Source organism: Podarcis cretensis (assembly GCF_951804945.1).
Source record: "Podarcis cretensis genome assembly, chromosome: 5".
Classification (NCBI taxonomy): domain Eukaryota; kingdom Metazoa; phylum Chordata; class Lepidosauria; order Squamata; family Lacertidae; genus Podarcis; species Podarcis cretensis.
The window spans coordinates 72,056,903-72,201,081 of NC_137174.1; the positions used below are offsets into that span (position 1 = coordinate 72,056,903).

Below are 144,179 nucleotides of genomic sequence, written 5' to 3' on the forward strand. Positions count from 1 at the left end.
GACTTCCCAGAAGCATCTAGTGGACCATTAATGAAAGCAAAATGGTGGACTAGTCTGGCAACAACCCACTGGTTCCCTCCTTGGGATCAGATTCCTCACCTGCCAACTCAGCCCTTTACAGCTTGGACAAATCCTGGGGTCCTGATGTGGTCCACCTCAACCCACTGGATCCTTGCCCAGGGTCATCCTAGGGCACTTCCTCAAACTCCTCACCACCTTTTGCCCTGATCAGATCAGCCCTTCCAAGAAGCTGTCTCAGGACTCATGGCAAATTGTTTCTCTCCCTGGAAAATATACAGCTTTCCAAGGCACCGGACATTTAAGTGTATTTGGCTATTCAGCTTTTGGGAAGAACGTCACGCTCTGACTGAATTTCAAGAAATTGGACTACAGTTCCACTTGAATTAATGTCTTTCACATGCTGCCGATGTGAACCATCAACAGATCTGTAAACTACACATTTGTGGAGGAAGTATCTCAACAATTAAGCACTGACAGAAGCTTTCAATTAAATAACGAGCAGGAAAACCAACTGTGGGGGGAGGAATCCTCCCATCCACTGGCTGAGAGAGCATGAGAAATTTCAGCCCACTGGGAAGTTTTCTCAGGAGGCTGGAAGCCTCCGGGGATGAGGGCCAAGGATGAAAGTGTTTCCTCAACCATAACACTGCAGCAATTGCTACTTTGGTGCCATAGTCAAGTTTGTATCGCTCACATGACCTGCCAAAATCTCCTGTAGCCCCTGCGTATTGCAAGATCAGATGTTCTGTCTTTGAACTCCCAACCCATGCATGCTCTGGGTTGTATGGGATTGCATTTCTCTAACACAACCAAAATCTATTTTCCCACATAGGTAATCAAGGCGGAACCTGTATTGTTGCTTTGGGTTAAGAGGGTGTGTTGCTTTCTCTGAAAAGCAAGATGAGAAGAGTTTTGAATTCAACAACAGGAGAAAGAATGAGTTGGCTTGTTTCGCAGGTGAGGCTCAGATTGTAGCCGCAAAGTCAAATTGGCATGCAATGAAAAGTCCATACGCAGACATCCCTTTATACATGCCATACACATGTTTTAAATTTTTGGTGCACTGAAGAAGGAGAGCCACGCTTAAGGGAACAGAATAACCACCCTGCTTTTAAACACATGTCTGCTCTGCTCACATAGAAAGTGAGAGATAATTTTCACAACAAAAGGTGCACACAGTTTATGGGAGACTCAATCCCACCCCTTTTTCTTCACCTTCCTTTGTCATGTTCTGTTATTTTAGATACTTTTCTCCCAAGCTCAGCTGTGGAGGCTGGAATAGTGTATCCTGGAAAAGGGCATGGCTGGCTGGCAGGCATCCTGAGCAGCAGGACTCTACGCTACCACATTTTGTTGCCTATCCTAGTAATTCCAACTGACCTGCTGCTAACCTAGTGTTGCATTCAACTGTTACTCAGAGCAGCACTGTCAAAACTGACGGACTAAAGTTAGTCACAGAGGTTAATTTCAATGCATCTGCTCCGATTAAAAGATAGTTGAATACAGCCCCCGTTTCTATTTGACATTCTCACAGACCTCTGACATTTAAAGGTACAGCGGAACCTTGGTTTTTGAACGTAATCCATTCCGGAAGACCGTTCGACTTCCAAAACATTCAAAAACCGAAAACTGAAAGCGGAAGCCTCAATACAATAGGGAAACTCAAAATGGAAGCCACGAGGCATGTTTGGCTTCCGAAAATCGTTGAAAACCAAAACAGCTACTTCTGGGATTCTGGCATTCAAAAGCTGAAACAGGCATCAATGGAAATGTTCGACAACTGAGGTTCCACTGTACCTCAGGTTAAGAACTTAATTCATTCTGGAGGTCTGCTCTTAACCTGACACTGTTCTTAACCTGAGGTACCACTTTAGCTAATGGGGCCTCCTGCTGCCGCCGTGCCACCGTCACACAATTTCTGTTCTCATCCTGAAGCAAAGTTCTTAACCCAAGGTGATATTTCTGGGTTAGCGGAGTCTGTAACCTGAAGCGTCTGTAACCTGAGGTACCACTGTATAAAGCCATCACATGTTTGGAGGGAGTGTATACAGTATTATATACACTAGGATAGAGATCCATCAGTGGTTCTTTTCCTAGGACCAGGGAAAAATTAGACAGGCAGGTTGCCCACTAGAGACACCCTATTGTGAAAACATACCTCTGTGAATCCAAGAGAAGGAGCCTGTTGGAGAGGCAAGCATTTGAAGGTCGTGGAGCGAAGAGAGAGCTGATATCAAACAACAAGACTAGTTGTTTCATTAGCCAGTTGTCAGTCTGAGGCCACAAGAAATCATGTTGCCTATAGAGAGGCACAGGTGGCTGGTATAAAAGTCTGACACTCTCAGATGGCTTGACATGTGCTCTTCTCTGTGCTACCAGCTGCCACCAAAGATTTTTCAAGAGCAGTCCCCACGGCACTTAGCACAGCTGTCTGCTCTAAGGGCGAGGAAGGTGCCAGTCCCTGCCAGGAGGTGATTTCTCTTGGAATCACAGTCCTCACATTTGAAATCCGCTGCCACTGCAAAATGCAGAATGGGGCCACAGGGCACCCATGCGCCAGAGTCTGCTCTGCTTCTGAGATATAAGGTAGATGCAGAAGTCGAGTCTCCTCCTCTAGGAAGGGCCAGGTAGGGATGCGGGAGAAATTTGATTCATTTTTCATTTAAAGGGGGGAACTTATGCCATTTGCACTTTCTGAAACCAAGGTGCTGAGCAAAACACAGCTGTCCTCCTTCGAAATCTGCAACATATCTGAATTTTGCAATGTAGCTCTCCAGCCAGGTATTGTAAATAAAAATGCATATGGCGGAATAAAGCATCCATAAAAATGAATATGTTAGTGAAAATAATGTACAAAAAATATTCACCCCAAACAGCTCACAAGTTTTCATGGGCACAAACTGATCACAAACTGATGTGGAAATGTGAAGATTTGAAAAATGAGAAACCGAGAGAAAAGGAAATGGGCATATTCATCCACTGCGAGGGCCAAACTTTTGGTCATGCTTCCTGCATGATCCCATTTAAAGCAACAATGGGACTGGCCATGCTGAGCTGCATTGGGACCACAGTGTCTATAGGGCAGAAAGAGATGCTTGGAGGCCCACATCCAGCCCTTGGGCCTTGGGTTCCCTATGCCCAGGTAATGAGAAAAGGGGGGTAGAATTCAGCAAGTGGACAATGGCAGCAGGAAGAGTCCACAGCAATGTTCACTTCTCTGCTGTTGGATGTATTCAGATCCAAATGCAAACCAAAAAACCTGGTGTACTTTAACAGCATTTGTTGCTTTCGTGGTTGTTTTTTTATGTCAGAAATACATAGACTCCAGAAGAAGAATAAATAAAGTTATGAGCCTTCAGGCAAAGCCTTTGATTATTCCTATTTTGCGGGTGCGGTAGCAGAGTTTTGCTTTGTACTTGACATGCCCTATGTTGTTCTGAAAATAAACGCCTATTTTCATTCTGAAAGAAGGCCCCTGAGAGATATTGCACCTCTCTCTTTCCAGGGCACCTTTGAAATTGGGTGCTGAAGCCAAGCTCTTCATCAGATTTAAGAAAACAGGAGCCCCATCGCAAGGCTCACAGAGGCAACATGTGTGTCATTTCACAGGCATACAGAAGCTGCTGATCAGACTGGGAATACAGTGGTACCTTGGGTTACAGATGCTTCAGGTTGCAGACGCTTCAGGTTACAGACTCTGCTAACCCAGAAATAGTACCTTGGGTTAAGAACTTTGCTTCAGGATGAGAACAGAAATTGTGCGGTGGTGGTGCAGCGGCAGCGGGAGGCCTCATTAGCTAAAGTGTTGTCTCAGGTTAAGAACAGTTTCAGGTTAAGAACAGACCTCCGGAACGAATTAAGTTCTTAACCCGAGGTACCACTGTATTTTAATTTCAATGTATATAAGAGACTTTTAAAAAACCAAACATTTTCTTAAGAGCAATTTTGTCACTACTCTGAGGTATGCTTAATGTATTATGAACACCCAACTTATCTCAGAGCCAGATCACCTTTGCTTTTTGAAATGTGTTAGACCAGGCTTCCTCAACCTCGGCCCTCCAGATGTTATGAGACTACAATTCCCATCATCCCTGACCACTGGTCCTGTTAGCTAAGGATCATGGGAGTTGTAGGTCGAAAACACCTGGAGGGCCGAGGTTGAAGAAGCCTGTGTTAGACAAAATGCTTGAATTTAGGTTCAGGCTTCACTTCAGATCCCTACTCAACCCTCACATTTATTGGATGGCTTTGGACCACTGTCTCTCTTACATTCTCTCACACAGGGTTGTTGTGAGGATAAACAAGAGGAAGAGGGATTCATGAATGTCATCTTGAGCTTCTAGGAGATAGGGAATGATAACAAACCAATCAATGCTAAAATGCATTGATCTAGATGACGCATGGTCTTTTAAGCACACGTAATCCATTTACAAGTGATAGTGCTGTTTTTGTCTTTTTGCCCTTTAAGCTTAGACATTTTTATGCCCCCCCCCAAGTAAAATGTGAATCAGACTTTTGTCAGCTGCTTTCTTGGGTAGCTCTGACTCTAGGGCAGGGATGAGGAACCTGTGGCAGCTCCCAGTGTTGTTGGTGCTGTGCTAAAACCTCTTCGCAAGTTTCTTGAAAGTTTTCTTCTCCTGCAAAAGAGACTTTTCATTCTCCGGCCCCTTTCTCAGGGCCACTGAGAATCCCTTTAGAATTTGGGGTGTGTGTGTGTGCAGGCCTGAGCTTATCTTATTGTTGTGAGGCAGCCAGCTGTGGGTAGTTGTGTGTATTTTTTTGTTTCCAGTACACATTTCTCTGCCACCTTCCCGGTCACCTGCACTTTCTGCTCTGAAAAAGCCCCATGGGAAATGTTATCACATTTCATCTCCCCCCTGAGCTTTATTTGAAGCAGGGAAGCCAGGGAGATGGGCTACTGAGCACCTGAAGTTGTTACAGTCACTGATTTTTCCTTTCGACTGAAAGGCCAGGCCACTAGAGAGATGATTCACAGACTTTAGTGAAAGAACCCCCACAAACACCCCTTGCCCACCTTGAAAGTAAAATAAGCACAACAAATGCCCCACAATCCCGTCCATGATTCCCCCCCCCTGAAATTTTGTTCTCCTCTTTTGAAATTAATGCACAGAAGTTGGCGGAGAAGGCTAAAACAATGCAGGATACATTTTCATTCTGTTAGATTACGAGTGCATTCAGGTGTGAGAAATATTGAGTTAATTTTCCTGAATATAATGCTAGTGCTTCTGCCCCATTTATCTAGTGGTCCTTTCACATTGCAGAACCTGTTGTGTTACAGAACTGTAGCTTTTTGACCAATAAACTGGTATTCACACCAGTGGGCATGGTGTGACACAACAACCAACATCATTGGACAATGTTGCTACTCCCCCAAGCTTTCCACCCATGTGTGCTTCTGTTCCCCCATGAAAACAGCAGAAAAGTACTGTGTGCCAATATGTTGTTGTTGTTGTTTAGTCGTTTAGTCGTGTCTGACTCTTCGTGACCCCATGGACCAGAGCACTCCAGGCACTTCGTCTTCCACTGCCTCCTGCAGTTTCCTCAAACTCATGCTGGTAGCTTCCAGAACACTATCCAACCATCTCGTCCTCTGTCGTCCCCTTCTCCTTGTGCCCTCCATCTTTTCCAACATCAGGGTCTTTTCCAGGGAGTCTTCTCTTCTCATGAGGTGGCCAAAGTATTGGAGCCTCAGCTTCAGGACCTGTCCTTCCAGTGAGCACTCAGGGCTGATTTCCTTAAGAATGGAGAGGTTTGAGCTTCTTGCAGTCCATGGGACTCTCAAGAGTCTCCTCCAACGCCATAATTCAAAAGTATCAATTCTTCGGCGATCAGCCTTCTTTATGGTCCAGCTCTCACTTCCATACATCACTACTGGGAAAACCATAGCTTTTACTATACTGCCCTTTGTTGGCAAGGTGATGTCTCTCCTTTTTAAGATGCTGTCTGGGTTTGTCATTGCTTTTCTCCCAAGAAGCAGGCGTCTTTTAACTTTGTGGCTGCTGTCACCATCTGCAGTGATCATGGAGCCCAACAAAGTAAAATCTCTCACTGCCTCCATTTCTTCCCCTTCTATTTGCCAATATATATATTTTTTTTAATATTTTTTTTTATTAATTTCCGAATTTTTAACAAACACAAAAACAACATAAAAACAAACACAGAAAATCATATTTTCTTTACCTTATATCCATAAACCTCTTTTCCCGGACTTCCCCATACCTTCCCCTTTTTGCATCCTTTATTTTAAACAATTATTCAGCAACCCTTCTTAGCCAATTAAATATAAATTCATTCTCCTTTTCAGTTTCACCCTAAATTAAACACCATTTGCCGCTGCAATTCTACGTCTTCCTCTCCCTCAGCATTTTAGCACTCCTCTATTTTATAGTAACTCTTAAGACATATCTTAAACTTCTTCCAATCTTCTTCCACAGTCTCTTTCTCTTGGTCGCGGATTCTGCCGGTCATTTCTGCCAGTCCCATAAAGTCAATCACTTTCGCCTGCCATTCCTCCAGCGTGGGTAGCTCTATTTGCCAATATACCACCCTAAATTTCATCACTTTACTTCCACATTTTTTGGGGGGAGAAATAACAGGGAATCAATTAATATAGAAATGAGTGCTATATTCCACTAGATTTCCAGGAGTGGCTTTTATGCTCTGTGAGAATTCAAATATAATGTGGAGATTGACAGCTAGGAAATGTCAGGGAAATGGGGTGAACTGTTGTGTCAATGCAGCCCACAACTAGGCTGACCAGTGGCCATGATGGCTGGGGCTGATGAGTTCCCAACTCCTGCTGTAGAACGATGTGTACAATGGAGAGAGTATTCATAATGATACTGAATGAACAAAGATTTAAACAAGGGCTTTGTGCTCTACCTTTTGGATGCTGCAGACCTGCAGGCTGCAGCAACTGTGGCAGAAATGGAGCCTATGTGAGAAATCTGAGCTGGAAAACCTTGATCTGTGGGCCAAGTCAAATTCTTGGTTGGGAGTCTCACTTGCCAAGTCGTAACAGAGTGGGCGAAGGATAGATTTCCAACCTCAATTCAAAGAATTTCCTTGCTTTAATGATTATTAAGAACGCGGTACAAAGATTGCCCAACCGCAAGATGCTAAGTGCATGAATCAGTTGTGCAATATGTACAGATTTAGAATGTGGAGCCGCCTCACTAATTAAAAAGAAAGGAAGAGGCAATATGCTTTTCATACATTTTTTCATGGACAGAACACTGATATCTGTCTCACGTTCAACATGATACTCTCCTGCTAGCCGCCTCTCCGTACGTGTTCACTCTCCATCTTTTCAGATATCATTATCGCACACATTGCCATTCATCCAAAAACCCTTCATTTTATCTATGAATTCTTCCTTCTCCGTCTCTGAAATTCAGCTTAGTTGCCAAGTCTTGTGTCCCCCCCTCCTATACACATTGCAAATATGCATATCTTGCTCCTAGCTTAAGCCATTTCTCATTTTAATTGCTATGCACTTTTCTTCTCTCAGAACTTGTTATGAGACTTTTATTCTTATGCACCAACTGTTCCCATTTTCCAGGGGTTGCTGCTAGTAAACCTCCCCACGCTCTGCCACCACTGTTTGCCTTCCGGGGAGACTTTGCGAATATTTCTTTTCATGTTTCGTGAGACACAGGCATGACAATGGCTTCCCTTGAGCTTTCAGCCCTTCCTCAAGCCTATCTAGAAGTTAAATCTCTGAGCAGGAGGAGATGTGTGTTAAAAAGCTGTATCTTGAGCTTAAGGAACGTTCTTATAAGTGGACACACATGAACACTAAGAGTCAAACTATATGTTATGTAAAGCATATGCTTATAAAATGTCCTTATGACTGGTCACTCTCTTTCCATAACGAAAGCAGACCCCAGTGTCATGACTCCCAGGGAGACCTCTTGGCAGGACTGATCAGAGGAGGAGGAGGAATGGGAGGACAGTGCTGAGCTCAATGTTGGGGAGGTGCTGAGAAGTCCACCAACAGGCAAATCCACCCCGCTAGTGCCAGATGTTTCAGGAAGGAGAGCCTTCCTACTAACGTGGTCTCCCCAGCAACCAAGGTGCCTCATCCCCATCTCCAAGGACATGCCATCAGATGTGCCAGTGTGAACAGATCCAGCCTAATCACAAGACTGTCCACTTGCTTGCCCAGCCCTGCATCCCGGGACCTGAAACCCACAAATGACTGCGCCCACCCTACTCTCCAAAAGCAGGGCAAAGGGAAAATGTCAAGTGTTGAAACAACATCTTGATGTCATGAACTGGCAGGATGATGATGAGGAGGAAGAGGATCCCAGCAAGGGGTGTAGTCAGGACTGGGACACACAAGGGCAAACAGGGGGTGAGGAAGGAAGTAGTCACCGGGTTGCAGAGAATGGCGAGGGGAGGTGGTCAATGTCCCCAAACCAGAGCAGCAGGACCCATCACCAGAGCCAGAGGGGTCCCTGTCTCCATGGCAGGCTCTGAGGCCTAGGGAGCAGTGGGAGGGGTGCTCCAGGAGCCTGAGACAGGCAAGGGCCCACAGCCCAGCTTCCTAGCTGGCCAGGTGGGACTCACTAGCTTTGGTAGAAGTTCAACTGTAGTAGGCTTGGAGCAGGTGAGGGTCACATGGCTCATCAAGCCCAGATGCTGCAATCAGCATGCAAAGTACAAGAGGACAGCAGAGCTGAGGTGCTGGGTCTGAAAGAATCCTGGGGACTGTAGTTCAGAGGTACATTTCCTAATGCCTTTAACAAACTACAGTTCCCAGGACTCTTTGGGGGAATGCATTTTAAATGTACTTTAAAATTATGGTGAATACAGAGCTGGGGTGCACTGGGAGTTAACATTTTTTTCCTCTGTGCCTTTCTTCACCAAAAAAAAAACACACAAAACAAACCCATCTCTCCAAATTTGCTGCCAATTGTTCCCATTTGTGGGGATTTTTGGCATTGAAATGTTGTGGGAAGAAAGGGCTAACTCTCTCCTTCCCATCCCTTATAGTTAAAATGTATTTGCATAACCCCTGCATCTTTCTTTCTTTCTTTCTTTCTTTCTTTCTTTCTTTCTTTCTTTCTTTCTTTCTTTCTTTCTTTCTTTCTTTCCTGCTTTCCTTCTTTCCTGCTTTCCTTCTTTCCTCCCTTCCTTCTTTCTTTTTGTTGCTAAGAAAAGAGAGTGGCTCTAAGTACACTTTAAATAACATGATTTGTAGTAATGTGGAGTTTGGCCCTTACGTGCCACTTGGCATGTGCTGACAAGAGTTGTTTAAAACTCCCACTGCCAAATTGGTGTGAATATGACTTATTCCTGACCAGCAGTCACTGGTGACAAATTGGAATAGCAAGTGAAACTGTGTAAACACCTAAAGAAGGGCTTCCTGTAATGCGGAAGGCTCTGTTGAAATCAATGTTTTTCTGAAGTATCATTCGCACGGATGACTCTAAGTGAACCAACAATGATTCACTTCTGAGACCTTCAGATCCAGAGCTGCTTAGAGGAGCCCCACACACCAAATAATGGCACCTTCTCCACCTCTCAAGCAGCTTGTATGGGGAGTGATCAAATTAGCTGGGGAGGACAGAGGAATTGCCCCAGAGATGTCATTGCAAAGTCCTTTGGTATGATCTTTTACTTCCAGTTTGGGCAGCTGTCTGCCATGTGGACCAACTTGTCTTGGCCACAATGTTGAGGGGACAAGATGACTGTCCCACAGACAAGTGCTGCTTTTTTGAGGTGCTGCTTTTCGTGTAGCTGGCAGATACTGCTCCCTCAGGGATGTAGGAATTGCTTCTCATTTGCCATGAGAATGAACTTCTACCTTCTGGGAAGCAGAAGTCCATGTCCTGAGTGTTTGGTTGGATCCAGCAAGGCTCTTCTTCTTATGTTCTTCCTTATTTATTCTTCTTGCTGCAGTGAAATTATTTAGAAGGATCGCCTGATAGCAGGAGACCTACAAAATGACTTTGCTTAAGATACACGGATAATGTTTAGAGCTAAAAGTGGCTGGTGCATTTGCCGGCTGGAAAAGAATACATTCTGGAACAGGGATAGACTGGGGGGAAATGGTTACTATTGCAGCAAAAAGCCTTCCTGGTTTGTCATGCTTTTATAATAACAATATGCTTGGGTGTTTACATGACCAAAATTACATCAGAAGTATTCAGCATCCTCCTCATCCTCGAATAATGTGTAAGAGAGAGCCTAGTTGACCCAAAAGAGGGCAGGGGAAAGAGAGATATCCCAGCATTAGTCTCATCTAGACAACCAAAGTTGTGGGTTTTTTTCACTGGAATTTTCTCACTCCTTATCTGACTCAGAGAGAGATCCTGGCAGTGAGCTAAGCTGTTCCCACCCTGAAATATGATCTCATTGAGCTGTTAATTGTTCACAGCTACCATATGTTGCTTTGTGGTGCAAAAGTTGACTTTGACTAACTTGGTTTACCATTTAGTCCTATGTCTGGAGTCTCTTCAGACAGGCTGTGCTCACCAGGTTCACTGACAGGAAAAGTGAAAAAGAGAGAGCTGTTACTGGCACCACCGCGGATGACAGGAGCGAACTAGCCCCAGATCTGGTTTGCGTTGATATGGGGCCTTAGTGTTGAATTTTAATTGTAGGTAATTTACAAGCTCCTTGGCAAGGCTCCCAACACAGCTCTGCAGCAAAGTTTCATCTAGTCTGCACTACAGCTTCATTAATGTGTGACCCCAAAATTCAGGATCCCCCCCCCCAAACTGATCACAAAAATGAAGTTCTGCACTACAAGGGCAAGCACACGTAGTTAATTCACTGTGGCAGACTACAACACAGTTTTCCTCCCAAGAATTATTATTAATCCTTAATAATAATTGATATATATTCCCCCCAAAACCAGCTTCAATCCAATTAGAAAACTTGAGCTGCATTCACTCTATACTTCAGAATGGTGTGAACTTTTGAGACTGTCATCGCACATGCACAAATGAGCACACATGCACAGGTAACAGGTTCGTGAGCAAGAGTTCTGTGTGTGTGCTGCAGGGGCAGGGAAACAAAAATGGCCATGTGCATTGGGGTGAAGACTCCAGCCTCTAGCTCTGGTGCAAACTGTGTGCAAATGTGGCTTGAAATACAGCTGGCATGTGTGAGGGGGCGGGTGCCAGGAGCAGGCCAGCAATAACTGGTGCCTCCCAACACTCCTCTGCATTCAGCCAGTCCATGCCAGCGTGTTTGTGACGTCAATGCATTTTAAGTCGCTAACGTAAACATATTCTCAGTGCTGTCTTTGTAGAACTCGGCAAGGGCGAAACTAGAATGGGTCTGCTCTGCCTGTCGTTGGCTCTGGCTTCACCTACTGTTGGTCTCCTTGCCTTTTCCCTATCACAGACCCATAGCCTTTACCTGATGTCCCAGCATCCCCTGTTTTGCCTATAACAATGTTGAAACTCCAACATTGGTAAGTGAAATATACTTGGAGTCGAGAGTGGATTTCATGCTCTTTATTCAGCTCATAGGGGTGAGGAGGAACGGAAGTTCCCTCAGAATGTCTGCCCCATATACATTATTACACAATGGGCCCCACGTGATTGGCAGTTCTGGGATTCTCCCATGGGCCAATCAGGTTGTGGATTCACCTCCACATGGAGCTGGACCGGGTGGCCCCTGTGGACCAATCAGACTGCTGCATTCTGAATCCCATTGTTCTAGGGCCAATCAGACCTCTGCATTTTGGATCCTATTCAACTCAGTACATAACAGTAAGGCAAAGGCCACAGAGATTTGTCCAGTCCAAATCCATTCAATGAATTGAATGGCCCCTGAGGACAGATCTCTCCCACCCTCTGAGGAGGAGATCCCAAACATCCGATGAGGCCTGGGAAGCCCTCCCAGGGACCTGCAATTGCAGCCCGAAGCTGCTTTCTTCCACGTACAGAAGAGGATGCAAAACAAAAATCCCGCCCCCGAAAGAGCAGAGTTCTTGGAAATGGAGAAAAGGGTGAGAGTGCCAAAGGGATGAGAGGTGGGAGGAGAGGGAATGAAGGCTGGAACAGGAAACAAGTTGTTTCCATTTCTGTGACACGTTGTAAAGATGATAAAATGTTCTCAGCGCTCCTATTGGGCTGTAAGCCACCCTGCCTACTCCTTCTTTGTGATGAAGTTCAAGTAGACAATGGTGTCAGCTGCCTGGGCACAGGATTGGCCCGTAGCTCAGGCAAGACAGTCTCTGCACAGCTTCAGATTGTGAAACTGCGTGATGCAAGACTCTGATTCAGAGCTGCGTGTAACCGCAGCCAGCAAACTTTGCCCTTTCCTGCCTGGATTGGCTTCACAAGGCAGAAGAGTAAAGGGAAGATGCAGATGGGTGAAGAAACAAGACCCCGAAACAGTGGAAAGGGAGGCAGTTTGTAATTCTGACTGGAGATGAGCAGCCACACTCCAGGAGATTTACAGAAGGGAGAGTGACAGCCGGGGAAAGCTTGTTGTTGTTTTGCTCCTGTGCAAGGAGCTATTCAGACATTAGAGATGTGCATTGACTTCAGACAAATCCCAAATCCAGAGCCAAAGTATCACATTTCCGAAGGATTTTGGACAAATCTCAACTGAAGCAGGTACCTTCTGAATCAACCTAAGCCAAACTGGGCTGTTTCACAGAGATTTGGTACCAATACAGATGGACAAAGGCACTTAGTGAGTATGTAAAAACAGATACTTTTTACCCCAAGCTCTCCATAGAAAGGAAATGAGGGGAAGCAGGGCTTAGTTCTGTGACTGACAGGTCTAGCTGCCAACCAAGGAATAGCTTTGCCAAGGCTCTCCTGTTTTCTTCCCGTCAGTTCTTTTGGGAGGGACGTGGAAGGAACTTGTCAGATTATCTCAGTGATTGGGCTGAGATTCACTAGTTGCGGTTGTAACTCGACAGTTCCTGAGATCAAGTTATTAAAGAGCTAGACAGGATTCCTAAGGCTGTCCTTGGTCCAGAGATACATCCACATCAAACAACTTCTCAGTGAAAACATTAATTCTCTCAGCACTTCTGAACACTTTGTCCCACAGTATGATTTTTAAAAATTAGTATTCTGGATTATTTCTCTGGAATATTACCATTTCAGAAATATAATTTTTATTCTGTTAAGTGTGTGCCTCTCTGGAATGGGATGAGGGCTGGTGTCATGAGTCTGTCCTGAACTCAACCAAAAAATGACTTGGGGCCTACTGCATTGCGTGTGTGTGTGTGATGCAAACTGATGTGACAGCCTGCCAACAGCGCTCACAGAAAAGGCATCAGAGGACAGAGTTGTCAGGACTCTACACTAGGAACACACACATTTTACTGGAACACCAGGAGTCTGATTTGTTATACAACTGGTGTCTCCAATAGTTTTGTCCACTGGGAGGTGCAAGTTAAGGGCATACCACCCTCTGCTGGTCAGAACCATACCCTCATAGCAGCAGGTTAAATTGGATGGCAGGAGAAATTCTTTTTACTTTACTCGGAGACCTTGGAGGCGGATGTCCCCTCCCTCCTCTCAGTATACATATTTCCTTCTAATAAAAAGCTGACAATCTGCTTTTATACTGATATCTGAACAGTTTATAAAGTTTGAGGAGTGTTCTCCATTCATGCAGAAACCTCTCTATGCTGAATCTATATTGATGCCAGGATGTGCTTCACTCCCAAATTGTCCTATTCACATCCGATATAAGAGGCAGTACACCTCTTATATTCAGTACACCAGCTGTACTGAAATATTTTAAGAAACTGCCTCACATAGTGTCTAAGTTCTGGAATGCCTTACATTTGCAAATAACATTCAGCAACCCCTGCTTATAAGTCTTACAGGATCATCCATTTTGCTAACACCTAATGGGAGCATGAGGGATGCGGGTGGCGCTGTGGGTTAAACCACAGAGCCTAGGACTTGCTGATCAGAAGGTTGGTGGTTTGAATCTCCGTGACAGGGTGAGCTCCTGTTGTTCGGTCCCTGCTCCTGCCAACCTAGCAGTTCGAAAGCACCTCAAAGTGCAAGTAGATAAATAGGTACTGCTCTGGCGGGAAGGTAAACAGCATTTCCATGCACTGCTCTGGTTCGCCAGAAGCGGCTTAGTCATGCTGGCCACATGACCCGGAAGCTGTACGCCTGCTCCCTCGGCCAATAAAGCGAGATGAGCGCCGCAACCCCAGAGTCGGCCACGACTGGACCTAATGGCCAGGGGTCCCTTTACCTTTAATGGGAGCATAGGAAACACGAAGGTGAAGATCAACGACAAGTTTCAAGAGGGATACATCTGGTCTCCCAGACCACACCCTAATCACAGCTACTGGCAGAAAAGGCACCTCAGGGATTTGCTTACTCACAAGTAGAGCCCATCCTCCAAAGCCTCTCAGTGACTCTGGTCCTGTAGTTGTTGTTGCTCTTGGGCCCTCTTGGTGCTGGTATTTTCGACGACTGAGGAGAGGTCCCACCTCCTCCTATGACAATTCCAAGTGTTCTTTAGCAGGTCACACACCAGACAGAGCCCTTTTAAGGGAATCCTCAGCACCAGTTCTGGGAGACCCAGCATGTGGAAACATGGAAGGCAGGGGTGGCCCACCCATGAGGCAAGGTGAGGCAACTGCCTTAGGTGGCAAGATTCACTAGGGCAGCAGATCCCAATGTCAACTTTTCTTTGACCCATGTTCCTGATGTACATCTTCCCTCGCCCCTTCTTCCCAGACAGGAAGGGAGACGCCATTTTGGCATCTGCTTCAGGGGCGGTGCCGAAATGTTTTGGGCCAGCCCTGAGAGGAGGCGCCATGACATGCAGCCTCACAGGCAGGTTTCATGCATGCAGAGGGCTCCAGCATCCATCATGTAAACAGCTGGTGCTGCTACATGAATGCTGGGCAGTGGCAGCAAGCAATTGAACCGGACAAAATAGCATTAAGAGCTAAACAAAAGATCCTGCAAGAAGTAAATGGAAAAAAGCCTTTAGGAAAAGTTGCCGCTTCTGACCGTAAGGTGGCGATGCTGCGTGGGGATCATACCACACACAGCTGAGTTGAAGCAAGCATTTCAAGAGGAGCACCCGGCACTTCTCCTGTTCTGCACAACTTATTCTAATGCAGTGTTTTCACCATGGCATTTTATGAACATTTACACAGTCTTAATGCTTGGATTTATTTGTCCCTGGAGCCCCCAGCATGGTACGTACATATGCCCAAGACACAGCTCTTCAGTTGTTATGTGCAGGTTATTTCCCTCTCAATGCTCATCAATAGATCAGTCTTATTACTGGAGAGGGTGTCAATCTGCATCCCATCTGGCTGGTAGGTTTAAACCTCTCTCCCCACCCCCACCCCATCATGCTTATTTTATTACCTTATTAATTCCCCCCCCCTTTTGCCACCAATGCCAAAATTGCTGGAGTCTTGGGAGAACAGAAAAGAATTGTCTTGAAAACCAGCTCAGACTGCCAGGCCTGGGGCTAGCCACACCTGTGGTATAGCTTCAATTTTTTTTTTTTTTTTTTTTTTTTTTTGCAGGGGTCTATGCCACCATCTGCCAACGTACTGCTTGGGACTGATAGAAGTTGTAGCCCAAAACATCTGAAGGGCACCAGGTTGGTGAAAGCTGTCCTATGCATAGCTGTCAACCGTTCCTTATTTGGCAGGAAACTCCCTTATCCCAGCGCTGTGTCCTGCTGCTGTCCCCCACTGATGATGTCCCTTAAATTTCCCGGGTTTCATGCTCACCCGGCTTGGGGAAGCAGCGGCTCGGGGTCCTCCGCCTCGAGAGAGCGAGAGAGAACGCGCACACAAGCTGCTGCATCTCTGTCTCTCCCTTTTTCCCCTCAGGGGTGTGTGGTGAGGAGATGGGTGGCGGCGGGCAGGCAGGCAGCCCCTCTCTTGCCAGACTTCCGCCGCGCTGCCAGGGGAAGCCGGAGGCAGCAGCGGCTGAGGAGGCGGCCTGAGGGAGGAGGAAGAGGAGGGGATGGGGAGGGACGCAGAAGAGCAGCGCTTCAGCGGCTGCGGCGGCACCGCAACCGCCTCATGCTGGGCTCGTGGGCAGCGTGGGCGAGAGTCTCTCTTCCTCCCTCCCTCTCTCTCGGGCGGGGAAGGGCCGATGGAACTCCTCAAGCCAGGACGACGGCAGCCACAATGTGCTGCTTAGCATACCCTCCAACCAGTGCAGCATCTTAATGTAGTGATTTCCCCCTCTGCATCCCTTTCATAACTCTATTTTTATAAATCATTTGTCCATCCATAGTTCAAATTTTTACTACAAGTTTTCTGTCAATCCTACCAATGTATGTAACTCTTTACAATAGCTTTTCAAATAAATTATAAACTTTCCCCATTCTTTATTAAAGAAGTCCTCTTCCTGGTTTCTAATTCCGCCTGTAAGCTTTGCCATCTTGATGTCGTTCATCAGTTTTGTCTGCCACTCTTCTTTTGTCGGAGTTGTAGACCCTTAGGATCATCTATTTTTTTAAAAAAAATAATATTTATTAAAGTTTTAAATGTTACAAAAGGAAAAAGAGATAATTCCAAATTAAACAAAAACTTAACAACAAATCACAATAAAGAAAGAGAATAGAATTTTTTTTTATAAAAAACAGAAAAACAGAGAAATAGAAACAATTAAAAAACACAACGATCCTTCCCATAACTTATCTTTCATTTACTTGTTTCCTTGACCTACTCGCACCTCCCTTTTTTGTATTCTAGTTCGGTTAGCTATTTCAGCAAATCCTTTCCAGCTTTCCCAATTTTTATCCTATAATTTATCTTAATATAATGTAACTTTACCTTTCCTCCTTTCATCCATTAACAATCTATTTTTACTTAATCCTTTATAATATTTCCGCTAAAGCCACATAACTTCATTCCAGCCTCCTTCTAACATTCCTTAATTTTACAATGTTTCTGTAAATAAACTTTAAATTTCTTCCAATCTTCTTCCACCGACTCTTCTCCCTGGTCTCGGATTCTGCCAGTCATTTCCGCCAGTTCCATGAAGTCCATCACCTTCATCTGCCATTCTTCCCAGGTGGGTAGATCTTGTGTCTTCCAGTACTTTGCAATAAGTATTCTTGCTGCTGTTGTAGCATACATAAAGAAAGTTCTATCCTTCTTTGGCACCAATTGGCCGACCATGCCCAGGAGAAAGGCCTCTGGTTTCTTCAGAAAAGTATATTTAAATACCTTTTTCATTTTATTGTAGATCATTTCCTAGAAAGTCTTAATCCTTGGGCATGTCCACCAAAGGTGAAAGAATGTGCCTTCAGTCTCTTTACATTTCCAACATTTCTTATCGGGCAAATGGTAATTTTTTGCAAGCTTGACTGGTGTCATGTACCACCTGTAAATCATTTTCATTATATTCTCTCTTAAGGCATTACATGCCGTAAATTTCATACCTGTGGTCCATAACTGTTCCCAGTCAGCCATCATAATATTATGTCCAACATCTTGTGCCCATTTAATCATAGCTGATTTCACCGTTTCATCCCGAGTGTTCCATTTCAACAGCAAGTTATACATTCTTGACAAGTTCTTACTTTTGGGATCTAACAGCTCTATTTCCAAGACCCTTAGGCTCATCTAGTCCAACCCCCTGCAAAACACAGTCAGTCACAGCCAAAGCAGCATGGCTCCATCAGTGCCGGATTTCTGTATAAGCTAAGCCAAAATCTCTTATTTTGGCTGCTGATCCCTTATTTTCGAGGCTGCTGGTCCCTTATTTTCAAATCTGTAAGTTGACAGCTATGGTCCTATGCAATTATTTCATTTCATTCAGGAAGGTTACATATAACCTTTCATAATATATATCTCCCTGGGCAAAAAGCATCTCATAGGTTAGAAAAGTATTCTTTTGTTCAAAGAATCAAATCTATCCCACCTCTCTCTCTCTCTCTCTCTCTGTGTGTGTGTGTGTGTGTGTGAGAGAGAGAGAGAGAGAGAGAGAGAGAGAGAGTTGCTGCAGAGATTCAGTTTGTCCATAGTCATATTCTCAGGCCTTTGGTCAGGGCACACTGGGCAGAAATCCTAATGCTTTTCCTGTTTTGTCTTCAAGATGCCACAGAAAGCTGTTCCAGCTCCTTGGTAACTAGTTAGCTGAAGCTCAGAAAAGCAAAGCAAAAAGTACTCTGCTGCCATTTTCAAGCTAGACAAAAGATGCTATTGTAGCCTGAGGCCTAACCGTTGCATCCAGCAGTGCCTGCAAACTTTGACACTTCCTTGCACCCCCCCTCCAAATGTCATTTCTGCCTCCCTGATCCTCCTGACCCAATCCAATAGCATGTTGGCAATCTGCAATGCAAGGCACCTGGTCATTTAAATCACTGCAGCACTTGGGCATGCCTGATGGCTGACAATTGTCATGATTCATTCTTTGCAGCGCTCTTTGGCTGGGAGGGTGTGTGTGCGCGCAACAAAAACACCTTCATGTTGAAAATCACAATAGCAAATGAAGATGTTTGCTGAATTGTTTTCTTAATAGGCAGAGGAGAATGATGTTCTGCATACTAATTGGCTGCAGTGGAAAGCAAAGCAGACAGCATCAACTCATTTCTGACATTATCTTAAACACTCATATTGTGCTTCCCCCCCCTGCAGGTGATGAATCTGTAAATGACAAACCCTACATGGAAAAGTACACGCATTAATGGAGTACCCAAAGAGGTCTTTACAACACTTTACACTTTAATTACTAACATAACTATTTAGCTGGATGTCAGAATTCTGCGAACAACATTTAATGCCAATTTGCAGAGCGTCTTGCTGGGAGCACAAGTAGAGAGACTGCTGGTCAATGTGCAGGCTTCTCATCGGCTCTTGTGAGAACAGGATACTGGACTAGATAGACCTTTGGCTGATCCAGCAGGCATCTTCTTAGTTCAAGGTTTTAAAAAATCCCATGCCTATCAACTACCCTTCTCTCAGGGAAGGGGCACAGCTCAGTTTTGCAAAAGGTCCTTAGTTCAACCCGACATCTCCAGGTCGGGCTGGTAAAGAATCCTGTCTCAAACCCTGGGGAAATACTGCTGGTCCAAAGGATAAGAAATCTGTGCTTTTCCAGATGTTGTTGGATACCAACCTCAGGCAGCAGAGCCACTAGTCAGAGGTGATGGGAGTGGTAATCTGGCAACACATGGAGGTCCATTGGGTATTTGCCCATAGTGTGACTAACACTGAGCTATATGGACCAGTGGCCTGACCTTGGTATGCAACAGGTGTTCCTTATGACAATATTAGCACAATATTGCCTGCTATTTGGGGACCTTATGTCCAAATGGGGACCTTATGACTAAATGTGAATTGAAGCAGGAAATCACAAGTGCATTGTTCATAGAGCACACATTGAGAAATGGGAGCGCATTATTGCTTAATGCCCTGCACTACCTTATAAAGGAAGAGAGAATTGAACTGAGCACATCTGATATCCCATCACTTGGTGACTCTGAGCTGAATTGAGCAGAATGGCCACAATTTTTAAAAAATTATGGGCTCAACTCATAAGAGGTGATATGAAATCTGCGTTGATGGTGCATGATCTATATTGCATCTTTCATATGTCCAGTGCATTACTTACTTGGTGTTACCATTAGGTAAAGGTAAAGGTACCCCTGCCCGTACGGGCCAGTCTTGACAGACTCTGGGGTTGTGCGCCCATCTCACTCAAGAGGCCGGGGGCCAGCGCTGTCCGGAGACACTTCCGGGTCACATGGCCAGCGTGACAAAGCTGCATCTGGCGAGCCAGCACAGCACACGGAAACGCCGTTTACCTTCCCACCAGTAAGTGGTCCCTATTTATCTACTTGCACCCGGGGGTGCTTTCGAACTGCTAGGTTGGCAGGCGCTGGGACCGAGCAGCGGGAGCGCACCCCGCCGCGGGGATTCGAACTGCCGACCTTTCGATCGGCAAGCCCTAGGCGCTGAGGCTTTTACCCACAGCGCCACCCGCGTTCCCGGTGTTACCATTACATTGCCACTATTCAGAGATGAGCCTGCATGCATGGATCATTCTGTTCTCCTCAAGTATTGCACCTGAAGCTACTTTGCAGATTTCCCCTTTGCTGACGTGTGGACAAACTCAGGAATAGCTGGGAAGGAGTGTGGCCTTCAGGGCCACTTCATAAACGTATTTGACTGTGTGCAAGCTTCCTTGAAACTGGCAACCCTTGGGTTGACAGATTCCATGGGCACCTTCAAAGTAAAACAAACGGCCCTTCTCACATTTAAAACTCTCGTCACTGCCTTCATAATCTCTTCAGCTCTCCCCCTTCCTAAGGTAACTTTCACCTCAGAAATCTGCAGTTTCCCTCATGCATACAGAGTAAGGCCTTGAAGATTGCCAAGTGGGGGCACTCGGTTTAACATACGTCTTGTTAAGAGACTCCGGTTTGAACAATGTTCTAATTGGAGGTTGTGGGGAAGAGCATAGAAGTGAAAAGAGCAGAAGATGACGTGTTTGAAAATATAGGTCCTATTTTGTAAGTATAAATGATGCTTTTATTTCTAGAATAGGCCCTTTCCTCACCCATAAGAATGCTGCAAGCTGAACCATACATTTCATAGGAGGAGACAGCAATACATGACAACAATGCATTATTATTTTTTAATGTGGCACAGCTGGGGAACGCTATGAAAACAATGCCAAGAATTATTGCATAATTAGACAGAGAAAAACACATTTGCTCAGGTCGCTGCTGTAAGCAAGCTGCCTGGCACTAAGGCCGAATCGTGGCTCAGTCCAGGCTCAGTATCGCCTACCCAGCTGGCAGCAGCTTGTTAATGTTTCAGACAGACCTCCTTCCCCAGTCATGCTGTGGAGGTCTCCAAAGCCACCAGCTGTTTATAAACAGCCAACGCTGGTACCTACCCAAAGGGTTGGGTGTGCAAATCCCTACCCCAGCCAGGCAGATCCAACTTAACCTACCCATACATGTCATGATTTTCTACACACTCACATACTGGCATACCTTAATGTTCCTGAGGCAAGGCTTAACTTCCACAGAGCATATCCCATTCAACTCCTCCTCTGGCACACATGCTGGAAATGTGATAGGGTCAAAGCACATTCAAGGAGACTGGTATCAATTTCCCTGTGTTCCAGATCTGGCTATAAAGTATAATTAGTGAAGCCAGAAAAAGTAGAAGCAAACCTTTGGCTCAGCCAGGATTCATTCAGTAGCTGGAGTAATATCATAGAGTGACATTGTGCTTCCTAGCGTTCACGGGGGAACCAAAAAGATGACACGGGATATATACTCCAAAAGATAAGCAGCAGAGCACTTTTGAACAGCTTGTGTAAGTACAGGGCAATGGGGAGGGGAGAGAGGAAACAGGGGCAGCCCCATCAAGAGGAACAGCCCAAACTCAGACCAGTGAGTCTATTCTATCTCTAGTCACCATGCGATGCAAGAATCAGCTATAGGACACTACCAAGTATAATAAAAACATAGAGATTTCCTAGAAAGAAGCCCCATACATTCAGATTTTAACAGGGACTAAGCACACACAAGGGAAAGGGGATTTCACAACCTAGGCCACTTAAATCTGTTACCCAGCAATCCTAGCTCTAAAGCCAAAGCGCTCAGTTCACATTGTGGGACATGAAGTTTATATACTTCGCAACCTACCAAACATGTAAAATTCATACATTAGCAAACTGCAGCATCATGAGGACTGAAAGGCTCCTAGCGCAAAGTCATAATCACAAAGTGTGCTGCTCCCTCACAGAGAGGAGCCAAATGCAAACTATGGGAATAGAGCCGTTCAGCTCCCCAGAGACTCTTAAATGAGATGATGTTGTATGAATTCAGATATCTGGTCACATGAGTGCGAAGTTCTTCTGCATAGCTAAGCGCATCTCTCTAGAATGTGGAAATATTGTGCCACCAACTGGTGGCAGCACAGGGATGCTGAAAGCTCATAGAAGCAGAACAAGTTCATCTCTCCCAGGTTGCTAATGAATTTTAGTGAGCTTGTGGAGCACTGAAATGAATGGCTTGTTTCAGTCTATTGCACAGTAATCCTCCAGTGTGTGAAACTTCTCTCACAGTCCTCTTCTTCTTTTTAAACTCCTAGCATTAGTCACTAGTCCATAACCTTATTTGCTCTCTTGCAAACTACGTTTAGCCTTTCTTTTTTAACACTAACATAAAAGGTAGTATAGGCAGCTGGGGTATCTACACAAGGACAGAGTCGTTGTGCAGCATACAGATAGTTCTTTAGTGTTATTTCAGAAATAAGGCACTTAAAATAAAATCTAGAACAAGATTTATACTTAAAAAGTCATATAAAGAATTCTTCTTCATCATCCTTTCCATTTCCACGGCTTGTTTTGGATGCTCCCAAGGGAAAACTTGATGGTACCTGTCCTGATCCTTTATTCCTCTTGGCAATATGTGATGACAACGGATTGTTTCTGCCCTCAGAGTGCAAGCTGATCGTGGAACCTGATCCTGTTAACAAACAGCAGGATGCCTGAGACTGTAGAAGCGCTTTCTGTATGTCTTGTGAAAATCTATTTAGTGGCGAATCACTGCATTCGGAAAGGATCACTTTGTTGCCTGTGTCAACATTAGTTTCCTCCTCCCTTTGACGAGGCCAGAGTTCATGACTGGAATGTCTCAGTTTAGTGGCCAAGTTCGTTTGAGAACAGCCTAAGCCCTGGAGAGAAGAACCTGCTGGTCTATATGACTGGGATGAAGAGCAAAAGTTGCTTGGCGAGTGACTGCAAACACTTCCCGGAGCATATGCAACTTCTCGTGAGGATTTGCTTTTATTCTTCATGGCTCGAACTGTCCGGTTTTTGGGCTGTACTGCAATTTTTCTTATGGCCAATGGAGATGGACTGGAGGGGTAGTGAAGGGGCCCTTCCTCGTGTTCATGGCTGTGCCAGCTGGAAGAGGAGTCTTGATTCCCAGTGTGCTTTGAGTTGCCTTGAACCTATAAAATAAAACAAAAAAAAAATGAGGTTAAGCATCATCCATCATGTGATCAAAACTCCACCTGCCCCTGTGGAACCATCATCCACAAATCAATAGTTAAAGAGGCTTCTACCAAGAACTTTAAAATCATATCCCTTTCATGAAGGGCAAAAACTCATGGAAGAAGATGGCGTAAAGTGACGTATTATGTATGTTTGTATTTTTCTTACGAAACTGGCATAGATAGTTTTTAGAATCAATACAATGCTGCTGTTACAAAATGTGATGTTATGAAATAGCATTATAATTGGTTTTTGCAATGAACTTTAAGGTCTATTAATCCAAACAAATACATGTGAGAAGGTACAAACACGAACTATCATTAGGACACCACTTGAAAACAGTATTCAGTGAGGGCCATGCTTTCTAATGCTTTAAATCCTTTCAGTGAAAGCATTTCTCGCCCTTATGGCAATCTTTATTATCTTTATTTTGACTTAACTCCCCTAAAAAAAAAACCTCCAAACCAATATTATTCTCTTAATGGATAGAGGAGAAAATGGAAGGCGACACACAGATTTGAACAATTCCACGCCAGAGCTGAGTGATGGACCCTATTGGCACACCTACATGGCGGAGTAATCCTCAATAAGCTTGGTACCTTTAGAATCACAGAAAATTCTCTTGAGCCTCTCACCTAGTTAATTCACCAACTTGGTCATTTCTGGATTTCAAATGGCAGCTATTTGTGTAAAGCTGAAGTATTTCATACTTCAGAATCTGATTCCCAAGGTTGCCCTGCCTAATGGGTCCCAAAGATCCTCAGACTTTGTGCTGAGGCCCTTGCTCAGAATCTGCTTACCCTCATTTCATCACCAGATTGCTTTCTATGTGAATATACACTTTTCCTATGTTCCCTCTTCCTTCCTTTGTCTTCTCTTGGCTCACCAATAGAATGAACAGCCCCAGACTCTTCCTTCTTCCTTCCTCTAGTTCCTCAGCCCTTGTTGAGGTTGAAGACAACCTCTTTCCTTTATTTCCTTCTTCTGCAGTCTATACCGTAACTCTTTCCTCCTTAGTAAAGTCTTTCCTTTGCACCGGTGTCTGCTTTCCCACTCCTAAGTATCCTCCCCATTGTGACCTGCCTCTAAAGTCTCCAGATGCATCATGGTACCCAGCAGTTGTCCAGAGGTTGTGTGGCGTCCTAAGAGTGCTTCCCTCATGCACCTTCACTTCCAGTTGAGATGTCTCCTTGTCATGTAAGACTGGTTGAGGCATTTCATGGAAGCAGCATTTGCCAGATATGCCCCACTCACAGTGAGATGCTTTTGTTGAGCTACAGAACACAACAAACCAAACCACGAGGTGGCAGCCCATGAGCAATACTTGTGGCTCTGATGCATTACCTTAACACTGGATGTAGATGTAAACCAAAGCATTTTGTGTTATGAAAGCAGTTGGAACAGGGTGGTCCTCCAGATGATGTTGGATTCCCAACTTCCATCAGCCCCCCCTATCAAGTATGGCCAATGGTCAGGGATTATGGGAGTTGTAGTCCAACATACAGGTGGTGTGTGGGTTAAACCACAGAGCCTAGGATTTGCCAACCAGGTCAGCGGTCTGAATCCCTGTGACTGGGTGAGCTCCTGTTGCTCAGTCCCAGCTCCTGCTAACCTAGCAGTTCGAAAGCACCTCAAAGTGCAAGTAGATAAATAGGTACCGCTCCGGCGGGAAGGTAAACGGCGTTTCCGTGCCCTGCTCTGGTTCGCCAGAAGTGGCTTAGTCATGCTGGCCACATGACCCGGAAGCTGTACACCAGTTCCCTCGGCCAATAAAGCGAGAGGAGCACCGCAACCCCAGAGTCGGTCACAACTGGACCTAATGGCCAGGGGTCCCTTTACCTTTACTACATACAGTCCAACATACAGACGGCCACAGGCTCCCAGCACCTGACTTTAAAAGTCTTTTTATGAATATAGATTGGTAAGAGATGAAACACACGACACCAGTAAGATATACCATGTACAAAGACCAAGAAAAACAAGAAAAAAGAGAGAGTGTGTGTGTTCCTGCTACTGCCCCCAAACTACAAAACTCCCTAAAACATTGGAGTTGGTCCATGCAGTTAAGTTCACAAGCATTTTTCACATATAGTTATAACAGTGATATGTGGTGTTTTCTTAAAGTGTGTTTCGTAATACACCCCCTCCCTGGAAGACTTATTTTTGCAAAATAGTAACTGACTTGCCTACAAGCATGCTTAAGTCCAGACACTTCCCAGAAGCATTTTAGCATGTTATTTGTCTTTTAATGGCTAAAGGCAAAGCAAAAATGAGGAATTTTAATTCCTATTAGACTTCCGTGATACGCTTCCCAGTTTCGTTGGAGTAAAAACCATCGTTTTAACGTTGTGACTCAGGATGAAGGGAGGAGAAAAATCCCAACATAAATATTCAGCTTTAACTGGGGTACAGGAACATGGGCATCCCCGTTTTTAAAAGAAATAAATGCAAAAGGGGGAAAAGGGTTATGAATAAATTCAGAGAGCATTACAATCATAATTCAAGAAACCATCAACACCAAGCAGTCTAACACAGTGTCTGCTGCTGTGTTAATGCAATATCCAATGCAGTAAAGAGAGGTTCATTGGCGGTACATAGGGATCTGCCTTATTCTGAGTCAAGACCTTTGGTCCATTTAGCTCAGTATGGTCTATATCAATTGGCAGTGGGTCTCTAGGGTTTCAGACAGAATTATTTTCCAGTCCTACATGGAGATGCTGGGAACTGAACCAGGGACCTTCTGCATGCAAAGCGAATCCTCTGCCCCCTGAGCTACGGCCATTCCCCCTTGCAGTTTGTGCCCACCATTTATAAACCAAGCAATACCTGAAACAGGATCTTGTTCCCTTCGTAGTCTTCAGTTTGCCACCTGGTGCTGCTAATAGGAATGCAGGGATTAGGCAGAAGCGGCACCAGCTGTCCGATTTCATGCACCTTGAACTGCAACACCGAAGACTCCTTCGAGTCAACGCATATTCCCAGAGGCAGCTGCTTCAAGCAGAGCTGGACCGCAATGCTCTCCGTCACGTACAGTACGAAGGCACAGAAGCTGCTTTTCTGCACCGTCGCTTCCTTCTGCAGGATCGTCTCGTAGAGCCTCACTGCATCGGCGTAGTTATCAAAGCTACAGTAGAGCGTGACGCGCAGGATTTCCGTGCCGTAATGAACTTGCCTCAGTCCCCACACGGGCATGTGCTCGTCCAGCCCGTAGAAGTCCTGGTCGTCAAGGGCATGGGAGGACAGCTTCCTGCTGGCAATCTCCAGGTGGACCCGCTGCCACGGCGGGTGCTGGAAGAAGTCATGGACTTGGAAAATCCGCTCTTCCCCCAAGTCCTCATGCAGGAAAAGTAGGACAGATGTCCCAGGGAACCTGGAGCTCCTCTGGCGGTACGTCTCATAATACTTAATGGGAGAAGTGCGTTCCGACACAAGGAAGAGGCGCACGTCCAGGCAGATCCATTCTTGAAGCTGATTGAGGGCTTGCTGCAAGGGCAATGCGTGTCCACATTTGGCAAGCAAGTGCACAGTCATCACCAATGAGTCTGTCCTTCTTCCATCCATTGTATAGTGACCTTGAAAATACAAGGAATAACACAAGCGCTGCCTCAGTGCCTACAGATTAAGGGATACCACACACAGCAGCAAACACAAAAGTACAACAATTAAACTCTGCACTTCCCAACCTATTCCCACTTAAGCTCCTCTATATGCTCTGCAAACCTCAGAATGGCACTAACACAAGAGATTAATCTTCTTTTTATTACCTGCACATTGGATGTTAGAAATGTGATGATAAGACAAGGGTGGGGGAAATCTCGCATCGCGGAGCTCTGTACTTAGGACGACTACCTCACGTTTGCAAATCCCCCAAATCCAGACCAGATTTTCTGTCACGGCAAGATATTACACAACCCGTGTAAACCACCATCTCTGTGCAAATGCAAGGTGATGCTAATGTTTTCAAAGGCTCAGTGCTGTTTTCTTCTTCAAATCTCTGTGCCGTGTGTGTGTTTGTCTCTCTGTGTGTGTTTTACAAAGCAAGCATTCTTCCTGAGACAACACCCTTCTGTCCTGTGCTGATAAACCTTTAAAAAAAAAAAGGCAAAAAAGACATAGGACAACTGAAGAGAATCCAATGTGGATGCTGCAGATAACAGATGTCTATCTCCCAAGAAGCAATTTCAAGAGAGACAAGACTTCAGGGAAACTGTTTCTAAATGCTGCCTTTATGCATGGCTATTGCACATGCTGCCATCTGGCTCTGCACCAATTATTCCAGAGGCCTCATTTCCTCACAGCAATCTCAAAGCAAAGTGTGAGTGTATATGCGTGTGTCAGAGGGAGTTTCCTAGAAATGTAAGCTGTTTGTTTGTTGCCTAGCTACCGATTTCATGGATTTGAGATCAATCCTGAAAGTGTAAAACACCTTTGCTTCAATCCTTTAGAGCAGCCTCCCCCCCCCCCAACCTGGTGCCCTCCAACAGTTTTGGACTACAACTCCCATCAGCCTTAGCTGGGTATGAGTTGTAGTCCAAAATATCTGGAAGGCTGCAGGTTGGACGTGGCTGCTTTAAAGCATTTAAGCAAGTTTTATTGTTTTATCCCACCTCTCCTCCAAGGACCCCAGGGTGTGTTACAAATTCTTACACACACACACACACACACTTTATTTTCACAACTACCCTGTGAGGTAGGGAGAGAAAGAATGTAACAGGTTCAAGGTCACCCAGCGAGCTTCATAGCTGAGTGGAGATTTGAACCTTCCATTTCTGCCAGCTACAGCCCTAGCCATGCAGGAGTAGCTTCCATGTGGCTATGTTAACATTTAAATGATTCAGTGGGACGGTTAGGGCCAGTTGAGTGACGTCTAACCACAGAATGAGCAGCCTTGCGGAGCTCCAATCCCAGGGGAAAGATTCATGTGATTAGGCTGGAAATCTGTGGCTGCTTTCTGAAATGATTCTGGTCCCCATCTGTAAAATAGGTACAGCAGTGTCATGCAAATTCTATGCAAATTAGAAGTGTCACGTGCAAACTAGAACAGCTATATTGCAAACTATGTTTTGTTTAAAGAAGGTAAGAATAAAAGTGCTGGAATCATTGTTTCCCATTCTGGGGATGTCCTAGATGCACTTAAAGCAAACGTAAAATGCTAGCAAATCCCATTCCCAAGTCAATGCAAAAGGCAAACAAAAGATGGCCCCGCTTGCAGTGTTGCTTAGATACAACATGCTTAAAACTATCTTTCTGGGGAGCTCCTAAAGCAAAATGGCAGGAGAGGGGTAGAGATCACACAATACAACAATTATCCCATTATCAGTAATTACCACCTGCTTCCTGTTTTCCTGTACAACCTTCCTGTGGGGGAATATGCTAATATTCTATCTTACTGAAAACCCTAATTTTCCTAAATGTGAATGCAGCAAAGCAACTTGCCCTGTTTCCCTAGCTATTACTCAGATGGGTTTCACCAACAATACCCCATCCTTTGGCGTACGCAGCTGTATTCTTCTCTCTCCACCGAAACCCCCTCGCCCTCCTTTTTTTTTGTTTTGCTTTCTTCTGTGTGTGAAGATTTTGTGACACCCACACTGAGCTGGGAAAAAAGGGGAAGTGCATAATTTAAAAGCTGTTTTTGAGGTAAGATGGGCCAAAGCCCAAGGTTTAAATCGCATGGTTTTGCACACAAGAGATTCAAGTCCAGGCATCTCTTGTTAAAAAGATGGCAGCATTGGGACTGGGAAGTATCTGTGCCTGTAAGGATAGGAAATGTAAGGCTAATGAGCTTGAGTCACGACATAGTTCACTATTCTCTATCTTGATGCATTTTTTAAAAAAATTACCATATTGCTCTTTAAGCTTAAAGTATCTGCAAGTCCAAAGTAATTTTTCTGGACAAAGCCCAGATGATCAATATCCCAATCAACGCAGTCACTGACAACTTCCATTGGGAGGAGAGGAGCTGGAGAGAAGAAACAGTACCTATTATAACTTTCACCAATTCCGTATCACTATGTTTGCTTCACTCATCTAATTTCCCAGTTACTTGCTTTAAGGAATGTGAACATACCTGATCCTCACCTTCCAGAATACTGTGTGATTGGAATGAAGTTTTCATTTAGATTTCGTATTTCTTCAAATGTAATTTCATCTAATGTTAGTCCTACTCAGAGGACACCCATTCAAAATAATTGACATGACTAACTTGGGTCTATCAATCTCAATAGGTCTACCATGAGAATAATTAAGTTCCATACAGTCCAATGTTCTCTGTGCAGGGGAGGGGGCGGGGGGTTGCTAATAGTTCTATGCAGTGGTTTAAAATTACTAGCGACCTAAGCAAATTTTAATGATTGTTCTGTGTTGCTTTTAAAGGTCTTTGTATTGCTATATGCTGCCCTGAAGTTCTGCAAGAGAGCCGTATATAAACACTTGGATAAACAAACACTTTAGGATAACCAATATAAAACACATATTTAAATATGAAATTTGCAGATGGCAAAAAGCTGCAGAATGCAAAAATGGGACAGAACTGACTTATGAATTAGCACACACAATTGATATGCATCCGAAATAAACTGATCCGTTCATCCCCGGTTGCTTTACAACGTGACGCTATGCATATTTACAGGTAAAGGTAAAGGGACCCCTGACCATTAGGTCCAGTCGTGGCCGACTCTGGGGTTGCGGCACTCATCTCGCTTTATTGGCCGAGAGAGCCGGCGTACAGCTTCCGGGTCATGTGGCCAGCATGACTATGCCGCTTCTGGCAAACCAGAGCAGTGCACGGAAACCTCACTGGGTAAACTGGTGTCTCCCTGATGGGTCATGGAATCATGGAACTGTACTGTTGGAAGGGACCACAAGGATCATCTAGTCCAACCTCTTGCAATGCAGGAATCTTTTGCCCAATGTGAGGTTCAAACCCACAACACTGAGATTAAGAGCCTCACGCTCTACCGGCTGAGCTATTCCAGGGACGCCGTTTACCTTCCCGACGGAGTGGCACCTATTTATCTACTTGCATTTTGACATGCTTTCGAACTGCTAGGTTGGCAGGAGGAGGGACCAGGGCAACGGGAGCTTACCCCGTCATGGGGATTCGAACCGCCGACCTTCTGATTGGCAAGTCCGAGGCTCTGTGGTTTAACCCATGCATATTTACTCAGATGTAATTCCCACCATGTTCAACAGAGCTCACTATGTTCAGCAGGGCTTACTCCCAGATGAGTATGCACATGACTGCAGCCTCACAGAGCAATCCTAAAGCTCAATCCACCACCTTGGAACAGGTTAGGAAGCAGCAGTTGCGTCCATTTTCTGAGATCCACCAATATGTATTCTAACTACACCTACCAAAATTGAAAGTGGGTGGAAACTGCCATCAATGAGATCCCCACTGGCAACAGACTAGGGATATTTCTGTGGCAGGGAGGGACGGAGCTGAGCTGACTAAAGACCCACTGTGACCCAAGTTCAGCAAGTTCATCTACCAGTGATGGGCTTGAACTGGCTCTTTCTGCAAAATGGGGAAGAAACCACCCACCCCTACCTTGCAGCCTGACTGGCTTTCACAGTAGGGCTTTGAATGCAGCTGTGGCGTCACCTCTCCTGGACGGGAGCCAGGATCGCTCCCTTGAACAATTAAGATGGATTGCAATATTGAGCACACCAAACAGGTAATGCAATACTTTTTAGGAGGTGCAATTCAACAGACCCCAAATAACTATAAACTGATATTTATTTATTATTTTTGTATTTTTACAAAGCCCCTTTGAGCAAACACCCTTTGGCTTGTTATTAGTTTCATCCTTTCTATTTGAAAATAAAAAGTTTAAACTCTTAATAAAAGTTTGCGGCTTTCTCCACTTTAGAGTAGAAAGATAAAGGCTATCTTTATGGGAGCAGCAGGCATGCATACGCACATCCCTCTGGCCTTCTGGTCGTAAACAGCTCATGCTTTGTCCTCACATGAAACACACCCATGACAGCTTTTCTAATTGGTAATTTATACTGCAGCTGGCATGACATTGTTCCTTCCACCTCTCTAGGCGGCTGTTTGAGCTGTTCATGGAGCCTCAAAAAGCTGGTCCCTTTTCAAATTCTAACCCTGGCAAAAAAGAAAGAAAATAAGAATGAAAGAGAGAGAACCAAGTAAATTTCACTGGGATGGTAAACACAATAGCTGGGAGTAGCGTTCCCAAAGGATGAAACTTCCCAAAGTATGAAGCTTGACTGTGCCTGCCTATGTGCACAATTCCAAGCCCAATGCTATCTCAAGCCAAGGCCACTTGGAATTCCTGGGGTGTCTCCCTAACGTCAATAGAAAAATATATTCCCAATGTATGGACATAATAAAAAGTATATTTGAAATGGGCAGAGCACTCCAAACTGCCTTACATTGGGTTATGGGAGCTTGGAATGAGTGGAGGCATCTCTCCTCTTGGCACCAGGTTGATTTGCTGATGCGTAGGTACTAATATATGTCCATCGGGAAGGAAGCAATGCTAATCCACGCCAGTCTGAGTCATTTGGAGTTCTTAGCATTTTCAATAAGAATTGCACTTGGGGATGATGTGTGGTACCAGATCCCATAAAGCAGAAAACCTTATCGGTATTCAGACTGCTGCTAGAATTACATTTGGACCAATATAAGGCTTTTATACTTTGCAGACTGCAAGGAGAATGGAAAGAACCCAACCAACTAAAGTTTCTGGACTAGTTTTCAGGACTTTGGCATCTAATCTCTAGCATCCCTTCCTTAATCAAAGCATATATACTGAAAGGAAAGGATTACTTACTTGTGGCAAATGCTGTCAATCTACTGCATTGGAACCTGAAAAAACAGAAGTTATTGGTACATTGGTACATATGGGGTACATTGGATACCGGTAAATGCTAGGACCGCTTTAAGCAAGTCATATGGGCCAGGTACATGATGCCCACCCCAAAATGCCCCCCACACTACAATTAGGCTGGGCAGGGAGCATACTCCAGTCACTGTTCCCAGGGAGGTAGGGAAATCTTCCTGCAGAGTGCTGCTGGGGAGAGAAGAGTTAGCCTAGCTGTTGGAGGTGCCTTGAGCTACTCTAGATTAGAGTTTCCCAAACAGCTGTTTGTGGACTACAATTCCTGTCATCCCTTACCACCGGTCCTGCTAGCTAGGGATGATGGGAGTTGTAGTCCAAAAACAGCTGGAGACCCAAGTTTGGGAAACTGCTCTAGATGAAGCTCATCCCAGGACTACTATGCGTATTGATCTGGATCAATGACTAAATTACTTATTTTATAAAATTTATACACCACTTGATTGTGTAAAACAACAACAAAAACCCCAGTTTACCAAAAGTTGAAACAGCGAAATCAAGAAAAAATTGCAAAGTACTTTGAAACATACAAAAGTTAACATACTAAAACAGATTAAAATTACTTCAACTTTCAAAGTCCCTTCCCAAAATTCTATTATTCTAACACTTAAATCTTTATCCACCGCCAAACAGACAAAGCCAATATGCAAAGAGCCTACTGTCACTGTGTAGCCTGCCCCATCCATGCAAGCCCCCTGGCCTGTACCCTCTTAACATACTTTCTTGCGTGCAGAAAAACATGCAAGAGAGTCAGTAGTTATCTCATAAGGATGACTGTCTTCCCTGACTCTTGCCACCTGCCAAAATTCTATGCTTCAAAATCTCTGTGAAGAACAACAACAACAACAACAACAACAACAACAACAACAAAGACAAAGCTGTGAGAGCTTTGGGTAGTACCCCAGTTTTGTTCTGTTATGGTAGAGGGGTTCACACTTTTCATATTCCTGAGCAGAAGCTGGTTCTTTGTATCAGGGATGGACACAAGCGAGATGGCAGCCCACAGCAAACACCAAATGCCTGTGGGGTTCTTGCAAAAAATGATGGTCTGTGTTAAACATGGTCCAAGTCAGCATGGTAGTTATGTTATTAAGCAAGAGTAGATATTCCAATTTAGTTAGATCAGTTGCATCTCAACTGTTCAAATATCCAAAATAAGAAGCTTTGAAGGCAGATTTGCCTTTGCTTAAAAAGAGAAGCAAATTCAATGTTGATAATAGTTTGCACAGAAAACTGAGGACTTCTGATTTGTGACTCAGCTTCTAAAGATCACAGCAATGTTGCTACCTTACTCTCTTCCTCCAGATCCCAACTCAAAACGCACTTCTTTGAGGCCGCTGGTTTAACCCCTTACTGCGCAACCCTACCCATGTCTACTCAGAAGTCCATTTAATGGAATTCACTGGGGCTTACTCCCAAGTAAATGGGAGAAGTGATTGTACCATTAGTCCCCACCCCTAGTTGGGGATGAAGACTAATGGAGCAATCCTAAACACCTCTACTCAGAAGTGCCACTAATAATCACTTCAAGGTTAAGTGTGTATAAGATTCTGCTTTACACGAGTAACAAAATTTTCTTGCCTCTCTCCAACTTCTTGATCTAAATTAAGAGATTATAAGAGGCTTGGCAGGAGGTACTTATATTTTGCTTATGTTGCTTTTTAAAGTGCCACACACCCAGGTTGTGTTACATTAATAATGATTTTATTTGTTCCCACAGATAGGTCACTTTTTACCATCACAATGCCAAAACAATTGATTAATAGCCATATAATCTCCCTTCTTTTTCCATCCTCCTTGCCCTCCATCACCTCATTTTCTTGGAGGCTGCAGAACTGTTACCATAGCAGTTCTTAGGGAGCTGCAGGCAGGGAAGCCAGAGACCAAAGTTAAGCACAAGTCAAAAGGTCACATTTCTCAAATAACCTAGCCAAGAGGATGAATAAGGACAAGCTACCCTGGTAACCTCTTGATATATTACTTCTTTGCAAAATGGGCTTTCTTTCTTACATTTTTATTTTTGCTTTTATGTACATCATTTTGTGAATATTCTTTTTAAAAAACACACAACAGATTTAGCCAAATACAAATGTGTGTGTGTATAAAAACTGATACTGCAAAGATTTCATCATATTGCCCTTTATCTGCTCCTCATTCACCAACAGAACAACAAGGCAAACCCACTTTGCACTAAACAGCAAGTAAGCAGTGAAGGACTAGTGCAGGGGTCAGCAACCTTTTTTCAGCCGTGGGCCGGTCCACCATCCTTCAGACCTTGTGGGGGGCCGGACTATATTTTGGGGAAAAAAATGAATGAATTCCTATGCCCCACAAATAACCCAGAGATGCATTTTAAATAAAAGGACACATTCTACGCATGTAAAAACATGCTGATTCCCGAACTGTCTGCGGGCCGGATTGAGAAGGTGATCTGGCCCCCAGGCCTTATCTTGCATACCCCTGAACTAGTGTAATAGGTTCTTTGTAATAAGTACACATCCAGATTTTGGGAGAGTGAATGGTGTGTACATAAGTGGAAGACAAACGGGTTTTTGGTGTGTGTGTGTGTGTGTGTGTGTGTGTGTGTGTGATGGGAAGAGAGAATAAACTGTAGCAGTCATTTGAAAAACCTTTTTGGGGACAGTACCAATAATCCCTGGTGTATTGTGTTGCAAGCTTAACAACACAATCCTACACATCTACTTAAACTAGCCCCAATGAACTCAATGGAACTTACTCAGAGGCTTCTATTCCAAAGTAAGCCTAATGCTACAATTCTATACACTCTTGTGGTAGCAAGTCTCCCTGAACTCGTACGGAACAAACATACAGAGGATTGCACTGCACTTCTCCTTAAAGAGGTGAAAGGAAAAGTGGAAGTTGTTATTTGCAGCTAAAACGTGATCAGCAAAGGACTCTTACAGACAAACACTATGGGAATAATGCTATCTATAGATGCTAGTCATGACAGCATTATTATTATTATTATTATTATTATTACTACTTTCCCACTCTTCACCATAAGGTCTCTGAGCGGGTCACAACAATGTAAAAATACAGTATCATCCCTGTGTCAAAGACACCTTACTAGCCTCAGCTAGCAGTTGATGGTTGATCCCATGCTGTGTTAAGTCCAGCAAAGTTTCAGGAGTCTCTTGAAGACCTTTCTATGCAGACAAGCTTTTGTCTAATTAAACATCTGCAGTCACTTTAATTATTCTTTGTATTGCTTTTAATGGTGTTCTGTACTCACCACCCTATTTTATGATATGAAAGCACAGAAATACTTCTATAAATACATGAACATTATTTACAATCCGAATAATATATGTTAAGAGCCCAGGCAGCCTGCCTCTGAATAACAGTCGTTGGAGGAAAGCAGCAGAGGGAGAAGACTACAGACCTCATGCTCTTGTTTTCGGGCTCCCCAAAGGCATCGAGGTGGCTGCTTTGAGGGCGGAAAGGATGCCAGACTAGATAAGACCTTTGGTTGGAGGCAGCTTCTTCCACCCTACCCGTTTCTCAGCCCCATGAGATTACTTACAGCAGCTGCCTTTGGCTGGTGGGAAGCGACTCACTGCCAGGTCACACAGCCTGATCGAAGGTGGATGACAACAGCAGCAGCACTGCCAATGGGATAAAGGTGGGTTCTGGGTCTGAAAAAGCTGGATTTTATTAATGGATTGATTGCCTGACTGGTTTTATATCTCGCTTAGCCCAGCCGACCTTTTCGCAGTGCAGGACACAAGGCAGCCTAAATTTAAACGCGACTGACTAAAAAATACACAATAAATAAAAATATTGGGGGGGGGACCAATTAAACAAGGAATCCTATAAAAACGACCCTGAAAAAAACTTTAAAAAACACTCACGCCACTTTTACAAGGTAAAATATTTAAAGCTGCATTTCTCTCCTGCTCCCAGCTTCCATCCGGTGGAGAAACAGCAACCATAGCGCTCTTCAGTTCCCTGAAAGACTAGGAAGGGCTGGAGGAGCCTGTATTGTAAGTTTTTGGCAAGCCTGGGCAACAAAGTTGGCAACGTGACCTTTGGGGTGGGGGGGTTTAAAGGAGTAGCCCCCCCCCCCAAGCGGGAGGAAAACCCAACGGGCGACGCCTATCGTTCCCGTTTCCTTGGGGAAAGCACCCACCAGCCATCCTCGCTGGAGAAAAGGCAGGAAAGGGACTCGAGATACAGGAAGGAGCAACGGCGGAGTCCGAAGAGACGCGCCGCAGCCTGGATACCAAACAACAAACGCTCGGGCCAGCGGCTCCCGCGCTTCCCCCGGCAGCCCCGCGCCTACCTGACAGAGCCAGCGCCCGGCTCCATGGTGCCTGCGCCGGGAAGGCGCCCCGGAGCCTCCTGCGCCTCCTCAGCCAAGCGCGCCTGCAGCCCATCCTGCAACAAGTGAGCCGGGACGCCGGCTTCGCCTCTGCCCAAGCCACGGCCCGCCCTCTCCGCGCGCCACTCGGAGGCGGGACCGCCGCGCTCCCCGCGCGCGCCCGCGCCGGGTTTTAGCAGCTGCCCGCAGGAGGGGAGGGGGGGACGCGGCCGCCTCAGGAGCGAAGCTGCCCCCCAGCCAGTCCCAAATCCCCTTTTACTAAAACAGGGAGGGGAAAGGGCCACACGTAGGTCGCTGGGGGTTGTGGGACACCTGCGTGGCGCACCAGGCGGCGCTAGGCCGAATCCTTGCCACAGGCTGGGGAACTTGAGTCGGGTCCTTTTGGGCCAAAGCTCCTGAGGGCCACACGCCGGCGGTGGGCGGAGCAACCAAGGCAATGTTGACCCCCTCCTCTCTAACCCTGCAACTCGTCTGTTCTGCAGGCACTGCTATTCTGCAAGGATACCCAGACACGGATAAAGTGGCACACATTTCATAGCAGGGGCAAGGCAGCAATTAGAGCCAAAGGGCCTCCCAAGGGCCACATGCCAGTAAAAGGTAAAGGCAAAGGACCCCAGGATGGTTAAGTCCAGTCAAAGGTGACTATGGGGTGCAGTGTTCATCTCACTTCAGGCCGAAGGAGCTGGTGTTTGTCTGCTGACAGCTTTCTGGGTCACGTGGCCAGCATGACTAAACTGCTTCTGGCGCAATGGGACACTGACGAATGCCGGAGTGCATGGAAATGCTGTCTACCTTCCCACCGCAGTGGTACTTATTTATCTACTTGCACTGGTGTGCTTTCGAACTGCTAGGTTGGCAGAAGCTGGGACAGAGCAACAGGAGCTCACCTCGTCGGGTGGATTCGAACCGCTGACCTTCCAATCGGCAAGCCCAAGAGGCTCAGTGATTTAGACCATAGCGCCACCTGCTCCCCTACACATGCCAGTAGTGGCGGGGGCCAAAGGCAAAAAAAAAGTGGATGACTTTTATAGAGAAGGCTCTGTTCCAGCAACACAAGAATCACCTGCTCCCTGTCGCTCCACTGTTATACATCTAAGAAAGAAAGAGACATTGTCACATCTCGGCTGGTCAAAATCACTCAAGAAAGGTGTAGGGCATAGCTTTTTTGAGATTTTGGATCTGAGGAGGAGGTATATTCTTGGGAGGCTGCATTTGGTTGTGGGGCCTGAAGTTCCCCACTCCATATTGTAGGTTAGTCTGGCCCCAAAGTTTCTCAGACTATTTGCAGAATTCATGCTTTTCCTTCCCACATCAAATTGTTCACCAATGCCTTACTTATTCATCCATTTATGTATCATCCAACAAGGTGCCACCCAAGCTCTTGACAATTAATTACTTGTAGCTCAGTAGGTGAATTGTCTCCACCAAAGCTGTTATTACAAAAGTGTCCTATCCACCCTGTGCTGGTTTTTTCAAATATGCCAGCCATCACTTGATACCATAATTACTTCATGATGCCCATGCATGTGCAAACTTGCTCAGACGATGCATTCACTACAGTATTCTGACATTCTCAAACACGTTGATGCTGTTAGAAGCAAAAGTTTCATAATATGACCTAACATAGCCTCCACTGGAGAAAAGTGTTTTAGTTTACATTAAGTAGTAAAACTGGGCTGAGGGACAGTAAAATATCTTCCAACAGCAGTTAAGAAAGCATTTACAGGACAGCACTAAGTGCAGGCTGTAAATAAATCTGCAAAATGCAGGACAAGTTGTGCAATTTTGTCTGGCTGCTTGTTATTGATTGGATATAGCTCAAGTTGCAAGTATTGTGAATGATCTATTGATCTCTTTAAATGATGGAAGCTATCATCTTTGAGATATGGTCAAAGATATGTGGGCCTTTCATCAGGTGCAGAATTCTTGAGCATTATGCATGTCTACATTCCATCCACAGACATGGCAATAATTAAAATGAAGATGTGCACATTTCAAAGAATACAATGTGCTCCACCTGAAAAAATGTGTAGAAATTCTACAAACGCTAACTTTGGCAGCATGGAGGTGGATGGTGGGTGGGATAAGTTCTGTTGCTCTGGCTCCAGTTGGCACACCTGTTTCATTGATTCTGGCTCAAAGTAAACCTTTCCCCCTTTAGAACTATATTATGGAAATGTCTGCAGATTTAACCAATAAACTGGCTAACCCACTAAAGCAAATAATCAACTAAATTTCAGTCAACCCTAGTTTCAAACAAAGTCTTCGGGATCATGTTAACTTCCATCTCGTCTGTAACTTTCATCCAATGCATGTTAATATTCTATGTAGCTCTGCGTATCAGCTCCATGACAAAGGGTAAAGGCAGAATTTAATATGCATTGAAGGTAACCCTGCATTTCCTCCTGCAATGCTCTACAAAAGATTTTGTGACATAATTGCAAAGCTGCCTTGGCAGATTGCTCTACAGTATAATTTTAGGTGTCTCAGTAGATTACTTCTCCAATAAACCAGCCTCCATCACCAAATGATAGTGGGTTCTTGTCACAATACTATGATGGGAGAGGGCTGTTCTGTCATTTAGAGGCTTCAAATGTTATTGTCAAGTAGCTTCATAGAAATTGGAATTCTGTGGAAAGTTATGGTATCATTGCCTTCTAAAACACCCCGCTTTTAAGCAGAACATGTCAATCACTGCTTTAATAATATAAAAGTGCAGCAAGCATTTTAAGGGAAAAGCTGTATGGAGCTCAGAAACAAAACAGAGTAAGGTTTACAGTAAGCATGACAAAAATACTAAGTACAGAAAACAGGAGCTGCATTAATTTACTCTAAAGTTGCACATTAACACAATCAGAACTTTATGTAGGCATCTTTACAGTATTTGCAGTTTTCATATTTACTGTGCTGGATTCAAACAAATGTGATTTTAATGATTTTCCTCCCATGCTGAAAAGGGATCCTTTTTCAAGGAAGGTTCTTTCATACAGTTAAGAGTTTGCTTTTAGGAAGTGTAATTTGATCTTAACAGGACTGAAAAACTTGGTCTCAACACATTATAGATTTGAGGGTCTGTTTTCTGTAGTTCTATCCAGAATGGCTGTCTGTGCCTCCTGAGAGATAGTGGATACCCTTTGCTGGCTCTGTACCAGCAAACAGCACTATAGCATTGTCTAATGCAGTGTTTCCCAACCTTTGGTCTCCAGCTGTTTTCAGACTACAATTCCCATCACCCCGATTACTGGTCTTGCTAGCTAGGGATGATGGGAGTTGTAGTCCAAAAACAGCTAGAGACCCAAGATTGGGAAACACTGGTCTAATGATAGAAAATAAACATGTTCACAGAGGCTGAGTCAAAACATGTCCCAACTTGTCTGCTTAATAATAATAATAATAATAATAATAATAATATTTTTTATTTATACCCCGCCCTCCCCAGCCAAGGCCGAGCTCAGAGCAGCTTACAAGCAATAATAAAAATAAGTTAAATGATTACAACTTAAAAACAAAATTAAAAAATACATTAAAATATTGAAACATTAAAATATTAAAATGTAGCCTCATCGCAGAAGAAGAAGGAAAAGAAAAAAGAAAGAGAGGAAGGGAATCAAATTGGCTCCAAGCCAAAGGCCAGGAGGAACAACTCTGTCTTACAGGCCCTGCGGAAAGAAATCAGATCCTGCAGGGCCCTGGTCTCGTGAGGCAGAGCGTTCCACCATACCGGAGCCAGAGTTGAAAAGGCCCTGGCTCTGGTTGAAGCCAATCTAACTTCCTTAGGGCCCGGGACCACAAGGGTGTTGCTATTTATGGACCTTGAGGCTCTCCGTGGGGCATACCGGGAGAGGCGGTCCCATAGGTACGAGGGTCCTAGGCTGTGAAGGGCTTTAAAGGTCAAAAGCAGCACCTTAAATCTGATCCTGTACTCCACCGGGAGCCAGTGCAGCTTGAAAAGCACTGGGTGAATATGCTCCCATGGCAGAGACCCCGTGAGGAGTCTCGCTGCAGCATTCTGCACCCGCTGGAGTTTCTGGGACAGCTTCAAGGGCAGCCCCGCGTAGAGCGAACTACAGTAGTCAAGCCTGGAGATGACCGTCGCATGGATCACTGTGGCCAGGTTGGGGCGGGAAAGGTAAGGGACCAACTGCTTGATGCGGCGAAGGTGGAAAGATGTCGCCTTGGCTGTTGCTGTAACTTGTGCCTCCATGGAAAGGGAGGCGTCAAGGATTACACCCAAACTCTTAATGGAAGGCAGTGACACTAATTGGGCCCCTGCAAGAGAAGGGAGTTGGTCCCTCATCCCCATGCCATCCCGACCCAGCCATAGGACCTCTGTCTTCGAAGGATTTAGTTTCAATCGGCTCCCACAAAACCATCCAGCCACAGCTTCCAAGCATCTGGTCAGTGTGTTTGGGGCCGAGTCGGTGTGGCCATCCATCAGCAGATAGAGCTGAGTGTCATCAGCATATTGGTGACAGCCCAGCCCAAAGCTCCGGATAATCTGGGCAAGGGGGCGCATAAAGATGTTAAAAAGCATTGGGGAAAGGATTGCACCCTGCGGCACTCCACACACCAAGGAGTGACGCAACGACATTTCCCTCCCTAGTGCCACCCTCTGTCCCCGACCAGAGATAAAAGAGCACAGCCAGTTAAGGGCTATGCCTTGTATAGGCGGTGGTCCAGAAGATCATGATCAACCATGTCAAAGGCTGCTGACAAATCTAAAAGGATTACCAGTCCTGACCTGCCTCGATCCAGCTGTCTACGGAGATCATCTGTTAGGGCAACCAGAGCCGTCTCGGTCCCAAAACCAGGACGGAAACCGGACTGAAATGGATCTAAAGCCAATGTTTCCTCCAGAAACCTACCAAGCTGTTCAGCAACCGCTCTCTCAATTACCTTACCCAGATATGGAAGATTTGAAAATGGGTGGTAATTGGATAGGTCTAAGGGATCTAATGAAGTTTTCTTTAAGAGTGGACATACCACTGCTTCCTTCAGTTCCCCTGGGAATGTCCCCGTGTCAAGGGACAAATTGATAATTTCAACCAGGGGGGTCTGCACAACAACTGGACACTCCCTAATCAGCCAAGACGAGCACGGATCAAGGAGGCAGGTGGTGGGCCTACTAACTTGGAGGAATCTATCCACATCAGCAGGGAGTATTCGATCGAAATGGTCCAACACTGGACCTGAAGTCAGTCGAGAGGGGCCTCCAGTTCATTCACTGTATCTAAATTGGCAGGGAGGTCACGGCGGAGCAACAGGACTTTCTCCGCAAAAAAGCTCGCGAATGCCTCACAGCTGTGGGTCGAATTTGTGCTTAAATTCAGTTGTCCTCCTAAGGACGTTATTGATCTAGTTATTCTAAAAAGTTGTGCTGGGCGAGAGCTAGCGGATGCAATGGAAGCTGCAAAGTAAGATTTCTTAGCAGCTTTCATAGCCATCTCATAGGCTTTCATAAGCGTCCTATAAGATGTTCTTGAGGCTCCGTCACAAGTCCGTCGCCATACTCGCTCTAGCCGTCTGAGATCCCGCTTCATTTTCCGGAACTCCTCAGTAAACCAAGGGGCCCGGTTTCGACGGGGTCGCAGAGGGTGCTTAGGCGCAATCTCATCAATGGCTGCCAAGAGCCGGTTATTCCAGTCCTCAACAAAGTCATCTAATGAGTCACCAGGAGGAGCAGGGTCCTGCAAAGCTTGTCGGAATCTATCAGGATCCATCAGTTTTCGCGGACGAGCCCAAATAGGTTCACCAACCAAGCAGGGGAGGAGCAGGAGGTCAATCTTGGCTTTCAGAGCGTAGTGATCAGACCATAGCACTTCCACAGGGGGGAGCATGATCACATCTATGCCAGCCCCAAAGATCAGATCCAGCGTGTGGCCTGCTTGATAAGTGGGGCCCAAAACAAACTGGGAGAGCACTAGTGTTGCCATGGAAGTCACTAGGTCCAGAGCCTGTGAGGAGGGAGCGGCATCGGCATGGACGTTGAAGTCTCCCAAAACCAGTAGGCTTGGGAACTCCAAGGCCCAGTCTGCCACCACCTCCAGCAGGTCTGACAGGGTGGCTGCCGGTGTGCTGGGTGGTCGGTACACCAGCCAGACAGCCAAGCTCTCCTTGGTGCCCCACACGAGACCAACACATTCAATGCCGGAGATTGCCTGTGATGGCAGGGCTCTGAAAGAGCAATCCTCCCGGATTAACAACACTACTCCTCCCCCCCCCCCCGACCCACAGACCGCGATTGATTGGAGGACAGAGAAACCTGGTGGTGTTATCTCATGTAGGGAGACTACTTCGCCTTCCCATACCCAGGTCTCCGTCACACAAACCAGGACAATCCCCTGCGAGACAAAAAAGTCACGCATGGTGGTGGTTTTGTTACCTATGGACCTGGCATTGCACAGCACTAATGATGGAGGTGGGTAATCCTTGCTCTCCCTACCCTCATCCCTTGGGATGGGGCGTAGATTGGAAGGGGTTCGAGGATCACTGCATAGAGATTTCTAGCCCCACTGCCATTCCTCCCTAGCCCTTCAATAGTGGAAATCCCATACTAGCCTCCCCAATTGAGGGGTAACATCCCCTCAATAACAAATCATCCTTGGGCCAGGACTCCTGGGTCAAAATGGTATGGGGAAGAGGTGGAGGTTTGATAGGGTAAGTATCCCTAGAAGATAAAACCCAACCAACCACACCCCAAGCAGGGAGGACAGTCTCATGGTTTTTCGTTAACTGTCAATCCCCCTCTCCCTCCTGGGTTGATTGGAGGATTGTTGGTTCTATCTGTGGCTGTGGGAGTATTAATGAGGTATGTGGTATAAAATGTGGATCACTGGCTAACAAAGAGCCAGCTTCGAATACGGAAGATCTGTCCATCCTGTCTCGCCAGGAGTACAGTAGAGAAGGTTGATCATTCTGATAAGTTTTTGGAACATTAGGCAAAGGTCCAGATGTAGATTTGGTGCTGGATATCTCTAGATTGTCAGCAACATAGAGTTCTTTAGGTGTTGTTGCCATAGAAATGTCGGAGGCACCAAATTCCTCATCTAATTCGGTGTCGTTTGAAAAGGGAACAGGGAGTTGCACTGATGTCTTTCTATGGGATAAAGAGCTGTTGGCCGTCTTTAAATATTGTGCTCTAGGCTCTATTGTCCTTATATTTTGGGTAGAAATCTCAGTCTTTATACTCATTAGCCTCTTCTTCAGGTCTTGTAATTCTAGGCTTACAGGGTTCTTTTCTTCCTTCGGGCAATTAGTGTTTCTAGTTTTGAGCTTGGTTTCCCTTCTCCGCATTAGCTTTGACTCTATGCAAGGGACCAATTGCCTCCTTGTTTCGTCCTTAAATACCCTCACTGGGCGGAGAGAATGGAACCACCATAGAGTATCCTTTATCTCCATGAGTCGAGACGGGAGGGCTGATGACCTAAAGGTCATAAATAGGTGCGTGGTGTTTCTCTAGGTAGGCAGGAAGTGGAAATTTTCTAGATCTACATTTCGGTAATGGTAATTCAGGAGCTGAGACAAGGACATAGTAATTTGTCTGCGGTTCATCCACCTATGAACGTATCGGTGAATCTCAAGCATTATCTGGTTCAGTTGTAAGACTTGACAGGACCTCACTTCATCCATAGTTTGAGTTGGTGAGTTGTTAACAAAGTCATTTCTTATCATCCTTTTAAGCCCTTGGGCATTTAAAGGGGAGGAACTAGTATCCAATTGTTTCTCAATGTTAACTATTTTGGTGAGGATTTCATTCAGTCTTTGAAGAACCAGAACCATAGTTTCTGCAGACAACATGCAAATCTCTTGGTAGGGGAGCGTATCCGGAATCGGTTGAAAGCAGGCTCCTCTAATATCTTGTTCTAGAGGCCTGGGTGGGTCAGTGTTAGGAGTGGGAGGAACCCCTCCTGCTCCTTCTCTTGCCCTCTTGGGCAGATTAGCTTTTTCTGGGAGAAGGGGGGTCAGGTGGTTGCCATCCTCCTTAAGGGGGGGGGTGAGGTTCCCCCAACGTTTTTACTCACTGTTTGTTCTATTTGCTCCGTTTTCTCAGCTTCCTCAACCCGCTGTTTCTGAGCCAGGGAAGATGGCGTTGGCTCTCTGCCGATTCTTTGTTTTAGAGGAATTGTGAGTCCCAGTTATGCTCTTCTGGCTCTTTGCACCTCGTTTTCTCCTTCCGGCAGGCATTCGCAATAAGGAAGTGATGCAAGAAGGACCCCCCAACCTTTTGGCCATTCTTTGTTCAACACCTGTAATAGCAAATGTGGGAACACTGTGGCCCTCCAGATGTTACAGAACTACAGCTCTCATTGGCCGTACTTATTGGTAAAGCTTGCTGGGGTTAATGGGAGCCATATTTCAGCAATATCTGGAGGGCCAAATGTTCCCCACACCCATATAATTGGAACTGCTTACTCATGTTAGCGGCAGTGATGGTGTAACAATGCTCACTTCTGCTACAGTGGTAAAATCTGAAATGGTAGATATTTGATAGGCATCTTCAAATATCTAAAGGGCTGTCACATGGAGGATGGAGCAAGCTTGTATTCTCCTGCTTTGGAGGGTAGAACCTGAACCAACGGCTTCAAGTTACAAGAAGGGAGATTCCGACTAAACACCAGGAAGAACTTTTTGTCAGTAAAAGCTGTTTGACAGTGGAGCGGACTCACTCAGGAGGTGGTGGATTTTCCTTCCTTGGAGGTTTTTAAGCAGAGGTTGGATGGCCATCTATCATGAATGCTTTAGTTGAGATCCATGCACAGCAGGGGGTTGGGCTAGATGACCCACAAGATCCCTTCCAACTCTACAATGATTCTATGTGGCATCATGATGAAGTATATCTGGAGTGGACACAATGCTTTCTGCCCTAATTGACACAGAATAATGGGGAAATGGAGTCAAGAAGTACGGTAGTAGGATTTGCAAATGCTGCCAAGGCCGTAAACAGGAGTCAAAGTGAGGCATCTAATCATAAGCCTGCATTTTTATCAAAGCTTATATGTTTAATGCCAGGCAGAAGAGCAGCTGCCTAGAAGAACCTTGGCAATGTTTTACTCCTAGACAAGGGCCCCCCCTGATTTATAGCAGAAAACAATTCTCAAAGTCGTAAAAAGGGAATTACAGGCTGAGAGCCAAGGTTACACTGACCCTACAAATTAAGGGTGGATAAATAGTAAAATGAGCCATATCTTCTTCCTAAGGTTAAGAAGGTCAAGAGCAGTGAAAAAGCAACTGGTCTGGCTGGCAGAAACAGAGCATTTTTGGGAAGTCTTTTCTAAAGCTGTTTCTTTCTTAAACTAAGATCCTTTTAAGATTTCTTTTCCTTTTAAAAGGTTATTTATGTATTAAATATATTAGTTTAAATATAATTATGCAAAGGATTTAAGAAATGCTAGATTCTTATTTCATATAGTTGTAAGAGTTGTAACTATCCTGAAATTAAGTCAGCCACCAGCCCCCCCTTGCCAGACAGGAGACGCCATCGAGCACTCCTGATATATGGTTGTCAGGCCTTTTGTTTAGAAACCTTCAAATGAAGGAGATCTCTCAATGTTGATGTGAACTCAAAATCCTTGACATATGTTTAAGATAAAAATTCAAGATTAATCATCTGTTTTGGAAGGCAATAGGGCAAGGAGGGCAAGAGGTGAGCTGGTAATTAAGATTCCTTGTTGAGACACATGTAAGATATATTACTACTTATTTGTCATTTATAGATAGAAGAATATATAGCTTTTTGATTCCCATAAAAGGGCGAGAGGAAATGGGTGTATCTTTTGTGATTGGTTCTAGCAAACAGCCAATAGGAATTTCAACCAGGCTGATTGGACAGAGGCAGCCACAGGAGGAGCAAGGGGGCTGGATTAAGGAAATATAAGTGCTGGCCAGAATGGCAAGAGGCCAGGCCAGAGCTTGGTAACCATATACCACTGTGCCTCATATTTATTTGTCTGACAAATAAATTATTATTTTAATTTCTCTATTGCTGCGTTGAATATTTCATTCCAGCTAAGTGTTAACCACAAGCAGGGTGCTACAAAAGCAAATGGGTTGAGCAAGGAAAACTTAAAAAAACTCCTTCACCCACCTCCCAAAACCTCTAGAAACAGTGTTCATCATAGAGTATTATTCAGCCTTAATATAAATTAGCAACAATCTAAAGGTTAAACTAGATGATGTGCAGGAAATCTAGAAGCAGATCCCCATTCCACATATACCTTTTTAAACAGCATACTAGGGTGGGAGGTTGAACTCAATAATTTTCCTCAGCAGGGCAAATAGCTTGTGGGGTGGGTGGAATTTTAGTGAGAAATGGCAGAAAGGGCTAAGCAACCCGCAACCCTCCTTCCTCAGGAAAAACAAATTTTGTTTCCAGAGTTGTTGCTACTTAAAATAAAGTTAATCCCCCCCCCAAATGTATAAGCTTCTGGTCCTATTTACATTCAGACACTAGATCACAGGATCAAGTCTATAGGTCCCCATTATACACTTGCATAGGGGAAAACTTATCAGCTTGCACCAGCTGGCAGCCTTATCCCAGTCTTGCATGCCAGCATTCCTCACCTGCAGAGCAGATGTATCTTCTGAATACCTTATTCAATAGGACACAACAGTCCCTTAAGGGGCATCTTACTGGCTGTTTATCAGCCCTAGAGCCTGAAACAGTGCAATAAGACAACAATGCTTCCTTCCTATCAGCAAATGGCTACTGAAAGATAGGGCAGACAGGATGTGGCTTTATAGAGCAAAGTTTATCTTGCAGCAGCTAAACTTCAGTCACAATGAGAAGTCTGCCAGATATAGTTCTTAAATTTACAGCTAATTAAATTAGCATGCTTGTTGCAGACTTTGTTATAAATTCCCTAGCAAATCCATGCCCTTCAAGCTTATGAAAAGAATTGAATGCAAGGATATGGCATGCTAACAATACTACAAAAAGGAATGTTAAAGCAAACTTGCCTAATTCTTGTAGTGAACATGATCAGCAAACAGTAGTAGCCTCAATAAGAAATATTAAGAGCAATCATCTTCATGTTCAAGTAAGTATAGGCTGCAATCTTAAGTTACCGGTACTTTTAAAAAATTGGATGGGAAATATTGGGAAGGTATAAATATATGCAGTTCGTTGCTGCTGAAGCCTATGCATTTTTTATCTGTGTTTGCTTCAAACAGCTTCTGTCACAGAACCACTTTTATTTATCAGCTAATGGTTGGGGTCCCTTTACCCCTTACCTTTGTCTTTCAGACCCCCCCCCTACAATTCCCCCCCTTTCAATTTCTCTTCCCCATCATTCTTTTGACTTACTTTACATCATCATAAGGATAACTGACAATATATGAGAAACATTGCAGATGTGCTAAAATCCTGCTAAGTAGCAGCTATTGTACAAAAAATGTATTTGTTATATATTCAAATAAGCATACAAATATACTGCAGCAAAATGGTCAACTGAGTTCTTGGAAGTTTTCCCTTCTCACTTGCACTAGCTGTACAGTTCACCCTGACAGAGATCAACATGGATTGCTACGTGAATATTGCTCAAATACAGACCCCTTTACAAGGGGCCAACACATAACAGGCAGGGAATTTGCATCTCCCCACCTCCCCCCCAAAAAAACTTCAACTTTTTTCATGCTGCACTGGTTTTGTTTTTTAAGTTCACAATGTTACAGAGAAAACAATCAGAGCTGTAACATCTGAGAGGTTATCGATTACTATGCATGAAATAAAGCTAGATTTAATTCACCAGTGGCAACTTGAGGGTGATCTCTAAAGAAGATAGTTATTTGATGCAAAAGCATGTATGTTATATGGTACAGGGACTACATAAAGTTAACATTTACGAACAACCTCTAAGAAATACCCTGGTTTTGAAAGCACTGGAGCAAATGCTGAACCACCCTGAGGAGAGGGAGAAAATACTTGCTGTAAGAACTGGAGATTTCATTAAGATCAAAGTAACAATATTTATTGCATTTTTAGATTGCATTTTAAAACAGTAAATTAATAGTGCACAATGGCTTCACTTGAACCTTCTGAAAAGTGGGAAATCAAAAGCCATAACCCCCTCTCTACTTCGTGAATAGAGTGCAGGCTAATGTGCTTCTCCAAGGGGCAATATTTAGTTTAATAAATTGCCATCCCTGTGCTCTAAATACACTTGAATTAGTGCTCCTTGTACACTAAATCCATTTATTTTAAATTTGTTTTGTCTACATTGAGTGAAATAAAAACATCGCTCTGTACAATCCACTATGAGCAGTGAGTACAACAGCAAAAAGTATCATACAGTTTATACACACTAAATTTCTTCCCATTTCTCCTATAAAGGAACCAGATCAAACCTAATCAGTATGTAACTTAATTTGGAAGAACTCAAATTACAAAAGGGAAGGCCAAATATTACAGCCCATAACTGTGCCCAGAAAAAAGGTTCCTGATCATATTAGCTGGAACATGAATGAATGCAGATGGAGAAGTAAAGCATGCCAAAACTGTGTTCTCAGGTCTTTATAAATTCACCAAATATTTAAATTAAACATGGCTCTTTAAAGAAATGTCCAAAGCAGAGCAGTATTTTTGGAAATTCAGTCTTACCAGCTGTGTTTTTCTTGTAACCCAACGTATACAATGCGCAAAGTGCTAAGCAACACTACAGAAAACACATTTACATCAACACTGAAGATCCGGGGAAATGAAATTCCAACAATTTTATTTTTTAATGAGCTGTATTTTCTAAATTTGTTTTTATTTTATTTTTTCCTGTTTTCATACAGTATTGAAAACAAAACGCGGCACATTCACATTTTCCCGAGGAACTGTAAGGATGATTTCTACTGGGATAAACGCTGAGAAGCTTGAAGCTCAATCATTTTGATGTTGAAAAACTCTCCGAAGGAGAAAAGGCTTGATCTGAATGATCTAGAACATGTATTGTAATTTAATAGAAGAGATGGTCGTCTTAATATTTAATGATTTAAAAGAACTTCCCAGTTCATGCGAAGAGTATAGTCCAAGAATAAATCATATTTGCGGAACACATTTTATGCTACGTAAGTGTATACTTTGCGGTCCTCAGGTGTTCGTGCCAAATATTCACGCTCAATAAGTCCTTCAATACGCTTTTTAATAACAACTGGACTTGGTAGGAATCGTGCCTTCAGTTGTTGGGTTACCTGGAATATAATAAAAATTATTTTAATATTGTTAATGATACTGGCACAGCAAGAATGCACACACTAGACTTAACATTGACTTTAAAACAAGAGGGAACTTGTGCCACCTCAGTTAGCTGTGTTTCACAAATGGCCATTGCATATTAATCAACATTCTATAAAGCAACCAATCATTTGTACCAAAAGATGTAGTTAGTAGCCTCAAGAGTTCAGCAGCAATTTATTTTTATTATACAGTTGACACTGCTCTAAAGCAGAGGTGGCTAACCCTTTTGGTCTGCGGGCCACATCCACCCTTGACTAACCCCATTCAGTGAGTGAGATTACCTCTGCTACTAGAACATTATGCTGCATCTTCTTCCTAGATTTCATTATCCGGACTATAGCAGCCTCTATCTCATGTTTTCTGTCATCATCTACTTTCTGTCTTGTTTCTTTTCTTTCTGGGTCCGATTCTCCTTGTTTGGCAGCAACTGAAAGAACAGAAGAAATATCTCAATTTAGAAATACTGTAGCTATTTAATTCTAAAGATACTAAAGCCAAAATATTTTTCTTTAGCAGTGTCAATAAATACTTGAAACAGAATATGATGCAAAAGGACAACCAACCAAAGTGCAAAAATGGAACATATTTAAGATTAATAAATGATTATCAGTTACAGCAACAAGTTTTAAAACAGGTCAAATGCTTCTTGAGGGATTTGATATTTTTAGACCACAACTGAATGCATTTAAAAGGTTCCTTCACATTTGTTAAATTGCAATTCTGGATAACACTGGGTTTCATATATTGAGTCACACACGGAAATAAGTTATATAATACAACCTTTGGGGCTAGTTTAGCTTGCTCTGTTGAAGTGCCAGTTTCTACTGAGATAGTAAGTGAACTGGGTCTTTGCATTTGCTATAATCATGAAGCTTTCCTAGCATAAGTAGTTCACAAAGTCTAAAAAGGCAGCATTGTCTGTCATAACATGCTTTTTGTATCTGCATATCCCTACATCTGTAGCTGCTGTCTGTGGATCTTTAGCCTACTTCTTCATTTTAGGCTTCCATTTCCCTTCCAATTTGGATCCATCTCCATCTCCATTTTGTATGAGTATCCTGTGTATCACTGGTAATCAGTTTAACTATATACTAGTCAAGAAGAAAGGATAAGGCTACCAAGGATTATTAGCTATGATGGTTTATGCTCTCCCTCCACTGTCGGAGGCAGTATGCCTTGGAATACCAGTTGCTGGGAATTACAAGCGGAGAGAGTGCTGTTGCATTCAAGTCCGGCTTGAGGCCTTCCTATAGGCATCTGGTTGGCTATTGTAAAAACAGGATGCCAGACCAGATGGGTCTTTTGCCTGATACAGTAGGGCTCTCATGTCTGAAGTAAATGAAGGCTTTAAGGATGTGCAAGCATAAAGCTCACAAAATACATGTCTGGTTTATTAAGTTAAACACCCACCTGGAATTATAAGGCTATGGCTTTATGAATATTTGTATTACCACAGTACATGACATGGAAAGGATCACAAATAGAAGATACACAACAGAATCCTATCCAGCTTGCACTGAGGCAAGCATTGGTTCAAGACTATATTAGTTCCTTGAAGGCACCCATAAGAATGGGTGACCAGTTTAGTTTCCATACTAGAATGTATGATTCCAATATTGTAAATTCAGGAGTTGGACAGATTCTAGACGTGGTAGCTGAAAATGAAAGTGAGCATACCTGTTTGAATCTTGACTCTGTGCAGTTTGGATGTGAACTGGTCATTCACTGTAAATATGTGTCCATTTTCTATTTCTTTTGATTTCGGCTCTTTTGTGAGAACCCGTTGTGTTGGCTTTCCACACGCAAGGGACTGTAGCGCTCGTACAAGCTCTCTTTCGGGGATATCAGTCTCTTGTTGTATTTCCTACATTAAATTTAACAGCCAGATGGGTGGGGTATAAATAATAACATTATTATTATTATGGCAAAAGGTAGTTATGAAGAAAACAAAATTCTGAACAGTTTTGAAGATGTCTTCCCCCTCTAATCAAACTAGTTCAAGACTATCAATGGTTATTTTGACAAATTCAGAAAACATCTGGCAGTAAATCTATATATAATTCATAGCTGAAAAGGCTATTTAAAGAAAAAAATGAAAGTTACTCTAAACTAAAAGTTGACAGCATTGTGTTTCAGCACTTAATTTTATCACTTAATACAGTAATCTATATAAACTTCAACTGTGCAAGTTACTGTAGCACAGGACACCTTGTTCACAAATCTGTAGAGGAGTAGGATGATCTATATGTTCAGCATATAGGAAGTTTTACATATACCAAGTGAAACTAGTGGTCCATCTAGCTTAGTACTGTCTATTCTAAGTGACAGTGGCTCTCTATGGTTTTGGACAAAGGTCACTCCCAGCCCTACCTGGAGATACTGGGGATTGAACCTGGGACCTTTTGCATTAAAGGAATGTGTTCTACCATGAGCCATGGCCCTTCCCTCTTGGCACAGGTGTGCTGAAGAGTCCCTCTGAACTATACCACTTCAGACTCCAGGTAGGAGGTAGGAAGTAGAGAGAGTTCCTTGTAAAAGGCTTCCTTACTATAAAGAAGCACTGAAAGAAGGTTGCTAGAAACCCTTCCCAGATTCCCTCATTTTCTACATGTAAGGATTTTTCTTTTTAAATGTGGGGGGAGCATTCAAAAATGCAATTCCTGCACCTGCAGACTTAAGCGTTCCCGTCCAGGAAATACTCTTGTCACTTGAACATGGTGCTCAGCAATTAGTGTCTATATAAGAACAAGATTTTTTACAAAATATATTAAAACATCAAACTAGAAAAGAATGGTAATTGCTTGATTACAGGATTGCATTTCCTTTGATTTAAATATAGTTTTAAGGGGAAGTAGCAACTAGACTTCCTGTCCACAAACTGTTAACATTCAGGCTGCTTGATTTTGTTTAATTTCACAATGTATCAATTCACCTTGTGTGGTGACACTTAAAGAGTACTTTCACTTAAGTACTACTGTCACACACACATGGTGGCAATATGGTAACTAAGGACTTGTTTTCCACATCATTACATGGCAAGTAAAAAACAAGTATCCATTAGGAAAAATACACACCATGAAAAAGACGTGATTACTATCAGTAAATACTGTAAATAAATATATTTGGGTTTCCAACACTTGAATTTCACCCAACACAATTCAAAGGAATTTTAAAATCTTCCTTGAATCACAGGGCTTTGAAACATATAAATTATTTTTAGAGCTGAACCCAAGAAGTATTTAAGTATATAAGTATATAATGAATGATACAATCTCAGACTTTCACTAACAAGTGAAGGTATTCCTGGATGAGGACCAATAAGATTCCAAAATACTCTAAAAGTGTTAGCAGCCTCATATACCAATAGTTCAAGAACTTCCTGTACAAATGGCTCAAAGGGATGAATAATCCCTCTTCTCCATACGGTAGAGGAAGATGAATGCATATTTGGGAGATAAGTTAAAATTTTTACGGCTAGCAGAGAAAGTCATAGCTCATACCTCAAAAGTGTATTTTTCTCTGTTGTTAAAGAGCATTAGTATCGTCATCTGGAAAGTGGAGACTTGCAATATGTGCTTCCGTGTGTTAGAGCCAGTTACTTGGGCGCCTCCTACACCAACCTCTGAGCCATCTTCCTGTTTTAATTTTCAAAAAAGTCAAAAATCATTCTCGGAACATCATGTTATGCTCCTTCTTTCAGCTTTCTATGTACTTACTATAAGGTATAAGTCATGATCTGACTCATCTGCTTGTAAATACAAAACAAAGATTTTCATTTTGAGATACCCATTCCGTTTATCCCAGTTTATATAATTAGTTTTGCCATTAAAAAGCAAAACAGCTTATACGGCTGTTTGCTTTGTAATAAGCCAGCTGAAGATCCAAGTCACCATAGCACCTGACAAATAGGCTTTCACAAAACTGAGTCAAGATTGTGCAGTTTCTCAGCATATGTAAATTGGATAAGTTTTTTAATGTCAAACTTTACACATTATGACAACCACAGCTTCTGATACCCCACAGCTTCTCAAAGTGAACTATAATTCCACTGAGAGCCAGAAGCAAAGGAAGCCTGCCAGAAAGATGAATATATATATATTTTCAGAGAGTGCTATTCTGGGAAATTTGCAGTTCTAGACGTTGTGTGTGTGTCTCTGTGTGTGTGTGTGTATTATACACACACACAGACACACAGACACACACACACACACACAGCTGACTATATATATTAAAAGTGGTAAGTATTGTTAACATGAGCTTATATATGAAAGACTGAAATGTATGCGGAACTGAATTTTATTTCTAAGTTCATAATAGCTGAAGGCACAATTCAAGGCAATAATATGTTTACAGACACAGCACTTACCTTTTTAACAGGACCATAGAAGGTGGCATTGAGATCTGCAGAGCCCATGTGATGCTGGAGTGTCAGCTGCCTTCCACTATGTTTGGCTAAATAAAATCTACAAAATTCAAGAAGTTGAATGGCCATTTGATCATCTATACTTTTAACTATGGAAGCAAGAGATTCTTCTATATCAATATAGAAGATTACTATTTTGTGACTGATAACATGGCAAGCAAGCTTCAATTGCATGCATATAAAGAAGCATTTAATGCATGCAGATTATCTGGCCATTAGCTGCATCTTCTTTCTTTTTTAAAAAACACATTCCACTAACCATTCACACAAATAATCTTAACCATTCCTTACCTCCTAAATATTTCAAAAGCATGTCTGGGGGCTGGGGGAATGTTGCACTTTGGTGTGGCCGACTGAGTAGGCCAGTAGCCTGTTGTGAGAACCCGCACTGTCAGATCAACACCACCTAATGAGACCTGCATGAACACAAAGACAAACATTTATTTATTTTTTGTCTTCCACATGGCAGGAAATAACACAGCTTGCTATTCAAGACAGACGTGGCTGCCTTAATTTCATTAAGCAAAATCATTAGAAGCTGGTATCCAAGTGTGTGGGCTGCAGCAGAAAAACTTGTATGTGCAAAGTGAGCCTTAGGTGGAAGCAGGAGACTTTACACTTTCTATGAAATGCAGAAGGGCATAGGCGGGCAACCCAGACACATGGAGGTAACAGAGAGATTTTCTGGTGGGAGGAGAGTGTCAGTGAAGGATGTATAATGTGTAGTGAAATGTTAAGAGATGGACCAACAAAAAAACAAAACACAGCACAGGAATTATGCAAGTACTGTGTCCTGCAAGGGAGAGCAGTGATAGGAACTGCAGAGGCTACTGAGTTTTCTTCTCCCACATTCTATAGGTACTTAACCAGATGGGGGCCAAGACAGGTGTGAACTGAAGGATTGACCCAAGGCCAAAACAGAGAGAAAGTGCTTATCTGATCATAAAAAGTTGCTATTCTGAACTGCTGCAAAGGCTAACTGAGGAAATCATAGAACTAATGTGAGGAACCTTTGGCCCTCTGAACCACAATTCCCATCAGTTCAACACACACACACACACACACACACACACGTGTGTTGTGTGTGTATAGTGCAGAGAGAGTGAGAGTGTGCGCATATGGAAAACCTTGGCATGGATTATTTGGGGGATGGAGGGGGAAATGATCAGAGGATCACTTACGCTGTCCCCATGTTGGCTGAGGTTAATAGAACTACATTTATGCATATCAGCACTTTCTCTGTTTCATATTACTGCTGCCACTTTTGAAGACTGCTAAGTCTTTTATTTACTGTTTTTCATCTATCTGTGCACTCATTCTGCAGGTGCTTTGATCTTCTGACAATTGCTTAATATTTGGCATGTTACTGAAATTAAATATTCTTTAAATAGTTATTGAAATTAATTGTTAATTGTTTCATATGCCAGGATAGTTAAACATATTCAGAGGCCTCGATTTTGAGGCAGCATAGCTTTGAGTTCAAGAAGCTGAGGACTAAAAATAGAGGAAGCCTAATACCTTCATGCTTGAGGGCCCCTTTGGAAGCATCGGGGGGGGGGGAGGGGAGGGCACTATTGGAAGCAGTTGCATCCTTGGTTTGATCCAGCGGGGCTCTTTATATTCTTAATACTTTTTAAAATATAAACAAGCTGAGGTTTTACAGTCAATATTCTGATCTAATTATAATTGCAGTACAGTATTTGTTTTGACATGCTACAAAATTATAATTTGAGAGTCTATGTAGATGAGACATTGAAAGATGGGAGATGTAAGCAATCTCTAATTTACTTAGAAATGATATGGAGGTGGAGGTGGGAGGACAATTGCAATATGATCCTGAGGTTGGAGGGAGGGGGAGGTTCAACCCTTTCCTTGAACCGTTTCCCCAATTTAAATATGCCCTCTCAGCTATTAGCCCGATTTTACAGGTCCTTTATTTGGGCCTTTAACCAAACAGTCTTTAAAATGATGTTATCAATAGGTCCTAATATCAGGTAACAAAAGTCAGTTTGATCCAATGAGCTAAGCTGTTACAGAGTTCTGAAAATTAAAACTCTGATGACACAGATGCTTTTATTTTTTTAATGCATGAACTACAAAAGGTCACAGCACTCACAAAAATACTGCCAGAAGTTTAATTATATTTCATTATTTTAATAACAAAAAGCAGGTGTGTGCCACCTGCTGGTGAAGCAGTTCAGTTAACAGATTTTGTTTTTAAGATTCAAAATGTTTCTTCAGTCAAAAAGTAGCACATACAGTGGTACCTCAGGTTAAGTACTTAATTCGTTACAGAGGTCTATTCTTAACCTGAAGCACCACTTTACCTAATGGGGCCTCCTGCTGCCGCCACCCCGCCGGAGCACGATTTCTGTTCTTATCCTGAAGCACTATTTCTGGGTTAGCGGAGTCTGTAACCTGAAGTGTATGTAACCCAAGGTACCACTGTATTCTAGAAAGGGCTCTAACTGGCCATCAATTTACTGCCTCACAAATGTTACAATTTCCACAGTGAAATGCTACAAATATTAACCTCTTGTGGAACTCAGAAGGCAGAACTGCCATTAGTACTATGCAATGAAAACATGGCCGTCCTGAAGGTGGCTTCTCTTGTTGGGATCACACCATCTCCCTTTTAGTGTTAGAGCTACAAGATCCCAAAGCTAGCAAGTGCTGGTGGGGATGAGTGATGAAGGAAATCACTGTGTACTGCGTGTCTCTGTTTTCCTTTGTCCTTAAAAAGCAAGGAAGCCCCATGATTCTGTGGGAACCAGAATAAAGCACTGGCCTCATAATTCATCCTCCAAAGAGTCTCACATCCAGTTTATCCAGTTGTATACAATCCTCAGTTTTTTTGGTGGTCACTCCTAGGATTATCCCATGCACTATCCTCTCTCATCTTATCCCAATTTGTTGTCTCCCCTTTTCTTGCTCCAGCACCCAGAAAGCAATCACCCTCGACAATCTTTTCCTCCTTCAAACCCTTCACCTAGTCACCACCACAGAAATCTTGCTTCCTAGGGCTGGCATTGCCAGTTTTGCAGCTCTCACATTCTGCCACACTTTGCTTTGCAAGCTGCAGTAGTGATGTTGGTCTTTCCCTTTTCCAATATTTCATCCCTTACTGAAACCCAGCCTAAGTACCTGTAACTGAACTTAACTCATATTCTTCTGTTAATTCTCAGCTTCCTCTTCTCTGTTACCTTCCTGCACAGAACTCTCACACCCCCCTTTACCGATGTACAACGGTAAAAATTGCAAAATAAATTACATAAAGGAAAATTTCAATTTTCCTCCTCAATATGCACAATGCATACAAAGCTGCTGAATTTATAGCAAATGGACAAATAACTTTTTAGACCCGAGTACAGGTCTCTGTCCTTAATATAAAAGAGAACGAAAGAGTTATATATGCAGCTTGTCGTAATAATGCCCAGCACAGCTCTCTCTCTGCTGCTGCTTCCCTTGGGAAGCAAGTGGCAGGAGGGAAATCAGTCGTGTCTAATTACTAGAGAACAAATGGGTAAGAAGAAAAAACAATGATCCAAAACTATAAACAGAGCAGGGCGGAAGAGGAATAGCTGAAATTGCATACACAAAGCAAAGAACCAACACAAAATCAGTTCAATTCTATTCACATACATATTTAAAGTCAGTAAACTGAATACAAAATGAAATGCTGATAAAATGAAAAATCAAGGTAAAGTTCATATGCTTTCATAACTCTGTCTACACTGAAATCTGAATCAATGTCAGTTTATAAATGCAAAAGTATTCAATGATTTTAACAAATGCTGGGTAATTACCCAGAAACAATATAAAATTTGTTGAATTGTTGTTCTATTTGATTTGTTAAAGAATTGAAGTTGTGTTCCAATTGCAGGCCCTCAAAAGAATGATGAAATTATTTAAATGGGCACCCAATTTTTGATGGTACTTTCTGTGCTTGTTGAAAGAGGCCAAAGAGATCTATAATTCCCCTGAAGAAACCTGAGAAATGGCTACTACATCCAAGAAAAACAGCAGGGACACAAAATGACTCACTCCCAAACTGGGGAGGTAATGATGAATATATTATTCTTCTAAGTCCCTGTAATTGGAATAAAGAGGATTTAGACAGAGTAAGGACTTATTTACAGAATGTACCCATTTCCCAAGGAGACTTTATTGCAGGCAGAGCAAGGTGCAAAGACACCAAGGATTACTTCCTTGCCTCAGGAAGTGGTAGTGGAGTCCTGACTGGAAGTTTGGACATATTTTTTCCTATGGAAGTGTGTGACTTTTGAATCAAGTACTGTGTTATATTTGGGGTTGCCTTTGAAAAGTGATTAGAAACTTCAGCTGGTTTGGAACCTGCTGACAGGAGCTTGGCACTGTGAGAATATTGCACTACTTCTTAACTCCAGTGATTCCTAGTTTGTTTCTAGATGCAGCTCAATGTCTTGGTTTTAACCCCCAAAGCCCTAAACTAGAAGCAGGGAACCTACAGCCCCCTACTTAATTTCATCAGCCTCCCAACTTTTCTAAGGACTCTTTACCACTGAGGTAATGGGTAGCACAGCTGCTCTGTGCTGAGAATAGCATAAAAGATAAGATACTCCCACCCGCTAGCAATATTTGGGAGGAGTTACTTCAGAGTAAACATGCTAACCCAGTTTTTACCTGGAACAAGTTGCTGACAGAGCCCACAGACTGGTGTCACCTACTTTATGAAATGTTGGAAATACCTATTTCCATTCATCCATTCCTTGAAAGGAGCAGGTGTCCTCATAGAATTGTAGAGTTGTAAGGGACCCCGAGTTATCTAGTTTAACCCCTTGTAATGCAGGACATATGGTCACCCAACCTCTGCTGAAAAACCTCCAAGGAAGGAGAGTCCACAACCTAGTGTCAAACAGCTTTTACCTGCTTCTCTCTGCAGGGATGGTTATATGGCTCCTGTTAAGCAATGGATCCCAACCTGAGTAGCCAGAGCTTCTCAAACGGGTAATATCCCTGATCCATCTTCCTAGGCAGTTCGTTCTATCTATCTATCTATCTATCTATCTATCTATCTATCTATCTATCTATCTATCTGTCGTTTAGAATATAATTAAGAACCTGTAAAACAACCCACTTAGCAATACAAGAATTCACTCTGGTATGTGCTCCACCATAGACTTTTTTCTGTAGGTCAACAGCCCTTAATAGAAAAATAGTTCCCCACTCCTGTCCTATACTCTGGTTATCAGAAAGACTGCTTGCTGCCCTCTGAATATAGCCAACAACTATAACCTTAACTGGAAGCCATTCTCTTGGCACCTCTGCCTGCACAAGGTGATCCAAGGAAGATGATATTTTCTCTGGTTGTACTCCAATTTTGGAACACATTTCCCAAGAAGACCCACCTGCAACCTTTATTGCATATTTTAGGAACCCAACAAAGATTGTACTATTTTTCTGGGCTTTCAGTAGTTGACCTATTTAAGATTCAGCGTTTTTTTGGGTAGCAGCGTTAGTTTTCTGGTGGAAAAAATACTAATTTATTTACTGGCTGCTCTCTTTATTTGAGTTCACATGTTGCTGTTTTATCTTGCTGCTGCTTTGTATTTTACAGTGCTGAATACTTTACTGGTTTTCTTTAATTGTTAAACTGCTTTGGCTGCTAGCTTGCAAAAAGATAACCCATTATTCTAAAATAATTTAAAAATAATTAAATGAAAAGCAGTATTTTATTCAGAAGGGCGTTTCACTCAAAAACTTTGTTAGAATAACTGAAATAAGTGTTCAGATCAAGCCAGCAGTTAGCTTCTTACCCCTGTTGCCTGTAGATGTTGCCTAAATTCATCCATTGTTGTGTTTGAGATGCTCATATCCCTGAACATTCCTTCCAGTTTTGATGTGAATTGACATCCACATTCAGTCTATAAAAAAGAAGAGAACAATTCTTTTAAAATTATATATGCCTATATATATATATATTTAGGCCACATACTTGGAACCAGAACATTACAAAATATGGAGAAAATGTTTGAACTTGTTAAAGATATGAAAAAGCGAAACACATTCTGCTTGATTCCAATCATCAGTTCCAACAGTAGAAAACATCCCAAAATGTTTACCACAAAATGTTGTGCTATTAATGTAAAAGTATGCCATGATTTTAATGGTTGATGGGCAGGGTATAAATATATTATTATTATTATTATTATTATTATTATTATTATTATTATTATTACTACTACTACTACTACTACACCAGGTTGGGGGGACGGACAAAAGTTGTTCTGTAAATGAACAGAAGAACCTGCTGTCCCAATCTTTTAAAAAATATAACAAAATATGTCTTCCTTATTCTTTATGTTTAGGAGGAAAGTTACAACTTTTGAATCAGGCTTTAAAGCCTTCCAAGGTATTCTGAATAACGTGCTATCTCCTATTGTTTTATATTGTTGGGTTTTTGTTTTTATTAAATACCACTCTGTCTTAAGAGGAAACACAAAAATAAAGAACCCACAGAATAGGAACATACACAAATAGAAAAAACAGGGGTTCCGGTCAGCATACAAAGTCACATGTCTTTGTATACTGGCTTGAACCCTTGTTTTTTCTATTTGTGTATGTCTTAAGAGGAAAAGCAGGATATAAATAATTTCAAATTTAAAAATTAGAAATTTCTTCCCAGGTGCACTCTTAAAATCCCAGCTGTACTATCCAAAGAAGCACATTACATGAAGTGCTTTTTTTTAGCAGGATAAAGAAGAGGAAAAGATGGATTGGAAGGTTAGGGTGGGGTGTTTTTCAATCCTTCTCCAAGAAGGAATAGCAGGTAAGTATTCTCTTTGTTGTGAAAATAAGGAAGAGGACTATAGCTTAGATGGAGAATGGGGAGCAACTTTTTGCCATGCACCAGGGGTTCCAGAAAATCTGTGAACAGGGAAAATTGACATTACCTGCTTTATTCTATCCTCTTCAACTCCTCCCTGCTTTTCAAACTTTCTGGCAGGAAATCGACTGCAGTTCCAAATACTGCAGTTTTAAGTTTTAAAAACAGTATGAATAGACTTTTGCTGGCAATGAAATTTTTTTATTGCCCTACCTTTAGTATTTAGAAATATAGCATACTGCAATGATCCCACATTAGCTAAAATTATGACAACTGAATGTTTGACTGAAACCAGAAATAAAGGGAAACAGTCACTAAGTAAAAGATTGCAGGGACTAACTTTACCTTTAGCTTAGATATCATGTTTTTCTCAGAGTCATCTGAAACACTTTTGTTTGTTAGAAGCCTCCTTGCCAAGTGCTGTTTATAGTATCGTTCAAAAACATCCTTCTCTTGCATAAACCTAAACAAAACCATTGCCTTGTCCAATATAGTCTCTACTTCTTGCTCAGTTAGCTGTAAAGACAAAAACATTATTTTTCAACCAAATGCTACCAATCTGCATCGCTAGAGATTATGCCCACAAAATCCTATTAATTAAGAAACACTCATAGCACAATCAATGCATTTTTACTGAGAAATAAATCCTGCTCTGCTCATGTAGCGTGTAGCATGGCAGCCACAGCCTTCTCAGGGCAGCTTCACACTTCACAAAATAACACTGTGATTCACTGTGATAAAACACTAAGTGGGAATGGGAGACATATCTTCAAATGTACGAAGGCATGGACTTCAAGTTTTTGGTGCAACAGTAACTTGTTAGGGGACAAAAGTTCAAGTACTAAATGGGAACATATTTTGCTGGGGGGGGGCAGCAATCTGATTACATGGTCAGCATGCTAAACTACAAAGAACTTGAAGGCATCATACTGTAAGCTGGAGATGTATTGCTGTGCAAGACCCACCAGAACACATACATTAGTACTTCTGACACTGCCACCAATAACACTTTCCTTTTAACATAGGTCATTTTTAAATGTCAATAATTATCAGCATCATCATTCTAAAAACAACTATGACTAACAGTGGTTAAGTCAATCAAGAATTATTCAGTTCTCTATTTACACACATATATAGTTCATGCAGTTGCAAAAGATTCTGACAAGCACATATAATTTGTTCACTCAACTGCACTGATTATTGCATTTTGAAAGTTAAAACAGTATATTTTCAGGATCATAAGAGAACAGAAGTTTGCACAAATATATGTTGCTGTTTTGTCACAAATTTGCATAGTTGTAACTGAAAATATACTTACTCCCTTGACTCCTTTTTTTAACTTGTCATCAATAAATAATGAGAGGTACTCTGGAGACCTAGAGTTAAGGTTGAGGAAATACTCAAAGTCACCCGCAATGGTTTGTTTGAAGAGCCTGTCGTTATTGAAAGATTCTTGAAGGAAGCGATCAAACCTACTCTTCAAATCCAGTAAACCCTTAGAAAAATAAAGAATATTTTTATTTTCAGGTAGGTAGTCGTGTTGGTCCGACACAGTTGAAATGAATTAAAAAATTGTCCAGTTTGTTCTGGGTATAAGCTTTCAGGTTTCTGAAGAAGTATGCATGCACATGAAAGCTTATACCCAGAACAAACTTAGTTGGTCTCTACGGTGCTAATGGACAATTTTTTAATTTTTTAATTTATTTCAAATAACGTTCAAATATGTTACAGATTTCTATTATATGTTGTATGGAAATCACATCCATTGTGAGGTTATTTGACTGAAAACTATTTGCTCATTGCTTCACAGTGTCTAGAAACTTTACTTGACATTAGGTTAAGCTTAGAAAAACCTGGTATTTCAAATGGGAAAGAAAATCCATTGTTAAGTATAGATTTCTTTCTCAAGTGCAGAGGACAGCTAGCAAGAGGATGTTACCAGGGTTCACATGCATCCTGTATAACCTCAAGCACCATCTTGCAACTACCACCACCAACTCTTTTTCATTATGGTTGTATTTGCTCCTGGAGGTCCAAGTCACAGGCAACAGCCTCACATACTGGACTGTGACTGTGAAGTGAATGACAGCTGCATGTCCTGGCTCTTCCTAGAATTCAAACATTCAACAGTCTTGGTGCCATGGTTTCTAGGGCATAGCAAAGTGCTCTTCACCTCTCTGTATTTTGGTTCTACACTTGGGGAAGAATGATTTGGGGAAGGTTCTGGGAGTGCAGTCCATTTCAATGATCACTGGGCAATTTCAATGAAATTCTGAATATCTTCCTTGAGACCAAGGTGACTTGGGTGAGGATGCAGCCTAGGAGTATGTAGGCAGCGCCCCAGGATTCCAAGATGCTTCAGATGGCTTAAAGAAGATCAGTGCTGAAATTGCCGAGGTGGCATTTTAGTGGGCTGCTGTAGCCATTTGTCAACAAGTGATCTCTTGGAACTTGCCCCACTTGCTTTAAAAGGATGATGTCCACCTGTCTGCTAAGAGGTGTGATCTTTACAAATGGACTCTCCTGTGTGGGGTTTCCTTTGCTTCTATTCTAGCTGCTTTAGTTGCTGCAGGTGATTTTTTGTTTGTTTGTCTGTCCTGAGAAATGTTGAAGGTTTGGGTCTTGTCAGTTCTACAGGGATGAGAAAGGAGTCAAGCAAAGTTTGCCCTTTCTTGTGGCAAGTCCACCAGTGGCAGAAGAGCAGCAGATCTGAAGTTCAATTAAGATGGGCAAATGAGATATGTAAGGTTTAACTACCTGAATATAGTCAACTGGGTTCTTTCCTTCTCCTTCTTCAGATACAAGAGCTTTACCTTGCTCTCGGAGGTAGGAGCTCATACACTCACACATTGTCTTAAGACCATTCGGCACACGGCTGAAAAGCTTGTACATACAAGCAAGATCTGCAAAGGAGGAAAAGTATATTAACTACCACCAACATGGTATTTCTATCACAAGACAGCAGATGAACAGAAAAAGTGTTCTCAAATTTTTGTCAACTCATATTTTAACATGAAGTCTCATTGTGAGGCTCTTCCTTCTGTCCTGGAATAGCAGACACAACAGACCTGTCCTAAATGTTACCTTAATTTTTGTTCTTCACCTTTTGGCTGCTATATTATTTTAAATAATAAAATCATTATGGTGATTTGCTGTAGCAGTATGGCACATTGAGTGTCTTTGAATATAAGAGCTATAAATGTTTAAAATTTAAATTTTAAAAAAATTTCAGCACAGAGTGTCCAATTCAACAACAAAATATAATAAAACTAATGCCAGATTACAAATTAAAAACCCTAATGAATCCTAATGCTATGTTATGCTAAGTGACCATTGGCTTTTAAACTAGGATTGGTAAATATAATTGTATTTAAGTAGAATTTGGTTGATCAAAATAAGCAAGCATGAATACCACATAAACTATTGAAAGGTTTCTTGGAGATACATAACATTTTATTGCTGTTGCAAGGAATGAACTGAGCTGAAACTCATTTCAGGTGAGCTACCATCTCACTCATTAGTTACCATCACAAGCATATGGAGCACACACTAATACAAATCTGCTAATGGAACTATGCAAAGCAAAAAGTTTACATTAGTAAACATTGATGCGAGGCCGACATTTTAGTTTTCTAAAATAAAATGGCATTTCTTACAAAATCTTTGGACATGTAGGAAGTATCTATAGCTTAGTCACAATAATTATTCTTTAGGCAGCTTTAGATAGAATAACGCTACTGAGGGAATGGAAAACACAGTTGTTTTTTCAGTATATATATATCACTTCATATTTCAACAGAAATCTCTAAGGAATATAGATATTCTAACAAAAAGGAATAAATATTAAGAATTATTTAGTACACTTCATTCTTATAAACTACTTCAGTGCCTGTAACCAGCATAATCTGGATTTACCTTCTGTTTTTCCATTTTTTAGCATGTGAACTAGACCAGAATTCTCCATTTCCACTATAGTCTTCATATGCTTGGAAATAAGCTCTCTCTCAACAACTTTTACAATTGGCTCTTCAGTTGATTTATCAAGGCAGTGCATCACACGTTCTATTTCTTCATTAATTCTAGCTTCTACTTTCTTGATATAAACTGAAGCACTATTTTCTGCTAAAAACTTCTGGCTCTCCATCTGTATTGGAACAAAGCAGAGGCACGCCATGTGATACTATAATATTCTGAAAGAATTGCTACAGATGCACTCCCCCACCATAAACATTTTTAATTGAAATAAGACTTCATACCTATTACCTTGATGCAATCCATACATCAACCCTGTATTATTATTCATATATTACAGTATGCAATGTGGATTAAAGGATGGCGCTTGGCCTCATGTCCACGACACAGGCAGGATTTGAAGTAAGAATTTCCCAATTTATAACTCTGCTATGCTACATCAGCTCTGAACATGCCCCCTAATTAGTGATACTTGCTAATTTAGAACCCAGTAATACAGCCTTGTGGCTATGGGTTGGGATTCACTCCCACCACCATCTGCGCACCAGTGTCAATGTGGACTGTGGATGAAGCAATATTTATCTTTCTTTGGAATTGGAGCATCCTGCACTTTATGGGATTCCACTCCAAAGGACCCCCCCTGAATCTGAGTGCATGCATGGAAGGGGGCTCCCACTGAAAAGCAGCAGAGATTAAAAGATGCCATGTGCGAGAAGAATACCATCCATATGATATATAGAGAGTATGAGACATCGCCTTCTTCTTTCCCACTGCAGCCCTATTTATGCAGATTTTGAGGGCACAAAAAGCGTTTCAGGGAGGAGAGGAAAACAAAATTGCACTGCATAAGTGGAAGTCCATTCTGTTTATGCATAACCAGCATTGGATACAACCAAGTTTTCCTGTTTTCCAAATAACATTTTATTTTTGCTGGATGTTTGGGACAGTGAATCTTTAAGCAGAATAGCAGTCAATATCTACAATTAAAAACCTTATATTGGGGGGAGGGGGGAGGAATGATTAGAAAGATTACTTGCAAGTAATTCCAAACGAATTCATTAAACAGATTAACACCAATAAACAGTTAACACCACATACACTTGAAACATATTTTGTACCTGAAAGAATTCTGCTGACATCTCTAAAAATGGGGCTTCAAAATCTTCTTCATAGACAGATCTTCCTTCAAGGCCTAGAATCATTAACATCTGACAAGCATTTCTGATTGCTCCTCTGTCAAAATATTAAATCAGATGTTGAGATTAGATATATTTTAGCAGAAGTAGTATTTTCAAAGTAATTCAACAAAACATCCTCATATAATTTTCACCCTCAGCAATCAATGCAAGTCCCTCTCATCAAGGATGTAAGAATTAGAAGAGAGCAAGGAAGAGACTTCTCCACTCTTACCCCTGAGATTATAGTAGTTAACCCCAAGCAGAGATAACAAAAATGTGTATTGCTGCTGAACTTCAAGAGGCAGTTTAAGAAATCCCTCCTTTGGTGGGCTCTTTGGAGACTATAGTGACACCAGGTTTACTCAGAACTGACAGGCTGCTCAACTTGATTTCCTAGCTATAATGATTTCTGGTTGTCTCCATTTAGATCTGGTATAATTAGTTATTGAAGAGACTGAACCGTGAACCATGAAGTCATAAATTCTATCATTCCAGCTGCCATGAATTCACTAGGTGGCATTAGATACCTTCCTTTATCCTCACCGCCAGGGAATGGCCTGTTTTGCAGACTTTAAGAGGATAACTGAGAGTGTATGCAAATATTTTGTATTATTCTGAGTAAGGAGATTGTTTAGAACCAATTATTTTAGACAAGATTATAAAAGTTCCTTTACTGGCTCTTCTGAAATTTTTTAGGTACTTCATCTTTAAGTCACTGATCTTATTCAGTGTTCTCAAGTGCACAAAAACACACACACCAATTCCCTAATTTCACAACTTTCTCCATCTCTAGAAACTCCTCAGCTGAAAATAATAATAATTTAATACTCACAGCAACCAGTCCGTATGCAATTTTGTACAGGAAAATAGCTAAATTATGAAATTGGAATAGGAACTTCACACTAACTTATCTGTGTAAATTTGTAGATATCAATATCTTGATAAGCATTAAGGGCAATATCCAATGAACTCATTCCATTAGCACAAGGATTTATGCCTGCACAACAAAACTCTTCCCCCATCTTCAGTATTCCAATCCCATATCTACTCCTGAGTGTTTAAGGAACCCCTGGAATAGATTTGGGAGTACACAGAAGGGAAATCCCACTGTGCAAGCAGATATCCTTGTGCCAACAGAATGGGTCACACAGCACTACTTTGAATACAGCCTTTAGGGTTGCGTAGCAATGTGGAGTTGGCCAAGTTGAAATACTGTGTACACATTTTAAATTACTAACAAAGTGTTAATAGCTACTAGAACTCCCAACACTGTAACACTCTGTAACTGTGTCAGAAGAACAATTTGTTTACAAGCAAAGATGTGTTGAGAATGAAGCTCCCTAAACACTCCAAAGGAGGAGAATGTTGTGCAACTGGTATATACAGCCATATATTCATAAAATGCCAATGGGCAACCTGCAGCCAAAATAGAATCAAGTTTCAAATTGTTTTTAAAATGGTAAGGAATGGGGGCGGGGAGAGGCAAACAGCTACTGCAGTGGCAGAGAAGGTAAGAAATGGATACTGAATATATTGATGGCATGTATTTTTTAAAAAAATGTTTCAGTTATCATCTTGATTTTGATAATATAGTGTACTAACAGTATTAGCCACCCAGGGAATTTTTATTGATGGCCTCGTAAAATATATCCCACTATTATTAAAAATGAAATTAAAAAACGCAAACAAAAGCACAACAGCAGCAAGATTAACTCATGCACACAAAACAAAGATCTTGCAAGAATGATATCAAAGCTATTTTTTGCAGTTGTACCTGTCCACAACTTCTCCTTTCCGTTCCCTTGCAATCATGTCCAACAATGTCTGTCGTAGATGATCCCTAATACACCCGTAACGTACAACTTGATCTCGAAAGATAATTAATCCCAAGTTGTAGACATTTTCCACATTATTTTGTTGTACATATACACGGTCCTAAAATTAAAATATAAATAATAAGGCTTGTATCCAATACCACTCTTATGCAGTTTATCCAGAGACTGCTTACAGCTACATGAGCATACCTCAGTCACCCCCTCCCCAAAACAACCTCCAATGCACTTTGTCTTGAAAACCGATACCAAAATAACTATAAATGGTTATTGCTTATATTGCAGAAAACAACTGTCTTACAATTATCAGGGCAAAATAAATAAATTGGAACACACTATCATTTAGGTTCTCTCAAGTCATGTGTGTTTATCACCATGTAACACACACATACTCCTAAATCGATGCAATCAAAACTTTGCCATTTGAAAGATGATAAAGCTGACCAATACAGTAGAGCTCAGACTACATACAAAGAAAAAAGAAATAGATCCTGTGAGTTACACATGTATAATAGAGAACACTGACTGCAAGGAAGAGGAGAGCATCATAAAATGGTCTCAGGGTACCTAATCCTAAACAGGAATGGTCCTAGTCAAAACTTGGAAGAGAGACTATTTGGAAACCTTCAGAGCTCTTCAGACGAAAGCAGACATAAAAATGTAATACAATGTAATACAAACATTCTCGGTAGAAGTGTGTTTTCATATGGCACTGGAAATATCTAAGAACCCAATCCTAAATTGTGCTTTGCAAGATTCCTTGTAAAGGTAAAGAGTAGCTGCTCTTTCCATTTAAAAATTAAAATTTCCAGTGACAATATGGTCCACAGAGTAAGACATGATATGTAAAGGGTAAAACATCTAAAACTGTGTTCAGTTCAAAACGCTATTTGAATAAAGCGGAAATCTGAAAGAGCGCACTAGATAAATGACAACAACAACAAAAATCAATCCTAATCTCTTGACATTTCATTAGCAGTCTTTAGCCTAGTTCAAGAGAGATAATAGCAACAAATTTCACATGGAGGCATGGGTGTAGATACCCCACCACATACCTAGAACAATGCATTATGCAGGTGCCCCACATAGAGGCCGATATATGAGCCTTTCTCTTTCATTATGTAAGCACATCTTGTTAACCTCTATTCCAATCTCAGCTTCCCAAAAGAACCATTCACAATGAAACTACTGAGGAGGAAAAGTGGACTCCAGTGTGTGTATGTCCCACATTCATATCAGTTAAAGATTTCAACTTATCATGTCCAATTCTTCCGTCAGTATGAAGATCTACAAGTTTGTTCTTACGACTAAATACTTCTAGCTCCAGAGACAGAGAAAAATAAGACATTACCTACCATATACATTAGAATGTCTCTAATCATCACCATTGCTGTTTGATGATCATTCCATGCTTGGTTTAATGTTTGGAGGAAGTTGTTATTTAATGAATTTAGCACATCTTCTCGCACCTGAAACCAAATAGAATGTTTCAAAATAACCAAGGCAACTTATTTAATGCAAGTTATTGAAAGCTACTACATATACTGCTATGCTACTGTCACAAGAATGAGCTAAAAGACGTGCCAAATAACCACACTACCAGTTCAAATCGCACCACTATTAGGGAGCTATTTGCATTTAAAAAACAGACAAGTGTTGTCTGCAGATAAGTCTGACTCATGAGTAAATAAATGAAATATATAGATGAAACTTGTTAATTTATCATGTTTTGTTAGCAGTGTAGGCAGATTTACCATATAGGATAAATGATACATTTAGCCCTGAAGCTCCTAGAAGCATAACCAAATTAATTTTGTGATCCTCACAGCAAGTCATATTACTCACAAACATTTACACTTTTTTCTTACTGGAAGAACAGGAAATAGCCCTAGTTACTTACTTATCAAACCTTTATTAGGCATTATGCAGGTAAAACCATAAAAGGAAAATAACATATAAAAGCCTTGAGATATATATAAAAAGGCAGGAGTTGGCTACATACAAATATAAATATATACATATAGAATCAGTGGTTTTCCTTGTTAACCTGCTCCTTGGAGGACTGCTGCCAAAAACACGGCTACCCCCGCCGTTACCCTTTGGTCAGCGTCGGATAGGTAGAGTCCCACACATTCAGCTTGCTGGGGTTCCAGACCACCCGAAAGGGGGGACAGCACGCGTTGACGGAGCGTACTGTACAATGGGCAATGAAAGAGGATATGCTCTACAGTGTCCGGGACATTCATAGAACATCTGCAGAATCTCTTGCTTCTGGGAATGTTTTGATATCTTCCCCAGACAAATGCTGAGGGAAAAACATTCAAACGGGCCAGCATAAAAGCCCTACGTTGGGCTGGGATTATTAATTTAGAGACGTAATTGGCTCTGCAATCTAAGATATTTAAATCGTAGAATCTGGGGGAGCAAATTTTGTTTACAGCTGCCATAATATTTTGTCTCTCGACATCCTTTAGTCTAGTTAGGATATTATGGAGAATATATTGCTCATTAGAATTGTACAGGAGCTCCAGCTCGATGCCTAAAGATTCAATTTTTTTTTCAAGGTGCTGATACCATCTTGATTTATAAGGGTCTTTGAGCAAATCAGCGAGCAGACTTGATGGAGGGCAGCGAAAATGGCAGCGTAACCAATACTTTATTGAGGTGGACCATGCCCAGTATTCCATTGTGTGTATGCCTATTTCTGCACACATTGTTTCATATTTGATCATAAGAGGGAGTCCAAGAATACGTCTCAAAAAGCTGGAGTGAATCTTTTTTATATCACTGTTATATGCTTGGACCCATAGCGGGATACCATAGAATATCTGGGATTGCACTTTTGCTTGAAATATCTGATTGGCCGCAGGAATAAATTGATTACCTTTCTGATAATAAAAACGGGCAACTGCTGATGAGATGCACTTTGCCTGTTTTATGGCATTTGTGCGATGGGTTGCCCACCCTAAGTTGCTCTGGAATAAGATTCCCAGATATCTATGGATTTTCACTTGTTGGATTTCTTGCCCTCTTATTTTCCATTTCTCTAATTTCCAACCATTCGAGAAGACCAAAATTTTTGTCTTCTCATAATTTATAGAGAGTTTGTTACATTCGCAGTAAAGGATCAGTGAAGATATAAGACGTTTCAGACCCAAGCTCGTTAGTGATAGTAAGACAGCATCGTCTGCGTATAATAAGAGAGGAACTGGTTTCTGATTAAGTTTAGGGGCATGTGATTCTATTTTTTGAAGGTAATCTGGCAAGTCTGATAAAAATAAATTAAATAGAAAGGGGGCAAGAATACACCCTTGTTTTACCCCTTTCGAGTTTGGGATGTCTGAGGAGAGGTGACCTTTGGTGTTAAGTTTGACTTGACAGGTATTGGAAGAATGTAGATTTTGCATTAGAATCAATAAGCGCTGATCAATTTTTAATTCTGTGAGTTTCCTCCACAACTTTGGGCGGTCAATTGAGTCGAATGCACCACGAAAATCTACAAAAGCAGCGTATATCTTAGATTGCCTTTGGGATCTGTATTTTTCAACCAGATGCATAAGTGTAAGACAGTGGTCTAGAGTAGAGCAACCTTTGGAGAAACCTATTTGTTCTTTCCCTGGTAAATTTAGATTTTTCATCCAGGTAAGAAGTTTAGATAAGAGGTGCTTAGCGTAGATTTTCCCTATCACTGATAGTAGGCTTATCGGTCTATAATTCCTTGGTTCTTTTGGGTCGCCATTTTTAAAGATTGGAATAATTATTGATCTTAACCATATCTCAGGTATGGTCCCATATTTATCTATAAGAGTAAACAATTGAGCTAAGGGTTCTGCCCACCAATCTATATAGGTCTTAAATAGTTCTATTGGTAGACCGTCTGGCCCAGGAGATTTCCCCGATTTGAAGTTTTTAACTATCTCTCTAATTTCCTCTTCCTCTACCCTTGGCCACTCCTGGAGTTTATTAGTTTTATTTTTAATGGTTTCATTTCCTTTAAGTTCACCGTGTAGATTGTTAAATACAGATGTAAAGTATTGGAACCATTTGGATTCTGCAATTGGTGGCAGAGTTAGTTGATTTTCGGCTTTCAGTCCTCCGTACACTAGGCTCCAAAACGCTTTGTTGTTTTTACTCTGAATTGAGTCGAATAATTGTAGCCATTTTTGGGTTGCGTATTTCTGTTTCTTTTCGGCCAGAATATAATGGTATTTTCTTTTTTCATCAAGATAAGAGGGCTCTAGTTTAGTACGATTATTTTTAAATGTTTGGCGCAGTTTTCTTTTTAGCTGGAAACATTCATCATCAAACCAAGGGCTAGCGCTATATTTAAATTCCCAAACTTTAGGTGGAGTACTAAGCTCTACAAGCATTTGGAAGATTTCATTATAAATTTTAGGAATATCACAGTAGGAATTAGTGGTCTTTAAGTTGAATAATACTTGTTTTCTCAGGTTAGCTGTAAGTTTATGCCCCACTTCTGCACTCATTTCCTGGGACCATTTTAATTGGGTCATTTGTTTGTATTGAGAAGGTTCTATGATATTGTGCTTAGTTATTTTGGTTTCGTCCTTTAAGCTAATAGACAGCAATAATGGCTGATGATCGCTTTCAGTGCGCGTTCCAATTTTGAGGTCCATGATCGAATTTATAATATTATAAGGGACAAGAATATAGTCGATGACACTGCATCCTCGGGGGGAGAAGTATGTAAACTCCCCGCTTCTATCGCCATTTGTTGAACCGTTCACAATCTGCAAATTAAAGTTGTTACATAATTCAAGTAGGCGTAAGCCTTCGTTGTTAACAACCCTGTCTCTGGAGAATCGTCCTATTTTCAGGGCATGTGCGATATCATTATCAGTATTCCAATTTAGTTTGCTACATAGTTGTTCATTGTTGGTTCCCACTCTGGCATTAAAATCACCTGCTATTATCAGTGAGGCATTTGGGTATTTATCGGACAGATTTTCTATATAAAAGGTTAGTTGTGACCAATTTTCACTACTGATGTTGTTTTTGGTTGGGGGGATATAGACATTTACAAGTAGCAAAGAGTCTTTTTTTTGGGTTAAAAGTAGAGCTTGTGCAAGTGGTAAACATATTTCTAGTTGCTTGATTTCAAACCCTAAGTTATCTTTGATCATACAACAGAACCCTGCTTTCGGCCGGCCCTTCGTGTTTGTTTTCAATGCGGGTTTCGTATAGGAGATGAATCCGTTAATTTTAATATCTCTAGTTGACCATGTTTCTTGTAGGAGTATTAGTTCAAAATCCTTAAAGAAGTTCATTAGGTCTGGGTCTCCGTCTTTGTTTCCCCACCCTGCGATATTCCAGGACAACAGGCGTAGGATCCGTTTTTGGGTTGGTGGCTGGTTGACAGCATTTAGTCATTCTAGTTCTGTCATTAAGTCCAGCGAGGAATTTTTTCTTGTGCAGATACAGCCATTTGTCGCTGCTTTCGGTGGGGGACGTAATGGTGGATCTTTTAGATTCTTTTTTAAAGTGCGGGAAATTAGAATTTCTTCCCTTTCTTGATTTTCTTCCTTAACTGTTCCTTGTTCCTGAGAGATTTCTGTGGTTGGTGGGCTATTATGGACAGTAGGACTGTTTTTAGTCTCTACTTCCATTTCTTTGGCCTCATTAGGTGTTGAGCTCGGTGTGTCAGGTCTGTTGGAGGTCATCTTTTGTTCGGCAAAGTTAGAGTCCTTTGTGGTACTTAAATAAGGGGTACCTATTTCGTTTGGAGCTAGTATTTGATATCTCAGCCAGGAGTTTGTAGTCTCATTACTGGAGTTTTTCCTTGCCGTTTCATATTCTAAAGGCGGCTGGATTTGTAGCTCTGCATCTATACATTTGAAAGTTCCATTTGCAGCTCTCTTTTTGACTATGCATTTTGGGGAAAAGGCTGGCAAGTGTAAAGTTTGATTGTGTATTGTATCTACTGCATTTTGTTGACCTTGTCGGTGAATTTCGGTCAATCTGGCCTGTAGTTTCGTCAATTTACTGAGTATGTTTATTTGTTCTTTATCTGGTAGCTTGGCAAAATTACTCAGCAGATCTTCTTCTTCTGGGACTGTCCAGTCTATTGTGTCAAGGGCGAGGTTGTTATTTGATGCTACAGTCGCATGGTTTGGGAGCTTGGATTTTTCTTGCGTAATTTTCCGGGTAGCTGACTGCGGTTTCTCCCATCTACTGGGTTCTTCCACGGGGGTAGGGGAGATGTCGGCTTCTGATGGAATGGCCTTGTTCATCTTATTCTGTCTTTTGGATGCAAACAATGGTCTGGGTGATATATCTTCAAAATGTTTTGTTAGCAGTGTAGGCAGATTTACCATATAGGATAAATGATACATTTAGCCCTGAAGCTCCTAGAAGCATAACCAAATTAATTTTGTGATCCTCACAGCAAGTCATATTACTCACAAACATTTACACTTTTTTCTTACTGGAAGAACAGGAAATAGCCCTAGTTAGTCATGTGCACTGCTGTGCTACTGGGACTTGTCTTGTAATATGTGCAAAATGCGAAAGGAAGAATAATCGTGCTTACTTATCAAGAGCTGACTGACCATGCCATCAGCTCTTTCCTACAATGGCATATGGAAAATGGATTTGAGTAGCAACCTTCTTGGTTGGTTCTTGGAGCCTGCTTGTTTATTTTTTGGTGCCTGCCTCTTCTGGATTTCTCCCTCCTCTTTCTGTGGCAATTGTGACCTTGTCTTCTGGATGCATTTGACGAAGCCTGCCTCTGTTCATTTTTAACTCAGCAGGTAAGTAGTAGAGCAAATGCTTTGCATGCAAAGGATCCCAGGTTCAATCATTGCTATTTCCAGGTAGGGCTGGGAAAGATGCAGATCTGGAATACTAGAGAACTATGGCCAGTCACAGTAAACAATACTGAGCTAGATTGTCTGAGAAGGTATGAGACAGCTTCCTACATTCCCACGTACTGGCACCCAACCTCTGTCTGGAATTGTTAGTATTCAATGTTGTTTAAAATATAACTCTTAATTTTATCATAAAACTGTAATGGGAGGAAATAATGTAGTGTCTTCATCTGTAATGCCTCACAATTTCTGATGGCTCTGATCTACCACTACCACTCTTTTTCCTAATCACTAACATACAGTTGTTGTTTTTGGGCCATATTTCTATGACTAAGCTTTCACTGAGCCCTAACTCAAATTAAACACTTTCCGTGAACCAATTAAAATGTTTGGGGGTTTTATTGGAGGGGGGATTTCTTTGAATGAGTAAGAGGGTGAGGTGTCCTTATAAAAGCATTATAGCTAGGGGTGAGGGAGAGACAGCAAGGCAATATACTATTAAAGATACTTTCATTCATCTTAATGTTGCACAATGTCCCAGAAATGAAAGACAAGTATGGAAGCCTTACAAATAAAATGATAATGATGACAGAAATGTAGTAGGCTGCTGGAGGTGGGACAAAGCTCTCTATCCCTCCTCAGCTAGCCACCAACACACTAGCAAAAACACTTTGCAGGCTAGTGACTTTTGTGCCTTGATTTACAAGGTTGAAGAATGGTCCCTTTTGGATAGAAGGATCCCATCTGAGGCTAACAGGTATTCATCTCAAAATATTTGAAAGTTGTTTGCTGTTCTTTAAATCCCCTTTGCAGCTTACTTTTTGTGATACAAGCATGTAACTGTTTTGATTCCTACAGTAGTCCGTGGAAAGTCCTGAAGTTTCAAGGATAAATTTGGGGAGGAGACTGTCATTTAGCAGCAGCTGCAAGTAACAGTCAGAGGCTGTATATTCTTATCCTTAAAAAAGTAGCATTTGCTAGTTCGCAACTAAAATTCTTAGTCACTACATTTCAACCAGCTGTTGAGTTCAATGTTTATACAATATACAGGCATATTGGGAATGGGGGATATAATTGGCTCCTGTAGCCTTTTAACTTCAAAATTCTCAGGTGGTAGCAGGCACACCAAAATAAACATCTAGATTTCAGGACTATTTACATGTGTTTTAAGAATAGCAGCATTTGACATTGCTTTTCCACAAAAGGTTTATTATTTAGTGAAGTCACATAGCAATATCCCAGAGGAAGTCTTGGCTCTGTTTCCTGCTATACAAACAGCTATAGTCTCTGTGATGAACATCGGGTCCTTGAGAAGGAGGTGTTCAAGTTTTTCTTGTAACATTCACTTGAACAAAGAGTTCTGGATATCTTGTACAGTGGTGCCTCGCAAGACGAAATTAATTCGTTCCGCGAGTTTTTTCGTCTTGCGATTTTTTCATCTTGTGAAGCACGGACTTTGGAAAAGCTTCAAAAATCTCAAAAAAGGCTACCACACCGCGTGCTATAAGTTGCTCCTCGAAGTGAATGCACGATTTTAAGAAAAAGGAAACAAACTTGCAAGACAAAGGAAACAAACTTGCAAGACATTTTCGTCTTGCGAAGCAAGCCCATAGGGAAATCAGTCTTGCGAAGCAACTCAAAAAACGAAAAACTCTTTCATTTTGCGAGTTTTTCGTCTTACGAGGCATTCGTCTTGCGAGGTACCACTGTAGTACTACTCTGCTCCCAAGTCACAAAAGCACTCTTTGGGAGAAAAAAAATGAAGTCTGTCAGTCAGTCATAGGGAAGATGCTTTATGTTTCATTCTCTTTTCATCTGTAAAGTCTAGGTTCTCCTGCATAGCACATAGAGACTTGGTGTAGTTGTTACTGACAGTGAATTTGATCTGCATCACTCCCTGTACATATATTGCAACCAGTGTTTGACATTAGCCTGTTACCTGGCGCATTTTGCACCTGACTGTCGGCCACTTGCAACCAAGTGAAGATCCCTGGGTGCCAGGATGGCACCTGACATCACTATCTGGAGGTGCATGTCTGGGGATCATTGGATCTTGATTGTTTTCACACACTAATACCACATCCTGTAGAATTCTATCAGTTATATTTTATATGCACAATCACAATGGATTTCAGGAACCAAAATGCTTCTTCTGTGCAGCCTGAGCAGGAACAGTGAGCAATGTTATAGCTAACTGTTGCAGCTTGTCTTCACTTACCCCACCCTACTGCCCTGCTCAAAGTTGTGAAGAAAATATTTATGTTATGAATTGTCTGTGTCACCATTAAGAAAAAGCAGTAGGAATAGGCCAATATATATGTGGATGATCCCTGAATAAAGTGGCTTTTCTTCCTTAAATTCTCAAAGTTTTTAATCTAGCTCAAGATTATCATCTGAACTACCCAGATGTTTAACTGATAATCAATCACAGTCAGTAAATCATTTGGGGAAAAAGACTTTAGAGCTGTCTTGCCCCAAAACGGCAACTCGTCATTTTGTTTTGCCAACTGTAACCTTTGGCCTCTAGCTTGTATAGCTCAGTTTCTAACACTGATTGCAACCTGTTTCTTCTTCACTGTATCTGAAGAAGTGTGCATGCACACGAAAGCTCATACCAAGAACTAACTTAGTTGGTCTTTAAGGTGCTACTGGAAGGAATTTTTTTATTTTGTTTTGACTATGGCAGACCAACACGGCTACCTATCTGTAATAGGTATGGAGTATGTAGTGGTTATCTGCCCACTAAAGTTACTTCACATTTATCACCTATGCAGCTCCTCTTTCCAAGGCAAAGAAGCTTCATGAAAGTCAAGTGCTTAAGACAACTATAGATTATACAGCAAATTATACAAAATTGAAAAAATGACTCCTATTTTTAGCATATACTAGATGCTAGTCATGTTAGAAGATCTTCTATCTACATATAATTGGGCTGCTGAAGAATCACAATATGTGTTTTAGTATTTCATACTTCATGCAAAAATTGCATGCTTTCATTTGCTCATTTATGTTTTGCGTTCACTGCTTGCAGATAATGACAACCAGCAAGTACAATCATGAATAGATTTTTAACAATAATTGCTCACTGTCTTACTAGGTTATATAATTTTTGTTTAAAGTACCAGTGTCTAAGTGAAGATTCAGCAAACAAATTAGAACAAATTGAAAGGAATACTTCCTATATGCGCCACAGTAAAAAATAAAAAGAAATCCCACTCCAAACAGTAACAACTTTGTATTCCAAACATGAATGCATGCATTTAAAATTGTATACAGTGATTAGCAAGTAGCAGTTTACTAATCTTCCCAGACTATTATCCTGAACTGACCCTTAACTGAACTCTTGCTTTACAGGATATTGTTAGCACATTTGGAACATTTTAAAAGTATTGTTCCTAAAGGTTTTATACCAATGTAGTTATGATTTTCCATGGGTGATGTGTATACCAATTACTTACAAGTATACATGAGTGGAGCTAAAGGGATATGCTGTGCTCAGCACACCTGTCCCAATATAAGCAGCAAATATTAAATGCATAAGGCTTCATCAAGGTGGTTTGTGTTGTAGTGCCCAAGACAGCATTACGAATACACACAATGCCTCCCCAAATCCCAAAGCTGCAGCAGTGTTTTTTTCTAACAGAGGATCCTGAAGTTAATTTTTTTCCAACAACCTTCCCCCTCCTAATTTTTTGTATTGTTTCATTAATTAAGAGCTAGAAAACACTGTATTTTAAAAAAACTCTCCAATCCTGTCAGTTTAGCCCTGATCTCTGAAACTAGGCCTAAACAATAAAGGTTTTGAAATGCTTCTAAAAGATGGCCAAGTATGCTTCTGAATTGTCTGGTGTTCCTGCTTCTATCTTTTTTTCTGACAATGGCAGCAACCTAAACACATATAAACCATTCATATCTGAGGTTGAGTGCATTTTATATACAGGTGCAAAATCTGTCCTTGTATTCTCACATATATTTTGTCATTTTCGGGAAAGACTAAATCATGGGTAGGCAAACTAAGGCCCGGGGGCTGGATCCAGCCCAATCGCCTTCTAAATCCGCCCCGCGGACCGTCCAGGAATCAGCATGTTTTTACATGAGTAGAATGTGTGCTTTTATTTAAAATGCATCTCTGGGTTATTTAAAATGCATCTCTGGGGCACAGCAATTCATTCATTTTTTTCCCCAAAATATAGTCCGGCCCCGCACAAGGTCTGAGGGACAGTGGACCGGCCCCCTGCTGAAAAAGTTTGCTGACTCCTGGACTAAATGAAACAGATTCAAACAAGACGAGACTGATGACAAAAGACTATCACAAGTGTGCCTGTCACTTCCAGATGACTGCAATGTTAACATAGGAAGTAGCTGTGGCAGCAATCCATTCCTCGTGATTGCTTCCTATCACTACTGTCACAGTAGAATGCAATCCAGACATGGAGCTGAGCCAACCATACCTCTGCAGCAATAGGCCTTGAAACTCCCATTACCCAAAATGCTACATTCACACTAGTTGCAGCAGTCCCAAAGCTGAGTCAATATCAACAGGTGGCACAATCACCACCACAGGCAAAGACAGCTCTAATTCACTAGGCTACTGACCACCAAAATCAACTTTAGTAGTTGACACTTTCCAGACCCAATAGCAGACAACCACTTTTTTTCCACCACAGCTACTTCTGTGACACAGTCTTTATGTCAGGGGCACCAACATGGACACTAGTATGACAGCCAGTACCTCACATGGCGCCCATAGTAGGTCTCATAAATATCCCCTAAAAAATCCATAATGCATGAAACAGGTTGCACTGGCTCGGCCCCTCCAACATTCAACATGTCCCCTTTAACATGTTCACATTTAATTGCATGCCACAATTAGACACCGACTTTGCCACCTGTTCAGAACAGTGTAAAAAGTTTTCTATCTGTGAACAAGCATGGCAGTTGCTGTGGTAGGTGCCTTGAACCTCACAGATTTTTTTTGGGGGGGTGTGAGGGTGCCTACAGCATTTTGTGGTTCTGTCTCTATTTTTCTCTTTTAGAAGTGGAAGTCATTTTTTGATTCCAAATGTGCCCTGGGTCCCCAAGGGTAAGAGTTTTCTGCTTTATTCCATCACCAACCATAAAGTGTGAGCAAACATCTGTGAAAGATGAAAGGTTTCACTAAACTAGGGTTTCTCAAACTTGGGTCCCCAGCTGTTTGTTGGACTACAACCCCAATCATCTCTGACCACTGGTCCTGCTAGCCAGGAATGATGAAGTATGTAGTCTTGAGCAAGCCAATCATCCAGTTCAATTGTAAACACTAAACAAGGTTTCAGAGTCTGAGCTGTTGCACTAATTGTGTTTTGAATGAATCACTGTTTCTTGTATTCAGACATTACAAAAAAAAAAATGTTGAAAGTTGTGGCAACCTTTACACTGTTTACATATGCATGAGAAGTGAAAGGGGAGTGCCTAGCCGCCAGCTCACACTGCTCACCTTCATGAAAACAAGCCATGGCAATAATTCCATTCAAACAATATGCCAAACCAGGTTTGGTGTTGCAAGTCTGGGGCTCAAGCATTTCATCCTCCCTTGTTCCATGTGAGGAACAAAATTTCTGGTTTGCAGTAAACAATCATTCATCATTTTATACAAATTTGGCAAACCATAGTTTGCCCACAAACCAGGATCAAATCCAAACTTGGAATCCTGGTTTGTGGGAAAACTACATTTTTCTGGGTTTAAATGAAATGTGATTTCATTCAGATGAAACACCAAACTGATTTGACATTATAAACACAAGTGGCCTCTGTTCTGATTCCCATGCTTCTTCCTACATGCACAAGAAAAGAAATTAGAAGCTTCTGTTTTCTGGCGAATAATAATTTTTAGTCTCAGTCTCACCTGTAAAATTAATATGGCTTACTTTAAGAATAATATAGCTGTGAATGTAAACACGAGAAAGACTGTAAAAACTTTCTACACATTAAAAGTGCTTTATAAATAGCTTTTACTAGTAACAGTTTCACTGTATGTGAAGAGAATGTCCCAGTGCAAGAAGCTAAATTTTATAATTTTTGTCTAGCATTTGCTAACATATGGAAAACAATCATAATGTAACCAGAACATTGTGTACGATTCTCTAAGGACAGCCATATGCCTTAAGTAGAAATGAGTTTCTTCTATAACCATAGCCATTTGCTTCCAATTTGCATATGGTGTCGATTGCACGTAGATACCTTGTTTATGAGATGCTCAGTAACCACTTCTCGTAATCCAGTGTATAGTTTCTCGCCATGTTTATGTAATACCATAGTATATGCATTCCTATAGAGTTCCTCAAAGCTGAGACCACTGTTGTTCTTACGCTGAATCTCTTGAATTGCGTTTTTCAGAAGATCCCAAATGCTGTTCACATATTTTTCATCCATAGTCATCTGCAAAGGCAAAGAAAAATACTAATTCAGAAACTACTCTGATTAGGAAGTTTCAAAATTATTTCCCTTTCAAAACTGTTGCACATTCATAACCCCAAATATATGTGATTATCAGAAGCTCTGTTCCAAGCTGACAGGTGAGTCAAGCCCGATACCAGATACATTACTAATTTTCCAGCAGTTTGTATTAACAGACCTTCACACTGCACAAAACTCTGTAAGATATCAGACATTCTTCTTTGCAACACACACCACTGATTCACACGTTTTATTACTACTTGATGGCTGCTGTTGTCTTGCAAACATAAGTAAGCTATCACAGACACAGAACTTTTATCTCACTTCAAATACAACCTTTTCCAGAGGAATCAGTTCACACATTCAGCTACAAACTATCAATCACTGAGTAATTATGATGCAAAAGTAACCATCTCAGTTTCACTAGACAATAGAATCTCGCGGGAAATATATTTAAGTATCACTGCAATTTTTCCTTACCCACGCTATCATGCATATTACCAGTGAGCCTTGCACTGCTGGTGCTATCAGGTGTTCAGCTTACTGTGCATTACTAGTCCAATGTGTAACAAAAGCTACTGATCTGAGTCACTGCTGAATCATTTGTTTTTTGCTTACTGAAAAATGCCTATGGCAATATAAATGTCTCAAATACACTTAAAGGGAAGCTAAATGTTTTTATACTTTCACATTATCAACTACTCTATTTATCTGGGAAACAACCTTGGCTGAAAAGTAGGGTAACAAAGAAAGAAAAGCAAGACATATTAGATAATTTACACATGCAAGATTAGTAGTAAACATTGTTATACCTTGCAAATAAAGGTATAACCCTGGACAAATCATTAATGTAATCCTTTACAAATGCGTTAGTGAGTGAAATTAACAGGAGGGCTTTTTATTTATGTATGAAATCCAATTGTTTAATGATAAACCACAGTTTAAGGCAAAAATCCGCAGCCATCTCAGTTAACAGTCATCATTCATACTCCAGTAATACATAAATATGTTAATAATAAGCAGAACCACCTACAATGACTTTCAGATATAGCTTGATGCTTTAAAGAAATCCTTCACTGCTGTTTTAGGCATATTTCCAATTAATTTAAATAATACACAATTCTAATAACATTGCTCTTCAAAACCATATTGAAATGGCTGTCTCATTACTATACTATCGAGTAGCATAATAATAGTTCAATCTCCAATATGATTCTAAATCACTGATCATTTTGCAATACTAATGCTGTCCTCAATTATGTGTTAGGACTGCAAAGTTGAAACATGCACAATGAAGGTTGTAATAAAAAACTTTTAACGTTTAGCTAGATATCTTGGAGAACCATCTCTCATCTTACTAAGCCAATATATAATCAAGCTTTCTGTCCAAGCAGCAACTGAACCAAGAAGTCCCTAGTTAATCACAAATTGCAATTTCATACAAATAGGAAGCTATCATTTTCAGTTTCAGAAGAAGCTAAAAGTCTAACTTGACCCAATGAACCCAGTACACACAATCAAACCCTGGCTTTAATAAGCCATAACATGTAAGATATTCATACACCTACTCATATCCTTGCTGCTCTTCCATGTGCAAAACCGGTGAAAGAATGGAGCAGTTATGTGCAAACTGAGAACTATATAGTAGCTTCCCAAAAAAACCAAAACTCAAAAGGCAATGCATCAAGATAGGATTTGATCATGTTTTAGTATTCTGGCTTGTTCTAAAACTGATAACCATGGTGCTCAGTTTATGCAAAACAGAAAACTATAGAAACTTCTGCACTGCATTCAGGTGTGCTGAAAAGGGAAGAGCAAATGGACTGTTTGAACCAGCAAGAGGCTTGTTCGTATCTCACCTTATAAAGCAGTAAGAACATCATCAGAACTGGGCTACTGCATCACTCCTGAACAGATTGAGTCCCTTCACTTTTTAAATTATTAGTTCAGAATCTCCAATTCAAGGAAGTCAAGATAAAAGCTAACAAAATCAAAATTGTACAGTGAAATGAATAATACTTTTATGCAACCAATGTATCTTGACGAAACAGCAGAGATATAATAGCCATCAAATTTCTAAAGGGCTATCACATGGAAGATGGAGCAAGCTTGTTTTCTCCTGCTCCGGAGGGTAGGATGCGAACCAATGGCTCCAGTTACAAGAAATGAGATTCTGACTAAACAAGAAGAACTTTCTCATGATAAGAGCAGTTTGACAGTGGAATTGACGTGGTGGACTCTCTTTCATTGGAGGAGTTTAAGCAGAGGTTGGATGGCCATCTGCTATTGATTAGCAGAGATTTCTGCATAGCAGGGGGTTCAACTAGATGACCCACAGAGTCCCTTCCAACTCTACAGTTCTAGGATTCTATGAATAGCTAAAGAAGCACATCATACTAGATTCCAAATGTGTCAGAATAAAACTATTTTCACTGATTGGCTAAAAGTACACAATGAAGGATCGAAGCTGGTCTCTGTAGGGAATTGGCTCCAGAACTGCAATACCACTACAGAAGAGGCCCTATCCTATTCATCCACAGTTCAACTTCTGGAGGATATGAGGCCCAACAGAATTTTACTGGCTGACCTTAACATTCAGGAAAGTTATAATCAAAAAGCATTCCCTACAGTACACTGAATCTGAACTTAAAAATTTGGGAGAAACTCTATACTACACTTTTTCCCATCCTCTTAAAAGCATTTTAGAGCAGAATGATGCAACCCCAATTTGAAGGAAATTCCAACTAGCGAAAGATTGCCTGCTCTATCTCATATTGGACACATTACCTGTTGCATTTCCACCAATTAATTTGAACCCATTTCCATTCTAGTTTTGTATAATGATCAGAGCCAAATAGAAACTACTTCAGAATTCAGCAGCAGCAAACATGTCTATCCAAAAATATATGCCAAGGAAATGGCTTGGGTCAATATTTAACTAGTCAACTCAAAGACCGTTTTGACCGGTCAAATGTTTAACTTACCAATTTCCATTTGTATACAGCTGTTTTGAATCAGACAATATGATATAGCAGAAAGGGAGGACGGGTGCCTGTATTAAGTGGCACCAAAACTGCATAGCAATAAGCTATTCACTGTTAAAACATGCAGATAGGAAAAGCTTTCATGACATTGTTTTTCCAGGAACCACCATTCCTTTTACAAAACAAATGTTTTGAAGTCCAAAGAAAGTAGCAAGACTGCCCTGAAGTACTATTTCAGCAGGTATGAAATGACTTCCAGTTACAAATTTCCTGGCTGCTAATGCTGTGCTGGATGAATTGGGAAGGATGGAAAAAAGATGCAGAGGCTTACTCCACTTACAAGTGGAGCTGGTGATGAATTTGACATCAACACCTGTATATCATAACTAAGTCTACACTTTCTGTATTTTTATTGTATTATTTTATTATTTCTGCTTATATGTAAAAAAGAAAATACCACTTCTAGCTCAAGCAAGGTACAAACACTATGCTACAGATAGACAGACAGACAGATAGATAGATAGGACAGATAGATATCTTACCTAAGTGAAGAAAGTAAATAGAGTGGTACCTCGGGTTACAGACGCTTCAGGTTACACGATTTCGGGTTGTGCACTGCACTGAACCCAGAAGTACTGGAACGGGTTACTTCTGGGTTTTGGTGCTTTGCGCATGTGCAGAAGCGCCGAATTGAGACCCACGCGTGCGCAGACGTGGCGCTGCGGGTTGCGAACGTTGCGGGTTGCGAATGTGCCTCCTGCACGGATCACGTTCACAACCCAAGGTTCCACTGTACTTTTAATCTTAATGTGCTAAACAAGTTTGTTGTAAAAATCAAAACCATTCACACGATAGCTTGGGTTCTGACACAATGCTAAGTTTCATACTACAATAATGAGCTTGGTAACAGGTAGGTAGCTGTGTTGGTCTGGCGTAGTCGAAACAAAATAAAAAAAATCCTTCCAGTAGCACCTTAGAGACCAACTAAGTTTGTTATTGGTATGAGCTTTTGTGTGCATGCACACTTCTTCAGGTACACTGAAACAGAAGTCTATGTGCTTGGGTGAGCCATGAGTGCATGCATTATTCTCCCCTTAACTCACCTGGAGCAACTAAAAGGAGACTGGAATCAACTGCTTCTGTTTTCACCTAACCAACCACAGTTTGTCTAGGTCAGTACTGGGATGAACTGTGGCTAATTTAAATCATAGTTAAATCTGCGCAGAAAGACTTAAAATCATGGATTACAATCCTGGCTTGGATTGTAGCTCCCTATTCAGACATAACAAACCATGATTAGTTGAAGCAGAAACAAATACTTCTTATAACCTCTGCATGACTATGCCAGAGGAAGAGAGATGAGGGGTAGCAGGCACATGGATATAACACAAAATCATTATTTTATTACAAATCAACGAGTTCAGCTACCATATATTTAAGTGATCAGATACTCTTTAGTTGGTAGTTTCCCAAAAGAATTAATTTCTTATGACTTGTAAAAAAATTTGCTTTAGAATAATGAACAAAATGACTACCGCCCTATATCATTACTCAATGTGGATTACAAAATATTTGCAGACATTTTGGCAAAAAGACTGAAGAAGGTGTTAGTGGAGGAGATTCATAAAGACCAGGCAGGCTTTCTCCCGGGTAGACATATATCTACTAACGTAAGGAATATAATTGACATTATAGAAATGTTGACAGTGAATATTAATACAAAGGCAGTTTTAATTTTCGTGGATGCGGAGAAAGCCTTCGACAATATATCTTGGAAATTTATGAAGAAGAACCTTCATGGGATGGGGGTAGGCCAAAAGTTTGAAAATGGTATAAGTGCAATTTATTCGGAACAAAAGGCAAAGTTAATTGTAAATAATGTGGTTATTGACGAACTACCTATTGAGAAAGGGGCACGGGAGGGGTGCCCAATGTCCCCACTACTTTTTATATCGGTCCTGGAGGTTTTGTTAAATATGATTAGGGGGGACCAGCTGGTGAAAGGGATCCAGGTCGGATCTAGACATTACAAATTGAAGGCCTTTGCAGATGACTTAGTATTGACTTTGCAAGAGCCAGACACTAGTACCAAAAGAGTCCTAGAATTAATTCAAGTATTCAGTCAGGTTGCAGGATTTAAGTTGAATAAACAAAAAACTAAGGTACTGGAAAAAAATTTAACAAACGTTGAAAGAGAGAGATTCCAAGAGGAAACTGGGTTAACGGTGGCAAAAAGAGTAAAATACCTGGGGATTAATATGACATCTAAGAACGTAAATTTATTTAAGGACAATTACGATAAGTGCTGGACAGAGATAAAGAAAGATTTAGAAATATGGTCGAACCTGAAGCTTTCCTTGTTAGGTCGAATCACAGTAATTAAAATGAATGTATTGCCTAGAATGTTATTTTTGTTTCAGACATTACAAATCGTTGATAAACTGGATTGTTTCAAGAAGTGGCAGAAAGATATATCTAAATTTGTCTGGCAGGGCAAAAAGCCCAGAATAAAGTTTAAGATACTCACTGATTCTAAAGAAAGAGGGGGGTTTGCCCTGCCAGACTTAAGACTGTATTATGAATCGGCAGCTTTCTGCTGGTTAAAAGACTGGCTACTTCTTGAAAATGCAGACATTTTAGATTTGGAAGGATTTGATAATAGTTTCGGTTGGCATGCATATATTTGGTACGACAAGGTTAAAGTGTATAAGGGTTTTAAAAATCATATTGTCAGGAAAGCACTGTATAATGTTTGGATTCGGTATAAGGATTTATTGGAAAGTAAAACTCCCAGGTGGCTTTCACCGATGGAGGCTAAGGAGGTAAAGAAACTTAATATGAGAACTAATTGGCCAAAATATTCTGAAATTTTGGAACAAGAAGGTGGTGAACTTAAATTACAAAGTTTTGAGAAAATAAAGTCCAAGGTACGAGATTGGCTCCATTATTTCCAAATAATGGAGGCCTATAAACAAGACAGGAAAATTGGTTTCCAGGTGGAGAAATCGAAATTAGAAACAGAACTGTTAGAACCCAATACTAAGAATGTATCAAGAATGTATAACTTGCTGCTGAAGTGGAGTACAATAGATGAGACAGTGAAGCCAGCCATGATTAGATGGGCACAAGACATAGGTCATGACATTATGTTTGCTGACTGGGAGCAGTTATGGACCACAGGTATTAAATTTACGGCATGCAATGCCTTAAGAGAAAACATTATGAAAATGATTTACAGGTGGTACATGACTCCAGTCAAGCTTGCGAAGATTTATCATCTGCCCAATAACAAATGTTGGAAATGTAAAGAGACCGAAGGTACCTTCTTCCACCTTTGGTGGACCTGCCCAAAGATTAAGGCCTTCTGGGAAATGATTTATAATGAGATTAAGAAAGTACTTAAATGCACCTTTCACAAAAAACCAGAGGCATTTCTCTTGGGTATGGTTGGCCAATTGGTGTCGAGGAAGGATAAAAACTTTTTTCTGTACACTACTACGGCAGCAAGGATTCTTCTAGCAAAATATTGGAAGACACAAGAGCTACCCACGCTGGAGGAATGGCAGGCGAAAGTGATTGACTTTATGGGATTGGCAGAAATGACCGGCAGAATCCGTGACCAAGAGAAAGAGACTGTGGAAGAAGATTGGAAGAAGTTTAAAATATATCTTAAGAGCTACTATAAAATTGAGGAGTGCTAAAATGCTAAGGGAGAGGAAGACGTAGAATTACAGCGGTAAATTTTGTTTGATTTAGGGTGAAATTGAAAAGGAGAATGAATCTAAATTTAATTGCTTAAAAGGGTTGTTGAATAATTGTTTAAAAATAAAAAAAGGATGCAAAAAAGGGAAGGTATGGGGAAGTCCGAGAAAAGAGGCTTATGAAAATAAGGTTAAGAAACTATGAATTTATGTGTTTGTCTGTATGTTGTTTCTGTTGTGTTTTTTAAAAATTGGAAAACTAATAAAAAATTTTATAAAAAAAAATAGAATAATGAACAAAATGTTTTAGACGAGGCATTCATACTTCACTAATCCAAAATTATTTCTAAAACTGTGTAACAAAAAGTGTTTTATGTACAGAATGAGATCATCACAATTCCTGTACATTAGAGGACAAGCAAGTCCTGAGTAGTATACTGAGAGTATAATTTTCAAATGCAAGAGCAAGGTGCATTCCAATTCTGGAAGGGCAATGCCATTGTCACAAGGAAAGAAAGGAGTCAATGCATTATTTGATTGTGCTTTCCTCTTGTTGGCATAGCTGGTGGATCTGTTTCTGTCCTCTTTACTATGTCTCAAAGGAGTGGGAGAAAGTACAGAGCAACATAATTTTGTTGCCATCAAGTTCATGTTGTTGCAAAACTGTCAGATCCAAGATTCAAAGGTAGAAAAGTAAACGATGATAGCACTGCTTCTGCATTTGACTGGCTTACAAAACAGGCTGCAGATTTAGGGAAAGGTACTTTCAAATGTTGCAAAGCACAGAACATCTTCAAGTATTTGGCCAAGGAATGCACTCTGGGATTCTGCCAAGCATATCCCTCATGTAACACGGTGGTAAGGTCTTTTGCACAACACAGCCTCTGACTTCTCTTGCTTCTCACCTACTTCAGATTCCACCATCTTCCGCAGCATGTTGAAGAAAATGGTCTATGTTTGGATATACATTAAATCAAGAAATAAACTGATATGTGAAAGGATACAGTGGTGCCTCGCAAGATGAAATTAATTCGTTCCGCGAGTTGCTTCGTCTTGCGGTTTTTTCGTCTTGCGAAGCACGGCTATTAGCGGTATAGCGGCTATTAGCGGTTTCGTCTTGCGAAGCAAGCCCATAGGGAAATTCGTTTTGCGAAGCACCTCGAAAAATGGAAAACCCTTTCGTCTAGCGGGTTTTTCGTCTTGCGAGGCATTCGTCTTGCGGGGCACCACTGTAAAAGCTTGTTTCAATCTGGGATAACCTTCAGTCTTTAGAAGTCCATGATAAATAGGAAGACAACTATGAAGAACAGAAAGTGATAGCAACAACTTGAGACTAACTAAATTTCAAAGTATTTACTGAGTTTTGTTCCATTTCTCCTCTTTTTCTCAGTCCTTTTAATAAAAATTAATGCCTTATGGCTGCTTAATAATGGGAGTCATAATAATTTTCCAAATAAATAATAATTTATTTTACTATAATGCAAACAGTTTGTTTTTATTGTTTTTTTACCTGCTTCTCATAAAGCAGAAAAACCAAAGAGATGCTAGGTTTCTTAAGAGTTCAACAGCTTGTAGCTCCATTTGTATCAAATACTTTTACAAACAAATATAATTTGTAACTATTGTCCCATAAACTGAACTTTCAGTATACAAAAACTGATAACTCTAGGGTATATAAAGTTACACATAACACAGTTTATGTTGCTAAAATAACAAGCAACTTCCAAAATGTGAAGAGTGCTTTAAGAAAGAGAATTGCATTTTTAAAAAAGATTCTGAAAATTTCCTTTTCCTAAACTTTTACTGTTGTAGCACATGCACATACCACCTGCTTACATGAGAAGTCAGTTCACATTTCACCATTCTCACCTCTTCTAAATTCACTAGCATTGATCAATATAAACAGACATGGTAACATTACAGGCAATCAGTCTAAAGTTTCTCCTTTTATCAGTACTCAACATTGATTTTATCATCTGCTTCAATAAAGCATCTCATTTCTGAATAAAACGAGGCTGGTGCTTAGTTAAAATTATAACTGAAAGTATACCACTTTCTCTCAATGAGTTGGGAGATATGCACCCTGGTTGTCTGCTAACCAACACTTTCAAAAGCACTATAAGGTATGGTCATTCACTTAGGTTAAGCCTCATCAACATCACTATAGAAAGCCAGTATATTCCTGGCCAAATAATAGGGGTATCAAACCCTGGAAAAGATGGATTTTAAGTTTAATTTTTCCCATAGCCATGCATTACCTTCAGAAGCCCAGCAGCTATGTACAGGACATCCTACCACCACCACTGCCGAAATACATGCAAGTAACTTGGAGAAGCTGTACTACCACAAAAACGAAGTTCAGAGGCCTCTGAATCAATTGGCAACACATCACACCAGTGAACAGGTCATGGAACACTTCTGCAAAATTCTGTTTTGCTTTGTAGGCAATATGCAATACCTCACATTGACTACAAGTTTCTTTCTCAAGTGAAGGATTTATAATACACTGTTACCTCTGAAGTGTTTTCTTTATAACGCTTTTCTAAGAATCCTTTGAAAGGATTATTTTCAAGTATTTTAAATAGTTTTACAAAAACTGCCTTCATTTATTCACCACACACACACACACACACACACACAAACTCAATGTTCTAATGTGGTTACCAAGGGGCACAAGAGTAGTCTGTGATGTCATTAGAATGTTGAGCTATCTCTTAAAGAAATTCAAAAATTTCTTGCAACCAGATTCCACCACAAGGTTTCTTCATCTACCCCCCCCCCCAGTTCAGTGCAGACAATATTTATTTTCGGTGATGTACACGGAAGATTCAGGTACGCCGAGTGAGCCACAAAACACTGTAAAGGTGTAACTGCTTAGAAATGCAAGTGTCTACCATTTATATTGTCTTTTTTCAAAATTTCCTCACTGTAAAATGAAAGAACATATACATAAGCTTGTATCCAGGACTGTGCACATCCTCTTTCTGTACACCCAAAAATCAGCTCTGGAGGCTTCTTCAGCCCTCTGGATCAAATTTTGAGGGTGCATGGGGGCACTCAAGGGAAAAGAACAACTAAGTTCCATTGTGGAAATATAAATCTGCTGCACTAGTGGAACAGCAGTGTTGGAAACAACCCTATATGTTTATTTCAATGAGAATTATGTATCCTGGCATCCAACTCATGTTATCCTTATCAATATTTTAGATGTTGCTTTAACACTGCAATTTTACACATACCTCTCAGAAGTAAGTACCGGTAAGTTCAGTGGTGCTTAGTCCCAGGTGAGTATAGGCAAACTAATCATTTTACCATTTTTAAAGCAATATTTAATCTTAATGTATTCAAAGAAGCTCAGAACCCCAGACATTTCTGACACTTTAAAAAGGAGTCTATAAATAAGAGACTTCAACACTTGGCAAATAAGAAAGAGGGAGAGAGCACACAAGCTTCCATCCAAAACTTAGCGTATATCGGCAACTTTCTTAAATGTCTGAGCATTTCAGTGCTTGTATTAGCAGAAATCTCTAAGGAATTTTGAAGTGAAGACACACTACTATTATAAAGATCAAAGTGTCACCATCACTCAAATGTTTTAGCTCATAGTGTATGTGAAAACTTTATATGGCATTGTAAGGAAATTAAAAAATCAAAACTCCAAGAGAGCAGATTCAGCACGTTGAAGAGGAACCAATGTCCTTAGCAGTGTAGGATCCTGATTCAATCCCTGATGTTTTCAGTTAAAAGGGATCATATAGCAGGCTAACAAGTCCTCTACCTGAGATCCCAAAGAGCTGCTAGCATACTGAGCGAGATGGAGTTTTGAACCTGCAGATACATACTGCAGATACATCCACTAACAGAAGAAAAGGGGGAGATTATTTTCACCAGTTCCCACCCCTCACCCCTTACATGCTGCTCTCTAAAGCTGATTCAGGTGGCTGCAGACAGGAATCAGGAAAAAATATCACCTACTCTCTCCACTGAATCAAAAGTGCCGGACTGGCTCTGGAGACAAGCTCTTTAGTGGCACCTTGTTCAACAACTGCTCCTGAATCAAAGTATCACATGAGACCACATCCGAAACGTTGCTGTTTTCCTCTAGTCCAGGGTTTCCCAAACTTGGGTCTCCAGCTATTTTTGGACTACTGTCTCCATCATCCCTGACCACTAATCTCACTAGCTCAGTTGTTGTAGTTGTAGTCCAAAAACAGCTGGAAACACAAGTGTGGAAAATCCTGTTCTAGTCTATTAAACCAGTTGGTTGCTCAAGAAGGAAACTAGGGTAGTACATCTTAGGTTGGTATGCAAATTTCTTAATCAATAATACCATGCTGACAAGTAATATTCCATATTCTCATGAGAACTTACAAGTTTGTTTCATCACTTTTCAAGCACAGACACTAAACCAAGTTTTTTTGTTTTTGTTTTTAAGACATTAGTGCCATTTGCTCTTTAGTCTCCTATGACTGTACGACTGTCTCATGAATTCTGGAGTCCAATACTGATTAACTAATGTAATCAGATTGTCATCATTTGAATGACTGTAGATTAGCCAAGAATTCTTAAACACACTTTCCTGTTATCCTGACAAGGATTTTTGCTTTGCCTTCATTGATGTTCTATATCTAAGCAAGGCTCCATTCTCTGTAAATATGAAGTACACTAGTCTCCATAAATTCTGTCATTTTTCCTGTTGAGGGTAACTGTCAATTCAATTTCTTCGAGTTTCTTCAGATATACTTATAAAACCTTACTGTGGTTTTTCATTAGTTATTAGTTACATTCTGGAGCCAGTCCAGACATTACATTTTTCATGAAGAGGAAAGTTGTAAATTATCACCAATTATCAGCTTTTGCATGTTGTTGCTGTAACATGCAGTATGATTAATCATATGGTTTTCTGGTATGAAGGCTTTCCATGCCACTGCCAACACCTGCTATTATTAGGAACAGGTGGAGCTCATGTAGAAACTCTTTTTTAAATGTGAAAAAATCATATGATAGCCACTGCTACATGTTGTGATGAAACATGGAGAAACTGTCAAGTGTGATAAAGGTAACACATAAGCCAGAAGTTGTGCATCTGTTTCTCTCCTGTGTTAATATGCTCATATTAAATAAATATATTTATGCCTTTTCAAAACTAAACTCCATTTTAAAATTTCTCTTTGCTTTCCAACTGGTTATTAAACTCTGAATTTGTCAAATATATGATCCTAAACTGTAACATTGTATTTACTGTTCACCCTGTTCTTACAGTAAAAACAGATGTAATATTTTAATTTTGCTGTAAATTGTTTGAACAAACATTTACTGCTGTAAAAACACATTTCTCTTCATGGCAGCAAATATGCATTTCAACAAGTTCCATCACACTTATGTTTGTCTTCACTATTAGAATCCCAAATTATGAGGTGTCATTCTAGGTTTTGTGTTCTTCATTATTCCGTTACTCTTCATTAAACTTAGGATTCAGGACTTCTCTATAATCCTTAAAATAAATTTAGGAAGACTTTGATACCTTCAGCACCTACACTAGCTTTATATTTCCAAATATAGCCCCCTAAGTTATCAAAAACCCATAGCAAGAAGAAATATTTCAAGGAAGCAAAGTTTGCTTTTTGGCTTCGCACAGAGACTGCTATTGGCTTTTCTAAATAAAAGTAATACATGTGAAGTATTTTCTTGCTTCCCACCACAGAAATGGATATAAACCAAACACTAAGATACAAATAAAGTACATGTACTTTCATAACAGGAATCAGGAAGAGCGTGTTTGGGTATAGATCTCTGGACATGCAGATGATAAGTTATACTTATTAAGACTTCTTCAACCCCAAAGCCATAATTTCATTATCAATGTTTTAGGTTTATTGATAACTGAGAAATAATGGTAATGAAAACGAATTTTATATTTTTACATTTGAGGCTTGCCAAGGGTCCACAATTCCAATTACCATGATGAGTTCTTGTAAGCACAACACAACATACACAAACCCCTTGAGTTTAAGCTCTCTTGAGTTTAAAGCTGGGGATGTGGGGAGGGGAGAAGCTATCTCCACATTTGTGCTATACCAGAGGCCCTCCAAAAAACAATGCAATTGCAAGGACAATCCCCTATTTAGCTCCAACTCCAAGCCCAAGAGGAGGACAAAACTTGGGGCCTGAAGTGGGAACAACTCTTTCCTCCACTGTGGCAAGTTTGAAGCTGGAAAGGGCAGCAATGTCAAGGATTACACCTCCATGCATGTGACCTACTAAGGTAAACTAGGATTTGTGGGCTCCTGTTAAGGGCCACACAAGACATGACAGCAACAAAAAAATTTCTTTACATCCATTGCCTTAATGTATGGTGATAAGAATCTACATTTTCCAGCAAAAAGTTTATAGCTGAAAGCAGCTGAACTCTACCTCCTCCCATACCTTACATCCTGAACCCTGCATCCCTTCAGGCTCTTTTCGCCAAGCTTGGCTCCAATGTGAGCCAGGCCCGTGACAAAAGTTCTCCAAACAGCAGTGTGTAGGAAGTTTGATTCCTGGCATCTACATTTTGTGGGGGTAAAAAGTAGACCTTCTTGCTTCCTGTGAATGGGGCAGGTATGCAAATAAACATACTTGGCTGCCTCACCACATATAGCTTAGCACAATTTTACAGTCTCAATTATAACAAATGGGAAAAGTTATTGAAAAACAGACAACTCTGAAATAAAATAAGTGATTTTTTTAGTATGGAGATTTTTGAAAGCAGTTGAAAGCACCTTTTGTCAACCCTTATTACAGATGCATTATCTAATTGGACAAAATGCCAGACTGAGCACAGGATTGAGTGTTATAATGACAACATGCTTCAAACAGAACTCTGTTTTTAAGACCCACCTATTCTACCAACAGCAATTTGCTTTAACATATTTTAATCTTGTATTTTTAAATTGTTGTAACCCACCCCGAGACAGCACAATAATAATTGCAACAAGAATACCCTCCTACTGCACACTGAAGTCTTGCCCCCACCACCATAACAAGCAAGTATGGTAAAAGACAAGGCCTGTGATTAGTTTGTGACTAGGAGTTCAACCTTAAATGTGATTGGGATGTGTGCAAAGTTCCAGAATCTATCAGCACTTCTAAACTCCTGCAAACAAACACACCAGCCAGAACAGAAGGGGGGGGGGTGGACTTACCTCTCTTTTGATCTGTTTGTGTGTGTGAAATAGTTACACCAATACCAGACACACAGGATACAATTTAGGGCCTCTTGAATGAATGAAAGAACCTTGAATCCAAGGCTGCCTATGTCCTGTCCCAGAAACTCCTATTTTGGGGCCTAATGCCTGCTACCACTGGTAGAAAGACCGCCAGTGGTAGATCTAAGTATATGAAGGCATAGCAGGGTCCCTCAATGGCAGATTATGTGTCTCTGCTGGCGAAGCTCTTCCCTACTGAAGAGCCATTGTTGTTTCTTTCTAACTCCCTCCAACCAGATGTGGGGTTCAGAATTGCAAGGCTGCATCATTTACCAACTGGGAAACTCAACAAACACTTGCTGAAATTTCATTTAGATGAATTGGTCACCACCTCTATCAAACAGAGAATGCATCATTATTCAAACTGAAAATGTGAAACAAACTACAAATATATCTCCTGAAGTAGGCTATTGGGTACCTCACAAAGAAAGAGGCTGAAAGGGATTAGGCAGTGAACAATGGGCTCAAAAACAGAATTCTCACCTTCTAGTAGGACTGCTGCATAAAATATGCTTACACCAATTTGCAATATTTTGCAGTGTCCTTGTATACAAAATATTTATGTAAGACACAAAGTCTTTACCGTATTTTTTGCCCTATAGGACGCACCGTCCCATAAGGCGCACCTAGTTTTTTTGGGGGGGAAATAAAGGGGAAAAAATTATTCCCCCCCCCAGGCACGGGGCTGGGGCGGGGGAGGCCCGAGCTTCCCCCGCCCCAGCCCCCAAACAGGCAGCTCTCTGCAAGCCATGGGAGCCCAGCGCTGGCTCCCGCTGCTTGCGGAGAGGTCCGCGAACCCTGGACGCGCTGAGCTCAGCGCGTGCAGGCTTCGGCATGCAGGCAACTCTCCGCAAGCAGCGGGAGCGCTCCCGCTGCTTGCGGAGAGGTCCGCGAAGCCTGGACGCGCTGAGCTCAGCGCGCGCAGGCTTCTGCATGCAAGCAACTCTCCGCAAGCAGCGGGAGCGCTCCCGCTGCTTGCGGAGAGGTCCACGAAGCCTGCAGAGCGAGAGGGGTCGGTGCACACCGACCCCTCTCGCTCTCCAGGCTTCAGCGAAAGCCTGCATTCGCCCCATAGGACGCACACACATTTCCCCTTCATTTTTGGAGGGGAAAAAGTGCGTCCTATAGGGCGAAAAATACGGTAATTTAAACAATATACCTATATCTATTGCTGTCTGACTTGGCCACTCCCTATAGCAGGAATCACCAACTTTTTTGGATCAGAGGACAACTTTTGAATTTTGAAAGAGTGATGAGGGTTCCCATAACAAATCAACTGCTGGGGTGAGGTTGTGGTATAACACAAAATGGCTGCCATGGGGAGCATGGCATAACACACAATAGGAGATCCCCACCCATGACATCCTTATGTTTACTATGGGAAGCCATCTATGTCCTGCTAGTCCTTACTGTGGAGATCACACAATATTATTTTTTTACAAACACACTGATACTGTCTCTGTCCAATAGCAACAGGAAGCAATTCTCAGCACCAGGGAAAAAATACAAGGTGGCCACCTCACACTGACTCCCATTTCACAGAGTCTGAGGCCTCTGCCCAAGGGCACTGGTAAAAGCATTTGTTGGCAGCAGGCAGCAGGTTTACAATCCCTGCCCTACAGGGAAAAGTTACCACTGTCACTAAAGTCCCTGCCTGAGGTGGGTGCAGAAGGAAATCTTGTAGAAAAGCACCACATAAGGAGCCTATGCAGAGGCAGGCAAGGGGGAAACAAACAAGTATGGCTAGATTTAACCATCACCTAGGGCAGTGTTTCCCAACCAGGGGCCAGGATAATCCAAGGGGGCCACAGGTGAAAATTGTGTAAGGGGGTGCACAGCACGAGGCTAGGAAGCCACAGAGGAATGTGAGCAGTGAAGGGGGGGAACCTTCTTTTAAAAAGAAAGAAAATAGTTCTGATTGGCTGGCTATCAGCCTGGCCAATCACAAGCGGGTGAGGGGTTGGCCCACCAGGGCCTAGAGCTCCTTTTTGCCATGTGTGTTTTCTTGGATAAGTCCTGGAGTGTTTCCGGCGAGAGGGGGCGATCACTGAGGCTCCAATTTTGACCAGTAGAGCCCGCAATCCAAAATCCCCAGGTCAGGTGAGTGCGGTGGTGGCGTGGCAATGGGTGAGCTGGAGCTGCTTGCTGCTGCTGCCAGTGCTGGGCCTGGTGACAGCCTGGGCCTGACTCTGCAAGATGCAGGGTGCAATCCACCCCAGCGCCTAGCCGAGTGGAGTCATCTGGTGCTGCTGACTTGCATCTAGTAAAGAAGTGTCTACTCAGAAGAAAGTTGCACTGAATTCAGTGGGCCTTATTCCCAGGTAAAGGTGTGGAGGGTATAGTGTTTTATCTAGGCAGCCAGTGCTCCTCCAGATGACAAGATCTTTTTGCACCAGGTCAGTGAGGAGAACTTGCTTTTTAAAATTCTCCTATATACAGAACTCCCTGCACGCCTTTTGGACTTTTATCTGTAGGTTTTCTCCTCTGTGTCAAATAATTGAGGTCAAATAAGTGTTGTTTACTTTTTATACTACATGGAAGATGGATCTTCCTCAGGCGGTTCTGCACTCTCCCTCCTTGGAGGTTTCTAAGCAGAGATTGGATGGCCATCTGTAATAGATGCTTTAGCTGAGTTTCCTTACACTGTGTAGTGTTATACTAGAAAGATGACCCTTGGGGCCCCCTTCCAGCTCCATGATTCTATGTTTTTCTGCCTCAACAATATTTCATTATATTCCTATCATGTTATGTAATTGTATTTTGTATAAATAATAAAAATTATAAATAAAACAGGTTCTGTTTACAAATAAAACATTTAAATAGCTACCTTTCTACCAGTAGGATGAGGGGGGCATGGGCATAGCCAGAATTTTATTAGGGGGGCGCGCTTTTGTTGGGGGGGGGGGTAGAACATCATATTTATATTGATTTTTACTTATTGGAGTCAACTGCCCCCCCAGGCTACACCCATGGGGGGGAAACAGGAAGGAAACAAGGTCAGAAGAGGGCCATGGTCAGGAAAAGGTTGGGAAACTGAGCTAGGACACCAAGATCACTCTTGGTAGAAGGACAGTTGGATGTTGCCCCAACCATTTCCTAAACTTTCTGATACTGCATTGCTTTGCTATAGGGGAGAGGTTTTCAAAATCTGTCCAAATTTCTGTTGGAGCAAAAGAACTTTTATTTATTACATCTATATCCTACTTTACTTCATTTGACATTTAACAGACATTAAGATCACATAACAGGCACTGAATTAAAAAGCAGACATTGTGATCAATATAATGACCTGTTCAATTACTATATTGAACTTAGGTCAGTTGATCCCTTAACTCCCAAAGAAAAATATGCTTTCTCTCAGTGTGTTCCCCTATGAATGATAAAGTCGGTTAGAGACTTCCGGGTTAGCGCCTCTGGCAATGGCGGAATTCCTCTGATCGGGAGGAATTTACTCCGTGGAAACAGGGTCTGGCCACCACGGCGAAGGCGGAGACCCACTAAAAATCACAGGCGGGAGAAGCCTGTGAACCTGGGATTCGGCTGGCACCTTTTGCGCCTCCCCTACTCGCGGGGAGACCCGGTTTCAGGGATCCGGAGCGACGTGGGGTGAGCGGCGCGGTGCTTCGAATTGATTGCTTCTTTCACGGAGTGAAGCCGCATTGCTGTTGCCGGAGAGCGCTGACTTTTTCCTGTGGACAATTCGATTTTAAACAACTACCCGTGAGTAGAACGGAAAATTGGATCTATAAATGTCTTAATTTGGCACTGAAACGGGAAGGTTTTAAACAGGAAGTCCGCCTTCCCCTTTTGTAAATAGATTGAAGCAAAGACGCTGCAAGCTAAGGTCTTGGAAAGTCATCCGCAAAGGATTAAACTTCCATCGATTAAAACTATTAAACCCCCCTTGGAAGCAGGAGAAGAGGGGGAAAATTTTGGATCGCGCAAGCCTGCAGGAGAGAGCGTTGAAAATTAAATCACCACTGCTCTGAACCTGGAAAGGGTTCTGCCAGTAAGATTGACGTTTTGAAGTTCATTGGCTGTGAACAGAACGTATCTTGACAGTTAGCTAAATAAGAGAAATATATTGTTTCCATTGTCCTCTTCTGCGTTTAAAAAGGAGGAAAAGTAACTGAAAATTGAAACTATATTTACTGTTTGAACTGTGCTTAAAAGGATTGACACAAATAGAAACTGTTTCCCTCTAGAGGGAGCCTTTGAAACTGTTATAAGAGCTGAGCTGGGGGAACCAGCTGCAAGATAAGAGACTGTGAGAATCAGGGATTGACCTTGGACTATTTGAGAATGTCGACAGAAGAAGCTTTAGTGATTGCATTATGCAAGATAAGTCACTCGTTGGAACAACTCCACAAGAAGACAGATGTCATGACTACTAAAATTGATAACTTGGGACAAAAAGTGACTATCAATACAGAAATTATTCAGGATCTGATACAGGAATCTACTTTGACAGGGCAAATTGTTGAGAAGGCGAAGGAGAAGGTTGCTGTTGTTGAACCTAAAGTAATACAAGTGGGAGCCCCAGCCTTACAGAGGCAAATTGAGGGCTATAAGTTGAGGCCTTTTATGATTGATTTTAGAAAAAGTCAGATTTTGAGGATCGGAGCCCTGCCTGGACTGGAGAAGGAAAGTTGGACAGATCCCTTCATGCAGGGATTTACTAACTTTTGGGATTTGGACTTGGGTCATGAGGAGATTGGAACTGTGGGGGCCTTTGGATTTGGAGGAATTTTGAAACATGTCCTGAAATACCTTATGGATTTTAGATTTAACCATGGAGATTTGGTTGACCTGTCGAGAAGGAATAAAAGCACTGCTAGGTTGGAGCTTCCCTGAGATCTGCTCTTCAATATCAAAGGAAGGAAAATAAGAACAAGATCAGTAGAAGACAAAGTAAAGTGCATGTATAAATATGAAGAAGACCTACAGAAGGGACTCGGACAGAAGATCACCAGGTTGATGGACTATTTGGAATTGACGAATGACTGGCAGTATCCAGGACCAGGGAGAAGAGATGATGGAAGAAGATTGGAAAAAGTTTTAAAGTTTATTTTCAGAAATAGAAATATTGTAAAATTACTGAGTGTTAGAAAAATGTTGGAATGAAATCTTATGGCTTTAGTTGAAATGTTATAAGGAGTTAAGCATAAATAAGCATTATAGTATTAATGGAAAATAAGGGTAAAAATAAGTTAAGATATTTATATGACAGAAAATAGAGAAAGATGGAAAGGAATTGCTGAAACAATTAATAGAAGTGGAATACAAAAAGGGAGGTGAGAGGAGGTCGATGAAACAAGGGTATGAAAGATAGACTACTGAAATGGTACAATGTACGTTTTTAAATTGTTTTTGTTTTGTTTTGTTTAAGTTAATGTTGTGTTTTGTATTGTTTTTATATTGTATTGTATTGTTTTTTCCTTTTCTTGTGGTTAAGAGCGGTAGTCTTGTAATCTGGGGAACCGGGTTCGAGTCTCCGCTCCTCCACATGCAGCTGCTGGGTGACCTTGGGCCAGTCACACTTCTTTGAAGTCTCTCAGCCCCACTCACCTCACAGAGTGTTTGTTGTGGGGGAGGAAGGGAAAGGAGAATGTTAGCCGCTTTGAGACTCCTGAAGGGGAGTGAAAGGCGGGATATCAAATCCAAACTCTTCTTCTTCTTCTTCTTTTTCTTCTCTTTCCTTTTTGTAAGTTTTAAAAGTAATAAATATTATTTTTTTTTAAAAAAGATAGTTGGTGAGAAAGCACTTTATAGGTCATTAAGTGTAACCCATCAGATTTTATTAGGGGTCTCTCACAGGGTTGTATGCTGTTTGTGCACAAGTAGAACAGAAGGCTAGAAGGCCTTCTGGAGTGGATTTTGGGAACAGGTTGGGGGTGTTATTTAAGGGAAAGGAAGGTTAAGGCACAAATGCAAGTCTACTTACGCAACAATTAATTCTGTCCACAAAATTTTACAACCCACTAGCACAAATTCAAAACTTTCATCAACCCAATCCAAAGTCAATATATGGACTAAGTAAGGCTGTCTCAGCATGTGATCAATACTACATTGTACATACTTTATGTATAAACTAGTGTAGATCGTGGTTAATTATCCCCATAATTCAACTTTGAATTGTGGGCATCTATCTTTTTGTCATTCCTCTTGATTTTCTAACGTTGCTTTTTTGCTGAATAAGTTGCACCATGCTTGGTACCCATGTACTGAAGATCTTTGCTTCTATCAGTAGCTCAGTGACAACTTCTTGCTTACTGACAGCCTTCAGTCAACTTACTTAGATGCAACCCTTCCCCACGATATTCTGAAGAGCTGAGTTAAAAATATGCTCCCCCTCCCCATTCCAGGCCAAAACATGAAAAGGTATGCCTCAAGGTAAAAAGCAAGGTTTTGTTGTTTTTGCTTTGTTTTGCTGCTGCTGGAAGTTGGATGGTAAAGAATGGCAGTTTATATATACAGTGGTACTTCAGTTTACGAACTTAATCCGTTCCGGAAGTCTGTTCTTAAACCAAAGCGTTCTTAAACCAAGGCGTGCTTTCCCATAGCAGTGGGCCACTCAATTTACAAATGGAACACACTAAACAGGAAGCGGAACATGTTCGGCTACTTCCAGGTTTGCAGCGTTCTTAATCCAAGTTGTTCATAAACTAAGCTGTTCTTAAACCAAGGTACCACTGTATATAAACCTGTCTAGAAATTAGCTCCAACTGGTGGGTTGGACTCAGTTTCAGATCAGTCTGATCCAAGATAGGGTGCAAATGCAGCACTACCACAATACATACATATAAAAACATGCACAAACGCACATATGTAGTAAGGGGGGAAATACAAAGAAACTGGGTACATCTTTGAGTTAAAGGACGGTCCCAGGTCCAAAACTGTTGAAGACTACTGTTAGTTTGCTTTAACAATGGTTATTTTAATTATCTTCAGTTCATGATGTCTATGTACCCTCCCCACTAAGTAGGCATTAAATATAGCTATTTTAAAATATATTTCTAGAATGAGCCACAATTATGACAACTGCTAACAAAAAACACTTTTACAGGGAAAACAATGTTCTACTTTGTGTGAGAAGGCTGTGTGAACATTCTTCACCCACTAACATTTTATAGACTCATCTGCAAGAAAGGAAAATGAAAAATGTTTACCCTGACTGCAAACTTTGTTTCTCTCAATCTGTTCAACTCCCATATACAACCAAGTGTTTGATGCATAAATCTCATCATCCAAATTTAAAAGGCTTCAAGAAACACTTGTAATATATGTTTTACTTAGAGAATAATTGTAAAACACTGTAAGCAACTGTCATTGTTGATTATCATGATAGCATCTCCCACTGCTATTCAGGCAGCCAAAACCAACTTTAAGACATTTCAAAATTAACTTGACTAACATGTTGTACTTTCAACAGCTCCTAAGAACACAGCACTTTATTTAAAAACACAGATCTCTTTATCTTCAGAATCTATTACATTGTCATTCAGGGAGTCAATCTTAGCTGAAAAATAGGGTAAATATATAATAAGCAAGTTTTGTTGCTCTTTGTCAGAGTTAATTTTCCTAATCTAACTATGCTAACTTGGAAGAAAACACTAATGGTTTCAATTGGGCTTCTGAGTAAATAGGATTGGGCTGTAATAAGTTAAAATATATAAATACAAGTTTAATTTTGAGAATGGAACTGCAGGTTGATCAAATGCTGACGGTGACAGTTGTTAGTTCATTCACATAAACAGGTAGAGCCAGTTTCTTTGTGAAGGCAACAATTATTTGCCACTAGTTTCCTGACTCAAACGCAACAAAAACTTTTGCTCAAGCCTAAAAAACGTACAACCAAACATCTCCTTTTAAGCATATATGTATGTGTATAAACACTCCAGTACTTTGGCAATCAGCAAGTCAGATATCCTTAAAACAAAAACTTTACACGTTACAAAAAAAACAAACAAACCCAGGCCTTCATCTTGGGTGTCCATTGGCTTTCAATCTTCAGCTGAAACAACTATCGGTCAGGAAAGATATGAGGTAATTTACGGTACAAATCACCTCGAAAATGCTCCCTCCCCGTATGACAACCCCACGGGGGGGGGAATGTCCTAAAAACTGTCCGGTGTCAAAATCCTTACAATATTCAGCTTCATTTATTGATACTAGCGAGACAAAAAAAAAACAAAAAACACAACAAGTTTGAAGTTGATACATAACTAGTATGACGTTGGACTCTTCGGGCGAGTGTGTGTGTGTGTGTGTATATGTGTGTTGTTAAGACCTTCACGCAATTTATTGTCATCATTATTATTATTTAAATAACAGGCGCTGTACTAGGCAGGCCATTGTCAAGGGCCCGAGAGGAAAGCCGCGATCTCCCCAGAGCCCCTTTCCTGGGGCGGCGGGGGGAGGGCCGCCGGGCCCTCTGACCTGCCTCTCCCTTTCCTGGGAATGGGAACTTGGGCTCCCCGCCCGCTGACAGCCTCTCCTGAGGGGCTCCCCGGAGGGCCTCCCCTCAGTGCCCGAGGCCCGCTCCCTCCGCCGCCCCACAGACAAGCCAGGTCGGGCGACGAAGAGACGGGGCTCCCTTGCACGCAAGGCCGCGGCCGGCGGCTCGTCTCGTCGCCAGGCCCCGGTCCCGGCCCGGCGCCGCGACGTCCCTCTCGCTCCCTCACTCACCGGGAAGGCTCGGATCCGCATCTTGGTGTCCTTCCGGCTGCCGGTCCCCTTGCTCAGGTTCGACATCTTCGGGCCCGGCGGGAGCGGAGCCCCCCTTTCCTGAGGGGCGGGGAGAGGGAAACGGGGCCGGGGAGAAGCCCCCCTCAGGCGGCGGCGACCTTCACTCCGAGGGCGGGCGGAGAGGCGAGGTTGAGGCGAGGCAGGCCCAAGTGGCCGTCTGTACGCGGCGGCGGCGGCGGCGGCGGTGGCGGCTCCCTCAGCCTCCTGCGCCTCCTCCTCCTTCTCCGCCGCGATGGCGGCCAAACATCGCTCAGTGCGCAGGGCCGAACAGGCCCCCCCTCCCCTCACGCAGAGACACAGACAGATCCGGCGGGGGCGGCGGCGGCGGCGCAAGAGAGAGAGGAGGGGAGGGAGGAGGAAAGGGGAGGAGCGCAGCCGGCGGGGAGGAGGGAGGAAGGGGGAGCAGAGTGGGGCCGCCAAGTCTCGCGAGAGCTCCAAACGGCTCCCGCGATAAGAGGAGGCGGGCGGCGGGGGGGGGGGGGGAGAGGGAAGCAGTGTTGTCTTTCTTCCCACTGACCCTAGGGAAGCTGGAGGAGGCGGGCGGGCGAGCGAGCGGTGCTGGTGATTGGCGGGTGGTGGCGCGGAGGAGTAGGCGGCGAGTGGGTAGATTTTGCTGTCACGTGCGGCAGGAGGCGGTGATTCGGGTTTGCACGTAGTGCGGTTGGTCGTTTGTTTCGGTTAAAGCCGCTTTTAACCCGTTGCTTGCCTGGAGGCCTCTCTTAGAAAATCACTCGGGAGGTTTGGAGCGCCTCACCCGCCCCAATTCGCCTTGAGTACCTGGTCAAGGGCGTTTGGTTGGCGGTGGAATAAATGGCACATCGTCTGCTGGGCCCTCATGTAAAACACACACACATTCGTGGCTGCTGCTGCTGCTATTTTCCTCGTGGAACCAGGGACGCGTGCTTATTCTCAAGAGCCCCAGTCAGCATCGATGGTAGTCAGGGATGCTGAGGGATGTCTCAACACCTGGAGGGTCATAGGTTGCCCACCTACCTAATGTCTCCCACAAGGCATCTCTACTTTTATTAGTTATGATACAGCTGTGTTGCATAAGCAAATAGAAAACAAAACTTTCCCCAACCAGGCATACTTAGGAAACAATATTTTATTTTAGCTGTTGAAAATACTTGACAATACACTAGCTTGTCTACCATAAGGTAATTACAGAAAACAGAATAATACAAACCAGATGAAGGAGCTGCAAAAAGAGCCCATGTAGGTGATTGGGTGAATTAATCCCAAGAAAAGGAAAGGCTAGATGTTTTATTGGGCAGTGTGTGTGTGTGTGTACACGCACACACATACACATACATTTAAAATAAACAACAGCTGCATAACAATTTACTAAATAACAATCTACCAAAAGCAGCAGCAACTAATCAATTTATCAGATCAGGTCTCTCCAAATGCCCACCTAAAAAGGTGTACCTTAACTAGCTGCCTGAAACTACCAGTAAATAGGGGTCCTCTGTGGAGGGGAACCTCCATGTGCAGGGGGCTACCACTGAAAAGACCCATAGTTTGAGATCATCATCAAAAGCCTTTCTCCAGGTTTTCCCACCATCTAAAGATGTTGTGGGAGCCCACTAGGGAGAGGGACATTGTCAGTTGTGGCACCCTAATTTTAGAGGCTCACCTGGTGCCCATTCTGATTTTTCCAGCTTCAAGTGAACTTGTTTTGTTTTATTCTGATTGTTTTGATAGTATTTTTAATGCTACTTTTACCAATTTTCCAGGTTTAGCTTATTTTTATTTATGAGTTATCTTACAGTGTTTTTAATATTTTATGATAAGCCATCCAGATAGCATGCTTGAAGGAAGGGGTATAAATCTTAATTGTAAACTCTGATTGGCAGCTTCCATGGATGCAGCAGGACTTTGTCTTCACTCTCATCTTGTCTGCTTGAGCCTTCTGCCTACTGCTATTTGTTCATGCACATTCCCCAAATTATTTTTCAAACTTCTCCTGTTTTTGCACAAAATTTAAATGATCGCACCCATAGAACATTAGTCTTTCACAGATGTCAAGATAATAAAGTACCAAAATTTCGTCCAGTGTAAGTAGAAACCACATATAGCATATATACAGGTCAGCTTGCCTTCCTTTGTCATGCTTGCAATAGGCTTTATACTGAGACTGAAAAAACAGGTTGTTATTCATTTCAACATGCTAGTGTAGAGCTAAAAAGTTCAAGTCTAAAGATAAATGAGGTGTTTACTGAGTGCCAGGTCAAAATGAAATCCACAATATGGAAATACATTTATTAAAACAAAACGTCAGGAAATAGTACTGCTGTACTATTTTGGACTTTTTCCCCTAATAGACCAACATGGCTGCTTTTTTTTTTTTTTCAAGTGACTAGGAACCTAGAGGGCTGAAATTTGCATTGAAATTCAGAATGTGAAAATTGTTGGAAGTCAACAGTATTATTCCATATGCACATTAATAGCTTGCAGTATTGAAAGAAGACTCTCATAAATGTTTTGAATGGTGTTGCTAAGGTCAACAGCAAATACATATTTTTGTCAGTTGGGAGTTGGATAATTTGTGAAATGAAGTGAAATGATAAGAAAGGATTGTAGGCCTGTTTCAGATATATATCAGTGCTAAGACACCTTGGAGATGGTATGACATTTGAAATGATGGAATTGGTATACGAAGGCCCTTTTTCAAAATACAGTTTGTCATGATTATAGCAAATACGGTAGGTTTCAAGAGGGTTTTAGCAGCTGATACAACAGAAGCTGTTTTAGTTCAATCAGTGCAGCAGCACTGGGTGTTGGGCTGCAGGGGGGCACCACTACAATGCTGTAGAATGGAGCATGAGAGGTGGGGGGGAATCACCAAATTTTAGCGTTGCTACTGAAATTTCAGAGCCCAAAGTCCACTACTGGATATAACCTCTGAAGTCACATGTTTATACCAGTTGTATCCAACCAAGTGAGTCATATCCATTATTTTCAATGTGTCTACTCGGAGTGGGAGTAACATTGGATACAATGCACTGTAGCCATATACCCTATTATTTGGAAGTCACTTCTGTGACAGTCAGTAGGCTGTCAAGAACACACCAGTGATCAACTTTGTTTTCCTGTAGTTTAAAATATCTGCAGGGTACCATGTTGTGGAAGGCTAAACTAGAGTGAGATGATAGGGCCAGATGATAGGGCAGAGAGATTGACGTCCAGCAGATTTGAGCTCCAGTGCCAATTATTTTAGACAATAAGAACTTTGTAAATAAGCAGCCTTCAGGCTTGTGAAGATGGATAGGTATGCATCATATTATTCACATGTGCAGCATTAACTGCAGTGAAAACATTATTTTGCCTGAAGTTAAATGTATATTTGAGTGTTTGTAACTCAGCATTGTTCATTATACATATACAAAGTCTAGCTTCCTGTTATTTGAATCTGAGGGTGCATATTCAAGATCACACCTCCGATGTCTGCTTTAAATAACTCATAATAACTAACTACCTCTGCCTGGTTTCCTGTTTGTTATCTCAAATGTGAATCACAATCTCCTCATAACTTATAAGCGTACATTGGAAGAGCAGGAGGAATTCCAGCCCTTTACCACCCTTCAATTACTCTGGTTGATGGGTTATGGATGCAAAGGTCTAGCTAAACTATGTTAAGGGAACATGACTCTACAGTTTGTGTGTATATACTGACCCGTTTGTAGCGCAATATATTTTATTTTCATTCCAGAAAATATTTCATTCCAGAAAATATTCATTTTCAAAATTGCTCATGCTCGTCCTCAGCGTGCTGTTTTCAATCTAGATAAATTCTAGATTCTGTGGTCTGTGAAGGTGTGGTTACTTGGTACACATTTTGATTAGGTTACCCATGCCTCTTCCTTCCTACACATGCCCCAGGTGAATCAAGAATGAAGTAGTGATTGTGATCTTGGTATACACCCACCCACAACATCATTGGGCAGGTGTGGATACACAACCCCCCAACTGCCAGGATATCCTACATGATCTGTTTCGAACTCCTGACCCACCAGTGAAAGAACAATGATCCAAATCTCATAACCTAAATACACACAAATAGAAAATCACAGTTGCAGAAAGTAAACAAACAGTATATTGTAACCAACAGGTCACACCAAGCTGGCACACCTCAGCTGAAACTGCTCTGTATGCCATGCAATAGAACTATAAGTATTATTTTGCAGAGATTGCATATCATGCTCTTATTACTGCCACCAAAAAAGGCATCAACATAACAAGCTGTTAGACAGCTTGCCTCCACACTGGAATTTTGATAATGTGCTGTGGGAACCAGGCCAGGGTCATGGGGTTATGGCATAATACCTGCCCTATCTTAACAAGCGGATGCCATCTACCCTCTGAACTGTATTTAAGCCAGGCTGCTTGGAGTACAGCAAAACTGGTACCAGAAACTTAATTGTTGGTTGACTTGTTTTGCTTTGTATTTATGTGCTTAAGACTAGATTGTTAAGGGTTTTTTTTTTGTAATATGGAATTTATACTGTTTTTGCCACATGGTTGATTTTTGTCATCTTTTAATTTAACCGTCATCTTCTGTATTTTGCATGTTTCCCAGTGCTCTGTATACTGATGCTTTGAACGTTTGCAGTAGGACACAGCTCATTGTGGAAAAGTGGCATATGACTAAATCAAACAAAAAGACAGGACTTCAGAATTCTGTGGACATGCCCCCCATCAGCTGCCCCATCAATGAGGGAAAAGGCAGCCACTACCACACACAATCAGAAAGAGAAGCTCTTTGCACGTCTCCTCAGTTCAGAAGAGATGGGAGGGTGGGTGTCCAATTCTGGCCTCCAGTAAAGTGTGTACATGTTTAAGGGACATGTTCAATGGAGAAGAAACTGACTCAGTGCAAACACAAACTGAGCAGGAAGAGCAAAATATTTTTGAGTGGATATTTACTAAGATCTTTCATAGGTACCAGAGGGGGTAATGGTTCCTGTGAATGCTGCATTGGTGATCCCTGTAATATGCTAAGCAGTTCTTCTTCCCTATCACATTAATTATTTTCATTTTCTCCATTTTGTGCTGTCTTGCAATTGTTCTTAGAAAATGATATATAAGTATATATTGTTTAACAAATGCATTTAGATTGCAGTCCTGTACATACCTACCTGGAAGCAGGATCCCTTGAGCATTGTGGGGCTTACTTTTGAGTAAACATGTATATGATTTAAATGTCCTCCTTCTGCTGTACTGTGTGGCAATTGTTTTGAGTACTCCATATATTGAATGGCTCTGACCCTATGCAGGCATAGGCAAACTCAGCCCTCCAGATGTTTTGGGTCTACAACTCCCATCATTCCTGACCACTGGTCCTGTTAGCTAGGGATGATGGGAGTTTAGTTGCAAAACATCTGGAGGGCTGAGTTTGCCTATGCCTGGAATAGAGCAATAGAAACATTAAGACATGTTGTTTTCAAATGATACTTTTCCAGAGATGGGTGAAACAAATTTTTCACTCCCATTCTACTAAAATATCCAGGAAGGACTTGTGAATTATAAATTGGCCTACTTATTGGCTGACATAAATAAAATAATAACAGTAACAGTTGCTAGATTCCTTTTTTCTGCTGCAAGGGATTTTCTTAGGTTAATTGTATATTAGTTTGTTTCTGTATAACTGTTGGAGTTTTATGACTTTTGAGTTTCAATTGGTTTTATCAGTTCTGTGACCGTGTAATAAAAGTTAATTGTTCTCAAAAATGCATAGAATTGTATTGTTAGTTTCTCAAGAAATGTTGTTACCATTATGCATGTACACTTTGGGACACTTTGACGGTAGCTATGATTTCCCCCCTTTACAGATTGTAGGTATTTTTGTGCACAAATGTCACTTTGAAAAGAGAAACTATAAAAATCTCTTTACCTAATTTTCAGCATAATATATGCTAAATCATAAAATAGCTGTAAATGTGCAAATCACTTCAAGTTTCAGTCCCCTGGGCAATTGAAAATGTTGCATCAAACACAGTGGGACTTACATCCAAGAAAGCATGTATAGGATGACGCTCCAACTCTCATAGATCCAGTTGGATATATACAGTATATGTATGCACAAATCTATGCTAGATGGTATATATCATCTTTATTGGTGCCTCATGCCCTGGTTTTATTGACTTAATTCAACAAGCCAAGCTGAAGAAAAACAGCATCCTCCTTATTCTACCAGATCTTGTTCTACTAGGTGTCTACCATATCCTGAATAATCCCTGGTGGCTTGCTGCCATTTAGTATACCTTGAAAGGAAAGGCTTAGGATCACAAGGATGTTATAATTACACCATGACACACTTTTAAAACAAGTCTAGCCAGAGAAAATCTGTAGCACTGAAACAGATGGGTGGAGTTTGCCTCTTGGTGTCGGCATGCCATGTTCTATGACTTCCTCACACAGGTGTTTCTATTCCCTTCCTACTTCCTAGCTTAGCCTCAGCAGCCGTTTATACATGGTTTACTATGCCTATGCCAAATAACGCAGCAAAAGTCAAGCAACAGATATTTCTGCTGGACAGGTGGCTAAACCGTCAGCGGTGGATAGGGCTGAAGAACATCTCCCAACCACAGAGAAGGAAGAAAATATACTTCTTGACTTCAGCAGGGTGGCCCAACCAAGGACTTCGCTCCCCAAATAGTGTAGGAATATTGGGGTACAAGAGGGAATTTTTGACACCACTTGGGGCTGTCTCCGGGACCACTTTTTGTTGCTGGATTTATTGTGGCGTTTGCTGGCCTGTGGTCAACTTCCGAGTGTTGCTTCTGCCTGTGCAGCAGAATTATTTCAAGCTTCTATCTAGTGCAGTTGAAGACATCAGTTTGCCAGGACAGAGAACTGTAAACAAACAACTAGCTTATCATAATGCATTGGTGCCACTGCTCATTTAAGGACTCGCCCATCTTATGTTTACATCACAAAGTTGTCCTTCAAGGAAGCCTTTTAATGACACACCTACACATGAAAACACATCACTGCTAGAGCCTACATGAAGTTAATGCTGCATCGTTTACCGGTATATATTCTAAAGATCCAATGCACATGGTTAATTAGAAACCTGGATGAACTGGAAGGCTATTTGCAAAGGCATGACCTACCATGCAGTACAACTGTGAGGGCAATGTGCCATAGAAAGATTTATGAATCCATTGATTGCTTGGCTGATAACTAAAGCTGCAAACCTATGATCACTTACCTGGGAGTAAGCTTCATAGAACATAGTAGCACTTCCAGGTAGACATGTGGAGGATTGTGCTGTAAGAGGGTCATTTTGTACAATGAAGGTTTGGTTCCTGGTGATATCAATAGCACTCAGTGCACCACTGAGTTCCAAGAGTTCCAAGAGTTCAATACTTTTCCAAGTTCAGTTTCCATTGGGATGAGGTAACAGGAAGATTATGGCCTTCCGAAGTGCTTTTGTGCCAAAATTGCATGAGGGAGGTCAGTCACAACAGTGGTCATTCAGCTACCACTCTCTTCCTCACCTCTAAGGCTAAATACACATGGATGGTTTAAAAAGCAATGGCATCATTTTCCCCATTGTGTGTCACATCATTTTGTGTCCTTGCTGTAAACACCAGAGGTGGAGTGGGGACGTATCTGCCCAATGCACATTGTCTGATTTGCTTCCCCACACCAAACACCTACTCATTGAAGCTGTCATCTGTGCATGTACCTCAAATATATATATATATATATATATATATATATATATATATATATATGTCTCAGCTTAACCACGACTTACATTTTCAAATTGAATGGAAAGCTGGCTTGAGAGACCGAAGGAAAAAAGATAGAATGATGCCTTAGGATGATGCCCAAACATTACAAGATCAAGCTAACCTATGGGAGACTTGTTGGGAAAATGCAATTCACGAGGAGCATCACATCAAGTGTAGAAATGACATGTAGTATCTTTAGATACTTGAAAGTGAGGGAGAACGGAATATTGGCACCATTTTGATATTTAGAGCCTGCTTAGTCAGGAGGCTTTGACTGACAGATTGCAAGGAGTATCCAATGGGCTTAGTTGCACAGTCAGGAAAGAGAAGTCTATTTCTTCAACTTTATTTTATTTTATTTTTTGCATTTATATCCCACCTTTTTCACCAAGGAGCTTCCAGATTGGGAGCCCCCATGGCTGCTTCATTGAGGTATGACTAGTCCTAAGCATGTGATTTGAATATGCTTTTAATGTTAACACTTACCTATCACGTAGCAAAGGAAACCACTATTGAAAACCATTAATTGAAAGCAACTTAATATACGACAGAGGAAACTGTTGCTTGAAGTACAAGTTAACAGCTCCCACCTAAAAATTTCTCACTCGTATGTAGTAATTCAGGTCAAGGCATACATGTTTAAAATTAATTGTTACGTCTTCTGTCCATTCTACAATTACTTTTGTACATGCACACCTTGACCTGAATTAAGGTATGCATATTTAAGTTTGATTGTACAATGGACAGAAGGTGTGACAATTAATTACAAACATGACTGTGAGAAGCAAAAGTACAAGCAAGGTGGAAAACTTTCAGACATGGGGACTCCATGTACAGATCTGTTTGCATAAATGAATGAACACACTGGGTTGGTCTGCACTGTCAGCCACACATTCCACCGCGTGCTTCCACTCCCCATATTCCTATAAAGTAAGTATTTTGTTTTATTATGCTTTGTTATGTCTTGTTTGATGGTGTTCCTTGTTTCTATTAAAAATTCAATAAAAACCTATAAACAATGGAAAACAATGTCCAGTACATAACATTGAGATTGGACATCTCAATATACCTGAGTATATAAACTTTGGTTAGCCTGCTTAAAACCAGTCAGGTGACGTGATCTCTTTACCAGTAGATGCTGAAACTGGATGAACGGGTGCCTTCCCTATTCATAAATAATCTCTCACTCGCAAATGTCATTTAATTTAGCCCTCCATGTTAATTAGGAATATTATACGCCTCCTGCCAGTCCTTTCATTTCCCTCTTTGAATTGCCAGCCTACCTTAAGGACTTAATATTTCCCATAATGCAGTGGAATCAAGGGAGGTTGCTTGCCAACCCCTTTAAGAATTCCCAGGAACTAACTCTGAAACAGAAAGGAAGCTGTGGCTCCATTTACGTTCCATTTAAAATCTTTTTACACTTGTTCCTCTTTAAGCCCCTCTAAGCTCTGTGTTGGTATCTATTAGGTGTAATAAGCTAAGGCTCTGTTTTATCTATATGTAGTGTAAACTCAAGCTGTTCCTCAGTGCATCAGGTTATACTGCCTTGTTAGGGGTTTGTAGTTTAGCCTTTTCTGACCTTCTCAGGGAGAGCCTATTCAAAGTGCTGGTTTTGATCTATAAATCTTTACGCAGCTTCAGATCTCCTGGATCTGAAGGATCACCTCTTCACATATGTATCTACTCAGGCCTTAAGATCATCAACAGAGGCCATTCTATGAGTGTTCCTTCACTCTTGACATAACAGAGAGAGTCTATGAGAGAGAGGCTTTTTTCAATGGTGGTCTCCCAGTGGGAAAATGCTGTCATTAAAGAGGCTCATCTGGAACCTATAGTAATTTTTTTTTGTTTTCCTTTTTTACTATGTTAACATTTTTATCAGTGTTATCATTTAAACTACAGTGGTACCTCAGGTTACATACGCTTCAGGTTACATACGCTTCAAGTTACAGACTCCGCTAACCCAGAAATAGTGCTTCAGGTTAAAAACTTTGCTTCAGGATGAGAACAAAAATCGTGCTCCGGCGGCGCAGTGGCAGCAGGAGGCCCCATTAGCTAAAGTGGTGCTTCAGGTTAAGAACAGTTTCAGGTTAAGTACGGACCTCCGGAACGAATTAAGTACTTAACCTGAGGTACCACTATACTGATCTCCATATCCCCCCCACCCTTGTATTTGCTCTTCATTGTTTGCTTATCTGTTACATTTATAGCCCACTTTTTCTTCAAGGAAAAAGTGTGTTCCATTTTCTACTGAAAACACTTAGAAGCTCTCTCCCAAATGGGAAATCCCACTAAGCCAGGATTCCTGCTGGAAGGGAGGTTTCTAAGTGTGCCTAATAGAACACACTTAAAAGCCCTCTTCAGACCTTCAGCTTGATCACACAATTTCAGGCAAATCCCTTAACGCAGCATCCTAATCACCTCTCTTTTAAGTGGTGACAGTAGTCTTCTTTTTAATTCCACCCTTCTCTGCAAGATGTTTCAAGACCACATACAGATATGCTATAGTGCCTGCATTTCACAGTCCTCAGTCATTCTGTCTCTGGAGTAATCCAATTTACTCAACAATGCCACAGTTAAGAGGTTTAGGGGTAGTAGCCCCAGCCTGACCAATGACTGGTTATCACAGGTAATATTATTGCAAAACTTAAACCTGAGCAACATTGAGTAAGATTCTAGTGGAAAGAATTGTGGGGAAGCTGAACAGCTGTTGCGGGGCAACCTTTAAGGGAAGTAACACTAAAAGAGACCCTGAAGGAAAGGAATGGGCAGAGGACTGCTGAGTCAGCTTTAACAGAGTGATTCCTCTGTAGTCTTTAACCCAGAGCAGAGAAGGAACCCCAGGGAGTACTGAAGGAATCTAACACATGAATCTTTCTAGCAAGGGGTGGGGGGTGGAATACAAACTCGCCAAACCAACTCCAGCTGTTGATTGCTTTTATAGCTGTGTTCACATTAATGCGTGCAGACATCCATTAGTTATTTCTGTAGAAGATGAGCAAGGAGGACGCAGCTTTCCTTCTATACTGTTCACGAACCTTTTAAGAACATGAATATACAAGGAGAAACCAGCAAGACAAATAGCTCCAGCCCCAAACAGGAATTGTCTTGTGCAGGGCTCCAGCTGGGCTGGAACAGTAGCTTTGGAATGCTGTTCAGGGTTTGCATGGAAGGTTTCAGAAGGTGGGAAAGGATAAAGGATCTTTCCCCTCCCAGTGCCAGACAATGCCAGAGAACCCAGCCTCAAGAACCGAGTGCTTTATTGGTATAGCGGGGGTGGGGGTCTAGAGAGTGGGGAGTTACTAGAGGGAATAATGATGATTCTACTTCTTTTTAAGCCAGGAAACTCAGACAAAGGAGTGTATGCTGTGTCAATGTTTTGGAAGCACCTTTCCTTTTTATATAGAGGAACTTGCCATTGCTTGCCCAACGAAGGTACTAAAAACATGTCAGACGATTTAATCATGCCAATGAACTGTTTCAGGTTTACCTTTCTTGGCCCTATTCGGTGGTAACATTAGGTCATTAGGAGTTTGGGGGCAAGGTGGCATCTGCACGCTGGTGACACTCAGCTCTGTTTCTTGATAACATCTGAATCAGGAGAGGCTGTGTGGGCCCTGGATACTGTGGTGGGATGAATGAGGGAAAATAAGCATAGCTTGAATCCCGACAAGATGGAGGCACTGTAGGAGGGTGGGTCCCGGGTTTGAGAAAGACATAGCAGACGACACAGCGATTTCTCCAAAGCACCTCTTTATTTGTAAGCTGGAACAGAACTGAACAGCAAACAGCTCAGCCGGCCTTCTTTTATAGGCAGCCGGCTGTCAACATTGTAGCAACAACAACCCAGGCTTTCCCGCCTAAAGTAACTGACGTGGACCTGAGTGAAAACTATATACATGATACTCCTGGTGGCCAGGGTGAGAACTTCAATACATAACAGCTTGCGCTCCCACTGAAGAAGCAGATACGCTGTCTGGGGTGCTCCTGGATGAGAGGTGGGACCAGAGCTAAAGGTAGGTGAAGCCATCCCATTGTTTTACCTTTCTCTTTCCAATGCCTTTATCCCTTTCTTCTCACCTCCCTTTGTTTCTGGTACCCCATACAGTCATACCTCGGGTTACAGACTCTTCAGGTTGCGTGTTTTCGGTGCGCAGATGCGGCGCTGCGGGCTGCAAACGCTGCGGGTTGTGAACACTGCGGGTTGCAAACGTGCCTCCTGCATGGATCACATTCCACTGTATTTCCACCCCCCTCCTTGCCACCTGCATGAAATTAGTCCAAGGACTTACAGTCCTCAGAATTCTGGTTGGCCACCTGTGTGGTTATATAAAATAATCAAATGGGTCTATGTACTAGATTGCATGTCAAAAGCATAGAATCCTTTGCTTTAAAAAAAGATACCCGTTTGATGTGTGTTTTATAATATTCCTGTAGTTATGAGGTATAAAACATTAAATGCAAGGCCTCTTAAAATGCACCATTTATAGCAATTTAATGTATCCAAAAGACAGCCTTTAGAATCTGTTAAGAATTTTCTTCTGTCTCCAGATCTGCTACAGAAATCTGATATGGAACCCCTGTCAATTTTCCCTACTATCTTTAGAATAGTGTGTCAATATTAATCTTTTAAAAATTACATACCGCTTTAAATTACATACCACTGTACAGTCTGTGCAGAGCAGTACACCTTCAGAACTTATTTTCTCATATTGAGATGTACTTTATATGTGTATTTGAGTAGCATGGCCAACCAGGAAGACTCCTCCACATGAAGCATTTTTTAAAAAACAACAACAACCACCAGCACCTGCTATATGATTAAACTATAGTGAGATGAATACTTTCTCTCTCTATGTGTCAGCAGTGAATAGCAGTTTGATGCCAAAGTGAGTATAAGTTTTGTCACAGAATTGCTTTGAATTGTCCTGGAAGTGAAACGTGTCAAATAAAAGCAGAGTAGCTGTCAGAATTCCAATTGAGGTGCTTTGCTAGAAATGGTTCGGAGAAAATATTTCCTTACAGCTCTGGTGTTCAGGAGTGCAGACTGAAATGTTTAGAAGATGAACTGCTGAAATAGTTGGACTATCGGGAGTAACTATTATGGCTTTACAGATGGCTCTGTCTAGCAGAAATCACTGCAACATAAATGCAAGGGGTGGGTGGGTGGTGGGTGTGTTGGGTGAGAGAGAAAGATAAAGCCTGCATTCAAATGAGGGATATAAGAACACAAGAACTGCCTTATTCAGAGACAGACCTGAATAACCTTTTCCTGTCATGCCCAGCTGCTTCGTTGAATTCTGTTAGGCAAATATGCACGGTTCATCTTGTGCTTCGTAAGATGTGTAGGAGGCAGTGATGGCCACCAGCTTTGGTGGTTTGAAAGGTGATTGGTCAAATTCATGGGGGAAAGGGCGTCTCCTGGTACACCTCGCGGAGGTCCTTATGGTCCAGAAATAATAATACTTTGGAGGTCCCGGGCGTCAAGGAGATTAGACTGGCCTCGACCAGGGCCAGAGCCTTCTCAGCCCTGGCCCCCGGCTTGGTGGAATGCTTTGTTGCAAGAGACCAGGGTCCTGCGGGATCTGACATCTTTCCGCAGGGACTGCAAGACGGAGCTGTTCCGCTAGGCCTTTGGTCTGGGCCCAGTCTGATCCCCTTCCTTCCTCCTTCTTCCCTCTTTCTATGGGACCCTGTATGTAAGTGACGTCTTGGCTCCTTCTATCGACCCACATGGGACCAGCATGGGTGGCTGGGCCTGGTGAACATTTAATATTCCTTACCCCTACGGTTGTGATTCGTGGGTTCCCACCCAATTTTATTTTTATTTTAAATGTGATTTTGAACTGTATTTTAATCAATTGTTTGATTTTGTGTTTTTAATGTATTATATATTTGGTGTTAGCCTCCCTGAGCCTAGTCTTGGCTGGGGAGGGCGGGGTATAAATTATTATTATTATTATTATTATTATTATTATTATTATTATTATTATATTAATATTATTATTATAATAAAAGGCTATATAAAGTTAAAGGATGGGAGAAGTGGGTTTGACCACTCTTTCTGTGTGCTCTTACGGTTCAAGTGGGCTAGTGGAAATTAAGGGCTGGTATTTATTTAATGGACTTCTGGCCAGGATCTTATGTTTTCACTCTATGAATGGAATGAGAGAATTGCACTCATCGGAGGACTTTGTGTTGAGAGTCAAAATTAAGGATCCAAACCTAATCTGGATATAAAAAATAAAATAGGCAGGCAGTTAAAGTAGTTGGCACTCTTGCCTTGGTTTTAGAGCTGAAACTTTCACTGTCTTAATTAATGTGTGTGTATGTTTGTATGTATATGCAAAAGTATTTTATGATTCTATAATCAGTTTAGATTATTGCATTTAAAACCGTATCTCTCCCTGCTTCTTGCTTTGGTTCTTGGTACAGTGGTACATTGGTTTAAGAACAGTAGTCTGGTTTAAGAATGATTTGGTTTACAACCTCTGCCAAACTGGAAATAGTGTCTTGGTTTTCAAACTTTACCTCGGTCTAAGAACAGAATCCGAATGGTGGAAGGACACCGGCAGCGGGAGGCCTCATTAGGGAAAGCACGCCTCAGTTTAAGAACGGTTTTGGTTTAAGAATGGACTTCCGGAACGGATTAAGTTCGTAAACCGAGGTACCGCTGTATTTGGAACCTAAATATTTAGAAATAGCCATTCTATTTTCTACTCAGGCTACACATCTAAATGTACACTTGGAAGGAATGCCCTCTAGTGGTAAAACTGAAGATATTACACTATCAATATGGTCCTGTTTTATTAGAAACACACACACACACGGATAGGCTAAAATGATTGTTCTAAGTGTTTGATTTTAGCTTCTGTTCATGCAAGTTTTGGCTTCTTAAAGTAGAGCTATTCAACCAGGAATCAAAACATTTCCAGAAGGATTTCACGGAGGAAGTAACCATACCGTGTATCCATCCTTTTGGAAATGTTTCATCCCTTACCAATTATCTTCAGCGTCTCAGAAAGATATGCAGGTCACCTGGATAAAAAACAAATGAACCCAAAGGGCCTCATTTTGCAGTTGCCTCTTTAGTGTCCTTGCCAGCCTGGGATTCAAGAGGCCTTAACTAGGGTTGCTATATTTCAAAAAATAAAAACCAGGACACCCCAAAAGCTTTTTTTTTTTTTTTTTAAGGAAAGTTACTGACAAACTCCAAAGTCAGTTTTTCGATTGACTTGCCTAAGCTCCAGGAAAAAGCACCACCTTTCAGATATTTCACCTAGATGTCAATTCTGCCTTTGAAATCCCGGTAATGTCCAGGAAAATCTGGAAAATGTGGGGAAGATCCAGCATTGCAGACTCCCATGCGGCCACCATGGCCACAACTACATCTGTCTACAGCACATATTGTGTGCGTTGGTTGGCACTGCTAAATGTACCCATAACTGTACAGTGTACTAACATCAACATAGCCTGAGATGAATAACTGAAACCATGAAAAATATTGGGGGGTGGGGATTGTGTGAAATAACGAGAATGAAACACTTATCCAATGAATGGATGTTTTGAGGGCAGACTATGGACTGCATGAGTTGGCTTACCTCCAGATCTCACATGCAGAGAGGTTTTGTGTGCATATTCACATTGCCCACAGGGAAAATGCTTTGCTTGGCATGCAGGTTTCATTGCTGGATCATGGCCACAGTATTGCCAGATCTCTTGCTGCCTTGCTGATGAACTAAGAACCGTTTTTCTTCAACAGCCAAATGAATCACTCTATTTTCTATGCTTTAAACCATAATGGGGAAGCATGTGGAACTGCACTTTATCATAGCCCAGACGCTTACAAATTACACAGTCCTTCTTCAATTCAGGGAACACAGCAGCCTTTTCCAAAAATAAAATCCTCAGATGCCAGGCATGAAATTACTCCAAAATTCAGCATTACTTGGATATGCCAATGTCCCTTCTGCAAATGCTGCTCATGCCAAAGCTGGATATTCTCTCTTTTTAAAAGAAACAGTTATGTATTTTGTTACCGAAATAATGAGGAGTACCTGCAACAGAAAGCAAACAGCATTTAAAAAAACCAAAACACATTGATGTCTAATAAATTATTCAGAATATGAATATAGGAATAAATGGAATGTGAAAGATCCCCGTCTTCATTGTTAACTGTAGCTGAAAATGAGTTGTAGTGCAATTACATATTTTGGATCTAAAGAGAGTGTCTAGGGACAAATTATCATTAGTATCTTTTAAAAAAAATGTGCAGTGTAATACTATGTTTACTTTTAAGTAAATCCCACTGAGTTCAATGGGCTCAAGGCTACAATACTAGCCCCACTTGCCTGGAAGTAAGCTCCATTGATTTAAGTAGGACTTACTTCTGAGTTGACATGGAAGGGCTTGCACTGTAAGACTTGTAGAATCTGAATAATAATTATGTGCATTTTCCAAAGTAGCAATTGAATTTCCTCTACTAGATTTTTCATTAAGGGTTTAAAGAGAAAACATCTTTCAAGTTCAGTATTAGTTTCGCAGCTGACTGATCTGCTCATTTAGGATGATGCATTTTCATATTATCTACAAAAGACAAGGAGCATGAGGAAGAAACACAAGCCGCTTGGCAAAATATGGATTAAGAAGGACCTAGTCATATCTGTTCATGGTCAAGGTTAGCTAGCATTCAGTTTACAACAATTTTGAACCATGAGAATCATTGTGATTCTTACCTATGAAAATAAGGCAAGGTTGCTGGATCAGACCAATGTCCCATCTAGTCCAGCATCCTGTTCTCACACTGGCCAGTCAGATGCCTGGGTGAAGCATGTTAGCTGGAAATCAGCCAAATAGCACTCTGCTCACCTGCAATTCCCAGCAACTGGGATGCAGAGGCATCCTAACTCTGACAGTGGAGGTAGAACAGGAGCCATTGATGTTTATCTGTTAATTATTTTTCCTGGGGTTTGTTGGCAAAGTCTGAAGGACCATGATGCAACCTTGCCTGAAGCTAAGCAGATACAGATCTGGTTAGTGTCTGGATCTGAGAAGACTTGGGTCCTATTATCACAGCAGAAAAGTACAATAAATAACTCAGCAGGTTTGGCTTTTGTTGTTGTTGTTTACTTTCTGCTGTTGAGACATTCTAGTTCCACATGCATACGTTCCTTTGAGACCACGGAAACCTCATGACAAAAACAAAATGCGCAGAGGTTTTGCACATTTTTATGGTGAAGTCTCTTTTGCAAATGCATCTAGATTAGGGAGGAGGATAAGCAGCTCTCCCATTTCCCCCAGCTTATTGAAAGCACTCCAAGATGACCACTGAAGAGCATTTTTGAGGTTCATGGGGGACTCAGCCCCTGTGGGAAATGTGCTACTATTTCTCCAGCATGGCAGAGCCACCCTTCAGCATGAATTCTGTCCCAGCAAAAACCAGAAAGTGTCTTGGGAACATAGGAAGCTGCCTTATACTAAGCCAGACCACAGGTGCCATTTCTATTGTCTTTTTGGTGCCTACTGAAGACTTTCATCTTCCAACAAGCCTTTCAAAGCAGAGATCTTTCTCGGTCTGCATCTGCACTGGAAATCCTTTGTGTGTTTGCTGCCCTGAACTGCTTTGGGAGGAAGGGCTGCATATCGATTTAATAAGTAAACAATCTAGCTCAGTATCTCCCACACTGACCCAGCCCCACCTGGAGACACAAGGGATTGAACCTGAGACCTTTTTGCATGCAAAACATGTGCTCTGTTCCAGACCTATGGCCCGTCCTCGGTTTCTGGCACCTTAAAGACTAACCAATTCATTGTGGCGTAAGCTTCCCTAGACCACAGCCGGTTCCATCAGATGCGTGAAATGTAATCTAAAACAGCCCGCAGGCTTGAAGGCGCCAATCAGCCTCTTCGCGGCTCTTGTGGCTCTCCATTTCAGCACCAGAGACCCCTGGACAGCGCCTTCAGTTCCAGGCAGAAGCAACGACTCAGGCAAGGCAAGGCTGCGCTCCGGCACTTAGAGATGGAGGCGCTGCAGTCATGCAGCGCTCAGAAAGAGGCGCTGTTTTCGTGACGGGGCTGCTCAGATCCTAGGCAGTCAAAGGTGACTTCGTGGCAGGCCGATCGTAACCTTGCAGCGGAAGAAAGGACAGAGCCACAAGCCCGTTGTGAGGCTCGGGAGAAGAGGTGGGGGGTGGGGAGTGAGCATGGGGGCTGCAGGCTCGCCGCTCAGATTTCCGAGCCCTCGAGGAGAGGCTGGTTCCTTCCAAGGTGTCACGACATCCTAGCCTCCGCCCGCGGAAAGGAGCTGGCCAGGGTCCCCGAACTAACGTGGCGTCTCCGGGGAAGGAGCAGAGAGCCAGAAGGATCACCCTGAGCGACGGGAATAAAGCAATGTTGCACGGTTCTACCGCTTGAGTCATGCGCCAGAATGGTGAGTAGCGACTGTTTGTCTCCCCCACCGACCCCCAACGATCTTCCACGGGTGGTTTTTGTTTTGAAAGTTAACAGAGGGATCCGGGATCCGGAGGAGATGCCGATGACTTTGTGTCAAATCGATTTTAGAAAAGGCCTCCTCTGAGCAGTGGGAATCTGGGAGGGAAGTTGGGGGGGGGGGGCGTTGCTGCCAGTTTAGCTCTGTTTTGCTTTTCCCGGAGAGAAAGAAAAGCAAGGGATCCTAAGCTACTTTGCTCCGGAGCAGTCCTAGTAACTTTGGAGCAAGGGCGCTGAGGACCCTGCTAAAGTCTTGCCAAGACCATCTTGGCAGAAGCCAGCGCCACGAGCAGGGCGACCACGTTCACTCGACGCCCGTCAGTCAAGTGGCTGGAGGACCAGCATCAATAGATTCTGGAGATGGCAACCTGTAGCTGTCCCCTCCCTCCTCGCGTCAGTGGCCGACCCAGCCTCCAATGAAGTCCGAGGAACTGTGGCTGATGTCAATAGGGGGCGTCTGGCCGCACATCGGTCTGGATTCAGGAGGTAGTAAATAAAATATCCCGAAGCGCACAAGCGTCTGCTCGCGCCAAGTAAAAGTCAAGAAAAGAGTATTACGCACATTCTCATTTTAAAAAAACAACAAACAACAAAAACGGACAAGCCCAGTTGCCCCTGATTTGTTGTGGTGCGCTAGGACAGCGCTTGGTTTTGGCAATTCAGTTAGCGGCTTGGAGACGCATCAGCGCCGCTGGGCAGAGAGGCGCTGCGGTTACTAAGACCGCCAGCCTATCAAGACGCGCTTATCTCTAAGCTTGGTGGGATTCGGGGCTGATTCAATTCTGCTTCACACCTCAGAGCGTTTGATGCCTTCTCCTATTTATGGATCCTGGAGGCACGCAGAAGGAGGCAAGAGAGAAAGGCTCCCTGTGCAGCAAACTTGTAAAGGGTGGGGATTGTGGAGGACATTCGTTTTTTAAGGAGCTCAGAGGGCGTCCAGAAGAAAAGTGCTTATTGATGAACTGGGGGAATAGGAAACTAAGAGGAGCGGGTGGGCAAGAGCTCACCGTAATTGTACTGACCCAAACAGGTCATTTTGATCAGGCACTTCTTCTGGGGATGCGCATATTCTGAATTACTAATCTGCACGACTATTACTGGACATCTAAAGTAGAGTCTTTTCTCATATGCTTTGTAACAGTACCAAAAAATCAAGCAGACATACAGAGAAAGCTATGCAGAGAGTGTGCCCCTGAATCAGGAAAATGGCAAATTCTTCCCTGACTTTTAAGGGAAGGGTGTGTTTGTTTCCTTTGCTCCTGTTTCTTTTTTTATGATAAATTTTTATTAATATTACACATATATACATATAAACATATACAAAATCCATTACATAACTTACACATATTATATCCACTCCACAAATCATAAGTATAATACACAGTTGTTTTAGGCTCTGCCGAGCCTTGGACTTCCCTCCACTCCTTTGGTAAGTATCAGATAAATTCTATGGTCACGTATTTTATCTCTTTTACATAGTAACCCCTTACTGTTAGAGTTATTTCAACCCTGCCAGTGTCATCTGAAATTTAGTTCCAATATAGATCCAATATTTATTCCAATTATCATGAAATTTCTGTTCATCATGATCCCTTAGTCTTCCTGTTATTCTAGCGAGCTCGGCATAATTTGTCACTTTAACCTGCCAATCACTTATATTGGGTATAACCTCCGTTTTCCAATTTTGTGCTAACATGGTTCTTGCGGCTGTTGTTGCATATAGGAATAATGTCTTATCTTCTTTTTTAATTTCTTTACCCGTCATTCCTAGCAGAAAAGCTTCGGTTTTTTTGGGAAAAGTGTATTTAAAGATTTTTTTAAGTTCGTTATAGATCAATTCCCAAAAGCCTTTCACTTTGCTACATGACCACCACATATGGTAGAAGTCACCTTCTACTTCTCCGCATTTCCAACATCTTTTGTTCTTCAACCTATAAATCTTAGCCAGTTTTGCTCCTGTTTCTGTGCTTCTGCCCGGTAAGGATGTTGAATAGCAAGAACATAGGAAACTGGTCCATCTAGCTCAGTACTGTCAGGCTGACATGGTCGCCTCAATATGTTGTTGGACTCATCAACCACAGTCATAGAATCATAGAATGGTGGAGTTGGAAAGGACCACAAGGGTCATCTCGTTCAACCCCCTGAAATTCAGGAATCTTTTGCCCATTGTGGGACTTGAACTCACAACCCTGAGATTAAGAGTCTCATGCTCTACCAACTGATCTATCCAAGTCTGTCATGTAGACTATAATGTTACGTTTTTAAAATTCTGAATTACAGCAAAATAAGCCTGAAGACACTAATAGTAAACTTCATTATCTGGCCGATTCTGTATTCGATGCGTATTTGTTTTGTAAAAGCAAGCCAAAGTTTCATGTAATAAATATAAATGTAAATATCATCCAATGTGATGCAAATGTAGCTTTTTAAAAGAGAATCTTCTATTTCCCCATTTTCATGCATTTGCTTTTGCAGTATGGCTTCATCAATACATGCCTGAAGTCTTTGGTGGTTGAAAAATATGGTGAAGAAGTATGGGAGAAATTAAGGTAATTTATACCTGGAGGAATTATTCATAGACTTTGACAAGTCATACACGTTGACAAGTGCTTCGCTGTATGCCCACCAACACATCATAGTCTTAGACATAAGCCTAGTGAATAACAGGAGCATATGGAGTTTGTCCTACTGAGGTGGATCATTTGGTCTGTCTGTCGATCCCAGTATTGTCTACCCCAACCTTTGCCAACCCTACTGCATGCCAGATGTTTTGGGTTACAACTCTCATCAGTCTCAGCCAGTGTGGCCATGCTGATGGGAGTTGTAGATCTATCGTAATCATCTAGAGAGGGCACCATGTTTGCAAAGCCTAGTACACTCTGCCAACAGAATTCAGAGCCCTGGGATTGGGGTGGGTGGAGGGAATTGATACCATGGCAGCATTTTGCAAAGACACAACATTACTCAGTCAGGAAAGGAATATTGTTGCATGCCACCCCAATCTCTGGGTGGTGTGAGATTCTAAGGGTCCCAAGTGCTTACCGAGGGTTTGTGTTTTCTTCAGAATGAGGGACAGCAGACACTGTGGTGTCTTCATGATGTATGGTTTATTTACACATATATACAACCTGAGCCCACAATGGAGAGATTCACAGCAATTAACACCCCAAGAGGTTTTTGCTTTCCCCCAAAGACACAGCCTTGGATTGAAGCAGAAATCAAGCACCTCTTTCTCTCTCTCAGCCTTCCACCTGCTTTCATCTCTTGCCTTTGTATTTCTAACTACCAGCTCAGGGAGGGGGCCCACCCATTTGTTCTCTGGCACCAAGCCACTTCCTTTGTTCCCTCAATGGCTCTTCACCTCACCAGGAAGCTAGCCTGGCTATTCCAGGAACTAGAAGAGGGCCAAGGCAACCTAATCCCCACAACTCATAGCAATATGAATGGCTTTCAGAGCAGAGAGACTGAATACAGGGACTACCCATTAGATTAAATCTATAGAATTGTAGCACCCCAAAGGAGAGTAAAAGCACATACATGCCTAACATCTGGAAGCACAAGACTCTCATAATGACTCAGCATTTGTCCCCCGCCCCTGAAGAAAATGCCTTTAGCCAAAGAATATTTAAGTGAAAGTAGAAGGAATACCATATTGCAGGAGAATGATTTCCCTGCTCTGAGGATAACCTGAAACAATTACTGAAACAAAGGCAAGAGATTGCCTCATCACATAATGCTACTCTCCTCTAATTGCTTTATTTGTTATGCAAAATGATATAGAATGGCATGTGGTTGGGTGAACATTTTTGTGACAGAGCAGCGGCTGAAAACTCATCATACTGGAATGAAGCCACATCAAATTTTGCAAGTATTACAGCAGGCATCCTTAGGAAGGGTTATTAACTCTAACTGAAAGCATTATATTCTCCCTCCCTCCCTCTGGACATATTCTCTTGACTGCTATGGGCTTATTCAAGGCCCACATTTTAGGAGCATAGGAATCTGCCTTATACTGAGCCACTCCGCCAGCCCATCAAGTTCAGCATTATCTATGGGCGTGCTGAGACCCTGGGATTATTGCATTAGTTTCCTTGGTTATAATGCTAGTGCAACTCTCCTGGTTCCCTGGTTTCTAACATGCCTTTTACATTGCATTACCTGTTGTGGTATGGAACTGTGGCTTTCTGTTAGATAATAATAATAATAATAATAATAATAATAATAATAATAATAATTTATTTATATTCCGCCCATCTGGCTAGGTTTCCCCAGCCACTCTGGGTGGTTTCCAACACAATATCAAAATACAGTAATGCATCAAACATTAAAAGCTTCCCTAAACTGGGCTGCCTTCAGATGTCATCTAAAAGTCTGGTAGTTGTTGTTCTTTTTGACATCTGGATCTACTGAGGTCCAGCTCTGAGAGTTCTGCAGTTCCCTCACTGGGAGAAGTGAGGTTACAGGGAACCAGGCAGAGGGCCTTTTCAGTAGTGGCACCTGCCCTGTGAAACATCCTCTCATCAGATGTCAAGGAAATAAACAACTCTCTGACTGAAGGCAGCCCTGTTTACGGAAGTTTTAATGTTTGATGTTTTATTGTGTTTTTAATATTCTGTTGGGAGCCACCCAGAGTGGCTGGAGAAACCCAGCCAGATGGGTGGCATATAAATATTATTGTTGTTGTTGTTGTTGCTGCTGCTGTTGTTGTTATTATACAGCTATCCCACAGTAAATTGCATTTGTACCAGGGACCATGGCATGACACAACAGCAGGTGTCATAGGACATGTCACTACCCTTTATGTGCTTCTGTGTGCTTCTGTTCCCTTATGATTACCTCATGAAAATGGTGGGAAAGAGCTATACCAGCAGGGCAGAATGTCTCATTTCACTGCTTGAAGCAAAACAGGAAGTGCTGCTGTTGTTGCCACATGCCTTCTACTGATGCTGCCAACTGTTCTGCTGACACCATGCACCTTTTCTCATCTGCTGTGGGCAGAGAAGCTGCACAGCCATCAGGGCCAATTTTCGATGAGATCTCAACCAAATAGATGTAATTGTGCCCAAAATTGGCATCGGAGGCAGCGGTGCTTCTCTGCCGATGGTAGAGGTGGCGGGCAGGTGGGACACCCGTGAGTGTGCTGCCGGAGGGCTTTGGCTCCCTGAAGCAATGGCCTCATCCTCTCTAATGACTGAGCCAGCTCTGGAACTATATGCCAGAATACTGCCCAAAATTTCATCACATGGCTTGATCCTAAGAGGGTCCAGTAGTGGCAGGCCAGCTGACTGAATGAGAGACTGAACCCTAAAAATGTTATTAAAATGCCAGCCAATATTTATTTCTATTACAGAGTCCAAACTGGAGTACAGGATACCTTTTTGACTTTTGAAGTTTACAGAGATGAAATCACAATGCAGCTGATTGATAATGCATGCAAAATGCTAGGTACGTATGGCTTGGAAAGTAATGCAGCTCTGTCTGCACCACTCCACCAGCAGACCCTCCAAGTGTCCTTATTTTCCAGGGATATCCCTGATTTAGAGAAGCCATCCTGGTTTCTGATTTGATCTCACTTTTCCTTAGGATGTCCCTGTTTTCATTGCAGAAATGTTGGACTTATCCAACCCCCGAGCCATCTGAAGGTGGCAATCCTGTATAGGGATTTTTTTAAAAAAATGTTTAATGTTTTCTTATGCTTTTATATATGTTGGAAGCTGCCCAGAGTGGCTGGGGCAACCCAGTAAGATGTGTGGGGTATATAATATCATTATGGAACAGCATGTCCCCATTTTCATTAAAGAAGTATTGGAGGGTCTGCATCAGCCACCACTGTAAAGCACATTTAAAGCACATGACTTTCCCCAAGGAATCCTGGGAACTGTAGTTGGTTAAGGGTGCTGGGAATTGTAGCTCTGTGAGGGATAAACTACAGTTCTTGGTGTTCTTTCGGGAAAGTCATGTGCTTTAAATGTGTGCTGCATACACAGCCCTAGTTAAACTGGGTTCTTGATCCTATAATATTAATTAATAGACAATTATTTTCCCAGATGTTCCCCCCGATATGGTCCTGAAGCAGTTTGGAGAATATTTCTTTGAATTCTGCAAGCGATCAGGTTATGACCATATGCTGCGGACTCTGGGAGGGAACCTCTATGAATTTATAGAGAATCTGGATGCATTGCACAGCTACCTAAGTCTGTCTTACCAGGTAAGTGGAAATAACTTTTGTGGTTCTACATACACAGCACATGTTCACAGCAGCATAATGTGAGATATGTCTATGATTATTATACATACTCTCACTGATTAGTTACTTTGGGTGTATTGACCTTGGGCTGGAAATATTTAGCTGCTGTTTGATTGCCTTTCTCCATTGCATATGGAGCATAGGTGCTTGAGTCCAGTCAGAGTTTTTTTGCGGGGGGGGGGGGGGAAGAATCCAGAGAGATGTAACATTAATTCATGGAATGCCCCCTACCTCTTAGAACTTTGGACAACAACTTGTTTTTCTATATTTGTTCAATAGTGAGCTTAATTTCGGCCACACCTTGATTGTAATTTGGTAGAACCACCACCACAGCCCAGATCATGTGCTTAATTTGGTGCCCAGGAAGGTTGCCCATTTGCTTCAGGGCAATATTGAAAAATAAGCTGAAATATGAGATGTGTGATTATTAAGAACTCTGGGTGTTTTTCAGGAAATGAACGCTCCTTCATTTAGGGTGGAAAAGAATGAAGATGGGTCGATGCATTTGCATTATTACTCAGACAGGCGAGGCTTGTGCCATATTGTTCCAGGTATGTAGTTTCCTCTGGAATGGATTTTGAAAGGTGGGATAGTCAGCTATTGGATTAATGTCTTCTGAATGTCCTGCACACTGTGTTTTTCTCTTTACAGACCTCTTCCAAACCCTCCATTCGCTATAAACTAGCAATTGTCCCAGTGGTGTGATGTCGTGCTGATTCCTGCCATCATTCTTATTATATATTTATTTAGAGAATAATAGCTTTGTAACAAAGACTGGCCCTCTATGCACTGACTGAAAAACAAACAAACAAACAGGAAAAAGGACTTAGTTAAAATGTCATAAATTTACGGTTGCCATATTTCAAGATGTAAAATTCACCCCAAAGAGGCAAAGAGTGATACTCAAATACACACTTTCTGGTTCTGCTGGCAAAAATCTGGACATTTGTCAATTTTTCAAAATTCCACATGGATGCTACTATCACTGTTTGAATCCCAGACATACCTGGGAAATTCCTGACATATGACAACCCTAATAAATTGCTATGGTGAGTCAAATGTTTAATTTGAAATCAATCTGGATTTGAGTTTCTTGGTGTCTCTGGTAACCTTTCTTTTACATCATGGCTGTTGGCTGGTATAATGGATGTATGATCTGTATTTTTTTATTGGTACTGTTCCTGTTTTCATGGCCTTTGGCTAGAAAATAAACTTACGTTGTATCATCTATTGGGCTGCCTTTGAAGACTTCTTGGACACTATAATTTGTCCATAATACAGCAGCTAGGCTGGTTGGTGAGGATTGTGCTATCATAATGTGTTGAAGCAGGAACCCCTGATGAGCTTTGTGGCACATGGGTGATCCAGACATGGGGGGAAATGCTGCAAACAAGTGTCTGCTAAAAGCAAAAGCAACGTCTCTAAGCTTAGTATTAGTTTAGGGTGATGTGATGGAGGAAAGGAAAGAAAAAGGCAGAGTAGGGAGTAGGTGCAGAGGAAGATTTTTGCTCTCACTGACAAATCCAGTTTGCAATCAGAGGGATTTTTAAAAATTTATCTAGAAAGTAAATCCCTCCCCCCCTCTCACTCCAGAAACACTTTAAAAGTATGTAGCACCTGAGCCCCTGGACCCATTTACTTGTAATTTAGCAGATTTTATCCAATCTTTATGGGCTACAATACCTGCAAATTTCATGCACTTCTGTTAACAGAGGGGGAAAGTTATAGCCATTCAACAAATTCCCAGTTTGTGAATGGAGGCAAGAGAATGAATCAGACTCGAACCCCCAAGCATCAAACTGGCATCCAGAACAAATCACTGCATATCCCCAATAACATCTAGTTTTTTTTTCCTTTTGCTTCAGGAATCATTGGTGCAGCAGCTTTGGATTTTTTCAACATTGAAATTTCCATGGAAATAGTCAATCAGTCAGAAGAAGAAGAAAGAACAGGGAAAAAGGAACACATTGTATTTCTTGTGACACAAAAACCTGTATTTTCATACAGAAGGCGAAATAAGTTCTCTTCCTCTTCACCGTTTCTTTCAAGTTCTGGAACACTGGTGGAAAAACAGCTGAATAAAGAGGTACTGTGATATTCATTTTTGTATGGAGTCACGTATGTACTGGCAGGAAGACCTATATATAAAATATATAGTATCGAAGCAGTTTTAAAGTAATAGGTTGTCATCTTCTTCTACATCATCATCATCATCATCATCATTGAAATTACTATTACTATTAGTATTGCTACTATTATTATTGTTGAAAAAAGAAAACAGGTGTCAATATAAGACACTTCATTTTCAGAATCCAGGCATATGCTCAAAACTCTGGATATTTGCTTCCAAAGAGTTCGAAACAGTGAAGGATACTGGAAGATATCCCAAGCGCATTCCAATTCAAGAGTAGGAAGAAATTTAACTTGCTTGTGCCTTCCATTATTACATTAATTATTTTGCTGATGCAAAGACCTTGTACACTTCTCACTTTTAAAATTTTAACAGTTTGGCAATTGTTTTGGGTTCATTCCACAGGACACTGAAAGAGCCACGAACAAGAACAGGGATAAAGCCAGCCCGCCTTCGACATGCCCTGTCAAGAAAAGTCACTGGGAAACAATTAAAGGAATTGTGACAATAGGAAAAGGTAAAAGTGTAACTTTCAAAAAGCATTGAACATCATTCATTAATACTTTCAGTATGGCATTTAAAACCCAGGCTTTTTCATTAAATATTATTAATTTCTATCCCATCTTTCCTCCAAGGAGGTCAAGGTGGTGGACCTTCTTCATTTTACCCTGATAACAATCTTGTGCAGTGGGTTAGGCTGAGAGATGATGAATAGCTCACGGTCCCCCAATGAGCTTCATGTCTGTGTTGGGATTTGAATTCTGTTCTCCAAGGTCCTAGCCCAACACTAACCACTTCACCCTGGTGGCATCCCAGTAAAAACGACCGCGTTGTATTAAGGAAAAACACAAGATAATGGTTATGTTACATGTCATACATTTTTATTTTTGAAAACCCTTCCCAGGTTCTAATTTATAGAACCTGTTCAGCCTGTTCTTCCAATCACATCATATTCATATACATGGAAGGTCCCCGTGTACATTATTATGGAGTTCTTGGAGGAAGACGGAGGGAAATGAATTTATTTATGAATGAGAATTAAATTATCTTGCAGAATCATGCTACCTGAATAATGGTACTGATTCTATCAGGGAATTATGGTAGGACTGAAATTACCACCCCACCCCCCATATTGCAGGACGACTTCTGAAAGGATTTGATCCTGTCTATCCTAAGACCCTTTGCATAGATCCGAAGACATTTTGCAATGGGCTTCCTTTCCACATTGTATTTGATGAAGAGGTGAGTGAAACTAATGATAACTTGTTTCCCTACATATGTGAACCAAACACAGCCATTTTACAACACAATCTTCTGCATAGCAACTCAGAAGAAAATCACAGTGAGTTCAGTGGGACTCGTTCCAAGACAAGTAGGCATAGGATTACAGATTCAATCACCTAATGTAATAAATTGTTTACTGCTACTGCCTACTGTTGACCTAGAAGCTTGTTCGCATGATAAGTTAACCTGAGACATTCTGTTTCATAATATATTAATACCGGGATTAATAACTACCCTTCCAGTAGTTAGCTGCTGAAAATTGCCCAGACGGCAATCAAGCTTCGTCTTATAGCCTACTTTTCACCATTATTCCAGCATGGTCTCAGCAATACTGTTATGTGAGACAATGCAAAATCCACTCCAGCCTTTAAGTAGAGAGGCGTGGGATGGGTGCTGTGAGGATCAGTGTGCTGCCTCTGCCCCCTGTCACTCTTCTGATGGTGTTCCATCAATGGTAGGCCAATCTTCTAAAGCAGGAAGCCTTATGTCCCTTCCCTGCATGCATTCAGGGTTCTAAAATGAACAGCAAAGCTTTCATGTGTACAAGAGGCCCCCTCACTTCAGAAGATCACTCTCCAACTCATGGAGGATGGTCGGAGCAGCAGCAAGGGGTTGGAAATAGTGGACTTCCGTCTCATGCTTCCTTACCTTTGGGATGGGGGACCTTTGGCCCTCTGGATGTTGATGGACTCCAATTCCTACCAGCTCCAGCAAGCCTGGCCAGTGATCATGGACAATGGGAGTTGTATCCCCAACCTTGCTACTGCCCTATCAACCTAGTGATAATGCTACCAGGTGGTTGGCTCTGTGGTGCTACCATTCCATGCTGGCTGTTCTCGTTCTTACTCCAGAGGTAGGATTGCAAGACAATTCTGAGGGGGGTTGACGCTAAAGAGTTGTGATTCTATCTTTTAAGCTTAGAGTGAAGCAAGCCGGAGTCAGCATTCAAAAGATCGTGCCAGGCCTTCAGACACTAGGCATCCACCTCAACCAATACTTCAGTATCGTACGTCCTGAAGTGAAATTCACCATCTCCAGTGTCCAGAAATTTATCAACAGCCAATTTGTTTTCCGGACCAAGAGGGAGATGATGCCAGAATCTTGGAAGCAGCGTCCTATGTTAGAACTGAGAGGTAACTCATTGTCTCCATAAATATCGGGGTCAGGCATGATTAAGGCGACTAGATGAAGAGCTGGCTGCAGGGCTGGGCAACCCTTGAAGAGTGTTAAGGCACTTGCTTCAGGCCGAGTTCTGAGGGGTGGGACACCCACTCCCCACCCACTGTTACTCCCCACTGCCTGTCGCCTGGACAGTAGCAAATATGGGAACACCCTCCCCACAAATCTATTCCCTAACCCTCTCCCCTCCCCTTGAATTCTGAAATTGTGTCTTCATTGTAATAATTGAGACAACTTTTTATATGTTCTGGGTGTTAGGATTCTTTTCCCATGTTGCAGTCATGGGATTGGCTTTATCTCATGACGGTGTATGTTTTCATTCCACATTGTGGGAAGTGACGAAGACAGGATGTTTTTACTACTGTGTTTCCGTGATGTAGGACATTTGTCCTTTGTTCTCTCTTTGCTGTATGATGCTGAAGAGGAAGGAGCTGAGTTACGATGTTCCAGGTATATATATGTTAATAAACGTAGTTTAGCCAAAAAGCTGTGCTACTGAGTCTGAACGCTGACTGCCTATATTCTGCTGATCCTGAAGTGTGCTGATGCCTCTGAGGTATCAGTCGCTGTGATGTTCGAACTGGAGAAAGATTTTGAATCTCCCGACCGACCAGGGGGGAGAGAACATGCCAGTCGCTGTGATGTTCAAACTGGAGAAAGATTTTGAATCTCCCGACCGACCAGGGGGGAGAGAACATGCCAGTTGGGCATGTGTCTCTGCTAGACTCCTACTCATGTGTAGGACCTCCTGACACTGGGTGGAGTAGAAGTCTAGTGAAGGGTTGGAAGTTTAACAATGCAGATATAATCTGGAGGGAAAGAACAGCAACCAAAAACGTAAATAACTAGAATGAATGGCATGCAGGAAATGTACCTGTGATTCTGTATTTTTTTTAATCAGGTCAGATGATTTGGATGGAGTCTGCCCAGTGCATGCTGTACCTTTGCTCCCCTCTCCTGCGCACGCTGCATGAGCTGGAAGAGAGGCACATGCACATCGCCGACATCGCCCCCCATGATGTCACCAGGGATTTGATCCTTCTGAACCAGCAGCGGCTGGCTGAGATGGAGCTGTCCAATCAGCTCGAGAGGAAGAAAGAGGAGCTGCGGATTCTGTCAAAGCATCTCGAGGAGGAGAAGAAAAAGACGGAAGCCCTTCTCTACGCCATGCTCCCAAAGCATGTGGCCAACCAGCTCAAAGAAGGGAAACGAGTCGAGGCAGGTGAATGAGCGTGAGGCAGATAAAACATTTGGGGCCAATGTGCAGGTGCTTAGCTTTTAAGGAAGGCCAAAATGAGAAACTTCAGAGAAAAATTGGTCCAGGCTCCCTTTCCCCCTTATTCGAATGTTGCCATTAGCCATTCATTTTAATGCCAAGGGTTGGAAACTTGGGGTCCTTCACAAATTTGTTGAACTTCAGCTCCAGTCTCCCACCCAGACAGTATGGCTAATAGTCAGGGAAGAAGGTAGTTCATTGGTGTTCCCCAGAGCACCTCCATTGTTTAGAGGGCACATACTTCTAAATATCAGATGCTGGGGAGAAAGAACAAGGGAGGGCTGTTCTTATCAGGTCTTGCTTTGGAAGCTTGTAGGAAGCATCTGGTTCTCCACTATGAAACTAAATGCTGGACCAGATGAACTTTTGATATGATCTAGCAATGCTCTTCTTGTTTTTATATGGATGGAGAGTTAAGCATGTGCTTAACTCTTATAACAAAAAGGACTGAACCACTCTTGGCCTAAATCAGGGTGAGAGTCTGTGACTCTCCAAGTTCTGTTGGACTACAACTCTCAACATCCCAAACCACTGGCCACACTGGCTGGGGCTAATGTGAGAGATGGAGTTCAACAACTTTTGGAGGTCTAGAGGTTCCCCATCCCCAGGCTATATCATATGTATATATAATTTTATAGTTGGCTGTTTGGATCTTTTGCTGTGCAGGTGCATGAATTTTAGCTACATAATTTATTTATTTTTTATTACAAGATCTAGATATCTAGGAATGAATGAATAACTTGAGTATAGGTACAAGTCTTGACCACATTTATTCACTAAACTATCCCCACCCCTAACCTTTGTCCTTTTGGGCTTGCAGGAGAGTTTAAAGAGTGCACCATATTATTCAGCGATGTTGTAACTTTCACCAACATTTGTGCCCAGTGCGAACCTATTCAGATTGTCCTCCTGCTAAATGCGATGTACCTGCGATTTGACAGGCTGACCACAGTGCATGATGTCTACAAGGTCAGTGACAAATGTTCAGCCACAATTTAATGAAAGTGATGTTAGGGGGAAAGATGTCAACAGTGGCGTAGCTTGGATTATCAGCAGCCGGGGCAAGGCAAGTAATTTGCACCCCCTAACCCATGGATTTGCGCCCCCTAACCCGTGGATTTGCGCCCCCTAACCCGTGGATTTCCCTAACCCCCAGATGTTGCGCCCAGTGCGGCCGGCCCCCCCTGCACCCCCACGCTACGCCACTGGATGTCAAGGACCATTTCTACCCCCTCCTCTTCCTCCTCCCCCCTTGGTACCTTGTAATTCCCTGCTCTCTTTGGCTCCACCTTCTCAGCAGCCCCTATAAAAGAAAGGAGAAAAGAGATGGGTAAAATTCTCCTGTCTTATTCCCGATACCTGGGCTCTGATGCCCCCATTCCTTTTGCTTTGCTCTGCCTGAATCCTGTCTAAAGTGTGTGCATCTTCTCCGTCTGCTTACCCTTAATGTGGGGGTGGGGGTGGAAATGTCTTTGCGATGACAATGTGGGCAAGGCTCTCACAACATGCCCACTGCAGCCTGTTGAAAGACATCAGGTGGGCCTGAGGGAGTGGGATGCAAGTAGCAGCAGCAAAATGCACAAAGGAAGTTGAGGAGGAAGTGTGCTGACTAGCACATAGCAGCAAGGGAGAGATAAAAAGCAAAGGTGACCTCTGGCCCCATGAGGTTGTTTGGAAGGAATATGAATTGAGAGTGGGAGAATAGGAAAATGGGGTGCGGGGAGGAGTGGTAGGAGTGGTAGAGATAAAGCAGAAGGTCAGGGTGAGACAGCTGTGAGAGAAACATCTGTGAAAGAAAGGGATGGGGGGGAGGGCAGTAAATCTGAGGTTACAAACTCTGTGGCAAGCCTGAGATGCCAGAGAGAATTTATGAGGACTGCATATAAGAAAGAGGATCCTGTGCTGAGAAGCTACTAGGGGAAACCTGGAGTAAGGAACCATTTTTGGACTCTGAGGTCACCCTGTGTGTTGTTATAGGGAGCAAGAATCCTGACTGTTTTCCTCTGAGGCCCTGGTCCATTCTATGGCCTCTGTGCACTGGCTTATCAGTAGCTGTATCAGAAGAGAGGGTGGCCGTGATTTTAAAAAAACGCCGCGCAAAATCACAAACAGAATGCATTGTAATGCTTTAGTTTCTTGAAGAACAAAAAAAGTTTGCATTATTGTTCAAAACAGCAATGTTACGTGTTAAAATAATTTGAATATCAAAAATGTTAGAATTCCATGCTAACGATATTTCACACTAACCCTCTCTCCCCGAAACCAGATCTTAAAATAATTAGGCAAGTCCTAACTAATATCACAATTCATTCATTGATTTGTAAAAGTATTTATAGTGTTAACACACCACCCCAATCTGAGCGGTGCGAGGTTCCAGGGGTTCCAGGCACTTACCCTGGAATAATAATAAGCTCAGGCAGAGACTATTGGCCTGGCAGGGTTTGTCCGCTTCTTTTTTTAAAGGTGGAAACCATAGGAGATGCCTACATGGTAGTAGGGGGTGTTCCTGTGCCTGTATCCACACATGCTGAACGGGTTGCCAACTTTGCGCTGGGAATGATCATAGCTGCAAAAGACATAAAGAATCCAGTGTCTGGGAATCCTATTCAAGTGAGTAGCTAATAGACACATGCACATTATCTGCTTACTATTTGCAAATGGAGATGACGCAATGTAGGGCCATAATGATCAGCAATCTCAGACTTGATTTGTGCATCATGTGCAGTAAATTGTAGGCTTCTAGGCTGTCATAATAAAAAAAAGCCAGTATGTAAAAGATCCCGTTGGTTGGCTTGACAAGTTTGCTGGGATGACTAAAGACCAACGTCCCAAAGGCCATCAGTTCTTGTCAATTGCAAGATATTTAATGTGCACACAGAGCTCTGAACCCTGCAAGGGTACCATAATTCAGTTCAAGGGAACAGGAAGCTTTGCTCATGCAAAGGGATGAGTGTGTGGAGCTGGCTTGTGCAACACAACACAACAGGGATCCCTGATCATGCAGGAGGGCTAGTCTCTGCACACAGATTTGGACTGGGGGATATATGGCTAAAGGTTCTGTTTTTATATGTGAGATACAAGGGCTAGAAGGACAGGAGACCATGAGCACACACAAATGTCTCTGCAGGATTGGTCTTGAGGCCTGAGATTCCCCCATTCCAGTTATAGAAGTTCCCATTTTGTGTACTCAATAACTCCATTTTCTTTTAAAGGGTTGGGGATGTTGAGCAAGACCTTCCTGGTAGATCGTGTCCTCCTGTGTCAGCTGTAGTAATGTCCTTGCAAGCGTGATCGAGAGAATTGCACTTATTTTCAGACCTTTGAATTCAGGGCTAGAGCTTCAGTTTCTGTCTCTCAGAAAGAACAGCCTGATAGATTTGCTTCCCACCGTGCACCACAATGCTTATGAATAGTATCAATTTTTATGAAGAATTACTATGGCCTGGGTTCAACAGTGCTTACAAGCCATTTTGGCATGGAAGCAGTATATAACATTATTATTATTATTATTATTATTATTATTAAACAGAGTTCATCATAGGGAACTGTGGATTATGGCTTGTGACTGTTTAGTTTGTGTTTAGAACTTATGGATAGATTGTGCTTGAAACGAAACCTGTTGTGGAAGTGATCTTTTCCCCAAAAAACTCTTGCTCAGATCAGAGTTGGGATCCACACAGGGCCTGTCCTTGCTGGAGTTGTTGGAGAAAAAATGCCACGTTATTGCTTGTTTGGAGACACAGTGAATATAGCATCCCGGATGGAGAGCCATGGGGTACCAAGCAAAATTCACCTGAGTGCCAGCGTTCATCAGTGAGTAAGCTCTGAGACAATCCATTAATAGTGCTTTGCACTGAACTCTTGACTTGGCATATGTCTCTGAATATCAGCTGCTGGGGAGCACCCACACCCACCCACCCTTGTGATAGGATAGTGTCTGATTTCTTATTGGAGCTACTTTAAAAGTATTTAGATTTGTTCCCAAATTAGTGGAGTTAATTACCAAATGTTTCCTTCCTACAAAAATACATGTCATTTACATTTTGGCTGTTGAGCTCTACTTTACTGGGGAATGGTGATTTTTGTGGTTGTGGTTTTGAAAATACAAGATAGATGATGGCACGATTTAGAGCACAGAAGTTCCTAAAATGATTTGTTCACAGATGATGGTGACCTAGCTGTATCAACATCATCCAAAAAGAATCCTTAGATTCTGGGTGTAGATTCAACCTTCCACACTCAAGATCCCCTAGGGTTAACGTGAGATCCTTGTTTTGCTGAAAATTGCAGTGGGATCATTTTTAGTGTAGCAATTTGGGTGGTGACATGGAATGTCGTGTTTGTCTGCCCTGGCTGAGATGTACTTTAAATGCATGTTACAAGAGAACAATGTGGAGAAAGGCATTAATGTAGACAAGAAGCCTTATAAGAATCCTTGCTTCTGTGAAGGGATGAATTACTGCAATAAAATGCATGTTTCCACCTGCGCTTTCTGCATTTTAAAGAAAATAGCCATTGACTTTAATTAATTCTGAATGAGTGGATTTTTATTTTTTTTAGATTCTAGTATTTATTTATAGCATCTTACCTGAATGGCCCCCACCAATTTGCACTGAACACTGGGACATAAGCATCATTGTATAAGAACAGTGATATTGCTAAGTGCTGACAAAAGGGCAGGCACAGTTCATGCCATTCAGGACACTGTCATAACACCACTAATATTTCAGGCAGGTGCAGAGCCTGTGCTTGAAGGTGTTGGGCTGTGAGTTCAGAGCCATCATTCTATAGCCATGAGTCAAGCATTTCAATGCATGTCGTTTTATAGGCTTCTGCTAGTTAAATTACCATTGTGTCACCATTCCAGGTCTTTCAATAGAACCTTATCTATGTTGAACTTTCCACATTAGAGGCTGATATAATTATTGTCATTGCGCCATTTTCATAACCCACTGCTTAGATGTGCTGCTTTATTTATGTTTCAGGTGCCTAAAGGACAAGAATTTTGAAATGATGGAAAGGGGAGAAATTGATGTAAAGGGCAAAGGGAAAATGCACACTTACTTCCTGGTCCGAAATACAATGGCAACTGAGGATGAGGTCATGGGAAGACCACCGAGGGATCCTGTTCCCAGCCATGAATCTGCTCAACTGTCTCTCGAGTGCAGCGCTGAAGCATTCCAAAGCACATGTCCACAAGGTAGAGGAAGGAGAACAAATGGACTCCTTTTTATTTCATCATTTTGCTGTTTCTGATGCTCAGGCCATGAGTGCCCTTGCTTATGTTGTCAGCAGGGCATCACCCATCATGCACTTTATCACATACACAGCCCAACAAGATAACAACAAGAATCTGCCCACAGCACAGGAATCAATCTGCAATAATAGCAATCAACACACACACACACCACTCAAACACAAAAACAAATCTCACTACAGCCAGCCAAAGACAACCAATCACACCCTAGGCCACCCCCAACATCTCTCACTACCAAGGAAATGCAACAAGCAAATAGTAAGAGAACCCACATGTGATGCTGACACAAAACCCCACACATACATTAAGTAGAAGAATAGAAGCAGGGCCACCCCACCCCACTCACCATTCCTCCCTCCACCTCTTCCCCCCTTTTCTTCCTAATGTAATGCTAATGTCTCACAACAAATGAAACTGATCTGTAGAAAACGCAGCTTGAAAAAAGAGACATTGCGGGTATTTTTGTAAACTAAGAAATCTTAATAAAAATATATTTGAGAGAGAGAGGGAGAGGGAGGAAGAGAGAGATCAGCAGGCTTGAGGGAACTCCAAAGTTAACAGAAACATAAAATATTTTTTTTTTGATATTGCGAAACAAGGGACTCCAAGGGAAGTGAGCAAGCTAACCATGGAAAGCTGACTGAATTTTGAGGGGTGGGGAACAGAAAACCAGGTGGAAGGCAAAACAACATGGAGTATTGTGTTGGAGGACATGGCTGACTTACTGGAAAAGTTAACAGGAGAAGCCATACTGCAATATTTTGATGCAGGACCCAGCTGTAAAAAATAAATGACACGTACCTATTTCTATTCCTTTTCAGATTCAGATGAGACATCGCTTCCTATCATAGCAATGAAATATGCAGATAGCCCCATAGAAGCACACACCAGCGTCAAAGGAAGAAATGAATCAAGAGCAAAGGACTTCGCAGGTACAGTGGTACCTCGGGTTACATACGCTTCAGGTTACGGACGCTTCAGGTTACAGACTCCGCTAACCCAGAAATAGTACCTCGGGTTAAAAACTTTGCTTCAGGATGAGAACAGAAATCGCACAGTGGCGGTGCAGCAGTAGCGGGAGGCCCCATTAGAGAAGCGGTGCTTCAGGTTAAGAACAGTTTCAGGTTAAGAATGGACCTCCAGAACAAATTAAGTTCTTTACCTGAGGTACCACTGTATTAAGAAGTCAGGCAGAAGTTAGGGTTTGTGGGAATGGGGCTATGATACACCCCACCTCTGGGGTGGGGCAATGGTCCTGAGGGGCTCTATCCTTGGTAGCAGTGACCAAGGCCAGCAGCCAAGCTGCCTGCCCAGCCCTGCCAAGCCGCCTCCCACCCACCCAATGGGTCTCCTCACAGGAAGGCAGGGAGGGAAGAGGTGGAGACAGAGAATGACAACAGAAAGAATGTAATCTGGGGCATGGAGGGGCACCCTGCCACCACCTTCACCATCAAGAGTAGGATGGGTGCCAGAGGGAAGAGGGCAGCAATGTGGGGGGCACAGTGTGATGATTTGCCCTGCCCCCACCCTCCCAGGGACAGTCCTGTCAGGATTCCAATAACTTCAACCTTTGATGGGAGACACAGCAGTCATGTTTGCCTTGTTGCCCTGCACTAAGAAATAACTTGATGTTGATAAATAACTCTATGATTCTATGATACTGACATCATATGATGCACCAGTTTGCATTCACGCTACTGGCTCTCAAATCACAGCACATTCAAGTTAGTGGCTGAGTAGAGGCATAGCAAGGGTAGGTATTCATTTGGGAAGAAGGAAAACAGTCCAACCCACAAACTAACCTATAGCTTCTGGAGATATTTCAAGGCAAGAAGCCTGACTTTTGCTTGTTTTAGCTTTGGGTTTTATGTACATTCTCATGTTACTAGAGAGATGAAGCTCTGTGTTAGAAAATGCATGCAGTATAAAATGATTGAATTATGGTGCAAATGTCTTTTCTTTTCTTTTGTCAAGAATACATGGTCTGGAAAGCCATAGCATGTATTAGATGAAAAAAATGCTCATTCAAACTTTATATCAGTATTTCTATCCAGCAGGTCTTGTGGCCCCTGTGAAATGGGAGGCTGTTTCAGAGTAGCTTTTAAAGAAAATCTCTCAATGTGTTCCAAGCAAAATCTTTGTCCTATAGTACTCAAATATATATTGATGAGGCAAGAAGACACCTAAAAAGGGTTTATTCTCCACAGAGTGGAGTGTAGAGGGGTGTTGGGAGAGGATTCCTTCAACATAACACTGAGATAGCCAACACGGTGCCCACTAGATGTTGTCGCACTACAACTCCCATCATGCTGGCTGGGGGTGATGGGAGTTGGAGTCCAATAACATCTGGAGGGCACTGCATTGGGTATCCCTGATGTAGCACATAGCACTTGGCACTGAAAACAGAGCTTCTCATCGCGGTTCTCTCCATTCTCAGGCTTTAAAATTACCCCAGATTTTCAAGATCATGTTAGACTCAGGCTTGATGCTGTTATTAAGACAGGGCCCGCCATCTTTAAGAGCTCTCATGGAAGGAACATGTCTTTACAGGCAAACCTCGTGATTCAGAGACCAATGTAAGTCTCCATGGTGACCAGCAGTCAAGCAAAGATCCTTATCATCTTACACAAGGCAGAAGCAAGCCAGCAGCAGCGGCTCCGCGGATCAGGAACGTCCGATCCAATTTCTGCAATTTGCTTTAAGAAGCTCCTGAGTTTTAAAGTCGAAGAGTACAAGTGTGTTCTGTAATGTAATGTTTTGCTGTTGCTCTCCTGGAGTCCTGACTTCGCACACAGTAGTAGTACATCAAGTGCACTGATATTGACATATTTTGAAATCACTGGTAGCAATAATGAAGCAAACTCTGGGCATTTCCCTGTTTGCAGTCTTGACTTGTTTTCTGTGTATGAACATGACACATCTTGTTGTGTGAGATTGAAGGGAGTTGTGCTCCAGATGTCCGCGTATTTAAAAGTCTTTGTCACCTTATCCCCAAACTGTGTTTGACTTCCAAAAAAAAAAAAGAAAAAGAAAGTAGAAACATAGGAGGATATAATTGGCATGGCAGTGCATTTAAGCTTTACTAAGGGCTCATCCAGACTTTGCTTTTGTGCTGAGTTTTCTAGGCACAGCTCTGCGCTTTAAAGCTCTGTGCTCAAGCGCCCCCCCCCCAGTGCTTTCCCCACAAAATCCCACTCTTTACCACTGAATCAGAGCAAGTGGCAAATTGCCATTTGTTCCGATTCAGTGCTAAAGTCTTCCTGGGGAAAGTGGTGGAGGAAAACAAAGAGCTCAGACATGGACCAGGAATGGTCCTGTGCCTGGGAAAGCATGGGGCAAAAGGTGAGTGTGGATGACCCCTAAGACAATGGTCAGTGGAAGCTGTTTCACTTAGAATTTAAATTGCCCAATATCCCCTGCCCCTCTTGCTCTCTACACCCACATACACAAACAGTATGATATAGGGATCTGCGTGTTTTCCTTTTAAGGATGAAAGCAGCCCAGAGAAGGATTTGCAGCTGGAAGGAAAGAGTTACATAGCTCCTTTCCCCTCCCCTCAGTCCTGTAAAAGGTAAAGGTAAAGGGACCCCTGACCATTAGGTCCAGTCGTGGCCGACTCTGGGGTTGCAGAGCTCATCTCGCTTTATTGGCTGAGGGAGCCGGCATACAGCTTTCAGGTCATGTGGCCAGCATGACGAAGCCGCTTCTGGCGAACCAGAGCAGCGCACGGAAACATCGTTTACCTTCCCGCCGGAGTGGTACCTATTTATCTACTTGCACTCTGACGTGCTTTCGAACTTCTAGGTTGGCAGGAGCAGGGACCGAGCAATAGGAGCTCACCCTGTTGCGGGGATTCGAACTGCCGACCTTCTGATCGGCAAGTCCTAGGCTCTGTGGTTTAACCCACAGCACCACCCGCGTCCCCTCAGTCCTGTACTAGGCCCTGAAACACCTTCACTAGCATTACATGGAAAAAAAGAGAACAGAATGTATTTTGATTTCACCCACAACTGTTTTATATCTTAGTTTTACCCATGTTAGTAAAAATCAGAAAAGGTTAGCAGCCATGGTTGCCATGCATAGCTCACTGGAAATCGATGGCTGGTTTCCAAGCAAATTCCATATATGCAGATCTGTATGAGTGTCACTGTGAAGGCACCTTCCTGGTGTTTGGTATAGTTTCTACTTGGACAATAAATGTTTTATATGAGACATCAAATTAGCACTCGCTTTTGTGGCATGAAAGGAAGCGCCTATCACTTGCAAAGTGATCTTTTAGTAAGAATGTCATTCTTTGCCAAAGGCCTCGTTATTGTGAAATGTTTCAAGTAGGGAAACCCCAACTCCCTCAACAATTCCTCATAAGCACCATCACCTCTCTGGATCTGGACACCACACCTCTGTTGATTCAGCCCAGAACAACACCAGCCTTTTTTGCTGCTGCATCACACTGTTGACTCATGTTAAGCCTGTGGTCCACCATGACCCCCAGAACCTCATGCATCCCCGGCAAGCCAGATGTTGCCCATCCCATACCTGTGCAGCTGGTCACTCCTGCCCAAGTGCAGAACCTTACATATGTCCCCACTGAAATTCATTTTGTCTGTTCTGGCCCAGCTCTCCAATCTGTCAAGGTCATCCTGAATCCCAGTTCTGTTCTCCACAGCATTAGCCACCCTCCCAGCTTAGTGTCATCTGCAAACGTAATGAGCATCCCCTCAATTCCTTCAACCAGCTAGTTTCTAAAGGTGCTGAACAACAATGGGCCCAAGATCCTGTGGCCCCCCACTTGTCACTTTCTTCCAGAATGATGAGGAACTACCAGTGAGTACTCTTTGGGCTCAGTCTGCCAATCAGATACAAATCCACCTAACAGTTACTGCATCCAACCCATGCCCCACTAGCCTCTCTGCAAGAATATCATGGGGGCCTTACTGA

The 144,179-nt window shown here is 42.0% G+C and overlaps 3 protein-coding genes across 9 annotated transcripts; 1 reads left to right on the plus strand and 2 right to left on the minus strand.

Moving 5' to 3' along the window:
• Nucleotides 1-20,486: 20,486 nt before the first annotated feature.
• On the minus strand, nucleotides 20,487-36,296 carry FAM124B (family with sequence similarity 124 member B). Of its 3 annotated transcripts, none has more exons than XM_079975887.1 (4): nucleotides 36,165-36,296; nucleotides 31,796-31,830; nucleotides 25,821-26,566; nucleotides 20,487-22,951 (listed from the first exon to the last, which is right to left on the minus strand). In XM_079975887.1, the coding sequence occupies exons 1-4, from the start codon at nucleotides 36,188-36,190 to the stop codon at nucleotides 22,295-22,297; spliced, it is 1,464 nt and encodes a 487-aa protein (XP_079832013.1). In that variant the 5' UTR covers nucleotides 36,191-36,296; the 3' UTR covers nucleotides 20,487-22,294. The 3 variants fall into 3 exon arrangements, with proteins under 3 accessions (XP_079832013.1, XP_079832014.1, XP_079832015.1); XM_079975888.1 differs by having other exon boundaries at nucleotides 25,821-27,967; nucleotides 36,165-36,243; XM_079975889.1 differs by lacking the exons at nucleotides 31,796-31,830; nucleotides 36,165-36,296 and adding an exon at nucleotides 27,677-28,590.
• Nucleotides 36,297-48,896: 12,600 nt separating this feature from the next.
• On the minus strand, nucleotides 48,897-104,034 carry CUL3 (cullin 3). Of its 5 annotated transcripts, none has more exons than XM_079975866.1 (17): nucleotides 103,575-104,034; nucleotides 80,739-80,936; nucleotides 69,048-69,161; nucleotides 67,635-67,795; nucleotides 65,801-65,915; nucleotides 64,626-64,854; nucleotides 63,468-63,613; nucleotides 62,029-62,205; nucleotides 61,056-61,226; nucleotides 59,641-59,748; nucleotides 54,137-54,261; nucleotides 53,789-53,885; nucleotides 52,923-53,057; nucleotides 52,089-52,157; nucleotides 51,100-51,286; nucleotides 49,704-49,849; nucleotides 48,897-49,376 (listed from the first exon to the last, which is right to left on the minus strand). In XM_079975866.1, the coding sequence occupies exons 1-17, from the start codon at nucleotides 103,638-103,640 to the stop codon at nucleotides 49,245-49,247; spliced, it is 2,376 nt and encodes a 791-aa protein (XP_079831992.1). In that variant the 5' UTR covers nucleotides 103,641-104,034; the 3' UTR covers nucleotides 48,897-49,244. The 5 variants fall into 5 exon arrangements, with proteins under 5 accessions (XP_079831992.1, XP_079831993.1, XP_079831996.1 ...); XM_079975867.1 differs by lacking the exon at nucleotides 103,575-104,034 and adding an exon at nucleotides 90,153-90,277; XM_079975870.1 differs by lacking the exon at nucleotides 103,575-104,034 and adding an exon at nucleotides 89,898-90,029.
• A 16,891-nt stretch (nucleotides 104,035-120,925) lies between these two features.
• On the plus strand, nucleotides 120,926-143,453 carry LOC307216697 (guanylate cyclase soluble subunit beta-2-like). Its single transcript, XM_079977189.1, has 16 exons — nucleotides 120,926-121,808; nucleotides 124,343-124,416; nucleotides 127,218-127,312; nucleotides 127,915-128,075; nucleotides 128,566-128,665; nucleotides 129,980-130,200; nucleotides 130,651-130,762; nucleotides 131,384-131,487; nucleotides 132,446-132,662; nucleotides 133,610-133,930; nucleotides 134,805-134,953; nucleotides 136,448-136,594; nucleotides 137,643-137,797; nucleotides 138,970-139,184; nucleotides 140,063-140,173; nucleotides 141,792-143,453. The coding sequence occupies exons 1-16, from the start codon at nucleotides 121,806-121,808 to the stop codon at nucleotides 141,941-141,943; spliced, it is 2,337 nt and encodes a 778-aa protein (XP_079833315.1). The 5' UTR covers nucleotides 120,926-121,805; the 3' UTR covers nucleotides 141,944-143,453.
• The last annotated feature ends 726 nt before the right edge of the window (nucleotides 143,454-144,179 follow it).

What these genes read in the sequence shown, in the direction of transcription:
- CUL3 (XM_079975867.1), bottom strand. Translation starts at nt 90,245, where the DNA reads ATGAAGGCAGTTTTTGTAAAACTATTTAAAATACTTGAAAATAATCCT. An exon ending in GAGACATTCTAATGTATATG is followed by an intron (nt 67,796 to 69,047) that starts GTAGGTAATGTC and finishes TTTTAATTTTAG; the next exon opens with GACCGTGTATATGTACAACA. An exon ending in TAAAAAAAGGAGTCAAGGGA is followed by an intron (nt 61,227 to 62,028) that starts GTAAGTATATTT and finishes TTGTCTTTACAG; the next exon opens with CTAACTGAGCAAGAAGTAGA.
- LOC307216697 (XM_079977189.1), top strand. An exon ending in ACATTGTATTTGATGAAGAG is followed by an intron (nt 131,488 to 132,445) that starts GTGAGTGAAACT and finishes CTATCTTTTAAG; the next exon opens with CTTAGAGTGAAGCAAGCCGG. An exon ending in TGTCTGGGAATCCTATTCAA is followed by an intron (nt 136,595 to 137,642) that starts GTGAGTAGCTAA and finishes ACTCTTGCTCAG; the next exon opens with ATCAGAGTTGGGATCCACAC.
- FAM124B (XM_079975887.1), bottom strand. Translation starts at nt 36,190, where the DNA reads ATGGAGCCGGGCGCTGGCTCTGTCAG. An exon ending in CCGGGCGCTGGCTCTGTCAG is followed by an intron (nt 31,831 to 36,164) that starts GTAGGCGCGGGG and finishes CTGTTTTTTCAG; the next exon opens with GTTCCAATGCAGTAGATTGA. An exon ending in GGAACAAGATCCTGTTTCAG is followed by an intron (nt 22,952 to 25,820) that starts GTATTGCTTGGT and finishes TTTATTTTATAG; the next exon opens with GTTCAAGGCAACTCAAAGCA.